Here is a 121896-nt window from a genome sequence, read left to right as displayed (position 1 = left end):
CATGTGTGGAATGGCTAATAATGCATAGTCAAATAGACATCATGAATAAAATAGGACAATCTGACACGGAAAAGTTCAATAAGGCTTGTGATGCTGAAGGCTTAAACAAAAATATATAAATACTGTATATATACCTAGAAAATACCCAAGATTTGAATATATAGTACAACATTTTATCTGAGAATTAATTCGTTTTAATCCATAACCCTATCATCTGACGTTACGCACGTGCGGCTCGTTTCTTTGTTAGAATTTTGTAGGCATTTAAAAAGGCGGCATTTCGTAAACATCAAAGCAGTGGGCCTTCTGTACTTGTACTATTATATATTCTGTGATAATACCTACACAGGTGTTATTGATTGATTAGATTGAAAATAACTAATGATTAGATAATTAAATGCAAAGATAAGTATAAATAATGACTTCCCTTTATTGCGGCATTCGTTAAATATCTGATACTTGACTTAATTCTAATAATTATCTAATACAGGATTAGGTATTCATTGGTAATAAAAAGTCCCTAACCAATCTATCTGTGGGTACCTATAGCACCTATTGGTATTATAACTTAATATCCATTTTTCTTGTTAGCCGGCAAACGAGCAGACTGATCGCCAGATGGTAAGCTATTACCGCCGCCCATCGACTGAAAGAGAGGAACTACATCACCATCACCAAAGGAAGTGCGTAGCCGGTTTTTAAAATGGGAGAAGGTGCGCTCTTTTCTTGACTTAATTCAGAATCATTATATTTTATGAGATTAAATAATTTAATCTTGATTGTCGCAATTTCTGGTCAATTTATCATACAAAATATAAATAAACAAAAATCTTGACCCCATCCATTGCATCTTAAGCCGATAATTATCACAAATGACCAAGGATTTTATAAAATATGTCAGCTTTAGGTATATTTTGAAATTACTCCATTGAACAAACTCACATAAGCACAAACGTTTACAGAAAATGGTCCAAACCACGTCCATCCTTTAAACAAATTAATTTAAATAAATCTCTTTTCATATTGACACACAGAGAACCTCCTATAGAGTAGCAATCTTGTATATTTTGTTCGCGATACGAGTCACCAGTGTTTGGGGTGCGAGGAGCGGGCGGGGAATGTGTTAAGCGCGCTGTGATTGGCCGTTTCAAGGACGGCGGGCAGTCGCGCCAGATGAAAAGGGACAGAAGTATGACTGTCCCTCTACTGACGCGTAAGTGGCCAATGTAAGTTGACCTATGCCGGCTCTGAATAAATTATAAATATGACTTATTTGTGGAATGTAATGCCGTCTGTTTTTAAATTTGAGCTTCTTGTTACCTTTCCACACCATTTCACACTATAGGTGGACATCTTTAAGGCATCAAAATACCCTTTTCCAATTTTTTAGTGCGAAAAACACGCGCTGCTTTCGGGTCTGTTACTTGGTCGATACTGATGGCGATTTGTCTGTCATGCCTGATGATTGCACTCTATTCCCAGGTTAGTGATCGATCTAGCACGCCTAATAAGATTTAGAAGATCTCGAATAAGTGATCCAAAATCGCCAATTGGTCTTTAGACTGTTTATAACCGACGGATCTGCTTTTACCGATAATACCTAGGTTTTGCCGTACTATATACGGGCTTTTACAGTAGCAGTAAGAACGTGGTTTTCGCGGCGCAGCGAGCCGCTTGGGGTGCTGGATTAACGATTAACGGACTCGATGAAATTTAACGGAAGTTAACGAATCCGTTAACATTTTTTAAAGTTAACTTAAAAGTTAATCCGTTAATCGAAATGTTAACTTCGTTAATTAACGATTAACGGATTAACGAGTTAATGCCCAGCTATGGTCATAGTCACTGTTTTACTTTTAGTTGGTGCTCATAATAATGATCTTGTATTTTATTTAGTTAAAGGATTTAATTATATGAGTAGATTTGCTCATTTGGTGGTTATATTAGAATTAAGAAATAAAGGTCATCTAAAATGTATTGGTATGGAACCCTAAAAAGGACGCTTATCACTAAAAATTTAGTACATTGACTTTTATAGACTGTTCCTATCTCTATTGCACGGATACAATTTAAGAAAATTACTGTGGTCAACGATACTGAGCGCATGAGACAACAATTTTATGTTAAATTAAGTATATTCTATTATATATGTATAATTAATTATACGAGTGCGACAGGGATAGGAACAGGCAAGGTACAGAAGGAAGAGGTCAATGTACGGAATTCTTCGTGCTAAGTATCTTTTCTTTAGGTACCATCAGTTTCGATATTGTAATTATACTCGTATTTAGATAATGTAATTATACCACCTAGTCGAGACTGATATAAGCCATATATTGACCACTGTTAGTTCAAGAGCAACATGGATTTATCGATAAAAAATCTACAGAAACTAATCTTTGCGAATATGTCGATAGAATCTTGTCGGGCATGAATGATGGTTACCAGATCGATGTTGTGTACACCGATTACTCTAAAGCCTTTGACAAAATATCTCATTCTATACTTTTACAAAAGCTAGAGTCAGTCGGAATTCATGGCAATCTCTTGCGATGGGTTACTTCGTATCTGCGGGACCGTTGTCAAGCTGTAGCTATCAAAGGTTTCTGTTCTAGTTTTGTCCCTGTCAGTTCAGGCGTCCCTCAGGGATCGCATTTGGGGCCTCTATTTTTCAATGTCTTTATAAATGATGTGACATCCCATCTGGTATCTTCAACTTGCCTTTTATACGCCGACGACAAAAAGATACTAAAACTTGTTAAGAGTATAACTGATTGTCATGCGTTACAGGAAGACTTAACTCGACTGCATACATACTGCCAATTAAATCACTTGCACTTAAATATTAACAAATGTAATATAATTACATTCACCAGAAAAAAACAAGTTATTTACTACGACTACCATATAAATAACACGCCATTATGTAGAGTCTCTACTATTAAAGACTTGGGTATTCATCTGGACAGCAAACTATTGTTCAGCAGGCATATTACGAGCATAGTAAATAGAGCCTTTGGTTTACTTGGGTTCATCTTGAGAACTTGTAAAGCTTTCAAAGAACCAGTCACATTGCTGACACTCTTCAACTCGCTAGTCCGACCAATTCTGGAATATGGTTCATCTGTATGGAATCCTAATTACAAGTGTTATATTAACAGTATTGAAAAAATTCAAAAGAAACTTATAAAACATTTAACATACAAAAACATTGGGTCAACTCAATCGATAAACCTGAAGGATCTGGTATCGCTCGAAAGCCGGCGCACATTAAAAGATCAAATATTTTTGTATAAAATTTTAAGAAGTTTAATCGACTCCCCTTATTTGTTAAGTAGACTTAGCTTTAAAACTCCCCGCCTGAACACACGACGTAAAGATAAATTATTTCATATTCCCTTCAGCAAAAATAAATATAGATCGAACTCCTTTTTAATAAGAACATGTAAATTTAATAATGATATTTTCTCAAACATAGATGTATTTAACGACTCCTTGACTAAATTTAAACATCATGTGCTTTTGGTTTTAAATGAACAAATAAAATAAGATTTTAATTTTAAGATTGCACCTTTATAATTTGAGCTGTAACCCCTTTATAACTTTTATTGTGTAATTAAGTAGTGTGTAGAAATAGTTACTTATCTTTTTTTTTTTTTCTCATTAATGAAGCCATTGACCTAATTTGACTGTTGTTGTTAATTTTAAATTTAGTTATACCGTATTAGTTAGTCTTTAATGATATATTAAGTGGTGGCAACTGTATTGGTTCATAAATTATGTATTTACTTTAGCTATAAGAAACATGTACCGTTTGTGCCCAAATAAACATTAAAACATTAAAACATTAGTATTGATTGTAAACAGATTTACACATTATTATTTAACAATCGTAGAACATTTAATACCTAGGTCTCACTCAGGTACTCAGTCCGGATTATTCAAAATTATGCCCATTTTCGTTGTAAAAAAACCAACCTTTTCAACCAACGATTGAACACTTAGTGGTTTTATTACGTGTAATATTAGTACCTAATGCTTTAAGAGTTTCATGCATGACGGCATAGCTAACAAAATGTTTACGTCGAGTAAAGATTAATTTTAACTAGACTAATTATTTTTTATTATTTTTAACCCCCGACGCAAAAACGACGGGGTGTTATAAGTTTGACGTGTCTGTCTGTCTGTCGGTCTGTCTGTCTATCTGTCTGTCTGTCTGTCTGTCTGTCTGTCTGTTTGTGGCATCGTAGCTCCCGAACGGATGCACCGATTTCGATTTAGTTTTTTTTGTTAGTTGGGAATGTTCTTAGCCATGTTTCATGAAAATCGGTCCGCTATGTCGCGGTCGTTTTTTTCAAAATTTTAATTTTGTGGTTAGGTTTTTATATGAAACCATACAACAATTTCATATGATATTAATGAACTGTGGGTTTTTTGTATGCAGATAACGTTTAAGGGAGTCTATCCAATATAACAATCACAGTCGTTAAGCAACTGTAATTGTAACTTAAACATTGTATGGAAATATTCACCTGATATTTATATATCAATATACATATATGAATATGATTCTACGGTGCATATAGGTTTTGATTTGTGTTGAGCGTTTTTCGTAGAACTATTGTATTGGCTAGACCCCAAGGTCCTACATATTCGCATAATCGTGCAATTTATTAAAACAAGATGAATCTATAGTATACATCTAAAGTCGGAAGTTGCCCACAGTTTAACTCTGTGAAAGTACCGCGGAAAAATCTTGATATCTTTTTGCTGCCTAAGAATGCAAAGCAGATAAGATCAGCGGTTAACATGAAATATTTAGAGCCAATGTAAACGGTAGCGCTTTAAAAACGCGCGTGTGCGACAGCCCTAAATTTTGCGAAGAATTGCAAGACGTGTTCATACTCGTAGTTCAAAATCAAATTTGGCCGATTTTTCTGAAATTTTTTTCAGACCTATGGAGCCAATATGCGTAAAATAAGTCGTTGTAAATAGTCCAAAGTGCGTTTGTACTTTTGTAAGCATGTAAGAGTTTGACTAATTAAGTAGAGAAAATGTAATCTCGTCATAATAGAAAAACTAAGACCTTGGTCACACGTGTGCATAAGTGTGGTGTAGCCATTATAGTGGCCCCACACTGTCTGACTGTCACATACAACATCGTGTGTGAGAAAAGACATGATGGTTTTAAATAATAGTTATCTTATTATTTTCCTGACACACTGATGTATAAACTCGCCCTACCGTCATGCTTATACTAAAGTCAATATAGTAGGTACTTATACCTACACCTAAGATTTTACAAGTTCTGTGGATTTTTAATTGATCCGAAATATTTTTTTGTTACGACCTTCATAGGTTAAAATTGGCTATGATATTTTTTCGGTTTAAATAAAGATGAGTTGCCCTATTTTTAAACACTCGTGTATTGCAAGTATCTGCCGTAACTTGTCTCGTATTTGTATAGATCTGTTAGTAAAATAAAATACAATTTGTATTATATATCATATTTTATTAGTTCTAAATGTTAGAGGTCACATGGTTTGCTGTATTGCTAAACAGGTGTCCGATTTTTACATTTATACGTTTATATTTTACTTAAAGAAGTTAAGATATCAACTAAAATAAGACAGATTCAATTATCTTTAGTCTGTCCATTAATTCTCTAAAACGTAACAGACACTCGTACCGGACAAACTATGTCCTCGTAGTTGCGTGCTTAACACGCGTATACGATACAGTACAGGATACGCTGGACCTTCAACTCGGTCTAACAAGCGTTCTGAAGCCACCTGTGTGGGTCTGGTTCGGTACGCCCGTCTGTTACGGATCTAAACCTGTCTTGCTATTAGGCAAACCATGTTGCAAACCCTTAGATATTTACACGAATCGGAATTATAGAAGTGTCGTCCAATCATAATTTATCTAACGAGGCGCCATATTGTCTCAAACAGCTACTAAAGTTGGCTATTGAATAGGGTTGCAAAAAAACGGTTTTTTTTCTGGCTTGAAAAAAAATATGAAAAAAAACCGTGAAAAAAAACAGTTTTTTTTCTGGAGTATGTTTTTTTTCTAAAGTACGAAATCTCAAAATTTGCAAAGTAGTTAATACTTCTATACGGGTTTTTAGACTTAATGTTAACTATTAAACGAATTTAATCAAATAACTTTAATTTCTGGTCTTATAAAAGTAACATTTACGAAATCTGTAGTTGGTAGTTATCACTATTTACTGTTGGCAACACCACCGCTACACGCAGCATCGGGGATTCCCCAATAAACGTTTGTATACTGAATGTTAATTGAATTAAAATGTACGTTATTGTTATTGAAACACGTTACAACTCACGAAAAACCGTTATTGTCGTATTATTTGTTCATCTGAAAAAAAACCATATTTAGAAAAAAAACCATGGTGCTCGGTTTTTTTTCATGTTTTTTTTCACAATTCTGAAAAAAAACATTTGGTTTTTTTTCTATTTACAACCCTACTATTGAATACATTCCTTGTGGTAAATTTTTAGGTTAGAAATGTTAGAATACAGATTCAATATGGACGCCCCGTTATTGAGGGTACTTCCATATTATATTATACATGGTTTCGTGGAATAGACATGCTATGTATGATTTCTAAGCATGGAAATATACCAGTAAACCAGTATCAAAACCATCTATGAAGCAGATACATATATCGGATCTCTCTTGCACCCTAATACCGGTTAGTAAGACGCGCATAAGGCTACCTTTACTACTTATGCCACGGTATAATAAAGAATACTATCGTATGGCCACTCCTGCTCCCCGCTGAAAGTGCCGCCCACCCCCTCTCGGTTACCTCACAGTTACCGCCTATCAAAAACGCGAACAGCTGTCATATTTCACTCATACAAGCATTGTACGCGTTCACCTATACAAACTTAGACTGCCTCGACGCGCCTCTTTCATTAAATATTTTAAGACATTGCATGATTAGTTTTAGCACAGTATAAAGCAGTAATAACTCTTCTAATAAACTTCACTCCGCGCGGTGTGTCGAAAACTACTCTCCATATGCACCGAATACATGCGAAACTGGTAAGTATTGGGCTGGACAGTCGGGGCCGCGTTCGCACGCTGTGTTGACGTGTTGAGTTCGGGAAAAAATGACGTCAGCACCGAAGACATATTTTCGTTACTGTAGTGTTTATGGGTGTATGGAGAACAGTTCTCAAAATGCGGAAATGTCAGAATGTTCTTTAGAATTCCTAGACACCCAGAAAAGTAAGTGGTTGTTATATTTTTGCAGTGTTAGGTACATTATTGCTTACGTAAATGGCGTAAAAGTGAGATTTAAAGCTAGAATGACACATTAAAATCAATAAGGATTTATCTGTAACGACATTTAGGTAGATGCTGCGATCTATCTAGCTCGAAAGTTTGGTACCTACTTAAATATTGTGCAAACATCTATTCAAACATTTTATGTAAATACGATTTCGTCAGTATTTAAGAAACAAACACGTACTTGAATCTTTATTAGATAAAAAGGTAGAAAGAGCGTTGGTACTAGCATAGCGCCATACACAGTTACTACGAGTAGGACAGTAGCACAGGTACAACCCTGCGTGACCTTGCGCAGTAGTAACGACCGCGTCGCCGCTGCCGGAGATTAACTACTGATTTATCCTTATACTGTGGTTTTAGCAATGACCTGTAATTGACTTGCTAGATGTAACGTGTTTTGTTACTTGGCCAAATAAAGAAACTTGAAACTTGAAACTATATTTGATCGCCAGTGTCCAAGGTGTGCTTAAATGCGGAGCAGTCATGTGGGGAATCAATATAATAATATAATAATAATATAATAATAATATGTGTTTATTATTTATTATTTAAAAAAAAAAAAAAAAAAAAAACCGCTGACACTGACGGACGTGTCTTTGGATAAATTTTCACAATTTTATTTATTTTTATAGTATTTTTATCGCCGTTTTGGTTTTTCTGGTTCAGTTTTTGTGTATTTCTTACGCTACATTAAATCATGTATAATAACGAACATGCAACGAACTATCTACAATCTAAATACACGGTTATCAACATGAACTGTCAAACGGTGATAAGTGCATTGTGAAAATGTTAACAAGGTCACGCACCAGAGCGGCACAAAGAAACGCACGCCCACCATCCCCGCCCGCCTCGTCCAGCTCCCCGTCCGCATCCTCGTCGGGCGACGAGTTCGCCACGGCGCCCGACACCGACGGGTCCAGCGACGAGAGCGGGCCGCCGCCGCCGCCGCCGCCACCACCTGCGCGACGTGGGCGGCCACCGCTGCCGGCACGCTTGGGGCCTGCGGGACATCCTGCCCCGCCCACGGCTCCCGCTGCCGGTGGTGTAGTGCGTCGCATGACATGGACTCGACAAATAAACGAGAATGTCATGCGCGCCTATTACGGGGCCACAGAGGGGGGAACCCGGCTATCCGCGTACCGTTCAAGAATGCTACCTCTGTTCCAGGCACTCGAGCCATCCATCACCGTGTCGGAGCAGCGGCTATCGGATCAGGTGCGCGTCATTCAGCGGTCAAAGCGGTTGGATGACGCCACACTTGATCGGCTCCGCCAGGAGGCTCTCGCTACTCGCGCGGACCCCGCCTCGGGGCGGGATTTGCCCGCCATGTCGCCGGACCCGGTGCCCGAACCCGACCTGGCACCGGAGGCGCCGCGGGTTGATTCCGGTAACGACGGCGGGGACTTCGCGAGTCAGAGCGAGAGTGAGCCTGCCAATGAGCAACTGAGGAGGTCTTTGGAAGAGGCGATTACGCAGTATCGCTCCACAAACAATCCTAGGCCACGATTACCACGTCTGCCTATGAATAGACGCAATCTAGCGTTAATGGGAGCCTTAAACGCTTTACTAGAGCCATTTATACGGACTAGTAAAGATCTAGATGATACACACTCGATCATGTACTGCGGAGCCATCGCGGCGTGCCGTGTTGCTCGAGTCAAGTTTCCGGACGCTGACCGTGCAACTAGGACCGTCGGAGGTGTCCCTGCATGGCAAGTACGGATCGAGCGTCGTATCAACTCGTTTAGGACTCTCATTGCAAAGCTGATCTGCTTCAGAGGGGGTAATAATCGCCCCCGAGTAATGCGCTTTGTGAACCAGGCGTTCGCGGGGACGGACATCAGGCCCCGCGACTATTTGGCCAATGTCACAGAGCGCATCGACTTCCTGAAGCAGAAAGTCTATGCATGGGCAAGCCGTATTCGCCGCTACAGAAAGCGTGTGGACCGATTCCAGCAGAATCGTCTTTTTCAAAGCGACCAAAGGAAAGTATACCGGAGGTGGGAGGAAACCGACAATCGTGTGTCTGACGTGCGGCTGCCGGATGCTACTGCCATGTCTGATTTCTGGCGTAGCATCTGGTCGGTGCCCGTCGAACACACGGAGGGTGAGTGGATGGCCGTTGTCGAACGCGAGTGCGAGAACATCGAACCTATGGGGGCTATTACCATCAGCCCCGACGACGTAAGTTGTGCTACCCGTACGGCCCAGAACTGGAAAAGTCCTGGACCTGACGGATTGCACAACTTCTGGCTAAAATGGTTTCGATGCTCGCACTCGCGTTTGGCAACGCAATTTCAACAAGCCCTCGATCTTGGTTCTCTCCCACCTTCCTTAACAACTGGTGTTACTTTCCTGCTCTACAAGTCCGGTAGTACCACGGAAGCAAAAAACTACAGACCCATCACGTGCTTGCCTACACTCTACAAGCTCCTTACATCCATTTTGAGAGCAAAAATTAACGCGCATATTGTCGCTAACAACATTCTGGCCCCCGCTCAAAATGGATGTAGGGTTGGGTCCCGTGGTACTAAAGAGCTCCTCCTCATAGACATGACCATTTGCCAACAAGTTCGGCGGAACAAGGGGGCCATCTCGGCCGCTTGGATTGACTATAAGAAGGCCTATGATTCGGTGCCTCATTCATGGCTGAGAAGGGTATTGGAGCTGTATAAACTTGATGCAGCTTTAATATCCTTCCTGGCTGCATGTATGAGGCAGTGGACCACAGTCCTTCGTCAACCAGGAGGCAGGGATGACCCCACTGGCCCGCAGGACTTCATAAGGATTGAGCGAGGAATATTCCAGGGTGACAGTCTGAGTCCATTATGGTTCTGCCTAGCTCTGAATCCCCTCAGCACCCTGCTGAAGGATTCTGGGCTAGGTTGCCGGCTTCGGAGAGAGGGTGAAGTCATCTCTCACCTTCTGTACATGGACGATCTCAAACTATTTGCACCGAACACCCAAGACCTGATGGTGCTATTGAAAACCACAGAAGTTTTCAGTACCGCCATCAGAATGGAGTTTGGTGTCGATAAGTGTGCGGTTATGCATGTACAGCGGGGGAGGTTGTAAATTCAGAAAATTTACAACTTTCTGAGACGATGTCGTTCAGATCTATCTCTGAATCAGAAACCTATAAGTACCTTGGTATGTCACAGTCGTTGGGTATTGAGGATGTTGGCATTAGACGGTCGGTGAAGGAGCGCTTTTTCAGTCGGCTCACAAAAGTCCTTAACAGTCTTTTGTCAGGAGGCAATAAAGTGCGCGCCTTTAACGCCTGGGTAATGCCTCTACTCACATACTCCTTTGGCATACTAAGGTGGACCCAGACCGAGCTGGACGCCCTGGATCGGAGGGTCCGGTCACTGCTTACCACACACCGTATGTTACACCCGCGCTCGTCTGTTATGAGATTGTACATCCCACGGAAGTGCGGAGGTCGAGGCTTCCTAAACGCCAAAAATCTCCACAACCGTGAGGTGTACAATCTCAGGAATTACTTCCTTAACAACGAGTGTGGGATGCATCGTGATGTGGTGGCAGTGGACGGAAACCTCACGCCGCTCTCCTTGGCGAAAGAGAACTGGCGCAAACCTGTGGTACTAAGTACTGCGGACCGCAAGGCGGTATGGGAGAGCAAGCAGCTACACGGGCGGTTCTACAAGGCCCTCACGGGACCCGATGTAGACCTGCTCGCATCGGTGAACTGGTTACGATTCGGGGACCTCTTCGGAGAAACTGAGGGTTTTGCCTGTGCAATTGCGGACGAAGTTATGATGACGAACAACTACCGGAAATATATCCTGAAGGACGGCACGGTCGACATTTGTCGGGCATGCCGCCGTCCCGGAGAATCACTCAGGCATATCATTTCCGGTTGTTGTATGCAGTAAGGTTCATTATGGAGTGGGAAATTAAAACACGTCCTTTTGCTATGATTTTTGTAATGCGACTAAATAAGAAATGCATTTAAGATAATACTGCTACTACGTATGATGAGGTATTCAAATAGGTTCGCGCTAACATACCGCCGCCCAAAGGACTACTGAGTCCTTTAAGAACAACTATACATTTTTAATAAATTGAGAGCATGCAAAATAGACTGGTACATTAATCATTAATCTCTATTGGTAATAAACACAATTTTGTAATAGGTCTTTTCACTACACTATCACCACTTTTAACACTATACACTCGCGAGATATTGTCGGGACCTGGGTGTTTAGCGACTATGCGGCCGAGGGCCCACTTTCCAGGTGGAAGATTGTCGGTTTTAATGAGAACAATCTGTCCTTCTTTGAGCTCCTCTACTCGTTTCAGCCATTTTGGGCGCTGTTGCAAGCGTGACAGGTACTCTTGCTGCCATCTACACCACAAATCTCTAACCAATTTCTGTGTGTGCTGCCATCGTGATAGTGAGCTCATTCTAACATCTTTCAAGTCAGGCGATGGGATGTTTATGGGTGCTTCGCCGATCAGGAAATGCCCGGGTGTAAGGGGTTCGATGCTGTCTGTATCGTCGTTATCAATCGGGCATAACGGCCTTGAGTTTAAGCATGCCTCAATTTCACAAAGGACCGTGTTCATTTCCTCAAAGGTCAGATGGCTGGTGACAACTCTCTTTAAATGATGTTTCAGGGATTTCACACCAGCCTCCCACAGGCCACCGAAATTCGGACTATAGGCGGGGATAAAATGCCACTGTGTACCATCTTTAGCCAAGGAATCGGATATTTCGCCAGTGAAATCTAGTTGTGCCTCTTTCCATGCGTTGACCAGTTCTTTATTGGCACCAACGAAGTTTCTTCCTTGGTCGCTCCACAAATGGTTACATCTTCCTCTCCTGGCCACAAACCTTTTAAAGGCAGCTATAAAGGCCTCAGAAGTCAGATCACTGACGAGCTCTAGATGTATGCATTTGACTGATAAGCATATGAATATAGCGACATATGTCTTCATAGTCTTTGCTCCTCTGCCCTTAGACATTAGGGTAGTGAAAGGTCCTGCGAAGTCGACGCCGCTATGTAAAAACGGTCTAGAAGGGGTAACTCGTTCTCTTGGCAGGTCTCCCATTAGCTGTGGTTTAGGAGCAGCGTTTTGTCTAACGCATACAAGGCATTTATTGACATAAGCCCTTACCATATTCTTGGACTTTATCATCCAAAATTTGGAACGTAAATAACTCATCATGAGTGTTATTCCACCGTGCAGGGTCTTCAAGTGTGCGTCCGCAATTATGAGAGGGGTTAAGTTGTTTTTATTACCTAATATTAAGGGATGTTTTTCGTCGTCATTCATGTTTGCAAATCTTAGTCTTCCTCCCACTCTCAGCAGACCTTCTTCTAGGTACGGATTTAAAGATTTTATAGTGCTTCGTTTGTGTACTTGTTTCTTTGTCTCTAATCTGTCTATTTCTTCACCAAATTCTTCCCTTTGTACAAGTCTTACACAAATCTTCAGTGTGAGTTCCAAGTCATGAGTAGTTATATTTATCTGATCTATTGGCAGTTTTTTAATGTTTAGAAATTTGCGGCAATAAGTTACTGTTTTTATTAATTCTTGTAAATTATCAAAGTTCTTAAATTGTTCTGTCAAATTTATTTCTCTTTCGCCTTCGTGTATATTTAAATTGGTCTGTATGACATTCTTCGTCTCTAACTCGGTGGAGATGATGTTAGGTCTTTTGTATTCTATTTCCTTGCTAGATAGCCATTCAGGCCCTTCCCACCATAGTTTAGAAGTCTTCAACTCTGACAAGTACATTCCTCTGGAAGCAATGTCGGCTGGGTTGTCCTCAGAAGTGACATGATGCCATTGATTTTGACCGACATTGTTTGTTATTTCCACAACTCTGTTTGCCACAAATGTTTTCCATCTTTGTGGTTCACCATAGATCCAGGAAATCACAATGGACGAGTCTGTCCATGCGAACATATGCGAAGCTGGTATTCTCATAGCACAGCCGACTTGCCTTAGCAGTTTTGCTAGCACAACAGCTCCACACAATTCTAGGCGAGGTAATGAAACTGGTTTCACAGGTGAGACCCTTGTCCTTGAAGCAATCAACCTGGTCTTGATTGTACCATCTGCCTTTTCTACTCTAATGTAAACGGCTGCACCGTAGGCTGAGATGGAAGCGTCACTAAACCCGTGTAACTGAATGTTTGTTCCATCCGTGCTCAAAGTGTCAAGCCATCTATCAATACGGATCTCATTGACATGTTTCAAGTCTGCTCTTAATTGAAGCCATTCATCTTTTAAGGATTGGCTAAGTTCTTCATCCCAAGTCACCTTTGCTAGCCATAACCGTTGTATCAGTATCTTAGCCATCAGGACACATGGTGAGATCCAGCCCAGAGGATCAAACAGTTTCTGGATATCAGACAATATGGATCGTTTGCTGATGTGATGGTTTACTTCCGGTAGATTAAGGTTGTACTCGAACTGGTCTGTTCCCATGTTCCATTGAACACCAAGTGCCTTGATTGTACCGTCCATGTTTAAATCAAGATGCGCATTGGCTGATCTATCTTCGGGTTTCAAACTTCTCATGAACTCAATACAATTGGATGACCATTTCTTGAGCTGAAATCCACCTCTTCGCATAACTTCTTGCAATTGTTTGCTGGCTTCTATGGCTTGTTCGATGGTGTCACATCCCGACATCAGGTCGTCAACGTAGAAGTCTTCTTTGATCATCTTTGATGCAACAGGAAACTCGTCTCCTTCGTCAACAGCCAGCTGTTGCAATGTTCTAATTGCCAGATATAAGGAGCTGAAGCTGTTCCAAAAGTTACTGTCAGGAGACGGTAATCTTCTATATTCTTGTCACTGCTACTTCTCCATAAAATTCTCTGATAGTCGGAATCTTCTTTAGTTGTCAGCACCATCCGATACATTTTGTGAATGTCTGAGATGAAACATATGGCGTGCATTCGCCATCTCATTATCAAGCTTCTTAAATCTTCTTGTAAAACTGGCCCAACAAGAAGGTCATCGTTTAACGAGAAACCATTGGTACCCTTGCACGACGCGTCGTAAACCACGCGCGTCTTCGTAGTTTCCTTCTCTTCTCGAATAATTGCATGGTGGCTCAGGTATACGCTCTTCTTTGTATGTATTTCTTCTATCGGTACCTTTTCCATGTGCTTGTGCTCGATATAATCATCAATCACCTTTACATATTCTTCTTTAAGCTTAGGCATTTTTAGAAATCTTCTCTCTAGTTGTATTAATCTGTTCTGTGCAATTTCTCTTGTATTTCCTTCACATGCTCTTGGTACTTCTGTCTTCATAGGTAATTTGACGATATATCTTCCTTCTTCATTTCTTTTGTAAGTGTTTTCATAAATTCTTTCGCATGTCTGTTCTTCTTCTGTTAATCTTCTTTTTGTATCTGGTTCAACCTCCCATATAGTCTTCAATAAATCATCAACATCGACTTGATGATGCATCGTGATGAATGATTTTTCTTGTTTACTCGCATCATTGGTGTCTGGTTCTCCATTATCTCCAAACAAGATCCAGCCGAGGTATGTTTTTTGAGCACATGGTGTACCCGGTGGACCCTTGATGATTGGTGTATTTTCTTGAATTATCTGTGCATATACTTTAACTCCAAGGAGAAGATCTACTGGACCTGGTGTGTTATAACTCGGATCGGCCAGGTGTAGATTGTGTACATGAGACCAGTTGGTTGTATTCATTGTTTTCACGGGCATTTTAGTGGTCAATTGCTTGGAAATCACATAGGCTCGAAGCTGTAATGAATATGATGTTTGATATTGCGACGAAACCCGTAATTGAACCACTTGATTTGCTTTCGCCTTTATAGGCCCCAATCCCGTTATGGTTGCTTTTCTTGACTCTCTTTTAAGTTTCAATAATTGAGCCGCTCTCTCACTAATGAAAGATGCCTGTGAGCACGGGTCGATAAGAGCCCTGAATGCAATGCTGTGACCTTGCTCACTCTTCACATTAACGATTGCAGTTGCTAATAAACCGTCACTGTCATCGCTGTACCCGGCCGTGTGGTGAGATGCAAGTGCCATGGTGGCTTGAATTTCAGTTTCAGTCTCGTTGACCTTGGAGAGCGTCGGTTGGGTATGGCTGTCTTGTTCGGCTGTTTCCGGGCTCTTGGTCACGTGGACGAGTGAATGATGGCGCTTGCGGCATATTCGGCATGACATGGGCAGTCGACACTTGAAAACTGCGTGCCCTGGGGCTAGGCAATTGTAACATAGCCTATTGTTTTTTGTGTATTCACATCTTTCAGTAGGTAGCATTTTTGTAAATTCTTTACAATGAGCGAGTGTGTGATTACCTTTACACATGACACAACTCTTCTCTGCGTGTGACTCTGTGACGTGGAAAGTTCGTTCTTTGACTACGTTTCTCTCGCGGGGCGTTGATGATGATGATGAAGCGGTGATGAGCTCTAGTGTTCGGAATTTAGCTTCCAGAAATTTAACGAAGTCTGTCCACTTGGGTAATTCCTCAGAATCATCCTTGTGTGCATACTCCTCCCAATCCTTATGTGACTCCGGGTCCAATTTCTGCACGACCAGAAAAATGATTAAAGGATCCCAGGAATCGGTAGCCATGTTCAAATTTTGTAAGCTATTTAAGCATTCAGTTGTAGTATCCAATAATGATTTTAATTGACTGGTTGACTGAGTGTTTAATTTCTTTTGCATAAATAATCGCTTCAAAATAGAATTCACTATTAACTTTTTGTTTCCATATCGCTTTTGTAGAATGTCCCACGCTTGTGTATAATTACTTTCAGTGATTTGAACGTGTTTTAAAATCGCCTCTGCCTCGCCGGATACACTAGTCTTCAAATAATGCAATTTTTGTACATTACTAAGCGACGCGTTGTTATGCACAATTGACAAAAACAAATCTTTAAAGGTGGGCCATTGTTCATAACCACCACTAAAACTGGGAAGTTGAATTCGAGGTAATTTTCCCACCTGGTTGTCCGAGTTACTTGTTTGAGCTTGAGTTGTTGGGTTGATTTGTTTTGTGTTCATCAATAAGTCCTTAAGATCGCCTTCAATATTCAAATATAAATCTTCATAAATAAAGTACTCTTCGTTTATAAAATATTGCGTGATAGCTCGTTGTTCGCGTGGCATAACCTTTATAAGTTCTTGATGTGTTTGTTTGAACGTCGCCCAGTATTCTTGTATGCACCTCAACCTCGCTTCAACATAACCTCTAGTTAATCGAGCCTTAGGGCATTTCTTTAAATTAACTTGTGTTTTCTGAAGTAAACTTGCCGTATCTTCCAAAACAGTCATCAATTGATCCGCCGTAGACATTTTTCTGAACTTAAATCTTCACTTATTCACGTAAACCACAAGTAAACACAATGTTTTGAAACAAATTATTTATGTTGAAACTCAATTGCATTAAAATCACATCTTCTATGTTGTAACTATCGGCTTGTTATTCATTCCTGTTGTTATCGCGGCCAGGTGTCCGGCGGGCGCTCTCGATACACTTTTTCCTTATCCGGATCGCTTGGACCATATGTTGTATGCAGTAAGGTTCATTATGGAGTGGGAAATTAAAACACGTCCTTTTGCTATGATTTTTGTAATGCGACTAAATAAGAAATGCATTTAAGATAATACTGCTACTACGTATGATGAGGTATTCAAATAGGTTCGCGCTAACACCGGTTGTTCTCATCTTGCTAACGGTGAGTACTTGCACAGGCATAATCTCGTAGCCCGGATCATTCACCAGCAGCTTGCTCTTCAATACGGCCTTGTGGACCGCGAAGTACCGTACTACAAGTACTTACCTGCGCCAGTTCTTGAAAATGGCCGTGCCACGCTCTATTGGGATCGATCTATTATCACTGACAGGACTATTGTAGCCAATAAGCCTGACATTGTGATAATAGATCGACCGCAACGCCGGGCCGTGCTCGTTGACATCACCATCCCCCATGATGAGAATCTCGTGAAAGCCGAGAAGGACAAGTCCAGTAAGTACCTAGACTTGGCTCACGAGATAACCACCATGTGGGATGTTGATTCAACGATCATTGTCCCGATAGTCGTTTCAGCGAACGGTCTCATAGCGAAGAGTCTCGACCAACATCTTAAGAGACTCTCGCTCGGTGGTTGGATCAAGGGCCAGATGCAGAAGGCGGTGATTTTGGACACAGCGCGGATAGTCCGACGGTTCCTCTCTCTGCGGCCCTAACCACCGGCAGCTTGGGCCCTGCCCCGCTGCTGGCGGCACCCTAGGTTAGGTTTTTTATAATGTGTTTATATGTTTTATATTGTTTTGTAAGTGTTTTATTTTATTTTACTTTTATACTCATATTGTAAAAAACCTAATCTAAGAAAAGAAATAAATAAAGGAAATAATATGTGTTTATATGTTTTTTTATATTGTTTTGTATGTGTTTTTGTATTTTACTTTTATATCCATATTATAAACAGCCTAGCCTAAGATAGAAAATAAATACTGGGAATATAATAATAATATTATAATCAATCAATCAATCATCTGCTTTGGGTGGGAAGGCAGCATCATTCTATTTTATTATCACTTCACCAAATACATAATTTTGACTCAGGTATATCTGGAAGTACCCTCAAATATTATTATAGTAGAATTATATTTAGTCATGTTAAAAATGTATCGTTTAAGCCCTAGGGCCTAAATTATGGATAATTTAATTGTAAGTCGAATCTCTGTGATTTTGTTTCTCAGTGCATCTATTTTAAGTCTTTTTAGTGGTAATAGTTCTTTTAGTCAATTGTATTAATTGATAGTAAGTAAAAATATTATTTTTTCTATGACCAACATCAAAATATCATTTACTAAATGCATCCAATCCCACTTATTAAACATTATTTTTAAGATTAATGCAAATTTATTTTCTGTATCTACACGTTTCCATATGAAATAAAAATTGTTATACACAAGGCAAGTTTTTACTTCAATCCTACAACAAAAACTATCTATGACGGTGAGATATCGCTATCTCACTTTAGCAACTAGTTGCCTCCTTCTCATGTAGGCTGGGAGCACAATAATGAGTATTATGTAAGTTCAATGTGGAAAAGACCGTCGTACCAGTGTGGGCAGCCGAATGCACAAACGCTTACGAAACGCTCACGATAATATCTCTTTCGTAGCTATCTATCTCTATTGCTCTTGCGTATTGGCGCGACAGAGCCAGACTACATTTCTGAGGCGTTTCGGTGGGGTTTCAAGATCATCATTTACAATCTCATCAATCAACATCACTTACATTCTCGGCAGAGCAGAAGAAGTGAATCTCTTCCTTTGTAGAATTTCTGAGCGGAGTGAGTATACCTACAAATCTGAATAATCTGATATTAGTATCGCATTGTTGGCATCGTGAATATATACGCTACAACAGCGCTAGAGTTAAATAAAATTGACGCTATGATTCTTCGTATCACTAACGATAATATCCAACTGTTTACTAACTGTGATCCCAGAAATCCATCCGAACTTCCCCGCATCCGTACCCAATCCACCAAAAGCCCTCACCAGCTGACCATTCTGCTTAAACACCTGCACTCTACAGTTCCCAGAGTCCCCTACAAGAATGAAACCCATAGGATCCACAGCTAAGACTTCAGGATGTCGGAATTGCCCTTTTCTTTGCCCGACTGAACCGAATTCTTTGATCTTACTCTTATCAGCTTTATTATAAACTTTGACTCGTTTATTCCCGCTGTCTAGTACGACAACTCGGTCGCTGGTGACAGCGACGCTAGTTGGTGCGTTCAACTCTGTGACTGTAAATTCTTTCGTCTCCAAGTTTTTGGTCGTGTAGACAGTTTGGAGCTTGGTCGTGACGCCGATTTGATCGACGAATTTTCCGTCGGGTTGCAGGATCTGGTAAAGAAACAAGTTAATGATGCAATTTCATGAAATTTATACGTACCTACGATCAAAGCAGTGATCTTTTGAAGTTTTTGAAATAGATTTCAGAAAGAGCCGCTACAAAGATGACGACGACAATGAGATGACGTGCCTCATCAGAGGTCGAGTCGCGAGTGTGTTCCTAGTTTCCAACACATACAGCATCTGACTGGCGTTGTCAGCAGCCACATCATCGAGAGACTAGGAAACCATAACCTGATAGTAACACCTATCTGGTAAAAGTGACCAATAACTACCTGAACTCGATCGTTTCCAGTGTCCACCACATATAGCAGCTGACTGGCGTTGTCGGCTGCAATGCCTTCAGGAGACCGGAACATGCCAACCCGACTGCCCTTCTGACCGATGGAGCGGGCGTATTCTCTCTCTTTCGTGAACACATGGACACAGTGCTTCCATTTGTCTGAAAAACATGAAGTCTTGTGAGTATTCCTCATATTCTTGTTGCTAATCCAATAGCATGCTCGTACATATCTGGGTTAAACATATTTAGGTAAGTAAAGAAATATTTTGGGGTGAGTCATTGCAACATTTGCAACAATTGTAATATCGGATAATATTACTTACAACAAGTCTAATACATATAAATAACCTAAAAACTGACCGAGATACCTATTCCTCAAAATTACATGTTACATAACTCTCCTGTCAGCCCGTGACACAGCATCATATCTTCGCAAGTCAATCTAGTTGCTGTCGTTGTTGACTCCGCTTGACGATCAATTTGCAACTGATAAGTGCCCAATTGTCCAACATACGATTAATTGTTCCAAGAACTTACACTATGAATTCAAAGATTCGAAGGAGGAGGAGATTCAAAGATTACCTGTGACATAAATTTCTCCCAAGCTCTTCATAAAGGCAATATGCACCGGGCACAACATTTCTTCACACGTCAGCCTGGTGACTATCTTGGCCTGGGTTCGTTCCACAACTAACACGCTATGGGTATCCATGCCACACACGTAAAGATAGTTGTTCCATGGACTGATGCCCACGCCGCAGGGACGCGCGGTTTTACGCCAGACGTAGTGGGGGGTGAAGTTACGGGATCTGCAAAAGGCAATCATCATGTTAGGTCTTTATCGCCCACTGCTGAGCATATATCTCTCTTCCAGTACCTACGTCGCTTTTCCTAGTCCTGAGCTAGTCGCACCAAGAAGTGACCCGTTATATTCCGAATGTCGTCCATCCAAAAAGCCAACGGATACTAGGCACTTCTTACGGCCACCATTCCATCAACAGTTATGTAGTTAGTTTAATATTTATTTAAGATGTAAGCGGACTTTCCTAGGACTTTGCGAGGACAAGGAAAGCTACGGATGACAGAAATCATACCTCTAAATACCTAGTGGAAGCCTTTCAAAAACACAATAGCAAATAGGTACTAAAACTAAGGAATGGCAAACAAACGAAGGCGCTTAGGGCCACTTGCACCAACGAAAATGGACGGTTAACCCACCATTTTATATATTATGGAATTTGACAGATGACAACCCAGCCCTGAGTTAAGTGGTTGGTGCAAGTGGACCTTAGAAAATTAAATTGGCATCTATTCATTCTAATACTATAATTACCTATGTTTTCCAAAATGCTCGTAAAGCATCATTTCATACTCATACTCATAATTAATTGATAATATATAATTACATGTCATCTTACGTATCTACTATACAAATAATTGTTACCTATGTACTCATGATCGTTGCATATTCAGATACATACATATTATACAAGGTGGCATCCGTAGTTGTTGGGAGACGACGGTGAATCATTTTACCTCTAGGGATCGTACGAGACACATTTTTCCAAGTAGGTATAATTAAATAATTTCATAATTTCTTTATTGCATCCATGGTTACATCTAGGTGTTACATATTTATATTGGTTTCACATGGACCCTGACAGGGTACAGCAAGTCTTAAATCTAAATTATGCTAGGTATTGAATCGATTATAATATTATAATATTGAATTTAACAAGGTAATTATGTAAAAGTATATAATAGGAAACAATGAAATAGGACATAAAGGTAGGTATGTCAAAAAAAAATTAAAATTATTAATGTCACTTGAAGTTGCTACGTATACCAAAATAGATAATATGTCACAGAATATTCAATTAAGAGGGTAAGAAAATAAAAATAAGATTAAAATTATATTAATTAAATTGGCGTGTGTAAATTTGAACTAAAACTAATAGCATTCATTATCATCATTCTTTTCATCCAAAAAATCATTAAGTTTATAGTAGCACTTACCTACTTAGTAATAAATTCTTCAATTCGTTATTAAATTGTTTGTGTGATGTCTGAGTTTTAATATCGTCACTAAGTTTATTATATATTTTGATAGCCATCATTTTTGGGCTTGTTTTGTGTATGTGTAGTTCTGAACGTTCCGGTGGCGCCAGGTTATGTTTGTGCCTACAATATAAAGTTAGTCGCGTTCTAAAAATGCACGTCGCGTTTATCGGGAACGAAGGACTTTAAGAAATTTGCAAGAACATGGCAGCAAAATTGCACAATGCAGCAGCAATTGATAGGCAGTGGAAACAGTACACTGTGAGTACACTATTCCCCGAATAATAGTGTACCTACATTTTCTTGAGACCCTTGAATATTTAAATTTGATATTTACAGTGTTGGATTGTAAAACCGGGTCAGAGTGTAGCAAAGGGTGGCCCATATATAGGACTTAGAAAAATTTTAATTTTTTTTTTGCTCGTTTTTACTACTTTTTTGATCAGAACATTAAAGAATATGTAAAAATAAGCATCTTTTACTGGAACTTTTTTTCTCTAAATTGAGAAATGGCCGAAATATAGCGACACAAAGTTTTATAAATTTCAACACTTAGAAAATTTTCACGCTGAACGGTGTCATTATAACACCTATTTTGGATGAATGAAATATATATGTCACCGCAAGATTGTAAAAACCGTTAGATTATAATTTTACTAGTCAGATTGTAATCTATCGGAAAATTGTCAATAGAACCCGATAGTAAATTCCGTGACAGGGTCGACGAAGCCCCCGCTGCGCGGGGGCTTCTATTCTGGGTGGTTATGCGCTTCGCGCATTTTGGAAGAAACCTAACCAACCTAACCTAACCTTACTCTGGGGCCCCGTTACAAAATTTGAAACTATTTTGGTTAAATTTCGTTTTACAATTTAACGGATTCTCGCCATTATATTATAATTTAACGAAAATAAATCCGTAAAATTATGAACGCAGAGGTTCAGTTGACAATAATTTTTTATATACATTCGCGGGGTTACTACTAATGGCAGAGATAATAATAAAATTAAGTCATTGTATCAAAAGAGGGGGGGAGGAGGCGACTCTAGTTTTCTGTGGGCTTCGGCGCTTCGGCTAGCAGCCCTTTCGCCCTTGCGTGCCAGAGCACGGTCACTTCACTCGGCTCCCCTACGCGCCTTCGCTTTATTTTATATACACTCTAGGGTTAGGACAGACAAGACCACGTGGAAAGTGGGGTGCTCTGATTCGGTTTTTGTAGAAAATGATGCACGGTAAATCATATGGCATGGCAAATAAAATTTATGATAATTACAATTCCGTTCATCAGAATTTGTTTTTTGTGGTTTTTGTTTATTTTTTTTAGTTTCTAGTTTTTTTTGTTCGTTTTTTTTTAGTTTTTTGTTTTTTTTGTTGTTTTTGTTTGTTTTTTGTGATTTATTTTTGTTCGTTTTTGTTTAATTTGTTTTTTTGGCACTTTTGTTTCAGTAATTTACTGCTGCCCGCGATTTACTATCTAAACGGGCAACCGGGCCTACAACGGCAATTCCGAAGCTTCAGCCCATGTTTACCGATTCCGGGGTAAACGCGGTGGATGTCAGCGAGAAACCGACGGAATCTCGCTGCATCTGATGCACACCGCCGGAGGATGTTCTGACGGTACATGTACTTCCCCATGTACCACTTCAGTCTCTTATCACTCCGGCATGAACGGCAATGGCGCTTCAGCTCTAGCCATTGCCGTTCGATGGTGTTGGTGTGCACCTTCACCCGCACATTGGTTGACCCCGGAATTGGTAAACCGAGACTGGGATGCGCGGCAATATCAACAGTCCCCGCCACATATTCTAAACTGTGATTGACCACAGAATGGCCGCGCATCCCTAGCCTGAGATGGACCCCAGTATAGGAGCGGTGCATATCAGACATAATATATGAGTCTTCCTGCACCGCTGCCTGTATAATGGGGTCCAGCGTCAGCCGAGACTTGTCCCGTATCAGTTCTACATGGACCCGTTTGGTGAGACGGCTGACACACCCAAAGGTCCAAGTTTGGCGCTTTAGCAGCCGTCCCCTGTGATACTTATTTGTGTAGAGGTGACTTTCGTCCACCTCTACAACGTCCTCCGGGCCACCAATTGGTTTGCGGCCGTGGGCCTCTGCCACCTCGCAAACCTCTCTAAGAAAATGATACATCTGTATCGCCGTCTTTCTGGTAACGCCAGCGTCTTTCGCGGCTTGCGTCACCTTGTCATTACGAAAGAAGTGCATCGCAAGCCGCAGAGTCTTTAAGACGCTGACCTTACTCCTTTCAAAGAAAGTATTTTTTGTCGGCGATACAGTTGTCCTACATGATTTTCTGAAACAGTGCCACCTGTAGCCCAACTTGTATGACACTTTTATTATGTCTTTTTTCATAAGAGTCCTACATTTGGGACACCGCGGAGGATTTTTTGGCAATAACAGCCATTCCTGAGCAGCCTCCACCGCGGCGTCCTCATTTGGGATAGTGGCTGCATAATTCCATAAAGAAAAATTCCTCGCCAAAATAACCTCGAGAGGTAACATAATAAATAATAATAGATATTAAATTAACCAACAATACCTAACTAAAACAATAACAATAAATAACTAAAATAACAATAACCAACAACAATAACAACCAACAATAACAACCAACAATAACAATAACCAACAACAATACCTCAACATCCAACGAAAAGCGCCTAAAAATCTTACGAAATTATAGACAAAACTCGCCGTATTTCGCGGACCTACATCAACTCGGTTCCGGCCCTTCAAAAAGTTTACGACATAAAGTAATCGGTCGCGCCGGCACACCGCGCGAGGCCGGCACGGAGAGCGGACGTGTGCTCCGAATACATTTTTGAAATATTTATAGTTCGAAATATATTGTTCACAGAGAGTTTTGTACCATACAAAATATGTTTATTATATTTTATTCTACAGTATACAAATAAAAAAACATGTTATAATGACACAACTTTGATTGAAAAAAGTGCTATCTTAAAATTTTCCATACATTTTTCCTTAATATCTTATCGAAATTTTCAAAAAAAAAAAACAAGTTTACAGAAAAGTTGCCCATACAAAACATGCATATTTTAACGTCTTCTAGACGATAGCATCATAAAATATAAGTGTCATAATGACACCACATACATCAAAAGTCCTGCGCCCTTCATACTGTGATAACTTCGTAATGGTGGCTCGTAGAAAAAAGTTTATTTGAAATAATATGGTTTTTTCGACATATAAAATATGATTACAATGGAAAATAAATAAAAAAAATTTTGGTCAAAATTTTTCTAAGTCCCAGGTACGGCCACCCTTTCCTACACCCCAACCTAAAACCGAGCGTTAACCATTTAAAGGGTTGTAAAATTTTCATTTGTCTACGTTTCTATGCGTCAGCTAACCTTTAGGCTTTAGGTTAACTAGCCATCAGGCTTTTAATGCGAATTTCTGATTGGATGCTATGCATTAAACACGTCGCTTTTTCTTTTATTATGCTCTGAGTTTTTTTTAGTCTGCTTAGAGACCATCAGTTCTTATAATGCCAAGCTCTCTTCATATTCCAACGAAACTTCCTGCCGCAGACAGGAGTTGCTGAGTCCAGTTTGAAGGGAAGTTCTCTTTCTCATTTACCTGTAGTGTAACGCCAAGCTCTCTTTACTCTACAACGGGTCGTTCTGCCGACCAGCTGTGGGCATCGGGTCATCTGATTCAGCTTCCGGTGGAGTAGCTGAATCCATCTCGATACGTTCTCCTTGTCATTTACCTGTACTCTCCTCACTTTCCAAAGATTCGTTCTACTCTTTCACGAGTCACTTGATGCGACCCAACAGGAGTTACTGCAGAATCTATGGGAGTCTACCTCTATGCGTTTCTTGTTACCATTTACCTGTAATGTAACACCAAGCTCTCTTCACTTTCCAACGGATCGTTCTGCCGACCAGCCGTGGGCACCGGGTCATCAGACTCAGCTTCCAGCGGAGTAGCCGAATCCATTTCTATGCGGAAGTTCTCCTTGTCGAAAACGAATCGCTCTGAGTCCCATTTGGAAACGTCAGACAGAAGCTGGACGGCATTATGGTGCAGGTTCATGTAGGTGGTTACCTGAGAAACAAACAAGAGTTAAAAGGGTTTTAAAGTGTGTTGGTAACTTTATCAATTAGCTACGTAAGAAAAGTCGTTATATCAGTATTTTTCTCAGTTGTTCTTTAGCAACATAGGGTACCTAGCTACATTCAAAACACATACCGAACGCAACGCCTCAAATAAACCAGTATTTTTGGAACCTCTTGAGTACGCATTGTTATTAAGGATCTTATAGCTATACTACAAGTCTGCCCATGATTCGCTCGGTAAGCGGTATTAAACGACTTGATACCGCGAAACAGGTTGAGCGTAATAAGATAATAACGTAGAAGGGTCAACAAACCTTCGTTTTTTCCTCGACATGCTCCTTTAGTGACATAGTTCTCTTCGCTACTTCCCGGGCCTCCCTCAAAGAGCTCTTAAGAGCTAAAGCTGACATTTCCCCACATTTTTGAAGTTCTGAAGCTTCCTTGAGTAACTTGTCTTTACTTTCGATGATCGCATCTATTTTTTCGTCCGCAGTGATGACTATTTGTTCAGTTACGCGTTCACAGCGGTCCTTGACAAAATGAATAATTAAACAGGAGGCATAATGAGAGTAATAGTTTCTAATTTGTGTTAGTAGATATTAAATATTTCCACGACGTGCTTGGAATAAATATGTAAGTACAGTGCGCGGCAGACTTTTAGACCATTAGACGCGGCGGTTCGCGCATCGTACACATACGAGCAAAAAGCTACCTACTTAATAAGAAAAATCACTTCTGCGCAGGTAAGGTCACATGGTCTAAAAGTTTACCGCGCACTATACAGTGAGGTACAACAACATACCCAATTATTAATTGGAGTTCATCCTCGAACTTCGGAGGATGTGAAATTACTGAACCTAAATTAGTATGAATGGTGAATGGGACATATATTTAACTTATAATTTACCTTGTAATATTCCACTTTATGTTCCATCCTTTCAGAAGCCGCTTCCAGCTGCTTGAGAATAGATTCAACTTGGGTCCGCATGTCATCCAAATGCTGAGACCAACAGACACGGCAGAAATTCTGGAGACAACAAAAATGGTAAGTAACATAATTCCCATACTCTTTATCTAGGTACCTATGCTGTAAGAGGTTTCATATATACGGAATGAAACCTTTTACAACATTTGAATTTAGAATAATATATAAACGCATAATTATTTTTAAAATCGGGACTTAATCGCGTATAACTACATATTAAACTGACCTCCAACGTTTCAAGGACGGCGTTGTCCCCGTGGTCTCGGAGAAGACTGGCTTGAAATGACATCAACACCTTCTGACAGCCGCGCGAGTTTTTCGAACTACCCGCACTTGATTTTGATTATCAACTTGAACTGTTTGCGCACTAGGGATGTTACTCTGTCGACATACAACACTGACGATATTCGATTTAACAACTGTCGATATTATTTTCGGCTTACACTTATTAATGACAGGATTCCATGTGGATGACATCCTAAAACCTTCGTCCCGATTGAAATTGCGATGTTTTTTGATTTCAATGGCTTCACGCACTTTTCTACTGTAGAAATGGCGTTCCGTGGAAAGGACTTTAGGGTCATGTAGTTCGATCCAGTGGTTTGGCCCTGACTCTAACAAATGTTCAGCCACGGCAGACTTGTTAATATGTAGTTATACGCGATTAAGTCCCGATTTTAAAAATAATTATGTGTAATAATCGTGAAAGTTTAAATCAGTGTAATATATAAATAGACGGAGAGCTGGCAGGATTTTGGAGTAGGTCCTTGAGGCAACCTGGAAAGGTGCTCAGATGCTTCTCTGATCATAGCCAACATCAGGTCTGCAAGTCTGGCAGCGGGGCTTTATCGAGCTATGAATTTTTAAAGATTCAATTTTTTGAGGCCCAAAAAAGGTGTTTGAGGCAACCTGGAATTATTAAAAAGTGAAAATAGAGTTCCTCAGAAGTCGCATAGTATTTATGCCAGATCATTTGGCCGGGTCCTTCACCGTGCCAGAACGGTACAAAGTGGTAAAAAAAAAAATTCCAAAAAAGGTTCTTGAGGCAGTCTGTCATTTTTACCAGTGAAAGATGAGGGTCTAAATAGCCATGGAAAAATAATGCCATGACATGAGGTGGGGTCCGTACCCTGCCATTCGATCTTGAAAGTCATTTTTTTAGTTTTTCGTAAATAACTCGCAAACGGTGGCCCACAGCAAATAAATATGTTAAACAGAAAATATCTACATAAAATTTCCTACAAGAAAGGTTATGTACGTTTTTTCGATAGGATCAATATATACATGGATAATTTAGTAAGAAAGTTTTTTTTAATCGATTACATGCTCCGTTTTTCGTCAATACCTCGTAAACGGTGGCCCACAGCAAAAAAATATGTTAAACAGAAAATATCTACATACAATTTCCTATAAGAAAGGTTATATAACTTTTTTCGCTAGGATCAATTTTTTAGTTGGAAAGTACTTTTAAATAGATATTTGAGCCGTTTTTTGTTGATAACTCAAAAACGGTGGCTCACAGCCAAAAATAATGTTAGACAGAATTAATCTACATAATATTTTCTACAAGAAAGGTTCTATAAGATTTTTCGCTAGGATCAATATTTTAGTTGGAAAGTATTTTTAAATAGATTTCATGGGCAGTTTTCTGTTAATAACTCGAAATCGGTGGCTCACAGCCAAAAATAATGTTATACAGAATTAATCTAAATAATATTTCCTACAAGAAAGGTTCTATAACATTTTTCGCTAGAATCAATATTTTAGTTGGAAAGTATTTTTGAATAGATTTCATGGGCCGTTTTTTGTTAATAACTCGAAATCGGTGGCTCACAGCCAAAACTAATGTTTCACAGAATTAATCTTCATAATATTTCCTACAAGAAAGGTTCTTTAATATTTTTCGCTAGGATCAATATTTTAGTTGGAAAGTATTTTTCCAACTTCCCGGACCGCCGGCGAGTCCATCAGGGACGCTCCGGGCCTTAGGCCCTATGCGGAGCTCGGCCTTCGGCCTTCGCTCGGCTCCGAAGCTCCACCGTTGGGCCTTCGGCCCGCCGGTTACGCTTGTTTAAGACACTTTTGTAAAGAAATTGTATGGGAGCACTTTATGCCCGCAGTGAAATTACTTTGATTTGGCCCGTGAAGGTGAAGTCTAAAGGTGAGCTCCGTTCCTGCGGCCCTCCGCGGGGTCGGCCTTCGGCCTCCCACCCTGAAGCTCGCCCTTCGGGCTCGCGAAAATACTTGAAAAAATTATTTTGCCATAACGGCGGCCATCTTGGATTTTCGAAAAATTTTTTTTGACATTTGTATTCTAGGGGCCCATACCTCTCCGCATGCAAAATTTCAGCGCGCTCGGACCAACTTGAAAAAAAAAGTCGGCCATTTTGAATTTTTTTGATGCAACTTTTTTCTACTCGGGCTCCTGTATGACATTTGATCGAGCACCCCCCGGCTATCTCTTACGGTTTAAAAGTTGCCATACAAAAAAAGTGGAATTTTTTTCCCATTTGTAGCATTTTTCAAATTTTTTTTATATCATTCTAATCTAGACCCTAGAGAGATTCTATGACCAAAATTTGAGCACTCTAGGATAAACTTGAAAAATCGACAAAAAACAAGTCGGCCATTTTGAAAAAAAAATGGCGGCCTCTAAAACTGCCCAGGGTCCTCTATGACATTTGGTCGAGCACCCCCCCAATATCTCCCCCCGTTTAGCCAGGCCGTCCAACATTTTTTGACCCAAGAGTCGCAGACCTGATTCCATATTTTTCCCACACGTCTCCCCGCTCCCTCTATACAAAGACACTTCGACCGTCGAAATCGGTTTAGCCGTTCTCCAGATATAGGGAGAGGTTAGAAATCAGTGGGGTTGCAGCTATATATAAGACCGTATGCCTGTTTGCCACCCACGGGATCAAGATTTGTTAAGTAGCAGTATACAGCAGGACGATCGAACGCAAGTCCGTTGTCTACGACCTACGAGCGCTCGGCGCAGACTGAGCGGGCCCGTATCAACACAGTGTATTTTATTCGAATTTTAGGTGCTTTAAAAAAATGTCTGTCGACAGAAAGGTATGTCCTATATGTATAATTTTTTTTTATATGTCAACAAGAAGTTCTAGTTTAGGATAATATTATTTAAGAGTTACAATAAATGCAGGAATCCCAGGAAAAATACATAATGTAAACCTCTTTTTATCGAAAAAATGGGGAAGATACGGAAGGTTATTTATTAAATCCACCATTTCAAATAAATCTTAAAATGTCAAACTATGATTACCTCGTACAGCACGGGGAGCATGGTCGCGCGATAGACGATAAAATAGCAGGCCGTCCCTATCGCACTATTTGTAAGTGCGATATCCGGACGGCCTGATATTTTATCGTTTATCGCGCGACCATGCTTCCCGTGCTGGATATAACAAATAGGATTGTGATTATTTATTACCCCAAATAACATATTTAACAGCACAATCACGATTCTAAACGAGTGATCCCACTACGAAATTTGAAAACGTCTACCGAAAAAACTGATTTGTTTTAAGTATAAAAAGACATATTTTAAAATATTATATTATGATTAACTAGCTTAAGATATGTTCTTTTAGGAACATTATCAGTTTTTTAATAATCACTTAAGTATAGTTTCTTTATAGTTTTGAATGAAAAATGTTACATTTTGCAAAAAACGCTCTTCTTTAGGAATAAGGCCTCTTAACCTTGGTTGATTCCGTTTCGCGCTACTTAGATAGAGGGATGCAGGTGGACGTGCTGTACTTTGATTTAAAAAAAGCCTTTGATCGCGTAGATAACGACGTACTCTTAAGCAAATTATGCAGCATTGGTTTCTCGCCTAAACTGTTTTGCCTTTTTGCTAGTTATCTACGTGATAGACGGCAATATGTGCAGCACGGATGCTTTGTGTCGAGTGCCTACCCCACCCGTTCCGGGGTCAGTCAGGGCTCTATTCTGGGTCCTATGCTCTTTGGTGTTATGGTCAATGATCTGGCCTTGGTGCCTAAGCATGCGCAATGCCTACTCTATGCTGACGACCTGAAACTAATTTACAGGGTCCAGGAAGATTCTGACTTACAATGTCAAAGTGATATTGATCGGGTTTATGAATTGAGTCTTGTAAACAAACTTCTGAAACTTCAGTTCAATGTTGACAACTGTGCGGTTATTACTTTTTGTAAAGCGCGTAGTCCCCTGTGTAGGCAGTATCTCCTGGGGTGGAAACCCATCGCCCGTGTCACATTGATACGGGACTTGGGGGTTGTTTTAGATTCCCACCTTAACTTTCATGAGCACATGACAATGCTTGCTGCAGACTGTTACCGCAGGCTTGGGTTTGTTGTCCGCAACGCCAAAGAATTTGACAAGCCCTCATGAGAAGTAAGCTTGAGACAGCCTCAGCCGTTTGGAATCCCCATGAAGCGCCCTACATCCTGCTGCTCGAAAAGGTCCAAAAAAACATTTTTGCGTTTCTTTTATAAAAAAATGTACGGGTATTACCGATTCTTGTACCCAACAAAATTCCTTTTGGGGACGTTGGGTTTCTTCTCGTTAGAAGTTAGGCGTAATGTCGCGCTGATGTCTGTTGCATGTGGTATTTTGAAGGGGGAGTCAGATTGCCCGGTTTTAGTATCCCAGCTGGTCCGTCTATTTGTTCCCTCTGTGACGAAATATGCTTTTCGTGATGCCTACATTCACGAAAAGCATATAACCCCTACTGGCGGTGCCGGCCGCTCGAACCGTGTTTTGCCGCAAGTAACCGCTAGTTCGTGCACTGCAAATAGTGAATGAGTTTTAAGGGCGTTTATACGTGACGAATGCATGAGGTTTTGTGTGGGATTGGATGCTAGGCCTTCATCTGTTATTTTTTAGTTATGTTATGGTATGTAATGTTTTGATTTTGCTGTTTATTTAATATTTAATTTTGTGTTACTTGTTGTAATGTTTATTTAAAATTCACGGTGCTTTAGTTTTGTATACTGTCATACTGTGTAATTTTCTTTGTGTAAATAAATAAATAAATCTATTTAAATATAATAATATTTTTTAACGTTATCATTATCAATTTTAGGATCAATAGATCCTAGCGAAAAAACGTACAAAACTTTTATTGTAGCAAATTTTATGTTTGTTATTCCCGTTGAAGATTGATTTAGCTGTGGACCACCGTTTTCGAGTTATTTGCAAAAAACGGCTCGTGTAATCTATTTAAAATACTGTCCTACTAAAATATTGATCCTAACGAAAAATCATACATAACGTTTCTTGTAGCAAATATTATATAGATTATTTCTGTTTAATATTATTTCTGGTAATGGGGCACCGTTTTTGATGTTATTAACAAAAAGCGGCCCATGTAATCTATTTCAAAATACTTTCCAACTAAAATATTGATCCTAGCGAAAAAACGTATAGAACCTTTCTTATAGGAAATTTTATGTAGATTTTATTCTCGTGAACATTTTATTTAGCTGTGGGCCACCGTTTACGAGGTATTTACAAAAAACGGCCCATGAAATCTATTTAAAAATATTTTCCAACTAAAATATTGATCCTAGCGAAAAATCTTATAGAACCTTTCTTGTAGGAAATATTATGACGACTAATTCTGTATACCATTATTTTTGCTGTGAGCCACCGTTTTTGAGTTATCAACAAAAAGCGGCCCATTTAAAAATACTTTCCAACTAAAATATTGATTCTAGCGAAAAAACGTATAGAACCTTTCTTGTAGGAAATCTTATGTAGATTTTTTTCTCGAGAACATTTTATTTAGCTGTTGGCCACCGTTTACGAGGTATTTACAAAAAACGGCCCATGAAATCTATTTAAAAATACTTCCCAACTAAAATATTGATCCTAGCGAAAAATATTATAGAACCTTTCTTGTAGGAAATATTATGAAGATTAATTCTGTGTAACATTAGTTTTGGCTGTGAGCCACCGATTTCGAGTTATTAACAAAAAACGGCCCATGAAATCTATTTAAAAATAATTTCCACCTAAAATATTGATTCTAGCGAAAAATGTTATAGAACCCTTCTTGTAGGAAATATTATGTAGATTAATTTTGTGTAACATTAGTTTTGGCTGTGAGCCACCGATTTCGAGTTATTAACAAAAAACGGCCCATGTAATCTATTTAAAAATACTTTCCAACTAAAATATTGATTCTAGCGAAAAATGTTATAGAACCTTTCTTGTGGGAAATATTATGTAGATTAATTCTGTTTAACATTATTTTTGGCTGTGAGCCACCGAATTCGAGTTATTAACAAAAAACTGCCCATGAAATGTATTTAAAAATACTTTCCAACTAAAATATTGATTCTAGCGAAAAAACGTATAGAACCTTTCTTGTAGGAAATATTATGTAGATTAATTCTGTCTAACATTATTTTTGGCTGTGAGCCACCGTTTTTGAGTTATCAACAAAAAACGGCCCAAATATCTATTTAAAAATACTTTCCAACTAAAAAATTGATCCTAGCGAAAAAAGTTATATAACCTTTCTTATAGGAAATTGTATGTAGATATTTTCTGTTTAACATATTTTTTTGCTGTGGGCCACCGTTTACGAGGTATTGACGAAAAACGGAGCATGTAATCGATTAAAAAAAACTTTCTTACTAAATTATCCATTTATATATTGATCCTATCGAAAAAACGTACATAACCTTTCTTGTAGGAAATTTTATGTAGATATTTTCTGTTTAACATATTTTTTTGCTGTGAGCCACCGTTTACGAGTTATTTACGAAAAACTAAAAAATTGACTTTCAAGATCGAATGGCAGGGTACGGACCCCACCTCATGTCATGGCATTATTTTTCCATGGCTATTTAGACCCTCATCTTTCACTGGTAAAAATGACAGACTGCCTCAAGAACCTTTTTTGGAATTTTTTTTTACCACTTTGTACCGTTCTGGCACGGTGAAGGACCCGGCCAAATGATCTGGCATAAATACTATGCGACTTCTGAGGAACTCTATTTTCACTTTTTAATAATTCCAGGTTGCCTCAAACACCTTTTTTGGGCCTCAAAAAATTAAATCTTTAAAAATTCATAGCTCGATAAAGCCCCGCTCCCCAGCTGCCAGACTTGCAGACCTGATGTTGGCTATGATCAGAGAAGCATCTGAGCACCTTTCCAGGTTGCCTCAAGGACCTACTCCAAAATCCTGCCAGCTCTTGGACCAAAACGTCAAGGAGAACGAGCGCTTGACGGGGCATTCCAATAGAAGCAGCGATTGGGAGTAGTTGTTGTAATTTAGATCCCATGGAATAAAAAAAATAGTTTCCCATTTGAATTGGTTTAATGGATGCCCTTCACCGATAGGCCGTCTCTCTTACAGTACGTAGCTGGATTGACATATTATTGAACCCTAATTTAATCCTCTTAGTAAGCATTGAATTCATAAATCTTTAAATTCATCTACTATTCTCCATACGTAAATAAGTAGGACTTATATATTTTTTTAAATGGTTTATTCGCTTATTAACTAAGGCAAACATTTCTTATGTTTTGATTTATTCGTATCATATCATCATCACCAATCATATTTATAAATCACGCACACGATGTATATTTTAGACTACAATTAAGTTGTGCACATTTTCTTTCACCAATGTTTGTAATTTGTGTGTAGGTCAGCTAAATCTGTAGGTATATTACGTACCTACCTAGTAAATAAATTATCGGTAGATATTTACTTGTAGGTTTGAGGATTCAAATGACATGCTATAAAAGCAGGTTGATATGGAAATACTTACGAACCAGGACCCAGATAGCATGAAACCTGTACTTAACTGGCAAGGAAAACACCTTATCGCAGTTTTAAAGTGGGCTATGCTACACTACTTACCTACATGTAGGAAAACAGTAACTTAATACTTTGTAATTTAAAAAATTTGGCGCTTAAAATGAACTTTAACGTTTTTCTGTCTAAAAACCTCATTTTTGAAAGCTTTTAATTTTCGATTTTTGACATCAAAGCCGTTAAAAAGGTCAAAAGGCATTTTGAGTAACAATAAGATTTTTTTTTCAATTGGTAATAACTCTGAAACTAGGCGATACTTATCCAGAAAAGTTTAGAGCTACACGATTAGGAATACACTGTTAAAATCTTTCTGGTTGTTCAGGTCCACGGTGTAGATATAATAAATTAAACATAGGCACCTAATTCAATTTTAATCAGGTACCTACTGGACCTAACTGCGTCTTTTAAACAGACCATACATTTTACCTATTAATGTATTATCTGTAATAGGTTTGTTATCAAATAGATTTTGTAGGAGACATCACTGCAGACTATCTAGTGATAGCTTTTTAATTACAGGACGCCTACCTACCGAATGATAAGATTTTTCAACAAATATAAAACTGTTTATATCAAAAAAAGTTTGCCGTGCGAGACTCAGTCGCAGATCCGGAAGTTAATTCTACTCTCTCTTCTTTACATCATCGAATCATATTTCTCCATTTACTCCGGTCTTGGGGAGTTTGGGTACTTTGGGCACTTCATCGTCTTCATCCCTGGCACCAAAGCCACCAAACGCCTTTGTGGAAGAGTATCAGCATTCACACTTCCATTTTCAGCTAGATTCACGAAGCAGTGATAATTAATATTATAATTAATAAGTCTAATAATTACACTTACCAGCTTGCAGTGCTCACACGCGGTGGTATCAACGCTATCACACATAGTCTGACACTGAAAACACCTCACTCCAGCGGCGTACAGTTCCACACTCTGCATTCCTGGTACCATAGGCGTTTGTGGCGGAGTGACAGCCTTTTCACTTCCATTGCTTATTCCGACTAGTTGAAGCAACGAGTCTATGTACAGGTTGGAAGGAAGGTCATTGATGAAGTTAGGGCTGGTGACGTGAATTTTTGTCCGGCAGATTGGGCACTCTAAGATAGGTGAATCTGAAAAATAGATATAAGTTACCTATCGAATAAGGGATACAAGGTTCATTTTCCTTTCAGGGTGAATTTAGTGCAGACGGATCTTCCTGCCTTCAGCTTAATCCACGAGAAAAAGCTGGGAGGTGAGACTTCTGTCTTAATATTCTACAGGTATGCTAATGTCACGTTAGTCAAGGACAACTCATCAGCACCATTTAGAAACGTCTGCTAATGGTTTAGTGAATCGAATGCATCTAAAGCTACGTCTTCAAGTCCATCAAAACAATGCATTGGCAATCATAAGAAAGGCCAAGAGTCAGAGAGTTTAAAGTAGGTGGTGTGTATACGTACTTCCAGCATACACTGCCAAGCAAGCCATGCAGAAAGTGTGCTGGCACGGCAGCATCTTCGGATTGTGGAGCACCTCCAGGCATAGCGAGCATTGGACCAACTCCTTGATCCCTGCTGCTGATGCCCTGTGTGTGATATCTGATATCAGTCAATTAAGCTCAAGAATGATCAACTGGGTTTCCAGGGGGTACACGTAGACACGAGTATAAATGGGAAATGAATTGCAACAGGGCAAAAATTGCTAGTAGGTTGTTTAGGTGTTTACGTAATTCTGAAATTATTCAAGATCGGAATGTGTTATTTTTCGGTGATGGAAAATATCATGAAACATTTTTTTAGGCATCTCAGTATGTAGGTATGTACAGTCGAGTTCATAAATATGTGTACATTTTTTCACGTTATTGGAACGAGTTAAGGTGAAGAAATGTACACATATTTATGAACTCGGCTGTAATTTACGCTATAGCACAGAATATATAATAGTACAAGTACAGAAGGCCCACTGCTTTGATGTTCACGAAATGCCGCCTTTTTAAATGCCTACAAAACTCTAACAAAGAAACGAGCCGCACGTGCGCAGCGTCGGATGATAGGGTTGCCTATGGATTAAAACGAATTAATTCTCAGATAAAATGTTATACTATTTATTCAAGTCTTGACTACTTTCTAGGTATATATACAGTATTTATATATTTTTGTTTAAGCCTTCAGCATCACAAGCCTTATTGAACATTTACGTGGGACTTAATCAATAAGATATGATGTGTAAGATTGTCCTATTTTATTCATTATGTCTATTTAACTAAGCATTATTAGCCATTCCACACGTGGACATCGCATATGAACCTTAAAAAAAACTCGCGACGTAAAGTAACAATAGAAAGTGCGAACGTGCGTTCCGTGAGAACGCGCGCCACCCCTGATTAGGCCGCGAACTCGCGGCCGCTAGCATGTAATTGTAGCGCGGCGATAGAATCGCGGAGTGAGCCGCCCCTGGCTATAGGCGAGTAAAGTAGGATATAGTGCTTGATGTTTTTTTTATTTGTATAGTTCTAATTAGCGCTACATTTATTTAGTGTATATACGTAAGTATATATTATGGACAATCACTAAGCTAGTCTAACTTACGCTGCGTAAGAATGAATGATGAGCTCAAGTCTAATAAGCAACTTCTCAGAAAAAGAGAAAAACTTACGCTCGAGGCCGGGGCTCCAGATTTTGCGCATATTTGTTTGAATTCGATGAAAAAAACTTCACATCCTGTCCATTAGGTGTAGACGGAGTCTTAGGGCTCACATTACCATCTTTCACACTCCTAAAGCTCTTCAGAGAGAACAGAGCTGGTTTCTTCTTTATTTTCTCCGCCATTTTACAAACTGCTTAAATAGTTGACAATCGTAAACTGGCTCCTTTGAATTAGCGATTAGGTACCTACTGATTACGTATCGCTAATTGTTGTATAAATTGATATCTTTTGATAATGTGAATACACGTGTGGTTTTCACCGAGAAAGTACGAGGAAAAATCTTATCTTGCCAACGTGGGATGGAGATAAACCTAAAAATAATAAATAAAGTCAGAAACACTGTTATTAGATCACAAACAAAAGTAACAGACGCACTGCAGTATAGCTTAAGGCAAAAATGGAGATGGGCCGGACATTTGGCAAGGTACAAAGATAATAGGTGGACTGTTCTGGCAACCAAATGGAAAGGTCCTCTTGGAAAAAGAAACAGAGGGAAACAAAGAAAAAGATGGAATGATGACATCATAGAAACCGCAGGAAATAATTGGGAGCATATTGCGGAAAACAAAAACAAATGGAAGAAGATGGAGGAGGCTTTTACCCTCAAGGGATCACACATCAATATATAATAAACAAAATAATATAACAAAATAAATATGGGATGTGTGAGAACAAAGCTAAATAATAATAATAAAAATAATGTGAATAAAGGAGCATTGCTTTGTTGGTGATAAATCTTGATAAGATATTTGGAGTGAGATGGATTGTTGTTGTCCATATTTGCATCCTTTTCTGGCGTTATGCTGTAAAACTTCATAATACCAGGGGCGGCTCACTCCGCGATTGTATCGCCGCGCTACAAGTACATGCTGGCGGCCGCGAGTTCGCGTCCTAATCAGGGGTGGCGCGCGTTCTCACGAAACGCACGTTCGCACTTTCTATTGTTACTTTACGTCGCGAGTTTTTTTAAGGTTCATATGCGATGTCCACGTGTGGAATGGCTAATAATGCATAGTCAAATAGACATCATGAATAAAATAGGACAATCTGACACGGAAAAGTTCAATAAGGCTTGTGATGCTGAAGGCTTAAACAAAAATATATAAATACTGTATATATACCTAGAAAATACCCAAGATTTGAATATATAGTACAACATTTTATCTGAGAATTAATTCGTTTTAATCCATAGGCAACCCTATCATCCGACGTTACGCACGTGCGGCTCGTTTCTTTGTTAGAATTTTGTAGGCATTTAAAAAGGCGGCATTTCGTAAACATCAAAGCAGTGGGCCTTCTGTACTTGTACTATTATATATTCTGTGATAATACCTACACAGGTGTTATCGATTGATTAGATTGAAAATAACTAATGATTAGATAATTAAATGCAAAGATAAGTATAAATAATGACTTCCCTTTATTGCGGCATTCGTTAAATATCTGATACTTGACTTAATTCTAATAATTATCTAATACAGGATTAGGTATTCATTGGTAATAAAAAGTCCCTAATCAATCTATCTGTGGGTACCTATAGCACCTATTGGTATTATAACTTAATATCCATTTTTCTTGTTAGCCGGCAAACGAGCAGACTGATCGCCAGATGGTAAGCTATTACCGCCGCCCATCGACTGAAAGAGAGGAACTACATCACCATCACCAAAGGAAGTGCGTAGCCGGTTTTTAAAATGGGAGAAGGTGCGCTCTTTTCTTGAATTAATTCAGAATCATTATATTTTATGAGATTAAATAATTTAATCTTGATTGTCGCAATTTCTGGTCAATACAAAATACAAAATATAAATAAACAAAAATCTTGACCCCATCCATTGCATCTTAAGCCGATAATGATCACAAATGACCAAGGATTTTATAAAATATGTCAGCTTTAGGTATATTTTGAAATTTGTTCAATGGAGTACCATTGAACAAACTCACATAAGCACAAACGTTTACAGAAAATGGTCCAAACCACGTCCATCCTTTAAACAAATTAATTTAAATAAATCTCTTTTCATATTGACAGAAAGCTCAAATTTTATTGTCAAATTTTTGTGCATTGCGATCCTTTGTCGTACCCTATTACGCTCGTTTTATCATAACATAAGTCATTTCACATACCAATTTCGGATGAACTCTGTTCGCGAAAGTAATCGAGGCATGCAGACATCGAGGCTGCCATATTTTAGGGACGGTAACGGTAAAAACAGGTGAACTTAAATGCATTGCGATGTCATGGCTTCCCGTGGTGCCTATGGTTTATTATCTTGGGTATTTTTGACCGCGAATTTCCTCATACAATCTCTTGTAGGGCTAATTTATGTTTATGTATAATTCATCAGATCTTGCAGCCTACATTATTGTGTTAAATGATTTCCGTCTTGGATGGTGTATGACTATTAGATAAAAGTGGGGCTTACAGTACTTACTTACTTACATTTACCTACATATCAGCCGCGAAGATCACGAATGTCAAACATTTATTAGATGGTCATACTGGCCAAGGTCTGATGGAGGTGACAATATCATCGTGAAAAAAAAACTACTACCTATTGGTGGATGCGCTACGCAGCCAAATGCACAAACGCTTACGATGATATCTTTGACGTAGCTATTTATCTCTACCGCTCTCCATATTGGCGTGACAGAGCCAGACTGCGATTCGATAGGCGTTTAGCGTCTACGATATTAATATCGTAGACGCAAATCACCGATCGAATCCTGCCTGGCCTAAGCCAGCAGAACATATTTTTACAGACAGCATCACAGTAACCACACAGTAGATATGTACATTTTCTTAACCTAATAACACCACAGAATATATAATAGTACAAGTACAGAAGGCCCACTGCTTTGATGTTTACGAAATGCCGCCTTTTTAAATGCCTACAAAATTCTAACAAAGAAACGAGCCGCACGTGCGTAACGTCGGATGATAGGGTTGCCTATGGATTAAAACGAATTAATTCTCAGATAAAATGTTGTACTATATATTCAAATCTTGGGTATTTTCTAGGTATATATACAGTATTTATATATTTTTGTTTAAGCCTTCAGCATCACAAGCCTTATTGAACTTTTCCGTGTCAGATTGTCCTATTTTATTCATGATGTCTATTTGACTATGCATTATTAGCCATTCCACACGTGGACATCGCATATGAACCTTAAAAAAACTCGCGACGTAAAGTAACAATAGAAAGTGCGAACGTGCGTTTCGTGAGAACGCGCGCCACCCCTGATTAGGCCGCGAACTCGCGGCCGCCAGCATGTACTTGTAGCGCGGTGATACAATCGCGGAGTGAGCCGCCCCTGATAACACATAGTTGCAGTCAAATCCCTCGGGCCCACATTCCCTTTCATCAATAACGGGTCCTTAGCCTGCGACCTCTGAACTTAGAACCAAGTCTAGCTCGCGGGGTTTTACCTTTTTAGGACGACGCTATTTATAAACCTTAAGCGTCACGTCCGGTATTTTCAAGATAAGGAAAAAGGCACTAGCGCACTACTAATCGTAGTAGCCGATATCTTTACTTATGCGCAGTTGGTTAGTAATATAATAATAAACAGCTTTTAAAGCCGGAATTACTAAATAAATCCTTTACTGAATGCAACTCTATGAACGTCTGTGAACTAGAAGTAGGCAGATATAAGTAGGTAGTACTGGTCTTTTTAATATCTAATGGAACAAAAGCACTATAGGCGAACATTTATTTAAATTTTTAACCCCCGACGCAAAAACGACAGGGTGTTATAAGTTTGATGTGTCTGTCTGTCTGTGGCATCGTAGCTCCCGAACGGATGAACTGATTTCCATTTAGGTAGTTTTTTTTTGGTTTGAAAGCTGAGTCGAGAGTGTTCTTAGCCATGTTTCATGAAAATCGGTCCACTAATGTCGCGGTCGGGGGTTTTTCAAAATTTTATTTTTGTCGTTAGATTATTATTCATAAACCAGGCAGGCAAGCATGGTCGCGCGATAGACGATAAAACAGACGTTTTATCGTTTATCGCGCGATCATGATTGCCTGCGATGTACTTACCTTGTTCTCCTATTTATTAAATTCCAAAATTGCGACATTTAGGTAGGTATTACAGTCAGCCAAGAAAGTGGTTGGCCGATTTTCGACTCTATATTTTTAAACAGATAAGGTCGAAAAGTGTACAACACATGTTTTGTTTTTCGGGAACTGTTCAGAAATGTGCTTATTACTTAGTCTTATTAACTACAATAATGTCTCGTAGACTCAAAACAAAATCATCTTAATCACAACACACATCGATCAAGCGTATATTTAAGAAATACTCTCATAATAAGATATTACGCAGTCTAGTCACATTTATGATCGCGAACGCACAGATTTTGTCTCATGCGAAAAATTCGCAAAATTAGACAATGTGCACTTTTAACCTTACGCACATGACTTGAATGCGTATCTGCCTCATCAACATTTTATAATATACAGTGTGGAAAAATCGAATGCCACATCAATGGCAACTAAGTACCTTAACGGCTCAGCCACGACATTGGTCTAAGCGCGGCAGCGGTGAGCGGCGGCCATATATTGGAGCGAGACACAGCGATGGGACTTTTCATTCGCACGTATGGCTGCCGCTCACCGCTGTCGCGCTTAGACCAATGTCGTGGCTGGGCCGTAAATATTGTAAATAGCACATTTTGTATAAGGGAGACTTTCCTTTGTTTTTAAAAACAATAAATTCTGCATTTAAGGATTTATGAAAAATCGCTTGCCTCAGTCGGGACTCGAACCGGTCAAATGTGACAAAAAATAACGTGCCGTATTTTATGATGCAGATTGAAAGGGTTACTGATAAGGTTCATTTTTCTCTAAATAACAAATACAATCATAATAACGGAAGGCCATGAAAATTTGACACATTATTTGGCACGTTATTTTTTGTCACATTTGACCGGTTCGAGTCCCGACTGAGGCAAGCGATTTTTCATAAATCCTTAAATGCAGAATTTATTGTTTTTAAAAACAAAGGAAAGTCTCCCTTACACAAAATGTGCTATTTACAATATTTAAGGTAGTTGCCATCCATGTGGCATTCGATTTTTCCACCCTGTATAGTGGAAATCAAGTCCGATTCCCATTGGTTCACACAGTTAACATTATTTTAAATAATCATCATCCTCCTTGCGTTATCCGGGCATTCGCCACGGCTCGGCTCCTGAGGTCCGCTTTGACAACTAATCCCAAGATTTGGCAGTAGAACTAATTTTACGAAAGCGACTTCCATCTGACCTTCCAACCAGAAGGGCAACTAGCCCTTATTGGAATTAGTCCGCATATGCGCCTCGAGTTTCTCGCGATGTTTTCATAAATAATAAATTAATTAAATAATATTTTCTGAACGTCTACCAAGACTTTTGACGTTTTCTAATACGTTAATCTATACCTTGGAGCATTTTTGATTAAATGATTAGCTATTAAACATTTGGGGGCGCTGTTCACTTATACAAGGAAGGTAATTTTACGTGACTTTTACGTCATTGAGTAACGTGTTTTAAAACGTTTATCAAATAACCTAACCACAAAATTAAAATTTTGAAAAAAACCCCGACCGCGACATAGTGGACCGATTTTCATGAAACATGGCTAAGAAAACTCTCGACTAACTCAGCTTTCAAAAAAAAAACTAAATCTAAATCGGTTCGGGAGTTACGATGCCTCAGACAGATACACACACAGACAGGCAGACAGACACGTCAAACTTATAACACCCCATCATTTTTGCGTCGGGGTTTTAAATAAATGGTCGGGGTCTTAATACACGCACTACACACCACACTACACAAAGACAATACATGGTGCAATGTAATTGAATTCGTCATGGAAACTGCGTATGCTTCGCTCACGTGGTCCAGTTGGCATTTATAAGTTGTTAGGATGAAAACACGGAATAGATAAAAGCGATAATCATAAGTCCGCGTGGGCGTCCCAGGGTGGCTAGCCGAATGGCACAAACGCTCACGAAACGCTCACGAAACGAAGCGCTAGTAGATATCTATCTCTATCGCGCTTGCGTATTGGCGCGACAGAGCCAGCGGCGTATCGCTTTCGTTTGGCGTCGGAGAAATGCCATTCGGCTACGGGGCCAGATATCGCTGGTGCGAGGAAGCCCAGGGTGGCTAGCCGAATGGCACAATCGCTCACGAAACGCTCACGAAACGAAGCGCTAGTAGATATCTATCTCTATCGCGCTTGCGTATTGGCGCGACAGAGCCAGCGGCGTATCGCTTTCGTTTGGCGTCGGAGAAATGCCATTCGGCTACGGGGCCAGGCCCCGTGTGAGCGTTTCGTGAGCGATTGTGCCATTCGGCTAGCCACCCTGGCCCCGTAGCCGAATGGCATTTCTCCGACGCCAAACGAAAGCGATACGCCGCTGGCTCTGTCGCGCCAATACGCAAGCGCGATAGAGATAGATATCTACTAGCGCTTCGTTTCGTGAGCGTTTCGTGAGCGATTGTGCCATTCGGCTAGCCACCCTGAAAGACCTATCTGCACTCGGTGTAACCAACTGGCGTAAAGTGGCGCAGGATAGGGCAGAGTGGCAATTTCTTGTGTCGGAGGCCAAGATCCTTTTTGGGTCGCTGAGCCAGTGAAGTAAATAAGTAGGTATATAAAGAATGGCAATTTCTTGTGTCGGAGGCCAAGATCCTTTTTGGGTCGCTGAGCCAGTGAAGTAAGTAAGTATATAAGAAACCATAAGTTAGAAACTTAGAACTAGTAGGAGTCGTAGAACATAAATATTAAGAGCGATTTTTACAGTTTACCAAGTATGCAGGCAGGTATGTAGGTACCTAAGGTACTAACATATACTAGACCAGTACCTATAACACAACGCGGTACAAAAACATAGAAATTAGATCCTCGTAATGTCTAAACAGTTTCCTTAATCTGCTCATTTTGTATCGCAATGCGAGACATGACTTTCTTTCACAATAAAACATTTTGAGGTCACACGAATTTAACGATAACTAGACATATTCATATCCGTAGGGTAATGTACCGACGTTCTAAAAAAATGGGTCAATGTTATAAATCATACCTATTTATAACTAGTTAAACAAAACCTTAAATTTTTCAAGTATCACTCTATTGACACGTTTGTAATGACAATCACGTCGTTTGATACATTTGTTTGTATCTTGAAAATCGGATTAAAATGTAAAATAATTTTAAGTGTATCGCAATACATAGAACAGAAAACATTCACGGCTCAGAAACAAGTAAGTATATCTGCTCATCACAGAAATAAATGCCCTTTGGGACAATTTAATTTTATGTGTGTACCGGGATTCGATACCAAGGTTTAAAAGGCTTGCACTACAAACCGGTCGTTTTATAAAATAACACAGTGTTAGCAAAATACTCAAGTAAAATTACAATAGTTAAGTCCCCTGCATTGTACCTAGTTTCATTTTAAACAGGTCACACCGTGACCCACACTGCACAAAGCCTACTTACCATCCACTTAGTTATGAACCATTTGTATTGACAAACGTCCACATTTCAGCGTACCTAGCCAACATCACCGCAAGCGAATCGTAGCCAGGCATTTTCGTGAAAACAATCACCAAAAATATTTTTCTACTTGTCGACTGTAGTCTGTCAATTAGGACACCACATACTAAACTATAAGTGCTAACTTTTTCAGTGTTGGATACTCTATGGCAGTTCCGACTCAATTATAATAAGCTCATTATAGTTGACTTTAGTTAACTGTAATAATTTCAAAAATAGAACTTCATACAATTTCTATACTAATTTGCGATACCTGGCAAATTTTCCTGCATCTGAAACACATTTTTTATTTATTTATCGCGTTATCGGCCAATCAGAGACGGTTATTACAAACAAAACAATTGGTTGCTAGGTAATTCGATGTTGATACAACGGTAAACGTTACTCTATTAACATTAATTTTAACTTGCATGAATGATGATATTTCCGTCCATTGATGATGAAGATGATGACTCGTAGAAAAAGTATTGTATACAATAGTGATATAATTAAGCTTTTCACTCTCGTACCGTACTATTAGGCCACTCAGCAAGCTTCGTGGCCTAAACATGGTACTCGACTGAAAAGCTTTGTATTATATCACGATTGTATAAAATACTATTTCATACTTTCCACTTTGTAACCGCTGTATATAGTTTTCAAAAAATGGTAACGAAGTGAAAAATTTAATTAGGGACGTTTTTTGGCTCGTGATTCTGAGTAGAAAAACATTAAACTTACCTATTTAAAAAAAAAAAATCTTTTGAATCTCCATATCGCGTGATATCTATTATCTCTTCCGGTGCCGTAGCCGAATGGCATTTCTGCGACGCGAAACGGAAACGCCGAGCAAGGTAGTCTGGCTCTGCCGCGCCAATACGCACGAGCGATAGATAGATATCTACGAGTGTTTCGTTTCGTGAGCGTTTGTGCCATTCGGCTACATACAGGGGCGCGACAAAGGCAGACTGCTCTTTGATCGCCACATATCGTCAACGATTGTCACGTCGACTAGGCCGGCAGTTTACTACATCTCAACAAACACGCATAATTTTGTTTCAGTCGAAATATTCGAAAGTCACGGTCATGTATTATGTATTTAAATGTGTGTTTAATCACTTGGTGTTTTCACAACAATGGTCAGTTTGAGTTTGCAGAGGCGTTTGAACGTGAATACTGGCCTTCACGAATTTTCTTCTCATAGACAAATAATATACAGGTTGTTTCTTGTAGGAGGTTAAAGGAAAATTATAATACCTAAAATCGCCGTCAATAGAATTGTCAACAATGTAAACAAACCATTATATAAAATATCAATATTCTAGCACAATTATTATTATCGTAAAGGTTGAGGATCATAATATGATATGAATTTATTAAAAACACTTGGATTTAGCCAGTATCTGATGAGTTAATTAGAATGTAAATTAAAGACATTTTGACTACAGGGTTTATTTACATTGTTTACAAATTGGGAAGAAAGCCGTACTTTATTATTTTAATCATAATTTTATTTATTTACTCATGTTTACAAACTGAAAAAGTTTGTAATATGTAACCGCAGTTTGACATATAAGTTTTTGCTTTCCATTTTATCCGCGCAGTGTCGCTTTAGTCGGCCAGTGCTGCCTTCTATAGTTCTTGCACGTTCCCTTTTGACGGCGACTTTACCCTCAACTCGCAGGTTAAACTGGGCACAGACATGGCAAAAAAAAGATGGTGTGACGACCTCAACGTGTCTTGCGACTACTGGAATCATGCAGTAAACCGTGATAATTGGCGGAAAACAGGGTACCTAAGCAAGACCGAGTAATGTGATTTGTTTATTATATCATTATAAATGGGCTTACTCTTGGCCACAGACTAGCCAAAGGCAAAGACGTGGCCTACGATGGAGTGAGCTCGCCCAGAAGATGCCTGATTTGAAGGAGGCCAAAATATCATTTTGAGTTATCATGCCAGGAAGTAGAAAAAAAAACGAATAAGGCTTAACACAATATGATGAGCCTGTAAAGCTATCTACAGCTGCGATGTACACTGCTGAATGTACCGGAACAATTGGAAGTAAACAAATACACCCTGTATATTTAATAGAGAACAGTCCCAGTTTCCGCTATCCTTTGTGCAAGTGCATACAAATCACCTGCAGTTTCCCTGCACCGGAACTGGGCCAAATTAATTACCACGACAAAGGTATGTAAAATGCATTATTTATGGTAGAGGCACCCTTCTGCATAGAGTTACGATACGACGGAAGATGGAGATTAGACGAATAGAGTTGAATATCGTAAAATGAAAGACTTGTGTAGTTTTCAGGCTAAGAAAATGGGTTTTTTTTTAATTCAGGATTCTTTTTATAATTTCATGAAAAAGAGATAATCGCTAACACTCCGTCAATAAGTATCAGTGTACAGTCGAGTTCATAAATATGTGTACATTTTTTCACCTTATTGAAAAGAGTTAAGGTGAAAATATGTTCACATATTTATGACCTCGACTGTACATTATTAGAAATCGTTCAGGTTTGATTTGTTTACACCGACATTGATTTACCTTATATTAACGTCCTGTTGATTTTTGGAGGCGAAGAAAGCAGAAAGCAATATTCTACGTTTAACGCTTTCCTAAGCAGCATTTATCCAAAAAGTTTTTCTTCAAAGCCAAATGTACCTATACAGCGCGTAAACGCAATAAGGGCGATAAATGAAACCATGCGTATAATTCAATATTGTTATCATTAATTAAGAGGTGTTTTTGATTTACTCTTAATTTTCACCCCATAATGAATTTTGGAAAAAAAATCTCAGCAGCAATGTACTGTAAACGTGGTTGCGATGACAATCAATGACAACTGTCAACGAGCGTTTAACGGGAGAGTGTTTGCATTACGTTGCGGGCCGAATTAATTTGTATGGATAAAAAAATATTTCAATTTTAAGTAAAAGTTATCTAATTACATTTTATACGTCCTATACTCACCACCGTTAAGAGGTTCGCCCGTATTAGGTTTACACCCTGTATATTCCAGCAATTAATCTATTTTATTGATTAATTTGAAGAGAGAAGCCTCACTTTAAGAAAGTAATGAAATATGAACCTGAAATTTCGACGACCGGTCTGGCGCAGTCGGTAGTGACCCTGCCTGCTACGCCGCGGTCCGGGGTTCGAATCCCGGTAGGGGCATTTATTTGTGTGATGAGCACAGATATTTGTTCCTGAGTCATGGATGTTTTCTATGTATATAAATATTTATATATTATATATATCGTTGTCTGAGTGCCCACAACACAAGCCTTCTTGAGCTTACCGTGGGCCTCAGTCAATCTGGGTAAGAATGTCCTATAATATTTATTATTAATATATATTTCTTAAAAATCTATGTATAGTTGAAATTCTATTTACTCGTATGTGGTCGACAAATCGTCGGTACTAAGGACTAAGGTACCAGTGTTCAACACGCTAATGCCCAATAGATGACACCTCCTGTCACATTTATTGAAAATGACTTAAGATTGAAAGTGTGCATCTATCTACCTCGTTCTGGTACCTACTTTTACCTTAAGTGCCAAAACCAGTTCAATATTGAATCCTGTATATAAGCTGCTGCTGGTTTTATTTCGGCACGTTATTGTCAACTTAATGAGATTAAATTAAACCTGATGATCGTTTACACGCCTAATTACAGATAACGATCCGTTGGACATTTTATTTAAGGAAATACCTGATGGCTGATGCCCGGCCGGTCGTCAAATATTTTCAAAACAAACAAAAGCATGGGAATATGTATTCGGACTCGGACATAGTTACTTCCGCAAATTGCAACCACCTCTGTTATTATATTGTTATTCAAACCATCAACAGAATAACAACGTATCTGTACATACAACACGTCCAAAGCCGTCTTTACGGTTATTATGGTACCAATTATTGGGCACATTTGCGAAACCCCACTCACGACTGTTCCGACCCAGTTCGGACGTACAATCCTCTTATTGATGTGACGTATCTACTTTATTTAGTGTTTTCGCTTTCGTTTTATTACGTCGTATCTGTAATTAGTATGATCTAGACATAAAGCTTAAGTTTTATTATCGTTGTCAAAGTATTGGGCATCTTGTACTTTTTTTTGTGTTACGTGCGGAGTTTATTTTTGGCAAGGAATTGCCGGGCGTATAATATAATGACTGCACATTTATATGAAGAGGGTATTGTGAAGAATAAGGATATTAAAATAAGCATCTCCTTAATTTATAATTTATTTTAACTTTCCTTTATTACATAGCTATGAGAAATAATCTTGAAACTTTAAATTGAAAAGTGGAAAATGTCTGGCATATTCTAAGCCTAGTTGGCATCGATTGCAGACGTTTCTGCTAATCAGATGTTAAAAATCTTTTAACTTTATTTATAAATAATATGGTTACTTAATTATATGCAAAAAATATTAGGAAGGAATTAACCTATGTGCGGATTGTGCGGTTCATTTTTTCGTGATTTTCAAGTTCTCCAAACATCGTCAAAATACTTACCTATCAATGAAGTAAAGTGCCAGTAAAGAAACCTGTATACATATATCTTCGTGTTAATGCATGATTAGGTATTATACTTAATTAAATGGTCGAAAAAATCTACAAAACAACTTTTACGGGACCCCAACTTTTTTAGCTCATACCCCTTAAGAGTCCGGAAAACAATGCGCTCGTAAGATGCCCACCGAAGTATGTTACCCATTAAGACAGGAAAAGGAACGCCGCTAACCCAGTGGCCAACTGAGAGGTGACATCGACCGATTACGCCCGCCGAGCCTCCATTCCGTACCGGTATCTGACGCACACCGCAGGCGAACCATGCGCGTGAGCATACTACCCGGACTATTAGGAGTTATAGGACCATAGGACCATGCACCCAGGGGTGAGCACTATTGTCTTTCAAAACGAAACGCGGACGCGAGCTGCATTACAATCAGTGTGAGAGTTTCGGCGACATGTGAATACAAAGTCGTTGTCGATAACGCATCGGACGAACGAATTACTGGAGGAAGGACTATCGGCTGATTAAGACGTCTGTGTTTGTGAACTTGTGAAGGATTGTAGGCTGTGATATCCGAACATTTTGTGCCTAAGTGTACTAAGGATCTACTACTCAAATGAATCTGTAAACCTGTTGATGTAACGGGGTAAGTTTTTTAGTTGCAATTAATTCTGCTGTCTGCTTCGATTACTGGGATTTATCAGGATTTTATCTATCGACCGTTATTAAAGACAGTTATTTGTCAATATTTAATTAGGATAGGATGCCGAAGTTTGGTAAAAATGACTGAACATCCATCCTCCAGATACCTAAAGTCGTTTTCAGAATTCAAAACTTTGATATGTATAATTCTGTAACTGCATAAAATTTTTAAAATCGTATACTCAATATTTTAGTCGAAATTCATTCAAAACCAAAAGTACTAAGGCACTAAGTTTTGTCAATGATTTCAGGTATAATCACTATTTTTAACACACGAAAGCCGTAATCATTGTAGTTTATGGCTATTTTAGTGATTAATGTACTTAAAATAAATAAAAAAATACAAAAATTTAAAAAAATATTAAAAAGGTGATAATTTTTTTTAACATTATCCTATTTTGTTCTTTCTACACAATATATATCTAAAAGCAATAAATATCAAAAAAAGCCACATTTATACAGTTTATAAAAATATATAGTTTGTTATATAAATATATTACGAAACGCGAGATAAAAAATAATTAAAATGAAAATTTTAATGTACGGGTCAGCTTGCATTATTCAATGAGGTGAGGTAAAGGTACTACCCGCTATGCAGTGGAGTTCATCTAGTAATACAGAAATATACTTATTCTAATAACGTTTACACATGTAGGTATATCACGACCCAGTACAGAAAATTGTAAAAGTCCTATAATATAGTTTATTTTGATTGTAAAATAAAATTGCATGTGACTTATATTGCAAAAAAAATGTCTTAATCACGTTCTCCTCTCCTAAAGCAGTTCTTAGTTAGCAGCTTAGCAGAATTTAGTTACTTCCTTTGGGCCCCCTTAAATCGGTTTTACCCATCCATAAAAGATAAAATAAAAATATCGTCATCTTCTTCCTTTCAGTATCAATGATATAGTTAGTTATTGCGCAATAGTGCCATAAAAAATAAACTAGATTCGTATTAGCATTAAACATTAATGATTTTTGAACTAAGACATTGCTTTTGTACAAAGGAGAACCTCAAAAAATGGTCTGACTAGACGAAAACATGTGCATCGGGGCTAGTACTCAAGGCTCTCAAAAAGTGTAGCTATTTTGAGTTATTCAAATAAAACAACATGAATAGTCTGAATTTAATTATGTATATATCACAACATCCACTGCATAAGCACATCAGTTCCGAACATTTAATTTAAAAAGTCTTTTTTTACGGTTGCACCTTACGCGGCACTGTTTTTTATTACACCTGCATCCGACAATTTCGAGGCATGTTTCTGCAGCAACAGGCAACGTTGCGGGCAAGTAGGCTCCCAAATCCCAATTGTTACAGACTTTCGTCCAGCCACAAGTAGCAAATAATGGCAAATTTTGAATTGGGTTTAGTTGACCCCATAAATGGACACCTTGATATACCTATAACCCTTACAAAAATGGTGCAAGGCAGCTTTTGTCGGTGAAATGCTGTTAATTTGGCGGTCTTTTTTGGTTAATAACTATTTTCGGCACTCGTTAACCAAAGTACAGGACGCAGATCTGGAATAATAAATATGTCAAGTAAGAATTATCCATAAATTATGCAAATCATATAGATAACTACTATTTCACAAGATGTATTAGGATCAGATGTATATATCTGACCTATCATATCAATCGATCATTTCATGTAATATAAATAGTTAAATTCAGACTATATAGGAGTATGTTGTTTAATTTGAATTACTCTAAATAACTACACTTTTTGAGAGCTTTGAGTACCTTTACCTCACCTCATCGAATCATACAAGCTGACCCGTACCGTACATCAAGATCGCTCTGCCACGTCACTTTCATTATTTTTTATCTCGCATTTCGTAATATATTTATATAACAAACTATATATTTTTATAAACTACATAAATGTGGCTTTTCATTCATATTTATTGCTTTTAGATATATATTGTATAGAAAGAACAAAATAGGATAATGTTATAAAAAAAGTTATCACATTTTTTTTTAATTTTTGTATTTTTTTTATTTTAAGTACATTCATCACTAAAATAGCCATAAAATACAATGATTACGGCTTTCGTGTGTTAAAAATAGTGATTATACCTGAAATCATTGACAAAACTTATTGAAATGAGCATTCAAATCACCCTATCGGGCGATGTAAATTATTTTTTATCACTCGTCGTATAATATATTTCTATAACAAATTATACATTTTCTAAAACTAGATAAATGTAGCTATTAAATAATTGGTTTCAAAGGAAGCAGATCTACTCCTTTCTTTATCTACAGTAGTCTCAGTGCTTAATCATAAAATGAATTCTGTGAATTCCTTGCTCACTAAAACAACTTATAGGTAGGTAGGTACCTGTGCAATTTGATCATTTAGTCTTAATAAAAGCAGTCTTAAAAATTTCAAAGTAGTTATTATGAACGGAGTTCTAAATATAACTATCAATCAGATGCTCCATCGGATTGAATGATTGAGATCCGGCTCGAAGGACCATAAAATATGTTAAGCGCAAATAATTAGTGTAATTATGTTCCTTATGATATAATAGCACTTAATTTACACTTACTGATATTGAACTTGAATAGTCTTCATTAAGCGCTACTTAGGTACGTGCGAAGTTTGTTATTAATAACAAATTAGGTATAATTAACTTTAATTATGGTATAATTAAGCGATACAGGAATGAGATTGACATCTCTCATGTGAACTTAGCTACAATATCATAATACTTACTAGATTCTGACCAAAAAAAGTTGGCAGCTATTTTACTTATCGGCATGTAGGTAGAAGTGTTGCCCTAAAATCATAATTTCATAGGAGTTTGTTATAGGTACTTAAATAACTAGCTTCGACTACCTAATAAAATGCTGACCATTTACAAACAGAAGCAGGATTCCTTAACTACAGTTAGTTACAGAGGCATTTGAAAATGAACAACGAATACTCTTAGAAGAATGCAAAATAATAAGTGACACGTTCCTATATGGCTCTACAAATGTGAGTGTGCACGGGAAAACGTCCCATTTTGTCGATTGCTATAAAGCCGCTTTGTCAGTTTATTCCTATAAAGACATAAGTAAATCTCGCCTTAATGGCAGCCGACAAAGTGGGACGTTTTACTAAACACACTCACAAATAAGTTCATGTTTTAGATAGTTTTGCCGCCACTATATAAGATTATTGTAAGTGTCACTTGATGAGATGTAAAAAGTTAACCAAATAAATAGCAAATAAATTATCTTACCTTAATAATTATATTTTACATTCTAGTTAAGTAAAGCTAAGCGCCTTATAATGAATGAAATGCTGAATGTCGAGCCTATATCGTAGGCGGCTAATGTGCGTGCAAATAAACATGAATGTGCCTTATCGCAGACTACCTTCAATAGACTTAGCAAATGTGGTAGTTGTTAGCTTTTCTCATGCTCAAATAACTTCCAACACAATTAACTTTCAAAGTTCCAAATACTGATTTTGTTTATATCAAAACAGTTGTTTACCTACATATGTTAATAAGAGCAAGGATGATCAAATGGTTCTTGATAGGAGTATATAATTTGTTTCAGGATACGGTAATGAGGATTTTATCCAATTTATAAGTACTTAGGTTCATAAACCCAATTATGTAAAGGTTACCGTATATTTGGTCACACTCTGACCTGTTATTCAACACTAACTATTACTCGTACTTATTATGAAGTCTGTTACTTTTAATTTTAGTGGTAAAGTAACTACTTTACTGAATAATAATTAAGCATTAAAATGTTTTTACATAATAATTAGTGCGTAATGGAGACCTCCTAGTCTTTGTGGCTGTATCGCGCAAGTTACTAAATATTAGTAAGTATTACATATATTGTTAAATTTCAGTATAACTAATTCTCGATAGCTTAAATTTGAATACCCATTAATTATTAATTAATTAGTTTTGTCCACAAATATTCCATGCTCCTTCTAGTCACCGTACTAAAACGATCTTAATCTGCAAGTGAACCGCACGCATATAAAAATACGCAAGTTAATTCAAATTTGCTTAATTTTACTATAATTCATGACAGTTTAAATTCGAATATTTAGATACTCAAAAATCTCTACAGTCCACAAATATTCCAAGCATATTCATTTATTTTTGTTTTATTAATAAGATGAGCAACCTGGTATAATTTCCACAATGTTGTTATTTCAAGGACGCGCGCTGGTGGCCTAGCGGTAAGAGCGTGCGACTTACGATCCGGAGGTCGCGGGTTCGAACCCCGGCTCGTACCAATGAGTTTTTCGAAACTTATGTGCGAAATGTCATTTGATATTTGCCAGTCGCTTTTCGGTGAAGGAAAACATCGTGAGGACTAATTCCAATAAGGCCTAGTTACCCGTCGGGTTGGAAGGTCAGATGGCAGTCGCTTTCGTAAAAACTAGTACCTACGCCAAATCTTGGGATTAGTTGTCAAAGCGGACCCCAGGCTCCCATGAGCCGTGGCAAATGCCAGGATAACGCAAGGAGGATGATGATGATGTTGTTATTTCAAGGACAAATTATCTCGATTTATCGGGTTTCACCAGTAAACCCTCTGTATGCTCTTTCTAGTTACCGTACTAAAGCGATCTGCGTCTGCAAGTGAATCGCGCGCATATAAAATGGTCATACAAGGATTACAACCCGTCCAGCCTGTTCCAAGTGTCACGATAAACTTATTCGTCCTCCTTTTGAACCTATTTATTTTTCACTTGCACATACACCTCAATATTTATGCTTATGCTTTCTATGTATGTTTTTGGGTTAACGTTTTTGCAAAAATATTTGTACGTAGGAGTTTTTTATGTTTTATTTTAAGTGTCAATTTTCAATGACGGTGGTCCGGTGGAATGGATCCTTTAGTTTGCAAACATTTTATTACTTAGAATTTTCTTGTGTAGCAAACACATGGTCAAATATTGTTAGTTAATAGGTACCTACTTCTTATTCACGTTTAATAATTCAACTATTACAAACCTACTAACTATTAGCCACGCAGAGGCAGGACCCACACCAGTCAGTCTCAGTACAAGATGTACAAGATGTACTGACATTGACTGAACTAGCATGACAAATACGACAGTTTCCGGAAAAATACGAATGAAACCCTTGTCGCACTACGCTACATCTGTAAGGACTTTTTGGGTGAATGGATACAATATCTAAGGTAGTATTGATTAAACATAAGTCTAAACTTCATTCACGATAACTAGACTTGCAATTGATGCTGCTATCGCGGAAAGAGTCGCTTAAAATGCAGCCCAAATTACTTATTCCTTCCTTCCTTCTAACACCTACAAGTATTTAAAAACTAACACGACACGTATAGATACTCAACTTTTAAGCATTCCACGTACAACATTAACATAGAGCTAGAGCCACTTGCCACGCGTCGTCGTAACGTAGAATAGTGGCCATTTGTGGTACGTGCTTAGTGACCACCCGTGTTAGATAACAGAATAAGGAATTATTGCCGTAAAAGTTATATTACCTTAAACTAAGTATTAAGTAATTTAACCTAGGTTAGTTATATTTTACCTATGTATCTTCTGCATCAAGTTTCAATGCACGATGATTGTCAATATCATTGGTCCTGGAGGCATATTTCTGAGGCGTACCAGGGCAACAACGACAGTACACAACAACAACAAAAAAACAATTGAATGTCACACATATCCTCTTTAAAATATTTTAAAATCTCAAACATTCCTCAAAAGTTAACTCTAAGATAGGTAGTAAGTACACGAATGAATGAATGAATGAATGACTTTATTGCGATAAACATGGTATACATCAGGTGGTACATTATTATTATTACGTTATTACGAACGGCCGTAACGACTAAAATAGTCTCGCTCGGAATTCGGTAATTCTGAATACGAGTACATTACTACAATTTGGTTGGACATATTTTTTATAATTTACGATTCTTAACAAGAAAATTCAAACACTTCTTGCATCAGCTGGTACACAAGCCGTAGAGAATAGGTGCCCTCCTGCAAACTTATATGCTTTTTTTTCCATTTATTGCTTACTGTACAATCATATCATGGTATACATCAGGCTATCAATCCTTGTAGGTCGATATTACTAGTAGATAATTTGATGAATAACCAAACCAACATATCTACGAGAAATGATATATCCTAGACCATGTAAAATTCACAATTTTCTTAAATCCCATTACTAGACCTCCAGAACCAATTTTCTCACAAACATCTGCGTACAAAACTGGCACAAGCCATCAGTTCTAGGTAATAAACGCCAGCGTGGGCCATAAAGACACCACAGGTTAAAACAATAACGCATTTGGCTGAGATGAAAGACGCGATTAGGAACCGCAAACCTGACTGAAGAGCTAAATACGTAATGATTCGAAACAATTTTCGCGAAATAAATGTCTAGTGGTTGACTAGTCGGTATGAGATATGATAGGTACTTATTTCTCCAGCTCATAACGAATTTTCAGTATGACCTATTAATATTATGTCTAAGAATATGGTTTCGGTAAAATAACTACCTATGTGTTACTGACTTACTGAGCTCAGTACACTTTTCATGTCTGACAGGTATGCATAGGTACAGCATACATAACAGACAACGCATTTATTAAAATCATAAGAAAATACTGGAAAACTTATGTAGAAAATAATAATGCTTAGACAATAATTTATTACTGCACACACTAAACAAGCGAGCTTCCGTATAGTGGCAAAAGCTGCAACAAGAAAATAAAACTTACTCGTAATATAATCGTAACGAACGACCGACATAAATAAAAGTTACATATATCCGGAATGTCCTGTTGGTTACATTTTCTAAGAAGTCTTTAAGAGTTTAGGTAAGTGGTAGTTAGATAGACACATACAAAAGACATCAACGAACATCTTTTCATTAAACAGTAGCGCGTTGATGTCATTTGTTCTGCCTTTTACACTGTCTGTCATTCGCGCTCATTTACATTACAAAAATATCTGTTCACGATGTGCTCATGAATTCATATTGATGCTCCTGTATTAAGTGTAGATTTAACTGAAAGCGACTGTAAAGTGTGCACTAAATAAATAAATTGTAAAAGACCATTTTACTATCAGTTTAATCGTCAGTACATCCACGGTCTAGAATCTACTGCCTTTAGGTCATCGCAAGCCGTCGGACAGGTCCCGCGAGGTTAACTGGCGGCTAAACTCATCGCCGCGCCGTTTGATACAGGGCTTAATGGAACCGGTGGCTAATGACAGATTGGTGATGAGAAAAAGTTGGCATACAGTAAATTAACCGTTTAGAATATCATAGCCACTTTGACGTTGGGATGCAATATGTTACCTTATACTCTATAACGTAAACGTGTCGAGAGGTGTTAACCGCTTCTGTCCAGTGGCTGTCAAGCCACTGTACCAACTCGCGCCTTATGCAAATTTTCACTTCCACCTCTGGAGTAGCCCTAACGAGTCTACTCTGGATGGCCAGCCAAGGCAAGCCAGAGGTAGAGAGTCCTGTCCCACTTACGGGTAACAAAACTCCCCAGGAGTAGGTACTCGGGTACGTGGGGCCAGTGTTCCTACCATCCTTATTATTAAGTATAGTCACCGGCAATAATGTCACACAAAAACAAGGTCACCGGCAATAATATGACACAATATATATTATTTCTAGAGCCATTAAGAGTGTGTCAGATATTTTATGCAGGCTTCTTTTTGTACGATATTATTGGCGGTGACTGTACCTACGCATATATTATTTATTAGTATATTGTTCAACTAGTAGGTGCCTTAAGCCCATAGTAAAATATATACACTTAACGTAAAACGTTTTGTTCATTTTCACTGTGAATATTTTAGTGTGTTACAACAAGCTGAACGAAGTAAAGGTTTTGAAACGTTTGAAATGTTTGAATCGGCTTCGCAGAACAAGTGTCAAGTATTATTAGAATATTCATGTATACGGCTTTCTTTCCTTGTTCTTTATTTAAATCTATGACTTTTTGAGTTAACCTTTACTCGGTTTGTTTTTAGGCTTGCAACATGTACCTACAAATATAATGTTACATTTGTACTTATTACGTAAAAGGTAAAAGTACAGAGTTCATAGATGTATCGGTATCTATTTTCATTGAAACGTTCACGTTAGTTTATTTTTTATTTAGGACCTATTAACTTATTGGCCGGTAAAAAAAAATACTCTTTATTAATAACACTTTTTAACAAAATGATTATCCTATGCGATTCGTATGATCAGATAGGTATACTGTAAGTGGATAAATTATTCGCCCGTGTGGAATCCACACGCTGTATGTTTTGCTCGCTTTAGGTAAAAACTGAAATCAATCGTATTTTAAATCATTCTATTGTATTACTAAACTCAGACAGAATAATATAATTTAAACTTGGTTACGTAAACAACGCACTCTATGTATAATTGTATATTTTGCGGTCAAAGACTGAAAACACGTCTATACCAACATTAATTTCCAAAAACAGACTTTCTAAGTTAAGTACATATTCGTACATAACCTACAAACAAGTCAGAATTAAGTTGGATAAGTTCCAATAAGTTTCAAAACTCGATTACACCCGAATTCAAATCTCGTGCCAACTTTTCCAATCCAAATTCGTCATTGCGTTTATCCTCAAATTCAAATTCCTTGCGAAAGCGATTGTCCGGAATGAATGTCAATCATTGGATAATCATCGGATTTGAGTAACGAGTCCTAAGACTTACACGTCCGGAATTCATAATCTGAACCGCACCACTCGCCATCGGCTGGGTGTCCATCCTCGCACCATAGACAGGAATTATACTTTTCCCCTTATTTCTTAAACGTATTACACTAAAAAAATCAAACCGATAAAGTCCATTTGGCCCTTTCCGACGTAATGATATGATAGAAAGGGACAAACGAAATTTCTTGGCTTCATAACTTTAGTGAACATTTATGAATAAGGGGGTTAGACTTTTTTTATTTCAAGGTCAGGAATTTTCTGCCGCGAAAGATCAAAGATTTCCAAAGGGTCGGTAACGCGCAAGTAACACCTCTAGTAACGCCGCAAGCGTTCATAGGCTACAGTGCCTGCAATGTGCTTATCATCAGGCAGGCTGTGTGTTTGTTTGAGTAATCATTGTCGGAACATCTTGAACAATCGGATTTATTGTTGTCTCATGAAAATCTTGTGGGAATGAAGGATCATTGATTTTTAGAACTTATTTCTTTTGTGTATTCTGTGTGTATTGTGACAAGCAAATAAACGGATATCTATCTATCTAAGGTCAGTGTCGGGAAGACCGTCTATCCAGAAAGACCGTCTACTGAGTATAATAACTTTTGTATTTATATACCTATCACTTCTTACACCTCCGAAGGTATACCAGTTTTTCATCCTTAATCCATTGTTCTTCAATACATATCCCTAGGACGAACACTAGTTAACAAAAAACTTGATTCGTGTTTCGAACTCGACCATCGAGTTCAACAAGGTTATACGCAAAACATTTAAATAAAATAGAAGCAGTTGGAATATTTTGTGCATTATGTATGTAACGTGTTAATTTAATAATCGTTCTTCCTGTCTAGTACAATTAATGCTCTTAAATCGCGTTCAATTTATTGTTTTATGTCCTGAAATATGTAACTTCGAAATTGTGCCTAGTCGGAAAGACCGGCATATAAGAGTAAGGCACCTTTTTTAGGCTTTATGGAAAATAAGTCGAGTTTAAACGGGTGTTGTAGGTTAATTTTAATTATAAGTTTCGGCTTTGCTTTTGTCTGGACCTGAAAAAAGAAGTTAATCAACCTCATTTACGGGACATATGACGGTCTTGCCTTATAAATAGAAAAATGCTGATAATATCACCATATTATTTTCAACATATTATGTTGAAAATATCAACGTTATTTGTTTTAATATCTATCACATTACTCCCTGTTATTACAGAATATAACAATGAACATGATTTTGATACTTATTTCCATATGATTTTACGCGACAACGAGCAGTAGACGGTCTTTCCGTAGCGCGTAGGGACGGTCAACCCGCCGAGCCTTAAAAACGTGATTTTTAACACATAAGTTTACTTTAATTCGCCAAAGTATTATAAAAGCTGTGTAGAATATAAAATTTGCTAGCCATAGGACCATGCGGATCACTCCAGACTACTTTAATAGTCTAGTTTTATCTACTCAAATTTTATTTCAAATAAAGTATGCCGGTCTTGCCCGCACTGACCTTAAGTATCTATTTTAATTTATAATATCAAGTCTGAATTCAGATTTAACATTCGTCAGTAGGTATACCTAAAAAAACCGTATCGGAGTCGAATATAATCATCACCCTGTACGGGATTCGCGGCTTTCTGAATTCTGAAAGAGAGAGATAATTCGGACGTAGGTATATGAGAAGTAGTAGTAGCACAAGTAGAAGAGTCAGACATAGACGATTCACTAGTCAAGGCGACAAATAGAAAAATAATGGCCCGTAAAACTTAATTTAACTAATTAATGCCAGCGCTGCAGTCTGATGGTATGACGTACAGTGACTTAAATTAGATATTTCCTCTCTGTTTGTCTTAGACTTCATATATAATATAATTTGTGTACTTAAGTTTTTTCATATGTCATCTAATCTTATTTAGCTTTAGCTCTTAACCCGTCAGAAGGTTATTGGCCTAAATAATCACATTTTCCAGAGTTGATATTCGTGACGGCTTACCGATTGTTGTCGAGACAATACCAACTCATTGTAACGGTTATGAGGAAAGCCTGCAGTGGAGGCTGCAAAACTAAAAATAATGACGTATGTGTTATTAAAATGTTGAGTAAATACAGTCTTTTCTTAAAAGCGAAGATAGGATTAGCTGTGACGAACTACGCCCAACATTTTGTTGACTACTGCGCCAAGTAAAGTAATATGTAAATTTATGTATATGTTTCACATGTAAGTTCTGAGAAAATCCGGGTGAATCGAGCAATCATATTTATTTTGCAGAATTGAACGACTGTATTACGGTTACAATGTGTAGACTGAATTAAAGATTGATTGGCGATTGTGGCTGCAAACTAGTTCAGGTTCATGTGCCGCTCCTATTGTCAAGGCGATAGAGTGTATGTTCAAATTTTGTGACCACTTTCGCCGCATAGATATATCTGATACCGATTGAACAGCATCAAATAAAGTGACGTACAAAGTAGCAAAATATACCTATGTTTATGTACATTAATGGGACAAAAGCGCCTTAGTATACAATATTTTGTCACCGTCATCTAACTGACTTGGTTAAGGTTATCAAACTGTCTATTTAACTACGGCTGCCATTACAGAGTCCATATATATGTTTTAAAATAAAATATATTTAAAACCTATGCTGAATGCAGTAAATAAAACCTTACCTAAACATGTTTTAATGAAAATTGAATGCAGTGAAACTAAATGTTAATAAAATACAATATTTTAATGATTTGGAAGGAAGGACGTTTGTTCGGAAAGAGAAGAGTGGGTATCTCTAAACATTATACTCGTATTAAGTACTTACTGTGACTGTTTTCTTTCCGTACACACCATACAATACCTACAAAACAAATACCACTCGATATCAGTAAATTAAAGCAAATTACACTTTAATCAATGTTAATCACGTACCTGTTTTTTGTACAATTTCAAAAATTCCGATGAACAAGGTGCCAAAATCTCATAATATATTGGAGGCACATTATGATACACCGACTTATCTCCAACCACAAGAATTTTAATTGTCAGATGCACAAAATCTTCTCTTATTCTTTTATTTAGATCTTTAGAACAGAATCCTACTAAAAAATTGACGCGTGTGTCAATTGGTATCAAAGTTTCCATGGGTGTTATGCGAATGAGCTGCTTCATTTTTGATGTGAGTTTAATTATAATAGTCACAGGGAATCTCTTGCTACTGTTTGTAATTGTAAAATGATCTTCACAACGTCCCTGAACGATAGGTGACACAGTCATGTCAAGTAAACCAGGTTCTATTTGTACAGGATTCGGTAAAACATTTCCAAAAATCTTTACTGTTTTGTGAAAAACAGTCTCTTCCGTCTCAGGATTCGTAATCTTAAAGTCATACAGACTTTGATGGAAACCTATGTGTTCTGCTTTTGTTTGGTAGACCTTAATAGTTTGTTTTGACAGAGGCTCCAAAGGCAAATATGTTTTCTCGAAAACAAAAACATCTAATGCCCGTTCAATTGCATCATTTATCAATAATGCAGCGAAGTTTGAAATTAGAGCTGCTTCGGTTTCCTCCTGGGATTCATTTGAGGACACAATTGTTTTACTTTGAGCTATAACTTCTTGGTCTAGATCTCTTTGATCTATTGTTGTTGAGCTAGGAGACATTGGCTCAATTGAGAAAATGTCATGTTCTGATTCTTGAACTAAATTTAAATTCCGTTTGGTTATATGTAAGTCGTACCAACGTTTATAGGGTACTTTGATAGTAATATCACTAAATGGAAAACCACATTTTGCATTGATGTGCCAGAAGTACGCAGGTGGTATATTGATTTCTTTGGTTACATGTATGGTCTCAAGACTTCTATAGAAAGCACCAATTACTGGCAAGCAAAATCCTTCGACAGGAGCTTCAGCCAAAACTTTTTGGCCCACTTTAAAAAACAAATTAAGCGCAAAATCTTCTGATTTCGGCCGAAGTTTAAAAACAAACTTAAAATGTACTGCTAACCCTGGATATAATTTTACCGGAGTAGCTGGAATTATTTTTGCCCGTTTAAATGGTGTATTATCAGTTAACCCTTTGAATCGTAAATTTAAATACGGGTACTCACTGCTAAAGGTGACCAGTGAAAACGATATGGTTTGTTCGTTGGTGGACTGTTCTTCAATAATGATTTTATTTGGAACACTAATTAAATTTGTACTTTGAGGTAAAATTGACCATTCATCTGGCTTCTTCACAAATTGTGTAGGCATTACTGTTGTACCTGAAGCTCCAAAACCTAAAGAACTTTGATCAGATTGTAGTACAGATACACGCCTGTGCTGATTTACGCAGACGTAAGTAGGTAAATGTGAGCCTGGCACTGTTACATTGTCATCTACAGTTGGCTCCGGGGATGCATCCGTATTTTGGTGTCCTAAACTTTGTTCACCCATCACTTCACCATAAGCAGTCTCATCATGTACACTGCTACGAACTGATTCTGTCAAATTTAAAATCGATTCTTTCTTCATCTTCAAATTGGCTTCTAGTGCTTTCCATGTCTTAGCAGTTCTAGCCAATTCGTCCGTAAGCTCAAAGGGTGATGGCCTACATGCTTCTATGCATAGTTTATCGATGATAGTGGCTTTGCGACGTTTTGAATCTTGTATTTTTCGCTTGCAATCTGTAATTGCAAGGTGCATTCGTTGTACAAGCTTTTCCCATTGTGGCAAAGTTCGAAAATCTATCTGGTAAAGGTCTTCTAAATGTTTTATTGTTCGCTCCACGTTCATCCCATAATTGTTTCCATCTCTTATCCGTATATGACTGCATTCTGCTATCTTCATTTTAAAATTGTAGGTATATCTAATGAATAAATAATTATAAACGTTTTTCACTGATTGTATTTACAAAAGTGACGACTGACAATCCTGACGTTGACAGTTGACGTATTACGTAGCTAAAATCAAAGGGCCTATATCTATGGCATATATATACACAAATAGCATTGAATCCAATGAATCACTACTTTAATCACTCCCAACTAAAATAAAATCCGTTCACGTTAAAGAAAAATCACATTAAATATGGATAGTAAAATAAGCCCCTGTAAAAACATGTTTTAATTGATTCATATCTGACTTTTCGGATAATATCATCCATTCGAAGATCTTCGTAACCATGAACACGAAACCTAAAAATGTCACCTTTTTACAGCTTCACAATGGACTCAACGGTACCCCGCGTCATACTGAGCATAGTTCTGGCGGCCCTGCTCCCAATGGCGTCTCCGCACAGTCAAGCTAAGGAGAACATCCCCCACTCCCGGCAGAAGAGGATACTCTGGATCACGAACGATGGCCGACTGGCGTTGCCTCCTGGGACGACCATGACGATAACGCCTTCGCTGTCGATGCCGTTTGTGAGGCATCCGCCGAAGGGGTTTTTGTCTAATGTATCTGTTAATTTTCCTTTTACAAGTAAGTTGAATTTATTTATTTTATGGTAAGACATTGAAGCAAAATTTAAAAAAACATATAGCCGTGTGTATTTTAGGAGTATGTAATTTGAAAAAGATAAATAACCTTGACGCCGGTGAGTCTACAAGCAAATTGTATACACATTAAAATTACTTGAGCATTACTACTGTAAATCACTCAAAACGATTCACACCATATGACCGTATACCTACGAGAACTTGCATACAATATTTGAACGAATTCAATGTTTCGAGCCTCAAGTTCTGCTAAATACCGCTGTGTGATGAAATCGCATCTAAGTTCTTGATCGTCTAAATGGAGCGCAATGTTGAGACAAATGAGACATAGTAATTTACCAGAACGCATAATATTAGGCTGTGCCGTATACGTTCATTAATTTCATTATACCAAAGATTATACTTAAACTGAAAACTAACCCGCCTTCGATTAGGCTGTGCCGTATGTTCATTATACTTAAACTGAAAACTAACCCGCCTTCGATTAGGCTGTGCCGTATGTTCATTATACTTAAACTGAAAACTAACCCGCCTTCGATTAGGCTGTGCCGTATGTTCATTATACTTAAACTGAAAACTAACCCGCCTTCGATTAGGCTGTGCCGTATGTTCATTATACTTAAACTGAAAACTAACCCGCCTTCGATTAGGCTGTGCCGTATGTTCATTATACTTAAACTGAAAACTAACCCGCCTTCGATTAGGCTGTGCCGTATGTTCATTATACTTAAACTGAAAACTAACCCGCCTTCGATTAGGCTGTGCCGTATGTTCATTATACTTAAACTGAAAACTAACCCGCCTTTGATCACTACAACTGTCCCATCCCAGTGTTCATTTTGTCCTTCTTTTTAGGGTTCCGTAGTCAACTAGGAACCCTTATAGTTTCGCCATGTCTGTCTGTCCGTCCGTCCGTCCGTCCGTCCGTCCGTCCGTCCGTCCATCCGCGGATAATCTCAGTAACCGTTAGCACTAGAAAGCTGAAATTTGGTACCAATATGTATATCAATCACGCCAACAAAGTGCAAAAATAAAAAATGGAAAAAAATGTTTTATTAGGGTACCCCCCCTACATGTAAAGTGGGGGCTGATATTTTTTTTCATTCCAACCTCAACGTGTGATATATTGTTGGATAGGTATTTAAAAATGAATAAAGGTTTACTAAGATCGTTTTTTGGTAATATTAATATTTTCGGAAATAATCGCTCCTCAAGGAAAAAAAAGTGCGTCCCCCCCCCTCTAACTTTTGAACCATAAGTTTAAAAAATATGAAAAAAATCACAAAAGTAGAACTTTATAAAGACTTTCTAGGAAAATTGTTTTGAACTTGATAGGTTCAGTAGTTTTTGAGAAAAATACGGAAAACTACGGAACCCTACACTGAGCGTGGCCCGACACGCTCTTGGCCGGTTTTTTAAGAGGGTAAAGACATTACGCATACTTGCGCATACGTTATGTGGGACTCCCTAGACTGACGAGACCTGTGGTTTACCCACTAAAACGCCTATTGCGACATGCTGTAGGGCGAGATACTCTTCCACAACCTCGCTATTCGCCAGGATGTTTTTCGTACCTCTTCTAACCTTTTTTTTTTATTCATCTTGTTGATTACTGTGGTAGTATGTTGTACCTACATCAAAATGGATGTCAGGCCCCGTAGCCGAATTGCATTTTTGCGAAACGAAACGCTATCGAAACGCCGCAGAAATGTAGTCTGGCTCCGCCAATGCGCGAGAGCGATAGAGATAGATAGCTACGAAATAGTATTTTATGCAACGCCTGTTGCATAAAATACTAAAGGAGATCAAAAAAGACGAGTGGCGTGGGTAACAATTTGAGGCGAAGCCGAAAATTGTTATTAAGACGCCACGAGTATTTTTTGACTCAGTTAAACACCGTTGCATACAATACTTTTTCTACGACCATGCACTTAGTTTTCTTGAATAACTTTCGTGAAATTCACACTGTTTCCTGTATTTTGACGCAAAGGTTTGCACTGTCAGCTCAGCTGCCCAAAGCCTTCCCGCGCACGCGCGCCGTATCGTTATAAGGCGTTGCCACGGTTACAGAGGCAAACAATGCGTTTTCAGTTTTTTCGATACTGCGCGCATGCGCGCAAAGCCGGCGGACGCTGGCTTTGGGGAATAGACTTTTATGTAGGGTTTTAAAGATCTATGCACGACCCTGTAAATGACGAATAACAGTTCGGGAGTAGAAAATAGATATTATCGTGAGCGTTTGTGCATTCGGCTACGCACACAGTTATGGACTTATGGTATGCGACAGTAACACCATAAATAAAAGCAACCATTATTGACGTCTATGAAAAGACGCTATCATTCTTGTTACGATTCGCAGGTACCCTAAAGTACGAGGTGGAGTTTAAGAGTCAGTATAAGTTTTATAAGTAGAGATGTAGACAATAGTAGAAGTAGAGCGTAAGTTAGTAGTTTGGTAAGTAACTGTAACGCTTTTGTAGTTACGATGTTTAGATACCTAGACTAGTTCTTTATCATTAGAGTTAGTATCTTGTAGATAGACAAGTTTACATGTAGATTTAGAACATTTTAGAACTTAATTTAAACTAGTAGGAATTATAAGTTGAAGTTAATTAATTGTTAACTAATTACTAGTTTGTAGAAGTATCATTGTAATGTAGGTAATGTAGGCAGTTGTGTTCAATATTTTTAGATACATTTAGGTAGATAAATTAAGATCACTTTAGCGGGAGCAGTTCAAATATTTAGTCCGATTCACGACATTTTTTCTCGTTTTGATACGACTTTGAAAATAGTCGTACAGATTCGTTGTAACGAAATATTCATGTTTTGTACTGTACAATTTAGTTCTTTATCTGCACTTGTATTTAACAGTAAGTAACTAGGTATGTAACACTAATAAGGCCAATTTTCTTATAAACAATTCCTCTAACACAAATCTTTTCCACAGTTGACTTCGACAAACTGGGTCTCACGGACAACGAGAATCCCTATGGCACTTTACCACCGATCCTAGCACGATCCATGGGAAGTGCAGCTGCGTCAATGATGGCCCAATATGTGGGCCAGTATCTAGAGAGGAGACGGGGCAAAAGAGCGGCTGATGTGGCTCCGGAGGTGGAGACGGCAATATTGGACAGACTACATGGAGGAGAGAGGTAAGAAGACTGTGTACTACCAGTATCAATATTGTACTCTTCGTCTATGGGGAGCGCTACAGCATTCATGATGGCGCGATATAAAGGGATACTGACCATAACATCTGCCACGCTCCCTCGTCTAATCTCTAGACACTTCCAGAGGTAAAACGAGGAAGCATAGCAGATGTTCGACTTCAGCCAATAGAGACAGTGATAATGGAGAGGTTACATAGATAAGTCGACAGAAGTAGGTATCCCTAATCAGAAAAAAATACGGGCACAGACCGATAGCAAAATCTCATCAGAAAAAAGTAATACAACTTACTTAACGAAACGGTCCAAAATTTTTCTTAAACGGAATTAAATTTTAAAGGACATGTGACCGCATCGCACATATTACCTAAGGATCAATGTAAATTGAACACATGTCTCTATCTCTGATCATAAAATATCCTCACATTCTTCCCACCATATAAGGCATATGCAATTGCAACATAAATATTAATAACCAATCTCACAAGAATGGGAACGCCATTACAATAAATTTTCCCGATACACTTTACCAAAGAAGCCTCTATAGTCCTGTTGTCACGTCACGTATATATACGTCTGATTATTGGCCATTACTTTCACCTTTAGTTAAGGAAGACATCAGGCATTCTGAGCACGTGAGTCCAGCGGTCAAATGTTTCAAACATTTTGCGATTCGAAAACGGTTACGTAAACTTAGCGGAAGGTATTGTGAGTTATTTACAATTTGTACCGTTGAGGATTAAATCAATTTATGTGCCATAATAATTTATTACATTTACACAACAACATTTTTATGAAAGTTAATTTTTAAAGTTAATGTTTTTCATTTGTAAGCCGAAATCACGTTAGGGATTTTTAAATCCATATCCAAGTCAGCGGAAGTAATTCGAGTAGTTTTCTGACCATTTGCAGAAATTAGGTATTAGCATAAAATATGAACTACAAAATTATACTAAAACTTAATTCTAGTCCTTTACAAAACCTGTCAGACCATCACAGGCATCACACGCTGTTTGCCAAATTGACAATGGTCCAATGGGCAACCTTTGCACCAAGTACGAAACCCCCACGCCCTAATTCTAAGGTTCTCATACAAAGGAAAGCCTCCAGCTATCTATATGTTTTATCCTTATTTCAGAGCCATAATGTACAGCATCGCAGAGGACATGTTCACCAACTTCGGTATGGAAGGACGGGAGTGCCTCCTGCGCGCCATCTGTGAGATTCACGCGCATCCTCTCACCAACTTTGGCTTCCTTGGAGAAGTCATGAAGCTGTTTTTCACGTAAGTATTACTAAATTATTCATTTAATTTTTAGTCAAGATGAGACTCAGCATTTATGAATACTGCATTCATCCAAAGGGCGCTGGTGGCGAGAAACGTATAGGAAATTTATTCGTAAATTTTGTTTTTAGCCAGATTCTGAAAACGCGTCTCATTCTATAATATAAAAAATAGGTACGTAATCTGGGACAGAAAAAAATATGTTAATTTCCGTAAGGATTTTGTATGAGATACAAATTGCGCATAATAATAAGAAACTCTGCCTGTTCAACTAAAGGTAGCCCATGTCGTCTTTTATATTTCAACCGCATAACCACTATGCAATGAACAAAAAAACTAATCTGTAAATAAAAATATGTTGTGTTTCAGGCCAAGCAAATCGCCGTACGCGACTCTGCTGTCAGAATATGTGGAAGCCCAAAAGCGGGCGAAAAGGGCGGTGAATGCTGGCCATATTACCGACTCTGCCCGCGCAGCATCTTCCAACCCTCGCCCAATAAATACTCGTGAGTGATACTCTGATAATAATACCTTTAACACTGACACAAGTAAAACCACTTTAGCTATTATGCTGTGAATTGAGTCACAGACATACATAATAAGTACTTGACTTTCACACATCCCCATCGAATATAAAATGTTAACACTGTTAATGCTCATTTATTCATCATTCGCTTGCCCTTATTCCTATGACTTGGGGTCGGTGCAGCATGTCTTTTTCTTCCATAAGTACCTCTCTATCAGACGTCATCTCATCATTCAATTGCATTTATTTCATATCAGTCATCACGCAGTCCATCCACCTTTTCTTTGGCTATCCTCTTCCGCTAAGCTCCCCAAATCATCTAAAAACTCACTGGATTTATCAGGTGACTTGGTTTTTATTATGTTATGAGTCTTTCCTTAAGATTTTGTCTGGAAGACCTTGAGGATATCTAAAGATAGTAGTTCAAATATTTACACCAGTTGAACCGAGTTTATATCATTTCTTTAATACTCTCCAAAGAGCTTGTACAAGCAAAAATGTATTCCAAATACGTGCAATGCCATTTGGTCTAAGGAATGATCCATAATTCTCAAAAATAAATTTCCTGTTTTTTATTCAATTCCCGCTTTTTATTATTCCAGAAAAGAAGCAGAAGATCTACACAGGCGGCAAGAACATGACAACATAGACAACAATATTGATATAGACGGAATACGAGCGATGTAGTGAACAGGCTGTACCAGGGTCGGATCTAGGACAAAATCTAACCAATGAGAAGCTTTTTGGTGCATTTGTCACCATCAGGGTGCGTAGCCGAATGGCGCAAACGCTCACGAAATGCTCACGAAACGAAACGCTAGTAGATATCTATCTCTATCGCTCTTACGTATTGGCGCGACAGAGCCAGACTACCTTTCGCGGCGTTTCGTTTTCGTTTGGCGTCGTAGAAATGCCATTCGGCTACGGGGCCAGGTATATCGAAGTGACCAAGGTTCTACCAAATATCCAAGCGCCTTCTTTCTCATGGAGCAAGTGCAAGAGATTTTCAACACCTCAGCTGTTTCGATATATCTGAACTTATGGCCAACTAGAAAGTCGTTTTTTGTGATGTCTATATAGCAGGTTCTCTTCTCATCGGTTAGGTTCTAGATCCGGTCTTGATGAAGTGCCAGTAGATTGTCCCAAAATTAGTGTAGTCTCCGACCAAAGTTGATCGTAATTAGTCTAAATTATTTATTCATTAGTGCCATTCCGTGATGCATTTATCTAGATAATCTAAAGTTTTGTCGACAGTGTTTGATATATTTCATAAGTGTTCATGTAGGTATAATAACTATAAGTTCTCTAATGCTCTTGATTTCTTTTTAATATTTAAAAAATAAAACCTTAATTAATGAGATTTTAACTGTGTTAAGTACGTTTTTTTATTCAAATGTTTTACAGTTGACTTTTAAGTAAGAATGTCAAAGTCCTACTTAGCTAGTGATTTTTGTAAATTGAATATGTGTAAGTCATTAAATAAGAATATTATAATAAATGTTATTAGTACAATTTCATTTTGCTGATTTTATTTATAATTTACTTACATGTATATCTGTATTTGTGCCGTATTTGCATTAACCTAAAATAATATGTGTGGAGTTACAATAAACATATACCTAATTAGAAGTACCTACTAGAATAAATAAAAATATTTTTATTTAAAAACGTAAACTTCAAAAATAAGTAAAACAGAAGGTAATTTGAAATATTAGTAAGGCAAAAGGTTTTTTTTTCTAAACCTGCTCAATATTAAACAAGTATATATTTTTTAATAGCTACTCCACTCCACATAATTTAATAGCGACAAACAACTATCCATCAAAGTGTTAACCAGTTAAACGCACAACACACTCGCGTACTCAACAGACCGCGTGACCCATTCAATTGGAGCGATCCATTCAACCGCTGCAGACCCGACAGGCGACAGGGCGGCGCATCATCCGCGCCGTCCTCCAAAGCTTACGCGACAAAAAATAATACATAACCCACAAACCCTGCTATGATTAAGGTATCAACCACGAAATTAGGTAACCTACATGTGTGTGTGTGTTGAAATCAGTTTACAGTGTGTGAATTTTAATTCTAGGCGCAATATGTAACGATTGCGATTCTTCTGTTCGGTGCGATGGAGACGGCTTCTATTAGCAAAAGGAGCTACTCCGACCAATCGGTCAAGGGATATGTGACGGAGGTACGTGCTTTTAACTTGGAAATATGCTAACCGAAATCCATCAGGACGTGATTGATCGTTAACAACCTGTTGCTTCTTAAGGGAAATTCATTTAGAATTTTAGTCGATACGTCTTGCAAATTGATGGAAAAGGTTTCCTAAATATACTTTGTTGTGATATATCCATAAAGCGCTCTCGAAAAATATTTCGTCAGGATTCAATGAAAATAAAAATTCTTCGGAGACATCATGACATAGAAAAACAAAACAAATAACTAAAGCTAACGAACTATAAATCAATATCTCAACTATAAACAATGTTTCAGCGCACTTGCTGGTGGAATGAAGTGTGCAAAGAAGAGTTCCAAACACTCTTTAGATGCAAGTGCCCCTCCTGGTCTTACTGCCGGAGCCCCGGGCGGTACTACAACGCCGTCTGCTCCATGACCGAGACTGGCTACATCTGGGACCAGCCCAACTCGGACTTCAGACCGCAATAACAACTCCTAGATAGACCCAGCTTCTAGATTTTCATTTGCATTAAACCCTTACAACGATTCTAATTTGAGACTGACCCTGAACGGAAATTATGCCTTCTATTTTCGTAATTTAGCCTAAGAAAATAGCTCGCTTAATTTCGGAGAAAATACAATGTGATGCGTGTTCGACCAAATTGTTGGAGATTCCTGTTATGTGAGAAATAAACGAATATTTCCTTATACATATACGATTTTGATTACGTCCTTGAGGAAGTATGATGGATGGTTGTTCTTGACCCTAAGAGCCAAATCCGCTACCGAACCACGCATGCGCACTGGACTTAACGTCAAGCAATCAATATTCAGGGTAGTGCTACGTCGCCAGCAGACATCAACAAACCGCTTAAAATGTTGCCGATTTTATTATTCTTCCTCTTTTTACGTGGATTAAATTGTGAACCTGAAACGGTTCGGGAAAACTTCGACTACTTCAGTTATGGACCTGAAGATGATCTTTTGAAGAGTTTAAATTTACATTTGGTGAGTGTTGCAAATAAAATCGCGGACTAAACTGCTGAGTGCTGGCCGTTTTATTTTTAAATAATAATTTCGTGTTTTCAGCCTAAGGAAGAAATAGTGCTGAGACCGCAAGAAGTAAAGGATTGGCCCCAACAGTCTCTGAACGTGGGTCAGATTACAGCGGTTTCTATCAACTCTCTGGGACAGCCGGTCATATTCCATAGAGCTGAAAGAATATGGGACGAAAGGTAGATTAGTAGATTCTTTAATAAATTGACGGTGCTTTTCATGAAAATAACATCATCTCCAATCCTGACCTGACACTGAAATATTGAGAGTCAGCAGAAAGCTATCTTACGGATCTCAAAGACCCAATATTTATAAAGTACCTACGACGCTAATTTAAGTCGGATACATTGATTTACAATACAAATGGACATACAAAGAGCGTAATAATATTTAAGACATTATTAAAAAAAAATGTTGTTTCATTTTAGCACATTCAACGAGTCCAACGTATACCAGAACCTGGACAAAGGACCGATAGTAGAGGACACTATCCTGGTTTTGGACCCGCATACCGGCTCCGTCCTCCATAGTTGGGGAGCCAATGCGTTTTACATGCCTCATGGCCTAACAGTCGACCATCACGACAACGTCTGGGTCACGGATGTGGCTAAACATCAAGTTTTTAAGGTATTATTTAATATTTATGCAGTCCTATTAAAAGACCAATTTTATTATCAAGCGACCAATAGGTAAACAACCTATAATAAGCTGCTTTCAGTTTTACCGTTAGACGATTACCACATTTACGTCACATCAGAAACCGTATAAGTGCAATTGCCTTACCAGTCCTACCTACTATTCGTAGTCTCTAACATATCTATGTTTCGCAGTCTCTAATATAGAAATTTGACTAATAATTTAAGATTGATTAGGATGCTCCCAAGTCAAGCTGTCGTTACCGCTTGCTAATAAACAACTAACAAGGATACAAACAAAAGGAGCATTCATTGTTTATTAAATGCGCTTCCTGTCTCTCATTTTGTCGTACACACTCTAAAAGCCTTACCAACACTTAACGACTTTCTAAAAATCTGCATCTCTTTCAGTACACCCCGCTGAACCACAAATACCCGACGCTGACGATCGGCGAAGCCTTCACAGCGGGCTACCCCTACCGTCGCAGGGTCCTCCTCTGCATGCCCACGTCAGTCGCCGTCGCCACGACCGGAGAAATCTTCGTCGCTGACGGCTATTGCAACAACCAGATCCTCAAGTTCAACGCAGCTGGAAAACTCCTACTTGAAATCCCGATGTATTCCGATACGCTGACCTTGAATCTTCCGCACAGTGTTACTCTGTTGGAACATCTTGATATGGTCTGTGTTGCTGATAGGGAGAACATGAGAATCGTCTGCCCGAAAGCTGGTCTCAAGAGTTACATCAAAATGTTGGATCCAGCTACGATTATTGAGGATCCGACTTTAGGCAGAGTTTTCGCTGTCGCGTCTCATGGAGATACGATTTACGCTGTGAATGGACCGACAGCGCAGAATATTGCAGTGAGAGGATTTACCGTAAATGCTATGACTGGGAACATTCTGGATACTTGGGAACCTACTGCGGTGAGTTCTTTTTTAACCCCCGACGGAAAAACAACTGTCTCTGTGTGTGTCTGTCTGTGGCATCATAGCTCCCGAACGGATGAACAGATTTCGATTTTTTTTTTGTTTGAAAGCTGAGTTAGTCGGAAGTGTTCATAAAAATCGGTCCACTATGTCGCGGTCGGGGTTTTTTCAAAATTTTAATTTTGTGGTTATGTTAGTATTAAATCCAGTTCCACGTTTTCTGGCAGGCTGCCAATATTGAGGTAGCTTTACATTAAAGTTTAAAGACGTGAGGTGCAATGCAATTAGTGTGCAAAAGTAGGTCAAGCTGGCAATTTAGCCTCGTTATATTATCCGTCTCTTTTCAAAGCACAGATTTACTGAAAACCTAGTTTTAATGGTGAAATTTCTTGGTACCTACCGGGTAAATGTATACCGGGTATATACCCCGCCGGGTATATATAGCTCTGCTATACATATGTATACAGTACAGTGTGTTACCACCACCCGGACTTTTATTAATACCAATAATAATACAGTCAATTAGCAATCGTTTGCGCATAAGTATCAGGGCATTTTCAGAATTTGGGTAAGTTGCCCAATTAGCGTTAGTTGTAACAAAAATTAACTCGCTGTCAGTTTTGTGACGACAATTAAGCATAAAATCTGCCTAAAAATTTACTTTTTTCACATTCTGAATGTAGATTATCGCTTAAAGTTTATGTTATTAACACAAAAACAATATTTTTATAGAAATTTCATGCTTAATTATCGTCACAAAACTGACAGTGAGTTAATTTTTGTTAACAACTTTCGCTAATTGGGGTGTCTCAAATTCTGAAAATGCCCATCAGCAAATCCTAGTTATTTAAATTAACTGAAAAATTAATTATCCGAAATTCCAACATTCAATGTTCATAATTCGTGCACTTCTTAATTGTCATTACTCATATCGCTCATACTTATGAGCTGTCATTGGGCCCTCACTTGACAAGTGTGTGTGCTGTACATTGCTGGCAATACAATTTTTGTAAGAAAGTTTATAAAGTCAACATTTTTTATTATTAATTAAATTAAGGGCATGGTTAAGGTTAAGTTCAATAATTATGTAAGATTACGTTCCTTTAAAAAAGCCCACTTGTTGGTAAGACACTGCAGACACTAGTAGGTATTTCTGATCTAATTATTATTATTATTTATACTGTATATTTCTGTCTGTTACGAGTATCTAAGAAGTAAATTACAACAGATTTTTTTTTTTTTCAGGGATTCACCAACCCCCACTCTCTCGCCGTGACCAGAAACGGATCCCATCTTTACGTCACGGAAATCGGACCCAACAAAATATGGAAATTCGAGCTGACCGACGTATTCGACAAGTAGGAAAATTTCGTTCCAATCACGCAACACACTTCGCCATATTTGCTGAAACCATAATGCTACATCTATAATAACATTTTGTAGGTATGATCGAAGGAGATGCTCTTATGGAAATTTTAGTAGGAGTAGCAGAGAAAACGCTATTATTTTTGCCCTAACCATAGTATCACTATTCCTTTCTAGCTATACTTTAAAAAAGTTAAGTGACTTTTTTTTGTTGCCCACCAATGTTTTGGCGGGTAACATTGAACCCGGCCAAATTAAGTAGGTCGATTTTGGTATGTTGTCAGGAATGTTCAACGTGTTTTTAATTTCAATTTATTACGTATGTTTATCTCATGACCGCACTAAATCTGTGGCTGAAAGAGAGTGTAGTCATATTTGTGCAAATAGAGCGAAGTTTGTTGAGAACATTACATTATTTAACGAAATAAATATACCCAGAATGTTATGATGAAAAGTGCGAATAAGATTCGCTTATTAACCTAAGTGAGATGGCAACAATGTTACTTTATTGAGTGTGCTAAGACAGAAATCTAGGTAAATATTTTAATTTGTTAAGCTATTCCTTTATGGAACTAAATGCTACGAAACTCCAAAAACCTAAGGCTATTTAGTTCCTAAAACCCCCGTTTATCAGTATTATAATATAACTGTTACTAAATAGAATATAATGCTTGGATCTTTGACTTCTTGTAGTGTTATTGTGTTGGAAATATCCTGCCATATGCCTAGATACTCTAGATAGCCACCATTAAGGCGTCCGCTGGTTAACGGGTAAACGGAGCGAGTGAGCGGGTTAGTGAAAATGAAAAATAGCATGAGATTATTATCTAAGGGTCTACCACGAACCACGTTCGACGCCTTTCTGTCACACTGAAATGCGACGGAGTGGCATGTTAAACGTGGTTCGTAGTAGGCCCCCTGACGCGGACGCGTACGGTGGACATTCCTGAATAACCTAACCACAAAATTAAAATTTTGAAAAAAATCCCCGTGATAGTGGACCGATTTTCATGAAACATGGATAAGAACACTACCATTTAATTCAGCTTTAAAAAAAAACTAAATCGTTACATACGTTCGGGATGTACGTCTTTTTTTTACGTCGGGGTTTAAAAAAACACTCCGCATCCCGCTCCGGACATGCGCACTATCCAGCTGACGCTCATTTACTTACCTATTTGTAGAAGATATATCGCGTTTGAACTAGGTTCTACGCTATACGCACAGAGTTCGATATATTTAGAGTATTTTATAAAGTCTTCGCATAGATTAAGAGTTCCTTGGGAACATTTTTTTCCACAACTATACACTCTTTAGCTTCTGTAGTTTCTGTAACTTTTCTATAGCCTATTTCTTCTAGAATTCTTGTTAGGAATAAGCTTACAGCAAACTATATAAGCAGCCATTTTGAAAAGAAATACTCAACAAGGTATAGAGCTATAAACAGGTGCTATAAATTTGTTATAAAATTATTCTCCAGTTTGCATTAGTCAGACCCTTTAGCACAAGTTGCCTTCTCGCGCGCGAGTCCATATATCAAGCGCGACTTCAAGTATAGAGTAGACTCGCGCGCGACAAGCAAGTTGATTTAGAGGGTCAGGTCAAATTGTAATTCAAGCATTCTAGGCCTATGTTTTAGGCTCAGCTAGTTATGATATAAATTTTAGTCCCCCATGAGTAGAGCGGCACTCAAACTCATATAAAAATTGTTTTACGAAGCAGATTGATACCTATGCGACATTGAGCTGAGTCATACGACTTCACTTAGATAACTTGAAGTTGAGTCACACAACACTTCAGTAACTACCCTTTATTATACTGTGCTCAATATTTGATTTTAAAAGTCAATTAATCTTGTATTATCGAACTAAAATAGATTGTCATTCGCCTTTTATTCCTCGTATTTATTTAGGTAACTAGCCTTGACTGCGACTAAATGTGATGTCGATATACACCGTGTTTTTTTATTTTCCGTTAAATTCGACACGTCGTTAGGTTCATTATCAGGAACCATCCTGTATATCACTTATAGTTAAATTCGCAAAAAACATTTTTGCATCGTTTTCATACATAATAAATGAATTTATTAGTGTGAGAGACCCTTAAGAATAACATTCAAGTTAGTGATTGACGGCACATGTCAAAACAAATAACATTAGGAATTGGTAAAGGCTGTTACACACGTGTTCAGTAATTATCTTTATTTTTTTAATAACTCGATAACCGTAAGAGTTAAGACGCTAGTTTCTTAGAAAAATTAATTGTATTTGATCTAAAGAACCTTCCATTAAAGTTAACGGAATTCAATAAAAACACGGTGTATAGGTTGGTATATTAAACAGTCCATTCAAGGTTAATATCGTTTCCCCTATCGGAGTATTTGCGAGTGCGTAGTAAGCGTGCGAACTAGAGATCCAAAATGACCAAAGTCCATTTTTATTCACAGGAGAATGTAATAACTGGTAGAACCTTAAGAGCGCTATGACAAAAAAAGGCGATATATTGTAAAATGCACAATATTTATCGACAAAATTGTACACTTTACTCATACTAAAAGACAGTGAAAGTACTTGTTTCAGTTAGAACATCTTATTAACTGTCGGTTAAATAAAAAACATATGAAAAAAAAAAAGCTTTTTCAATTAGTAATGATTGTTTTTCTGATGCTCGTTTAGGAAAAACCGCGTGAAGCACAGAATTCGGAGCTCTTATTATGTACAATTTGATAAGATCACTCTCATAAATGAGGTAAATTTAAGTTCCAAATATCTTGTACTTAAGGCCCATTAAACAATATTTATCATTTAATCCTTTGAAATTGAGAAATTGAAAGTAAAACGAACTCAATTTTGTCTTGAAAATACATCGAAACAAGTGATCATTTCTCCGAAAATCTACATGTTATCGAAGTTATTTTAGTATATAAATAATCTGCACAATGTGCTTAAACTGTTGTTATCTATTTGTCGTTATAATATTTTATCATGATTTTTTGCCAATTTTTTGAAAACTAGCCTTCCTGTCGCTATTTTACCGGCGACGGACGCCTGCGATTTCAGTGCCGCGCCGGAGCTCGAGGAGGTAAGACGTATGTCGCTTTGGTCTCCGAGTTTTCATCGCAAACGTCGAGAATATTTATTGTTGTGTGGGTCGGACGCCTTGTTTCTACACGGGCTATCCTCGCATTGTGTGTGTGTAAACAGCGACCAACGAATTTGATCCTAGATCCGTAAATATTTGCTTTTGTAATACTTTGTTATGTTTAAATGTTAAAGTATTACAACGTTGTGATGATAAAAATGTGAAAATTACAATACGGTCAAGATGATAAGACACATCAAGATGGTACTCGGGATCTGATGATGGAGCCAGAAGGTGGTCACCAGTACCAGTGAACCATGTAAGTAAACGACTTCGTGTTTAGGCTCGTTGGGTTCGTCTCAACAAGACCTTTGACAAGAGGTGGTACTCAGGGTCTGATGATGGAGCCAGATGGTGGTCACCAGTACCAATGAACCATATAACTAAACCCAGAGATGGGGAAATCGTAATCGATTCCGGATTACACGATTACTTGATTTTACTTTGTAATCTGACACTACTGGGTGTCAGATTACTTGTAATGTAATCAAGTGAAACGGTAAATTACCATTACATGTAAAGGAATCACTAATCATCTATACAATCATTACTATTACCAATAATTCGGAATCATAGTCGATTCAAAATAACTGAAATTATTGACTTGATTACTTTCAGATTACGAATATGTAGTACTTCAGATTGCTGACTGTCACTTTGACACAAAAGTCGTCATGGGTGTCGTAAAATAGGTTTTAGGAGGTGCTGATTCCAAAATTAATGACTAATGTTCAATCTGCCATTGCTGACTGTCACTCTGACACAAAAGTCGTCATGGGTGTCGTAAAATAGGTTTTAGGGGGTGCTGATTCCAAAATGAATGACCAATTTGGAATCTGACATTGCTGACTGTCACTTTGACACAAAAGTCGTCATGGGTGTCGTAAAATAGGTTTTAGGAGGTGCTGATTCCAAAATTAATGACTAATGTTCAATCTGACATTGCTGACTGTCACTCTGATACAAAAGTCGTCATGGGTGTCGTAAAATAGGTTTTAGGGGTGCTGATTCCAAAATTAATGACCAATTTGGAATCTGACATTGCTGACTGTCACTTTGACACAAAAGTCGTCATGGGTGTCGTAAAATAGGTTTTAGGGGGTGCTGATTCCAAAATTAATGACCAATGTGGAATCTGACATTGCTGACTGTCACTTTGACACAAAAGTCGTCATGGGTGTCGTAAAATAGGTTTTAGGGAGTGCTGATTCCAAAATTAATGACCAATGTTCAATCTGACATTGCTGACTGTCACTCTGACACAAAAGTCGTCATGGGTGTCGTAAAATAGGTTTTAGGGGGTGCTGATTCCAAAATTAATGATCAATGTTCAATCTGACATTGCTGACTGTCACTCTGACACAAAAGTCGTCATGGGTGTCGTAAAATAGGTTTTAGGGGGTGCTGATTCCAAAATTAATGACCAATGTTCAATCTGACATTGCTGACTGTCACTTTGACACAAAAGTCGTCATGGGTGTCGTAAAATAGGTTTTAGGGGGTGCTGATTCCAAAATTAGTGACCAATTTGGAATCTGACATTGCTGACTGTCACTTTGACACAAAAGTCGTCATGGGTGTCGTCAAATAGGTATCCGGAGATGTTTGAAAACTAATGACCAATTTGGAATCTGACACTGTTGACTGTCACTTTGACACAAAAGTGATCATGGGTGTCTTCAAATAGGTTTTCATGGGTACTGATCTCAATATTAATGATCAATTTGGAATCTGACATTGCTGACTGTCACTTTGACATAAAAGTCGTTATGGGTGTCGTCAAATAGGTTTCCTTTCCAGGGGTACTGTGCAATGTCAGGTTCCAAATCGGTCATTACTTTTTAAATCATTTCATTAATTTTGGAATCAGTGCCCCCTAAAAACTATTTGACTACACCCATGATTCCTTTTGTGTCAAAATTACAATTAGCACTGTGAGATTCCAAAATAGTCGTTAATTTTGGAATCAGCACCCCCGGAAACCTTTTTGAAGACACCCATGACGACTTTTGTGTCAAAGTGACAGTCAGCAATGTCAAGATTCCAAATCGGTCATTAATTTTCAAATCAGCACCTCCGGAAACCTATTTGACGACACCCATGACGACTTTTGTGTCAAAGTGACAGTCAGCAATGTTAGATTCCACATTAGTCATTATTTTTGGAATCAGCACCCCCTAAAACCTATTTTACGACACCCATGATGACTTTTGTGTCAAAGTGGCAGTCAGCAATGTTAGATTCCACATTGGTCATTAATTTTGGAATCAGCACCCCCTAAAACCAATTTTACGACACCCATGACGACTTTTGTGTCAAAGTGACAGTCAGCAATGTCAGATTCCACATTGTTCATTAATTTTGGAATCAGCACCCCCGCAAACCTATTTGACGACACCCATGACGACTTTTGTGTCAAAGTGACAGTCAGCAATGTCAGATTCCACATTGGTCATTAATTTTGGAATCAGCACCCCCTAAAACCTATACTCGTGGTATATGCACTTGAAATGTGAAAGTGAAAATGCTAGAATGACATGTAAACCACGAAGTTGTATAGTCATATTGTTCATTGGTATTGGTGACCACCATCTGGCTCCATCATCAGACCCTGAGCACCACCTTGAAGTAATTAGAATTGTATTTGTCTTATTTTATCATCATATTAATATAATTATACTTTACTCTAATACTTATCATATAACAAAAGCAAATATTTGGGATGGGATCTACTTTTATAATTATTACTTTAATTTTTTAAATAAATTTTAACATAATTGATATTATTTCGCGCTATATTCTCGTATTTTCGTACAAAATAATGTTTATTAGAAACCAAAAGTTTATATCGAGATAGTAGATTGTGGTTGTTATCAAAATTCCATAGAAAGGATCAAGATTGTTTTGTCCATTATTGTAGTGCGAGCGAGTGATAAGACGTGCTAGAAAGGGTCGGCATATTGGGCTCGCGCGGCGGGTAAAATACCTAATTTCGCCCGACGCCGAAATGTTATAACGCTCTTAAGACCTAAAATGGCGTATATCGATTTAAACTAACACGATTTTCACTCATATTATTAAATTAAAACGGGACTTAGTCGAGTAAGACTTACGTTTATATTTGGCCTGACGTTTCAGACGTGACTACGTCCGTGGTCACAGGCAACCTGCCGTAAGTCCTATGAGATTAAGTCCCGTTTTAATTTAATAATATGGCGTATATACTAACAAAGCCATAGCGATTAAGTAACTAAACGGTTGATGTATCGATAATATGAAGAGAATATAAATATTGTAAGCTACAAGACCTAGGTAATATTCTTGACTAAATGAAAGGCTTTTATTTAGAACAGAATGAATTTAATCTTTTTCCTTCATATTCTTCAGTTAAATGTAAAGAACAATGGACCAAATCTGGATTTGGTATTGTATTGGTGTAACCAGATTTTCGATATATACTTATAAATTATAAAAAGTATCAAAGTTCCGTAGGTTTTGAAACAATGTAATAAATTGGGAAAATTATACCGTTTTTTTATTTTTTACTTCAAATCCCGTGAAAATGTCAAATAAAATTATTTATTTTCAATATATTTACAAGTCATGTCTTAATTTATAATAAATAGTCAAATATAATTTTAACGATTTGATAATATAAGATACACATATAAAGTTGAATTGATTTACTTACATCCACTTATTTACAGTTCTATTTTTCGTTTCTTCATGACTTTCATGAATAACACCATATCTGCAAAAAAAAAACAATGTAAACTATATAATTTAACTATTCAGTCAATGATTATTTAAGTTACTCGTAATAATGTTTATATTTAAGTTTAACTATAAATGTATATATGCCTGAAAAGGTAAAGTCTCAGTGTAACTGAATGTGTAATTGTATATTTCGACCTGCAATGTAACCTGATTCTTATATACAATAAAAACTTTGAAACTTATAACCTGTAGGTATTTTAGTAGCTTGTCTATTTAAAAACAACAACAAACAGTACAGACAGACGGACAGAGTTACACCATAAAGGTTCGTTCTGTACCTTTTTGGTATGGAGTCCTGAAACAAGTTCTTGCGTTTCAAACGCACAAAGAGCCACAACAGATGTTCTTATTGCTAGAACGAGGAGACAATATTCTACTCACTTGCAAATATGCAGGCAGGTATGGCGCAACTTTAAGGGCCGGTTGCATCAAACCGTCTGTCACTGTTAAAGCGTTCGTTAAATTTTATTGTATGGGAATTTCCATAGACGTCTGCTGCTTGACGATGTGTCTGTCAAATGTGGTTGATGCAACTGGCCCTAAGATACACACTGATAAATAATACGCAGATAGAGATCCAACCTTCCCTGCCTTGCTCTCGCAGCCTTTCTGACTCCACTCTCAACACTAAAAGCGTTCAGGGGCCCATTTCTCAAAGCTGAAAGTTACAAGTTACAAGCACCCACCACTTGTAAATTGTAACTTGTAACATCGAGAAATGGGCCACAGGACTTACTTTCTAAAACTCCAGGGAAACACTGACATAAGAATGTGACTCATCATAATTGCGAGCCTGGGATCCGATGTAGACACTGGTTTTTTTGACAGCTACTGCCTCACTACCCAACCCAGACATTAAAATATACCTAGATTAGTCCAGTTTCATGATGATTTTCTTCGTCAAATCAATGTGGTTGTATAATGTCAACAATGTGTTTTTGTCCTAAGAAAATTTATTTTTATTTTTTATATAGTACCTAATTCCACACACCTTGCATTTGTTCAGTTTTTGCTATCCTGTCCGAAATGGAGTTAATGTTTTTACTGTTAGTTAGCCAGCTATAAATCTGGTGGTGGCAGAATAACAGCGTCCGTTGCTGGCAGTCCTTGTGGCCGCTGTGCTTCGAGGCCCTCTGGCACAAACATTAGCTGAGCCACTTACCTTTTCAATTAGTTTGTAAGAATTGTAAGCATGCGTGTGTACTTTTATAATGTACCTGTGTTCAAACTTTTGAATTAACGTCTTTATTATTATAATACTCACTAATGAATATGCAGGTGACGATAGCGAGCATGATCCAGAGCCAACACTTCCAGGCGTTCCTGCTGTGTTCCTGAAGTCTTTCTGACTCCACCTTCAGAGAGTCCACGTTGCGGTCCGTCATTTCTGATGATTTCTTCAATGCCTGAAATCAAATTTAAAAAAGTTAATTTAGTGGGCTATGGAAAATTGTCGACTAACGCAGTGACCGTGGCAACATCGCTATCTATAAAAGATTTGTATGAAATCATCGTTTGAATTACAGTAGACTACAATTTCAGGTCAACCCATTGACAATTACTCTAAGGTTGACAACTTGATAATAGAGTTTTACCCTATCTACTTCAGCTTTGAATTTTTTACACCCCATTTTAGTGATATCCATACTAATCTATAGGTACTAATATCATAAAAGGGAAAGTGTGTGTGTCTGTTTGTTTGTCCGTCTTTCACGGCAAAACGGAGCGACGAATTGACGTGATTTTTTAGGTGGAGATAGCTGAAGGGATGGAGAGTGACATAGGCTATTTTTTGTCTCTTTCTAACGCGAGCGAAGCCGCGGGCAAAAGCTAGTCTAATATAAAGAGGAAGAGCATTAATGGATATTAGAATTTTAAACGAGCTTCTCGTCTGCGATGGCTCGGCCATGTGGAGAGGATGGGAGAGGATCGTGCGGCCAAAAGAGCTCACTTGTGGCGATCTACTAAAAAAGGGCCGGTCGGAAGGCCTAGGTACCGATGGATCGATGAGGTCCAGAAAGACCTGTGTGACCTTCAAGTGACTGAGTGGCATCAGATCGCACAGGATAGGAGCGAATGGCGGAATCTAGTGTCAAAGGCCAAGATCCACTTCGGGTCGCTGAGCCATCGCAGTATGTAAGTAAGTAAGAATTTTAAACACCTTTTTGGTACGGAACCCTAAAAGACATCAAAACTAAACTGTAATAACAAGTGACGATTTCAACTAAAAGGTGCCGCATTGTTGGTAAGGTAAATTCAAATTGAAGCTTTATGGAAATAGTGCCTTATTGACAACCAAAAATAAGTACTCTTTTAATTGAAAACAGTATGGGAAGATGTTACAATTTCTAAAACACTTCCTTTTGATTAGGCACGTCTACAGTAAATATTTGCCGCGCGAGCACATTGCCTCACGGGGTGTCTCGCTCTGTTGCTGTTGTTGTTATAGGTGCATAGGGCCTCCACAAGATCCTTCCACGCCTTTCTATCTTGAGCCACCAAGCCAGCTGGAAAGTGGAAATTAGACACCCAACAACGGTCTGTTTCACGGACGGCTCGAGGAGAAGCTCGACAAAACTAGCAGGAGCGGGGATAGTCGTACCCAAAACAGGAGATAAGGTTTCGATACCGCTGGGAAGATATGCAAGTGTGTTCCAAGCAGAGGTATATGCAATAACACACTGTGCGAGGCTAATCAAAGAAAAACGACAAGAAGGTGATGTAGTGATATACACAGACAGCCAGGCCGCACTTAAAGCTTTAAACAGAACATCGGTTACGTCCTCGCTTGTAAAAGAATGCAGGGAGGAGCTAAATGCGGTAGGGGAACAGAGAGTTGCATGGGTGCCGGGACATCAGGGAGTTGTGGGCAACGAGAAGGCTGATGAACTGGCAAGGGCGGGGGTGGGAATGGAATTCGTAGGGCCTGAACCGGCACTGCCCATGTCAGCGGAAGTCACGAAAGGAGTAATAGACAAGGTCAACGAAGCAAAGGCACAAAGGGAATGGGAGAACGAGACTGGATGTAGACAGTCGAAGATGATGATCAAAGGCATGGACCAAAGAAGAACCAGGTATCTGCTGAATCTAGGTAAGAGCAGTCTGAGAATGTTGACAGGTATAATTACTGGGCACAACACTCTCAATAGACACCTCAAGGTAATAGGAATAAGAGATGACGAATCCTGTCCACACTATGGTATGGAGGAAACTAGCCTACATTTGTTAGCGGAATGTATTATGTATGCGGCACCGCGATACAACACATTCGGTAGAGATAGACTAGAAGCAGAAGAACTCAAGGATGTCGAACTAAAAGATGTCCTTTTGTTCTGCAGGAAAACAAGAAGATTTGAAGAAGGAAGTGTGGGAATGCTGCCGGAACAGTAACCTGCGGCTCCAACTCCAGGGAATTGGGCTGAATGAACACAACAAGTGATCGACAGTCCGCCTGCCTCCGGCCGGGCGTCCCTACGCTACATCTACATCTACATCTTGAGCCACCGCCTTGGCCTCGTTCCAACTCAGTCCGAACTCCCGCAGCTCGTTCTCTATGCTCCGCCTCCAGGTGTGTCTATTAATCTACGAAAATCAAGAACCATATGGATCTACAAGACAAAGATGTTTACCTCAGTATCATTCTTAATAATAGTGCTAGCAATCTGCGACTGCTCCTTCAGACTCTTGGTCAGCAGCACCATGTTCTCCGCAACCTTCTCCTGCATGTTCTGGTGGTATTTGAGCAGAGAGTCCATATCCTCTTGGCTGCTGCTCGTGCTTGTGAAGTTGGGTGCTTTGATGATGTTGCGTTTGCGGAGGGTGTCGTCAGTGTCTTCTGGAAATGGTATGGAAATTCAAGTAAGGATAAATTAAAATTATTTCATGAAAATTTTCATTTTTATTTTAAGTAGTTGCAATAGCACTACTATAAACCGTTTTCATACAGTAAACAAAGAGTGACAACTACTAGACTGGCATAAGTTGAGTGGCCAGGTAGTTTAAGAGATAGGAATGTTAGCCAATGTAAGCTAGAGACCTGGGTTTAATTCCCAGCTTGACTGCTAATGGATTTGGATCATAAATCTTGAATATTTGGCTTGAAGTGAGTATCAATTTATTAAAGTTAATATAATAAATAATAAAAATAAATAAAATAGCCTTTATTTCAGATGTTTTGTTACATTTCATTTTGTTGTTGACATACATGTATATATTTTCTAATTTTGGTCTGTATGCCTTTTGCAGGCAAAGGCCTCCCCTAACTCTTTCCATTTGTCCCTGTCCTTTGTTAGTGTAGTCCAGGAACTGCCTGCTGCACTCTTTATCTCATCTTCCCATCTTCTTCTTGGCCCGCCGCGTTTCCTCTTTTTGTATCTAGTGAACCAGTACATTATCGCTTTAGACCACTTTTCTTTCCCTCTTATTGTGTGACCTGCCCATTGCCATTTTAACTTTTTAATTGTTGTAGTAATATCTTTTGTTTTAGTACATTAAAGTTACTAAGTAAAATTCATAACTGTACTAACCTAGTCCAAAAAGTTCAGACCTCAACTCATTGCCATATTTAGCGACTGTCTTCTGGTGTATTTCCTGCGCCGACTCATCAGTGCATAGTGTGGCAGCCCCATGAGATAGCAATTGAACTGCTTCCAACTAAAATGAGAAGGTGATATAATTATTCATTAAAAAAATGTTGGACAAAAAAGGAGTATTGTTATTATTTGTACATATATTATATAGTTTAAAAAGCGCTGGTGGCCTAGTGGTAAGAGCGTGCGACTTTCAATCCGGAGGTCATAGGTTCGAACCCTGGCTCATACCAATAACTTTTTCGGAACTTATGTGCGAAATGTCAATATTTGCCAGTCGCTTTTCGGTGAAGGAAAACATTGTGAGGAAACCGGGCTAATCCCAATAAGGCCTAGTTACCCTTTGGGTTGGAATGTCAGATGGCAGTCACTTTCGTAAAACTAGTGCCTTCGCCGAATCTTCGGGTTAGTTGTCAAAGCGGACCCCAGGCTCCCATGAGCCGTGGCAAATGCCGGATAACGCAAGGAGGATGATGATAATATTGTTCTACAGAGTAAGTCTATAGAATAAGGACTAATCTTTTTTTGAGTTGTGGACTGAATTTAGTAAACCACATTTAAAACTATGAGATTTTAACATGTTTGCTGTAGAAATTAGTTATAACTTGTATTTAACCATACTTCATAACATTTCTGACTGGTACCACAGTAAATGAGTTAAATGAGACCCTCTTACCTTTTCAGTTGGACTATTCAATGTAGCTGTTTGGATTAAACCTTTCAAGAAACCAGCTCTTTTGGTGTACTCTATGAGAACATCTTTTGAAGGCTTGCTAAAAAGGAAAAACAATATCACTTGCAAAAAACACTTGAAGTAATATGTGGCCAACCACTGCTGCATTTTGCCATTGCTCGAAGTTTTTGCCATGGGTCGAATGTCTTTAATATAGCCTAGGAACAGTTTAATATATGTAAAATGTACTTGAACGCATGATTGATTTTGGTACTTACTCTGGCCCAGTTCTAAGTTCTGTCAACATCTCATCCAATGAGTCAACGTATTTCTTAAGCCTCCAGTTGCCTTCGACAGCCTCCTGCTTTGCGATCAGCTCACATCTGTTTAGAAGTAGCCGCACATTCATTTCTAATCTCGACTTTTTTGGAGCAGTTGGTTGTGAAACAATTCTTAGTTTTTCGACTGCCATTATTAGCTGTAGCTTCAACGTCAATAGGTGTTTGAAATGTTAGCTATAATGCTGAGATAGCACTAGTAATACATGGAAAATACACGACTCAATTAAAAGTAATTGATTTCGAATTCGAAAATTTCGAAATCTAAAGTTGAGCTGAAGACACAACAACAAAACGTCAGTTACACGTCAAATAAAACTGTCAATGTCATCTAAATACTCCGTTTTACGCAAAGTTTTTCAGTCCAGTTATTTAATAATGTATTAAGTTACGGACTTTACTTATAACGAAACGTTATAATCTATTTAAGACATATATTAAAACGCTACAAACTGTTTCTAAATTATACTCTGACACAGTGATGTTGTCAGTACATATTTAGAAAATAGCGGATAAAAAACGGAGAAAAGGTTCATTATACAATTTTATTTCTTGTCTTTTTCTTCCTTAACAGTCCTAGCCTTATCCCGTTGTGTGGGGTCGGTAGACTTTGTCTTTCGTCATCTCGGCACTCTTTATTGTCTTTCTCATATTATCCTCTTTCACACAATCCATGCATAGAGTTGTTTGTCTCCGTCTTCATCCATCAACATTCATCTGCCTATAAGATTCTGTCTTTTTGAGTTTATGAGATTTATTCATCGAAATTCGTCCTCTTGTGTACTTTAACGAACGTCCATGCGGCCCATGTTGTATATTCATTTGAAATATCTTCGTGAGTGATAAAGTAAATTCACAGTGTAACTGAGTACTATCGTAAAATAAAAGTCTAAAAAAAAAAAAAGCAAAATTTTATGTAATCAGTAAAGCCAGTGCTACTGAAGGATAGTACTGACTCCGTGTGTAACAAATAAACAAACACACAAAGTTACCACAAATCATTTAATGGACCAGTAAAAGAGCTCTTATAACAAAATATATAATTAAGATTTAGCAGGCTGCTTCTTGGCAGCCTCGGCCTCAGCCTCACTCTTCTCAAAGGCAGCAATCAGCGCCTCCACTTCAGTGTTTGTAAGCACTCGGATCACCGTCTTGTTGTCTTGGCGGGTTAGGGTTGCCATCTCAACTGAAATAATATTAACAAAATTGAATTATTTCATCACATTCTTTTTGACAAATTGACAGCCGGAAACTGTCTTGGCAGGTTTTCTTTTCATAGTCAATTAGTCAGTTTCTTTTACAATTTGTAGCCAATCATTAATATCATACATATGTAAAATTTACAAGTGAAAGGAACCAGTGGTGATGCTTTAGAACTAGGATGAAGCAGTTACATATTTGATGATGTAATACATGTTTACATGTATCAATCGCTTCCCATTTCAAAAATTAATTACATAAAACATCCTTCAATTTAGAAAACAATTGAGAATACATAAAGGCCAAGAAATTGGGTTTATTTTGAATTGAAAATTGGTTTAGTATAGTAAATTGTTTACCTTTCTCTGGAGTCAGCTTGGTCATGTCAAGGGTTTTGCTGAGGACTTTAATTGCGAGGGCTTGCGCCTCAGCCACGGTCGTCTCATTCTCCTTGTACTCCTGCTTTAAGCTGGATACTGCAGCCTGAATTAGAGAAGATTGGGTTGAACAACTTTAGTACCAATATTATAACTTAGAACCACTTTCTGGTAGCCTCTAGGCATAAGACTCCTTTAAATTAAGTGTGCACATGCGGCAAACATCAGTCAAAACATGCTTTGTAGAGTCAAATTGCTCGGCTGAGTAAAACGCGCACACTGCTTCGACCAAGGCAGGTCTACATGGCCTGTTTGTCTGGTGGGCAATGTGCATTGCTCTGTGTGGACCTGGCTAATCACTTTTTCTTCTATTGCTTATGTTACATTAACAATACTTTCATATTGTGTGACAGAGATTCAGATAAGCTAATTTCTATTTTACAATTTTCATACAGTAAATCTATGGAAAATAAACTCACAGCACTGTTGCTACCAATGCAGGTAGCTTTCCAACCTCCGTAGTTGCCGCTGGGGTCTGACTGGTAAAGCTGGTAGCCGTAGTGCTTGTCCCAACCCATATACAGGATGGAAACACCAAAAGGCCTTTTACCTGGTAATAAAATCAAACTTGACATATAATAACTATTCAGGGACGCTGGCAATAACAAAATCAATACTAAGATAGCATAGACATTGTCATGATCATGACAATATAGAAAAAATAAAATAATAGCTTATAATCTTACAATCGCTAGTTTATAAAAGTAACTTCACCAAAAAGCTACTATATTTTCAAAACACAAACAAATAAAGGGCAAGCAGTGTTTTGCCAGTTTCAATGTATTTTTTATATCAAATCAACATTGCAAGTTTTGATTTGTGGGTGGCTAGGATAAATAATAACGTTCCGACACACTTAAGAGTCAATCTTACCTCCATATTGAGTGTAAGCTTGCTTAACATCACACAACCAGGACACCAGCTGTTCACAAGGGATAGATTCACCATACTGCAGTAGGTACCTCTGGGCAATCAATCTCAGCTCATTCGTAAGCACATTGGCGTCAGAAGTAATCCCCGCGACTGAACAAACCATATCATCATTCAGCTTATAGATTTTCTCAGAGAAAAACACTTCATCAAGAAGTTTGTTCGTGTTTCTACGCTCCGCGGCCAGAAGAATGCCGTCTGTGGCTAAAATGCCTAATGATGTGCCAGCATGACTGATGGCTTCCATAGCATACTCGACCTGGTACAGCCGACCTGTGGAAATAAAGCAGTGTTCAAAAGTTCTGGATTTATGGTTGCCGAGATAAAACACTATTGATTAGTGATACTTACCCTCCGGCGAGAATATTGTGGTACGTGTATCATAACGGCGAGCCTGTAAATAAAGCAGAAATAAGTGTTTATAACAGGAATGACCAAGCAAGTTGTTTGTGGTAACCTAACACAAATCGTGAAAGACGGGTTTTGAAGCTTACCATGTTTACGAATTAGACTTAATTATCACTGAATTTGATTTAGTTAACTACTGCAAGTATAATAAACTAATATATAGTAAAATCTTCCTTTTCAACAAACACTATTCTTTTACCGGACGATGACAGCTAACATTTCATGTTTTTTTTTAAACGCTTCATGACACATTTTAAATACCGACTACATTCAGCCACTTAAACAATTATGTCTATTTTAATTTTATACAATGATACAGTGTTCAATTTATTTTAAAGTAGTAATGAAAAATAAAGAAAATAAAATGTGAAATTATTTAATTTAAAACAAAACATTGTAAAGCTCAATAAAAGCTTTCAGGACTCGCGTCATCTATTGTCGAGTAGACTAATTGTGATTTGGTAATTAGTGTATTTGTAAATTTCATAACAGATGGCGCTAAAATCAACAAACTTTTTAAAAGAACCATCTCTTGTCGAGTAGACAAAACTGCTAACATGTAAGTTTTACAAAGCGAACAATAGATAGCGCTAATAAATATCAAAAACTGAAACAAGTAAACTCAAAAGGTTAACTGTAAAGGTTAGGTCTGTAAAGGTTAACTGGATGAAATCCGTAAAAGGGATAAATTCACATCAGTAATAAAAATTATTTCCGTCAATGTAACCTTACAATACCTACTGTCATGTCGGGATTTGTAACTTGATTCATAGCTTGATTTTATATTCAATTTATCATTTGATAGTAAAATGATTTCATGTCAGTACGATAATTTAATACACGAATCATGGTACCTAAGTAGGTACTTTAATTATCTTAGATTGATTTCTGCTTTTTCTTAGATACTTACTGCATATTGTGAAGTAGGTACTAAGCCGAGTATGTACCTATCACCAAAGACATTATATTACTCCGTATAGACAGATAAAGTCTAAGAAAAAAACGTTCCTCAGTACCATACAGAAAAAGGTACGATGGCCTAGATGCAAGCGCGGATCCAGCTTCGTGCCCAGGGCGAGGGGGGGGGGGTCACGTGGTATTTGTATGGCCAACTTAGGCTCCAGGGGGGTCATGACTCATAACCCCCATGCCCCCCCCCTGGGATCCCGCATGCCTGGATCCGCGCATGCCTAGACCTTTGGGGTACGCTCAGCTAGATGGCGCTAATATTAATATTTCACATTTTAACACATATCGAGCTAAGAATATTCTTAGCCCATATGGGCCAAATTGTCAAAACTGAGGTTAAAAAGTTTTAAGCCTGTGTCAAGAGATGGCGTCTATGCACTGTGATTAGACATTTTACTTCGACTGTAACTCTCTGTAATACTCGATCCTCTTTGCTATCACTGAGTACGTATCCATTATTCAACAAAAACCACTTCAAGGTTTAACAGACATCACAGACAGATCGGTTGTAGCCCGCATCGCGAAAATTAAAGTGCTCAGTCCGTCAATCGCAGTGGACGGGTTGCGCCGATTAAAATCAATTCGTTTACGCGCCAAAATTGGTATCAAATATGTATGTCCAATTTTTATAACTGTCTATTATGTCGTTGAATTCTTGTAATAATGAGGAGTTGGAGCCCCTTTTACGGTCCACCCAAGGCCCTGAAGAATCTCGTCGTTCTTTGTGGCTGGCTGTGGAATTGCCACTTTTTCTTTTGCTGTTCAGTTCATCTCTCACAGGTTAGTCAAAGTGTTTTATATTTTGCAAATAAATATTGAATAAGTAAGTAGTGGCGACTGGCGATTGTAATACATGAAGTGAAGTTTCTTTATACACAACAAGCTAAACAAAAAGTTGTTGGCATTGACGTTACGGGAAAAAATCAAGAAAAAATGCACACAGCTGTAGTTTATCTACCGTGGATCGTATTCAAAAGCTTTAATAGTTTGTTTAAAAAAAATAAATGTTTTGAGCACTTTAGACCGTCCTGAATGAATATTTCGGTGAAGTGTTTTGTTGTTTATTTATTTAGCATACAGGAAGTAATTACAACTGACATTTCACTTTGAAAACTAACGACACCAAAGACGGAAATAACAGCGAGGATGTTTGATTTTCTAGTAAAATTATATATTTTTAACCCCCGACGCAAAAACGACTGTTTGTCTGTTTGTCTGTCTGTCTGTGTGTGTGTCTGTCTGTGGCATCGTAGCTCCCGAAAGGATGAATCGATTTCGATTTAGTTTTTTTTGTTTGAAAGCTGAGTTAGTCGGGAGTGTTCTTAGCCATGTTTTATGAAAATCGGTCCACTATATCGCAGTCGGGGGTTTTTCCATAATTTTAATTTTGTGGTTAATTTATTATATTAATAAAATCGTCGAACGATACACGTGCGGAAAAGAAAGGCGTAACTCGTGTCGTTATCGCCACTCGTTTCGAGCTTCCTTCTTTCGCACTTGTATTGTATCGTAATGTACTATTAAATACGTGATTTTTTTATATGTATAAGTACTTATTCGACCCAGGTCAGCGACGGCAACCCACTGATGCGCTGCAAAAAAGTTTCTTTTTTATACCACGTCGGTGGCAAACAGGTATACGGTCCGCCTGATGGAAAGCGGTCACCGTAACCTATGGACGCCTGCAACTCACGGGGTGTCACATGCGCGTGTCACGTGTCCATAACCATAACCGAAATGTTGTGTACACATACACTGAACATACATACAAAAATACCTATTTCTAATGAAAAGCACCTATTTTCTCAACTAAAAGATTAATTACAATGTTTACATTACATCTGCCCTATTTTATGTCATAATTACCTTACTGTATAACTAATAACTATAGTTTCGCAGTCATCGACCTAACATCCGACACCCAACAAACGTAACCACGGAGGCCACTCGATCAAACAAAGCATGTCCTTGCCAGATTTATTACGCTGACATAATTACTAATCAGTGCAGCTGTAGTCAACATGCAGTTGTGAACCTTATTACATAAACCGTAGAATCTACCACTTATAGTAAATACAGGCTGTATATATGTTAATTGCATTGTCTGTTATAGGAGTTTATAATTCTATTATAGGAGTTGAGGAATCGCCTATCTTATCTAGTCAGGTCTAGACCTTGGCACTTAGCAAGGATTAACCCGATTCGAATTTTAATATACGTTAAATATTAGGTATTATTTATTTAATCGTATGGCATTTAAATAGGCAAATAACAAGTTTTATACAATAAAACCAGTCAAAAAGAATTCAAATAAAAAAGCTATAGGTCAACATTTATTAGGTATAAAAACGATATAGATAGGATATTTCCGTGTCTAACACGTTTATTTACGTCGTAAAAGTTTTGTTCGAATACGTCGGTAGCAAATATAGGTATGTAATTACTAGATGCATAGACTCTGTGTATTTTCCACCGACCGGAAACAGACTATCCATTTAGAAGAACAATCAGTAAAACCTGACTAGTAGAGATATAGGAAAACGATATAGACTTAAATAAATGTCTTGCCAGAGCAAAAATTATGAAGCTCAGAACAATATACCTAGGTCTCAGACCGAAGTTCTTATTGGAAGATTGTTTGCACAGCAATACCTACCGACTGACTCAGTAGCAATTTCCATATATTTCAGACACCGTGACCTACAACCTGCTTTTATACCGCACCTGCATAGTCGACCTTGACCACAACTCAACAAAATGCTCTCTCCTGAACATCCTCAACAAGACGCCGGGGAAGCCAAAGACCTGGAGACCGAAGTGCAGTCCGAGGCCTCTATTCTGGTGACCAGTATATCCGTCTTTAGCAGCATAATGCCAGCTGTTCTGGCTGTTTTCTTAGGATCCTGGTCCGATAAGTATGGGAGGAAGCCGTTGGTGGTCTGGCCGCTTTTCGGTAAGTTTCTGTGGCAATATTATAAGTTTCCAATCCAAATTATAACTACTAAGGTACGTTATTATAAGTACCTGTCTAACCAACCACAAAATTAATTTTCGCTTAAAGAACTCAAAGATTGCAATATTTTTTTCGATTCGAACTGCAAGTAAGGTGAACCTGTTTTGGTTGGCTAGAAACTGCATGTTGCACCAACCACATTGCAGTTGGCCGGTAGTCGGTCTACTGTACAGATACAAGTTGCAGTTCATCTGTATGGGTTCTAAAAGAGTCCTGACCTGAATTTAACCTTTTGATTAGATAAGTAACAGTGTTTTTCCACTCGTGAAGGTTCGTTTCCTATGGATCATGTACGTTGGGAACCTTGAAAACCTTCCCGTTCTAGACGCTTCATTTTCTAAACAGTATTTTTGTTTTTCAGGACTATTCCTAAGTTCTGTATTAACAATTGTATTCAGCGCAGTGCAATATTTAAGTGCATATTGGTTCATTCTCTGCATAATGCCATTGGCCATTCTTGGCGGATTTAACACCCTCATGTTGGGGGCTAATCTGATCATTACAGATATCACTGATGATCAGGATAGATCTTTCAGGTAAGTAACTTCTTATATCAACCTCTTCCTGGAGATGTATCATCGAGAACATCGAGTTACCTCCTTGGGGTTCATACAACTACATTGACTAACTCCAAGAGTAAATTCTCCTGGAAATGGTTTCATATTAATGCCACTTTGACATAAAAGGCATATCTACAGTTTTTAAAGCTGCTTGCGATATAACCAAGGAGATACAAATCTAGCATAAGTAATTAAAATTAGTCACAATGTTCACTCCTTATTTTTTAGATTGGCACTAATACAGGGATGTGGCTTTACCGGGGTTCTCACAGGAACCGTTGCTTCAAGCTACATATACGATTTCTTGGGATATACTCTCATGTTTACATTGTCTGCTGCCATTTATTTCTTCACATTACTATATACTATTGTGTTGGTGGAAGAGACTGTTGGCATAGTTGACAGAGTGAGTATCTATTAGTGTTTAGGTTTAGACTACAAATATGATTCATAGTCTGACTTACAAAAATAACAAAAAATTTAGGAAATTCCGATCTGTTATCAAAACGTACTTTAAGCGCATAAGTGATTTGAATTTTGACGAATTTTTCTAAGGTCTGTTTTATAATATCATCATCATTCTCTTGCCCTTATCCCAGTCACTTGGGGTCGGCGCAGCATGTCTTTCTCTTCCATACATCTCTGTCACTCGTCATCTCATCACTAACTTCTGTCTCATAAGGTCTGTTTTATAATATAGGACTGCTAATAATTTACTTAAAATGAAAATGATGACTCGAGTTAGATCGCCCAAACAAGAGGGTTTGAAATAATTTTAATTGTACCTACTTTCTGTACTACAAAGATCCTAAAGATATCCATTAACCTCTAGGGCAGTTAGATTTGTCACCGATAGAGAATAATATGACATCAAACTTATGTTCTGTTTACAGGGAGGTCTTTGCAACATCTTCAATTGTAACTTAATCAAAGATATGGCTCGTACATGTTTCAAGAAAAGAGACCTAAACATCACTGCCATATTAATGTTACTCATCACAGCTTTTGGAATCACTATGTTCTGTATTTTCGGGATCAGTGCCGTGGACTATTTATTCACAAGACAGAAGTTCCAGTGGCTTCTGAAGGAGTATTCCACATTCTGTGCCGTTAACATCATTATAGGTACCTACTATGTTATTAAAGCTTTAGAGCCATTTCAATGGTTTATATTCGCATCTACAATAAGTTATAATCCGAACAATCTCAAGTACAACGATGATAATAATAATTGTGTGATAGGACCTAACAATAGATGTCCTTTAGAGAATTTATCTAGCATTTGCGTATATGTTCACAGATGTAAGCCTAGAGAGGCCACTGTACATAATCTCCCTTTCACTCCAAGTGGAAAATTTAGACATAGTTTTGCTAATAGCGAGAACCAACGTCACTTAACAAATAGGAATAAATCGCAAAAAAAAATTGAAAAACGAAACTGAATTAAAACATGAAGTAACAAAACTATTAAGTTTTCGACTAGTATCTAGACTTATGTCCTAATGATCTTGGTGAAGGGAAAATACGACACTTAATGCATTAGTATATATATTCCCTTTTACAATTACAGGTCTAATCGGATGTTTATCGGGATGTCGTTCTTCCAATCATTTTGCAAGATGTCGGATGGCATGCTACTCATTTTGTCCTACGTCTCATCCATTTGCGATGCTGCTGTTAGGAGCATGTCCCAGAAATCCTGGCACTTGTATCTTGGTAAGTCCCTAAAATATATTTGAGTTACAGTGTTTAGGTCAAGGCTGAGAATCTTGCGAGATAGAGACAGAAATGATAGAATGATACGTGATAGAATAGAACTCTTTATACGAGTAATAACCAGTTTCTTTTGCTGTGATGTACTTACCTCTATACTGTCACCTACATTTTACATACCCCTACAAAAATATCGAAATGATTTTTCAGTTATTTTGTCTCAGTCTGAGGGTAATGCCTATTACGATATGCTATGTCCGCATCGCATGAGGTTCGACTTCTTACTATGCTTGCTATTAAGGATCCACTAGGCGCAGTAATTTCAAATGATAGCCCAGAACATTTGACACACATTAATCATTTGCCGTTTATTTTCAGCGGGAATGATGTCTATACTCGGTACTTTGTCGCCTCCACTCATCCGTTCCCAGATCTCCAAGGTCCTGCCCAAAGACGAAGTAGCCAAGATGTATTCTCTAGTCAGTTGCGTGGAAGCTGTCATGCCGATATTCGGTCCTATTCTTTTCAATTGGGCGTATTATTGCACCTTAGCTGTGTTCCCTGGGTTCATTTATGTCATCTCTGGAGGATTGTTCACGGTGTGTCTTATTCTTGTAATGTAGTATTATTTAATTGATTATTTTATTTTATTCGCAAATCAACATTGACTAAATTACACCCAGACTGACAATGCTTTTAACCATGCGTAGATAACACGGGTTGACTTAGCGTCATCTAGCGGTGAGTAGCAAAATTATGAGTCTAACAGAATGGCCGGCAACAGACAGTCTGAAAAATTCATAATCTGAATTTGGATTTGTATGCAACCTGTCAGTTCAAACTGACACTGACAGATCTCTCAGTGTCAGTTTGCATACAAATCTTTTCTAAGGCCGGCAACAGACAGTCTGAAAAATTCATAATCTTAAAAAAAGATTTGTATGCAAACTGACAGTTCAAACTGACACTGACAGATCTGTCAGTGTCAGTTTGCATACAAATTTTTTCTAAGATTATGAATTTTTAAGACTGTCTGTGGCGTGCCAATTTGCTTCATTTATTTTAATTTTATGCGAGGTAGGTAGGTAATTGTTATACAGAAAGTTTATGTTCTCATGCATATGTAACTAAGCGTTTGTAATAAACAGCAAGACTAACTAAATTTATGTTTTTATTGCAGAATTGCCAACATTCTTTACTACAGGGTGGTGCAATATAGTAGTCCAATCAATTCCCTCCTCGAAGATGATGATTGTTTTGAAAATGATGTTATATAAGAAAGTTAGTTATACATAGATGTATCATAATCAAAATTTACCTAAAGTTTCATATGTTTTAGGAACATAAAACGAGAAATGTATCTTTAATTATAGTCGTTAATTATAGACTAGCTAATAATAGTGAATCAAATGTGATATTAAGTAGTACAAAAATGCGTTAATTAGTACTTGCACGATGACATACATATATAGATAATTATACTGTATATTGGTAACTTATTTGGTACCCTTTTATAATTGTTTAGAATAAGCAAACTGTGATATAAAATTGGTACATAACAAAAACCTTATGTTAAATGTAGGTATAATATGTTTTAAGTCGAAAATTATCATTTCCAATTTTACAGGATTATTATGTGAAACTATTACTGCCATTTAATAAACCACTTTAATAGGATAGTCTAATTTGTTTCTACTCGAAGCTACCAAAAAATTAGAATATTGACAAAAAAAAAGATGAATCTAATTTAAGGATGCCGAATAAGACAACAAATATTATAAACCATAAATGTTTTACTACAACCACACAGACAAACATAACACATTGACTTAATATTATTATACTTACAATAACAATACAAGTAACACCACGTCTAATAAAAATACATAAAAAACTTTATACAGAAATATTTTTTCGGCTAAAAAAGGTTACTACTGGAAATAATTTTGAATCTGGAGACTGATAAAATGTAAGTAAAAATATATTATTTAGCGTGCGTTCTAAATTGGTCTATTGGGTATAAAATCCATGAATATTATCAAACTATTATTTTCATACATAAACCTTAATTTACGCATGAAAATGTATCGGAAATCTCATTTGCTCCACATTTATTCGATCAAGAAATTTTAACATATATTTTTGTTTATTTAAGTTATATAATAAAGTAGTAAACAAAATTCAAAAAGCATAACAAGTAAAAACTTAAAAATAAATGCGTCTGGTGTATGTTAGGTACCTTACATCTACCGGTGAATTATTATTAATAATACATAGTGCTTATTTATTATTAAATAAATATTAAATTAAATCAAATGGCGTGGAAATAAGTAATTCACATATTTAATTTGAAAAATGATTAAGTATTGTTTTATCTTTAGTTATTTTTTTAAACATCTTTGGGTGCGACACGAATGTCACCCTGTACGTATGTTACTTGATTTTGCAAAATTCTGCTCAAGTCCATGATGAATCTATTATATCCATAAAATAAGAAAGATTTACAAAAGTAAATTTTTATGTATACAGTGCGTAAACGTAATAAGGGCGATAAATGAAACCAGGCATATAATTCAATATTGTTATCATTAATTAAGAGGTGTTTTTGAAAATTTTCAGCATAATTAATTTTTGAAGAATTTCCCAGCAATGTACTGTAAACGTGGTTGCGATGACAATCATATGTCAACGAGCGTCGATTATTTGCATCACGGGCCGAGACTTTTAATAAAAGTTATTTTCCATTTTTTATTCCTATACTCACCACCGTTAAGAGGTTCGCCCGTATAAAATTGTCGACAAGATACATAAAAGTACAAATACCTACAGAAGTTACTGGACTTTGGGTTAGGTATTAGTTCTTGTAGACTATATAATGTGAGAAAATGACACAAAAATGTTATCCACGCCTCTTTTTTCTACACTTACACCTACAGCCTGCTTACCATACTCTCACCATCCGAAGACACAGCCTTTCATTTAGTCACAGGGTTTTCCTAGTAGTGGAAACCAAGTCTATAATCGGCTGCACAACAATATAAAGCAATATGAACACCACAAAACACATCAAGGCCGTGGATAGACCTGGGTTAGCAGCGCTGAAATAATCCATATTGAATCCTATGGCTATCGTGATGAGGCCCATGGAGAGGGCAATCAATCCAAGGGAGATATGTAGGATCTTGACTGGTCCACTTCTGATCATGAGACGTACTTTCGAGGAGAAAAGTGCTATGATGCCTGAGAAGAAGCTAGCCAGAGAGAACGCCAGTGCGATAACGCCTGAAACAGATAAAGGTTGATGTAGATAACAGTATATTTATCTTTTCTATCTTGATTTCGTTTTGTATTGCTTGTAGGCACCTAGATATCCTCCTGTCCTGAGTTCCTTTAAAAATAATAAAAGGAATTCGATTTTTGACCTACAGTAGGAAGACATGACATAGAAGCGACTTAAGATCACTTGCACCAACGAAAATGGAGGGTTAATGTTTATATGGAATTTGACAATTGACAGCCCACTAACCTTGAGTTAAGTAGGTGGTGCAAGTGGCCCTTAGGCCTTTTATGAAACATACATAATTTTATTTCAGTTGCTCAATAAGTTCGAACTCCACTTTTCGAGTTTAACCAGTTTCAATTACACTTTTGGTTCTTCTAATTCTTTGCTAGCTGAACTTAAACAAACTTACCGTGGTTAGGTTTAAAAACGTAGTAGTAATGTGTTAGGTACAGCTTTAGATAACCAAGTCATTTTTGATCTGACAGTATTAGGGCTATACAAAAAGGAAGGATGTTCCTTCATCAAAGTCAAGAACGATTTAATACTGGACTGACAAAGCCCATACAAAAAAGCGTACCCCTGAAATGTATGGGCCTTTTAGGCTTAAAACTAGATGGCGCTGTTCGCAGCCTGGAAGTGGCCAAAATCATAATTATTTTCATTATATTTTTACGTCGTAAAAAATAATAATTTGCAGGCATCATCAGTGTCGTTATGATGGTATTTAATAGGTGGCGCTAAACAATCGAGGTACGATTCTTAGTATGAAGTATGTAAATCCTATATAAATATAATGCTTGATCAAAGAGTTATCAATATAAAATTACCGCAATATCCATGAGGTGTGTTGACTGCCATGTCAGTCTCAGCTAAAGCCAAGAACGAGCCCACAATGACGAACAGGGAGCCAATGAGCTGCAGACATCCGTGGACTATCCGCTTGCCATCCTGGGACAGTTGGAAGGACCAAGAGTTGTGCCTGTGAAGAGTCAGCACCGCTTCCACTAGGAACAGCTGGTACTGGAATTTGAAACGCCTATAGTTATTCAATAGCAATGAAACCAATAGCTAAGAAGGTTGGGTTGGGAAAATATGTAAAGGCTGGTTTTTCAATCGCCAGATAAATAATATCTGTCAGATAAATGTTAGCTGTCATTGTCATTTATACGTGTGATGAAAAGGATAGTGATAACTTTATCTGGTAGATATATTTATCTGGCGACTGAAAAACCGGTCCTTAATTGCAGCAACAGAAAAGTGTTGTCAGCTTCTTTATAAAAATAAACTCTCATGTCCAGGTCAGTCGCACTCTAGGAAAACCAGTACTGTCAATATGGTGTACCTTGATAGACAGTCAGATGTACCTACTCTTTGAGAAACGGTTGAACTGTAGGTACCAATCAAAATTTTTCATGCAGTGGTAAGGTATGAGTAGTAGTTGCAATACAGTAATATAAATTAAAAGTAGTCTATGCCATGTAAAACCGCATGAAAATCCCTTCCATATACGATTTCAAGAGGCATGAAGTGACTAGACAAAATTGTTTTGTCATCCTCACCAAATAATGGTAATAATAATATTGGCAACGTGGCAAACACAATGTTTTCACTTAGGTCAAAAAATTGAGCTTGAACGAGCTTCTAGAATTTACTTTTAAATAAATTCGATTTTTAGGTTTAGATCATCCATAACTACTAAAATATTATAAGTGGGAAAGTGTGTGTATGTTTGTTTGTCGGTCTTTTACGGCAAAACGGAGCGACAAATTGACTTGCTTTTTTAAGTAGAGATAGTTGAAGGGATGAAGAGTGATATAGGTTACATTTTGTTTCTTTCTGACCCCCTAATTCCCTTAAATAGGGGCGCTCCAAAAAAATGTCTTGTAGTTTCGATTATAAGATTCCGCAATTGTTTTTTGACAATTTAACGCGAGCGAAGCCGCGGCCAAAAGCCAGTAATGTATATATTGGATATAGGCAGTTAGATCAATGATTACTGGCTGCTGTATAATGATAGTTTGATTAGATTCTCAGATAACTCTGACTGGGACGGATTCAGAGTAATATGGTTCAAATACAGGTGTGGATATATTTTACCTACGATGGTAAATTAGTTTCATCTTATACGTATTGGGCCATCTTTACAGCACCGTTGCATTTGTAATTCGTTCAAATGTAATTAGCATCAATTGTCATTAGTATGTTCTTGTAGATAGTCCATGATGACTAATTTCGTCACTTGACATTCAGTCAGGTTCAGGTAACACTAATATACTAATTTCAGCATAATACCTACTTGTACAGCAATGATGTTAAATAAATCTACACACGATTTGCGGCCAGTAACATATTTGTTCTCCTTATCGTGTCTCAAGAGATTAAGTCACTACAGTTTTATACTCCCACAAAACACTGAATACGTACGCCGGTTCCCGCGAAAATGATATGGAGCTGAAGATTGCTGATAGCCCCACTAGGTTCCACAGTCAACGCGAAGTGCCATATGCAGAAGACGACGATGGCCACCTGCATGTGGTGAAGAAGGTTCACCAACTGACAAATCGCCAGCCAGGCCGAATCCCAGGAGTTGGCATACACATCACCGCTTTCCGCGTCATATGCTCCTGGTGCCCGAGTGACTTCAGCTTGATAAGGCACATGCTCCCTCACTTCAAACATCTCAACTTTGTCCACAGACTGCGTAGAACTAGTCGGGAGCTTATCTATTCTGGGCACAGAATATTTCTCCATTGACTGCTGGCTCGTGCTAGGTCTATCCATTTTGGCAGATACAGCGTAGACCCTCCGAACCGTTCTTGAGCGGTGACACACAGTCACATGGACACTTCGCGTACCTACTAAAACTTGGTCTTACAGATCTGCTTGAGATAGCGGTATTGAGATAACATGGGAGAATTCGATCGGAAGTTATCGTAGAAATTTGACAGTTTTAAGATTAGGGAGTTGTGCAACTCTCGATAATAGAGAGATTAGTTTAATCTCGTTTGCGTTTGTGCAATGTCGAAATTCCTTTGCTTCTTTAAGTAAGTATTTGCTGGTATGAATGGTGATGTTTTGACCTAAATGTCGAGTATCGAGACTTGTATTATCTCTGACGAGCCTGATGTCTTACATTAAAGAATTCTACGCATGTAGTTTGTAATTTTCTGTACATGTTGTAGGTACCTGTCATATTAAAGCTATTACGTAATTCAAGTGCTATAATATATTCCATAAAACTACTAGATTATTTTTTCCATTGATTCCTCATACGAGTAGGCAACGAAATGTTTATTTACTTACGACAATATTAGAATTAGAAGATTTAGAAGTTGTAATTATATTTTTAGTAAAGAGGTACCTAAGTTCTATTACAACAGCTTAAATAAAACACGCATACATAACAACATTATCGACTTCAGCATTTCCCAAACTATGGTTTGAGAGCTATTTGGTGGGTAGAGGTGCAATAAGCGACTGGGTCCGAAACTATCAGACAATCTGAGCGTTACCTAAAAATAGTGGGCCCTGTTTTTTTTTTAAAAGCTTTTGCAACAACTTAGTTCACTTCATCTATCACTAGAAACTCTTAAATACAAACATTTGATGGTAGGTATGTCGAGTCTTCTAATAGATAACTTGATAAGATAAAATATTCGTTTATTGCAATTCATGCCATTCATGGTTTCACTAAGTTTTAATGACGTTTATATAATTCAAAACAAAACTATATATTCAAATTATGATATTGAACACCATATTTAGTGCTGCCTCTACATACATGTTATAATTGGCCGCACTAGTATCCACGCTACCACAACGTTACGCTACTAAAATTGAAATGTTAGTTTCACTACTCAACGATAGATGGCATAACCTGTTCCATATCAAGTTGATATCAAGACAACATTACGTCAATTACGTACGTTATCGGAATTAGAAATTAAAATGATTATGAGCTTATTCTCGCCACGTTCAGAGAAATAATGAAGTTACAGTACAAAATGGAATATTTTTTGCGAGAATTGATAGTCGAAGATAAATCAAAGTCATATTTATTTTATAGAGAGAAGTACCTAAGTTCAAAGAGCTTTTGCAATATGTATAAGTATTGTTCACAGCTGTGAAACATGAGGGCATTATCTGATTTAGGAAATAAAATGCGCAGACAGAAAGCATTACAGGAATCTTGCTACATTGGCATATTGATATTTAAAATACCTGGTCACGAGAGGGGTCGCTGGCAATGAGGAATCACACTAGAAGGATGGACACGAAAACCTTCGAAAAATGTATGTGATTTGACAGTGATAGCAGGCGGATGAATCCACGTAAAAGTAACGTGAGTCACGACTTCATTGAGTGTTTATTTGAACTACAGCTGCAAATGAAAGGATCTATGCATATATCGGGAAAGTAATACTTATTTAGAGATAGATTATCACTTGAACTTGCGTCGTGAATAAATGGCACATGCCATAAAATTGTGACTTACAAGATGGCCCTTACAGGGCGACTCGCGGTCACCAAGCATACGACAAATCAGGTTTATAAAAGTTTGAACGCGTGCGACACCGATCAGTAGCGCCCAAGTATACGACCCGCTAACAGTGTCCGTGTCCGCTCGGGAAAAAATCTTAAATAATCAATTTTGGTTGCAAACAATGGTCTCTTACAGCATAAAGTGGTGTGGCAAGTCTTCTAACACTTCTACATGTAAAAAAGATGGAACAACATTCCACAGTTAAGTCAAATTAATTATTTTGTTGAATATTGTTTATTGTCCGCGGAGTTCATTTATACTGGTCAATATGGTTGTGCTGAGCGGCGCCGAGGCGCGTCCATCCCTCTTTACCGAGTTAACAATGTGATATGCTATCCCTTTCACGTAAACGACTAGGCATGGGGCCATGTTAGTTTATGTCTGTTGCGGGAACTTCGTACTGCCGTTCGTACCATGTGCTACCATTTTATGAAATATAAAAGAAAGCAGATTTGTAATAGTGAATAATTATCTAGAATCTGTAGAGTCTGTAGTGGTATTTAGTTCATTGATTAGTTTAGAATATTTAGTTGGTTATTTAACTTAGTATACGTAAGTAAAAATGCACAGTTTAGTTATTAGTTACTAGAATGATTTTTATTGAGATGCTATCACAATTATCATCCTCCTTGCGTTATCCCGGCATTGGCATTCGCCACGGCTCATGGGAGCCTGGGGTCCGCTTTGGAAACTACTACCAAGATTTGGCGTAGGCACTAGTTTTATGAAAGCGACTGCCATCTGACCTTCCAACCCGAAGGGTAACTAGGCCTTATTATAATTTAATTATAATATTATAATTTGTTGCAAAACAAATTCACCACAGTACTGGTACCGGTACCATTGTCTATAATAGACATGTCCCATTCCCATCCCTACTGCTAATCATAAAGGCGCGCCATTATTTGAAACGACCAATGGCAGCACCGTGCGCGCCCGCCTCACCCCGCAAGGATTGGTGATTTGCGTCTCGAACAATATCGCTTGCATTTGGCTTCTAGTGGGGTGTTCTGTGCCGCGAATTGACCAGTCAGTTATTCTAGCGCCACCTGTCGTGATAAAATGTCTCTTTGCCTCATTAACACTATTCATCAGTGGCACTAAAACAGCACGCATGTTACAAATCTAATTATTTCCTTATAGAACCCAATAAATCCTTTTTTTCACACCCCTCGTTATCAGACCACGTGACAAATGGGTCCGCCTTGGGTCATTAGATCTTATTAATAGAGGATAGGGCTGGCCCAAGCGGCGTGAGGCGGTGAATTCTTTGAACGTAATTAATTGTACCGTCTAAATAGTTGCACGCCTGTAATTTTAAAAAGCTATGATGCGAGTAGGTGGTCAGTTAGGCTAGGATGTTTGAAATGTTAAGCGAGCTGCAAAAATGCATGGAAAAGTAATGAGTGAATTCATTGATCAATTCACCGTGCATTTTTGCATCTCACTGTACCACATTAAAGGTAATCATTTGTAGGTATGATCTTATACCCCAGTATTCACTGCGTATGGACTGGTCCTGCCCTCATTTTGCGGGCTTTTCCTTGATGTCAAAATTAGTTTAGGCCTTTTAGGCTTAAAATTAGATGGCTCTGTTCGCAGCCTGGAAGTGCCCAAAATCATATTGTCCCCAAATTTTTTGCGTGTTTTTGATTTTTATAAAAACAAATGATATAAGTATTTTTTTATATTTTATTTTTACACGTTTAAAAAAATTTTTGGCATCGTCAGTGTAATTATGATAGTATTTACTAGGTAGCGCTATGTAAATCATATATACCTAAATACTTAATCCTTGGTATTGGTGACTTTACAGTGAGCTGCGAAATTGCATGGAGAAATTAGATAGATAGATAGATATCTTTATTTCTTGAAGAAAAAGACATAGTATTTCACACAATTATAAAACAAAGGCTTTCACTAAAAGATCGTCAATTCCAAATTTTTTACAAAAAATAACAAAGAATACAAGTAGTAAGTAATCAGCTTAAAATTAAGTATACAAAAAATAAATACAAATCAAATCAATAAATAAAACAATGTCATAGATGTCACATACAATAAAACCAAATGCTAGTGTATAATTAGCTAGGGCTAACCTAGGTCAAAATGTCAAACAATATATTATGCATTCATTGATAAATTCGCCATGCACTTTTGAAGCTCACTGTGCCTTCTTATGTCATTGCCATTTGGATCATTTGAAAATAGGCTACTTTCCTCCTCAGCTTCTTTTTAAGAGGTGTCAAAACGATTTTGAACGACTTGCTAATATGGAATCGAATTGAGTGACGTCACGGTTAACTGATTTACTTTAGGTATATATTTCTATTTGATTTATAAAATATAAATTGGAGTTAACTTCTGTCCCTGGTATAAAATATTTTATTTTAAGTACAGTCAAGTTGCCTATTTTAGGTAGATAACATTATCATTCATGTTAACTGTCTGCTTCAAAGTATAATTATTTTGTGCTTAGCTATCATTTGTATACAAAAAAAAAACGAAATAAAAATTAGATTAAAAAAGCTCTTCTATTAATAATTCCGCATGACTATTTCCACAGGAACTGAACTCTAGGATAATACGAACTAAATAACCGTAAGACTGACGTCGGTCATTACTCGGAGCGCATGTAACATTACACTCACCGCCGATTATAAATCGATGCGGCATTCCTGCACAGAATGGTCCTCATCTGCGGGTTATTTGTGGTGACATCTAGCGACAATCATGCGTCAATCACGCGTCAAATAGCGTAAATTATCAGTACCACTACTCGATACTAGGTGTCAACATTGTCTCGTCTGCCAAAAATTTAATATTAGAACAGTTTACAACTTATATTACAAGCAGAAAGAATTGAAAACAGAATAAGTACTGATTAATACTATTGTCGTACTAGCTAAAAATTGGTGAGCATTACATTCTTCGTTCGTCGCGACATCTATTGAAAAGTAGCAGTACTGATAATTTACGGTATTTGACGTGTGATTGACGCGTGATTGTCGCTAGAGGTCACTACAAATAACCAACAACTCCTCCCTTCCTTTACTTACTCCTCTTCTCCTACAACTCTTCCTTTACTTATTCCTCTATGCTGCCGGCCTATCCGGAATGACAATCGTTGATGCTAGACGCTGATTGAAGGCTAAAACGCGCCGTCTGGGTTAGCCGGCCTAGCCGAAATAAAAATCTTTGGCACTAAGACGCCGTTCGAAATGCAGTCTGGCTTTGTCGTACCAATACGGAAGAGCCATAGGGATACTAACGATATTATCGTAAGCGTATGCATTTGGCTACGTAATACGTATCCTAGAAGGTTAAAACAACCGAGGCCTTAGAAGTACTTTGACTTTGACGACTGGTCTGGCCTAGCGGGTAAAGCCGATGATCCTGGGTTCGAATACCGGTAAGTGCATATTTATATTATGAGCACAGGTTCTTCCTGCCAGGCAGGCATGCATGGTCGCGCGGTAAATGATAAAACATCAGGCCGTCCCTTATTTAGCACTATCTGTAAGTGCGATAGGGACGGTCTGATGTTTTATCATTTATCGCTCGACCATGCTATGGATTCTGATTATTATATTACAACAATGTATGCGTACCGACACCACAAGCCTCCTTGAGCTAAAAATAAAATAATGTTCTACAAAAATGTATTAAAAAAAAAGTTTTATTTAAAATAGACCAAAGTCCTACTACTAAAACTGCCAACAGACATTCTGATAAAAAATTCCTGCAAATTAAGCATAAGTTAACAACCCTTCTCTCATGGAAAGCCACCGATGGCGGCATGTATCGATTATGGACGATTCGATTCTGATTTATAGTGCCGCGGACGGCTTTTTTTTTAATTTTACTTTTTATGTCGTCCCGTTGTTAGGTTAGGTTATTGATGTTGTGGGAAAACTATTGTAAGTTGTGGAGTGAAGAAGTTTAGATGAAACCACGACCATCAAAGTAAAAAGTACCTACATTTATGTGAAGGTCCATTTTTTAAAACACCTAGAACCAATGTTAGATTAGATCTAATTATGCAGATATTGCCTCGGGTACCTACATAGGAAAACACGAAGTGACGTTGTTTTATACTATGTACTATCATTTATTTTGAAAATGCCCAACTACGCAAATACTTGGCTAATTAACCGTTTTTTAGCATACAAGAAAGCGTCACGAAACAGGTTAAAAAAAACAGGATATTGTTGCCCCGCAACTTTTCTCACATCGTAGCAAATATAAAATGTAAATTATGTGAGAGCGGAGCACACAGCACGCCTGGCGTCATCCCATGCTGGTTAATTATTATAAATCGATGCAGTATGCTACAGTAAAACAAAGACCAATATTTAAAACAGACTGCATAAGAGTTCAAAGTACATATTATCCGTACGGTACCGCCGGTACCGTCACGCTTACGCTCTATCGCTCTTCTGCGTGCGTAGCCAGAATGGCATTTCGTACGAGCCAAACGAAAACGCTCACGATACGAGTAATATCTGTTTCGCAGCTATCTACCAGTACCTCTATATAATATCTGCCGGCGTCTGGCGTTGACGCACTGAGAGAAATTTGCATTGTGAATTTAAAAGGCTCGACTTGTTGCGGGTTTATCCGTTTGAAACAAAAGTATTTTAGTAAACGGAATAAATCCCAATATTGATGATACAAGTTACGAACAACAAGGTCTAACTTGTTAAAAGATATTTGATTGAATCAGAAACATATGTACCATATATGACGCTCACGATAAAATCGACTTGTTGGTTCAAATATCTGTTTCAAATAAAATGAAACTTCTATCTCTACTCGCTAACTTGTTGTTTGAACCAAAGACAGAGCCCGAACTTGTTGAACTGAACATGAAAATTGCGTTTTTTCTGGCGTTGACGATTGCCATTCGGCTACTCCGGTTGACTATTTTTCGATCGCCATGTAGCATTGAACGCTGAACGGTTGCCACTTCGGCTTGGCTTACAGAAATATCTACAGACGCTGAAAGATGCACTCCTCCTCCTTGCGTTATCCCGGCATTTGCCACGTCTCATGGGAGCCTGGGGTCCGCTTTGACAACTAATCCCAAGCTTTAGCGTAGGCACTTGTTTTACGAAAGCGACTGTGTTCTGACCTTCCAACCCGAAGGGTGACTAGGCCTTATTGGGATTAGTCCGGTTTCCTCACGATGTTTCTCTTCTCTTCACCGAAAAGCGACTGGCAAATATCAAATGAGATTTCGCACGTAAGTCCCGAAAAACTCATTGGTACGAGCCGGGGATCGAACCTGCGACCTCTGGATTGAAAGTCGCACACTCTTACCGCTAGGCCACCAACGCTGAAAGATGCACTATTAGAACATAGACAATATTATTTTATCTCAAACAAGGCACTTAAATGACTGGTATCAGTATAACTCGATAATCGCTATCATGACGCTATCTTGTAAATAATACATTTTAACTAGGTAACTAGTATTTTGTATGTAATACATTCAAGCGTTTTACTAAAATTACTTCCGTGTATATTAGACACAATTTAATAGACACACCTATTTTTGAAGCTCATTTAAATAAAGCAAAACCTTGCCCTATGAGTGTGACATCCACAACAACCACAACAACAGTCTATATTGTTTATGGGTCTTTTGATTTAACCCACGGACATGCCGCCTATTTCACCATAAGATCTTCCATCTCTATCTATCTTTACGAATTAGACAAGGACGGACGTGTGCGAGTTAGTGTATCGACTTGATTCGATTATTATCAATAGATTTATCGTTGGTGCGCTTTGGGCATGATGGTTTACGTCAGCACGTTTTGCTTGAAATATGGCTCTTTTTTAGTAGGTAATATTTTATAGAAAGTACGATCTACGTAGGAAAAAATACGCGTAAAAGGTACCTAGATAGGATATTATGTGTTATTTTAGGGGAAACAAATGTAACATTTTTGAAGAAACTTTTTTTTTGTCTTTTTGGTTGCGACTAATTGACGCGATTTTTTAAGTGGAGATAGTTGAAGGGATAGAGAGTGACATAGGATACTTTTGTGTCTTCTACCCCCCCCCCCCCACTTGTAAGGAGCATTCTGCAATTTTCGAATTTAACGCAAGCGGTGCCGCGGGCAAAAGCTATCCTACTAGAGATACATCACAAACCTTCAAGATTAGAAAAAGAACACTCTCATTTCCGTACACATCAAAATCACATCTATTAATTTTTTTTTATCTCCCGTCAACTCAGCGATAATGTAGACAAAATGTCAAGCATCCTGCGATTCCTGTACTTAGAGATTCGCCTCGCATCCTGGATTTCCACGTGTAACTACAAGTTGAACTTCAGTGTGAAAAGGTTATAAGAACTTAGTGATGTCGGCTTAGATAAACCCTTGTCTCATGTGATAGTGAGCTGAGCTTTAGATTACTTTGAGCTTCGTTGCCCGGATGAGGTGTGACTACGTCATGTAAGAAAAGTAAGTATTATTACTAGTAATACCTTGAGTTAATTCTCCGCTGTTCATTAAATTAAAGAAGGTGGCAGCGTAAATTTTTTCAACTGAATATACTTATCGATTTTATTAACATAAAAACAATATTTTTATTGAAATTTCAGAATCATCGTCGCAAAACCTGATTAATTTTTGTTAACAACTTAGTATGTAAATTCTGAAAAAGATTTGAAGAATTGATACATTTGCTTAAATGCGTTTACAAGTTTTAGTCAAATACTCAATACAGAAATAAATATTGTTTAAGGTACAAAATATATTGTTGCACAACGGTGCTAACACACAAATATTACACTTAATACGTAATTAATATCATCACTTTGTATACCCCCATTGCATGATGTCCTACAAAGGTTTAACCCATAATATATTATCACTAACCATATACACTTTAGCCTTTTTTTCGCAATTTGTTCACGACTACCTCAGTAACCTGAAAACAAGTTAGTAATTACTCTTATTACAATTAAGTGCGTTTAAAAATGGACGAGTGAAATAATTATCAGCATGCATGTTGCACCAATGAACGAGGCAGTTGACATACATTATATTGGTCACCAATAATTAAAAAAATGAAGGGAGAAATAAACACCTATCGGTTTGCAAATCTGTCACGACTCATGTGTTTTTTTCGCACACACATGAGTGTCACTTTAGCATTTCATACATCATGCGAGATTATCTCGCAATACACTGTCAGTAATTTCGTAAATACGGTAAAGATATCCACTTTTTGGCAGGTATGATAATTTCATGTACTTACGACTTAGTTTTCGTGTGTATCCCCTATATTCCATATGCACTCATTTTTTCTAATAAATCTCATACGTGCAGTCATCGTCATAAAGAAGTGATGATTTCTGTACCTTGTCGTGACAAGGTACAGAAATCATCACTTATTTATGCCGCTGACTGTACTTTGTAGTGCACAAAGGTAAATTAGCTTATCGCGTTGCTTGAGCCCCGTAGTCAGATACGCTCGACGCTCGACCAGTCGTTAAAAATTAAGCATGCAATCTTTATAGATTGCTACAAAAATCTGTTCAAATCACACAGGAAGAGTCTTCGTTGACTGGACTAAAATGACCATGTGGGTCACGAAACAATTATAGCGCGCGGGAGGTTCTGGGCTAGATTTGAAAAATAATGCCTTAATACTGTATTGATGGACTGGGGTACTTTTAGGGAGGGGCTCCTGTTTATCGATAAAATTATGGACACGTTTATTTTGGTTTGCACATTTAGAAGAAGAACAATTAATTGTTTTTTTTTGTTGACACAAAGAAAAGGCTACCTATATTAAAATTTTTAAATTGAATATTTAATTTTCTGTGAGCTCTACTCGACTTTTAACTCTACACTCAATAAAATAATTGCTAGCTACCATCGTAAACCTTAAAACTGATTAATTGTGTACGTTACTGCAACGACATAAGGTTTACCAATATATGTCACTGTAAAGCACGTTAAACTGTGTCACAGTAAACTTCAAATTGGACAGGTGACGCAGTAAGCAAATTTAAACCTAACATCCAAAATGATTAGGTAAGAGTTCAATTTGTTATGACTTATGATAAACTTTAAAAAAAAACAACGTCAAACTCGTAGCGGAAAAAATATTCCAAGTTATTAATACCCCTAAATACTGAAAAAGGTTACAACCTCTAGCAATATGATATGCACAATGTTGTATTACGAATTTGTAGAATGGTCATAAACAATAGTTAATAATACAAATTATACCTCCATCAAGATATAGCTCAATCGATTCTACTCTCGATTCTGAACAAACGGTTTTCAGGTTTTTAGTGTTAAGTGAAACACGGTGTATATGTAGGTACATAGTCAAAATACATGCAGTAGGTACATTAAAACAATGTCAACTTAAATAAAAATAATCTTAACTAAAAAAGTCACTAAAACAGAAAATCATAAAAATAAAACAATCAAATGGCAAACACCCACTCACAAAAAATTAAACTTATCAGTTCCACGGCGGTCAAGAATTCCATTAAGTCGAGTGTCCGAGATTTCACCTTTTAATGCGTTAATAAAACGTGTCACACAATTCCATAATTTAAACAGCACTACTGTAATTCACATTCGTACACGCCGTAAATTCAAAGGGAAAACTACACTTGAATTCAACGAAAACTGGTCATTTTATACAGTAACTAGCGGTAGCGGCCCGCCTCGGTTACGCACGGGCATTAGCATAAAAATGGTTATAGTAAGTTATCCGTACAAGTTAGACATAACATATGCCATTGTGGACTTTTTTATAGACCTAATTAGAGAGACAAATAATTTCACCATACATTGTTCTGATATATAGCTCAAACGGTTTGGGAAGCGTTTTCGATTAAAGGTCTCAGGATTTTGTCCAATTCGATTAGAAAATATTACCTTAACCTTCCTCGAGAACTACACTATTCACAGGTGAAAAGCGTATGAAAATCCGTTCAGTAGTTTTTGAGTTTATCGCGAACACACAGACAGACGCGGCGGGGGACTTTGTTTTATACGGTGTAGAGATTTTCATAGAATGTGACTCGTTCTGGTTTTACGCGAGTGTAGTGCGGAGTCGACATCCGAGTAAATTTATCGATATCTGCCATCCCTAGTGGCTGCCGGTGCGCGGTGCACAGACCACACATAGTGTGGCCTACCGCCTAAGCCATCTAACTTTTAAGATAGAAGAGCCTATGTTCAGGGATTGTTTCTATCGCTTGAAGAATTTTTGGCCTAGGATATGATCAATCGAGAATCCTTAGTGTAATTTTTTTGGGTTCCGTACAAAAAAAGTATAAAAGCAACCTTTTATGGTGCGACTCACGGAGAGAGTCTGGGTCTGTTTTTTATTTGAAAACGAAATATAATGTTTAACTTTTCGAATTTGTTTAGATAAGCTGCGTTTCCAAAACTGCTCTAAATCTAGGTACAACAGGGTAATAACAAGCAGATTCAAAATCACTGCGGAGAGCGGGACTAAACAAAACAAAACAATGCCTGATATTTTATATGAACATAATAAATATTGTAATAATAATCGATGAATCGTTGTACAATGAAAATTTCAGTTTAGTTATACTAGGCACATCAATTCAGTTTTAAAAAATAATACAAGTTTGTCTTCGAGATCTAGCAAACTGGTTTTCTGAGACCCAAGCCCGTCAGCGTTCACCGGTAGCGCCAAGTTACTTACTCCAATATCTGGACCGGCCCACCCCGTACCTGTAATCTCTATTGGTTTCTTATTAAGATGTTTAACTGTCGGCTCGGTTGTATTGATGGCGGGTTGTATTATTGGGTCGCAATAATATTGTAGTTTAAATAGTACCGTCATCGTCATTAGGATAAGCTTTGGTATTATTGGGCAGTTATGTTTGTTTTCCACAGGGAGGATATAGGTTCGATCCTGTCCATGCACCTTAGTTAATTATGCATTTTTTAATGCACAGAATAATTAAAACTTACGCCTATGGTGGCAAAATGCGCCTAGCGAGCAAGTATCTCGTAAACAAACGATTGGATACTAGATGGATCCGTCGTATTTATCTTTCATTACATATTGCGGATTATAACCGAGGAACTGCTTTCACAAGTTTCGTTATACATAAAGCTACTCTACTTATATGCTTATATAGTTAGTACATACTGCGCTCCATTTTGTCCGTCAAAACCATAACCGTCAACTCGCCGACAGTGTCCAGCAATTAGTACTTTTACTCATTTTTACTTTCCACACTGCACCGAGCCCTTTTCAAACGGTCGAAAGCCGCTGCGCGCGCCAGTTGCCCTGCGCATAGGAACTTGTTACTAGCGTTCCGTTGCCTTTTAAAGGCAATTTCAAAGACTGAAAAGTGTTAGAATTCTTTTTTTAAACTGTAGTGTTTGACTTTTGTTTGGAGAACAGTTAGAATGTTTGTATGATTTTAAAACTGAGTTTGACAGTGTTTTTTTTAGGTTTTGTTGACGAAAGAGGAAACATATTGCACGTGAAAAGTATCATGTAAGTATCAATATTACTTTTTTTATCTAAAGCGATATTGAAAAGCATTCGATGGATCAGGAAGTTGCATGCGATTTTCGTTACATTGCGGTATTTGGTTGATTGAATATATCGAAAATTGCATGCAATTTTCGCTCCGTGTAATTGGGCCTTAAGTCGGTATTATATTATATTCCAGATAACATACGATTCTAAATATTTTCTGAGAACAAGTGGTGGCAAATCACTACAAGACCCTAGCATCTAATTGCGAATTAAATATAGTAAATATATACAAGGTAAATATATATATATATATATATATACATATTGTATATTGTGATACTAGATACTGCGTAACGTATGTACGAGAACAAGTTTAGTAATCCGTCAGAGACAAAACATTTTAACACTCTAGTCAATTGGTTTAAGTCAATAAGTTATGAGCAAAAACAAAAGGGCATTTTACTACAAACTCTTTACGACTATGGTTGCTTCATACGTCCTCCTTGAAATAAAAAAAAAAACACATTTACCCACTACTAGACTAGAGTCTGTTCGGAAAGAAAAGAGTCGTGGAATCTATTGAATCTACTCATTAGCAGATTTTTTTTTTTTTATTAAAGCCGTTTATTCATAACCAATTTTGTTTTATTATTACATGTTTTCTAGTTATTACTTTGCCATAAGCAGAATTAAAAGACATAAAATATTAAAATAAAAAAACCAGCCAAGAGCGTGTCGGGCCACGCTCAGTGTAGGGTTCCGTAGTTTTCCATATCTCAAAAACTACTGAACCTATCAAGTTCAAAACAATTTTCCTAGAAAGTCTTTATAAAGTTCTACATTTGTAATTTTTTTCATATTTTTTAAACATATGGTTCAAAAGTTAGAGGGGGGACGCACTTTTTTTTTCCTTTAGGAGCGATTATTTCCGAAAATATTAATATTATCAAAAAATGGTCTTAGCAAACCCATATTCATTTTTAAATACCTATCCAACAATATATCACACGTTGGGGTTGGAACGAAAAAAAAAGATTCATCAGCCCCTGTACTTTACATGTAGGGGGTCGAAAACCCTAATAAAACATTTTTTTTGCGTTGGCCATTTTTTATTTTTGCACTTTGTCGGCGTAATTGATATACATATTGGTACCAAATTTCAGCTTTCTAGTGCTAACGGTTACTGAGATTATCCGCGGACGGACGGACGGACGGACAGACAGACATGGCGAAACTATAAGGGTTCCTAGTTGACTACGGAACCCTAAAAAGGTGGCAGGAGCCAGAATAGCCCAAGGGTAGAAGGGGTTAGCCCGGATTGCTAAAGATGCCAGTACGAAACCGGCCTTCACCACTGGAGGTGTCCGTCATATTTCTTTAATAGGTACATTTAATATGTTTCGTCTTGGTTAATCTCTTTATTTACATGAACATATCTACATAATTATATAAGAAACTAAGACTAAACTTAAAAGCTAGCTAATGTCTAAAATAGGCCCTAGAGGCATTGTTTTGTCTTATTTGTGGTTATAATATAAATATACTATTGCAGTGGTGTGACACAAAAAAAAAGTAAAATGTCAAAGCCCCAGTCCCAGGCTCCAATGAGCAGTGGCGAATGCCGGGATAAAGCAAGGATGATGGTGATAGTAAAATAATTTGATTTGTTCCTTCAATGACTGGGGTACCACAGTCTCGTCAAATCGTATTAACTATTAAGTATTTGCAGGATCACTTCATGGATTTAAAATAAGTTGTCTACTCTTGTCCGTTCATGTATTTAAATTTGAAAGATACAACCTGACTCCTTTATCTAATTAAATTATAACTTTATTGCAAATGTTAACTATTCCGTGCCGTGGTTTTGATTGGTAACGGTGTGGTAGAGTATTATAAGTAACTAACGTCATTATAAAAACAACTTGGCATTATCCCTGACCAAACCGTTGGATCCAATAATTAGACACATTATTTAATATCATTAACAAATTAAATAATAACATTTCACACTTTATATTGATGCTCGCATGCCGAGGGATCCGAATAGGAAGCCGTTGTGGTCTAGGTAAGATATCTAGATATATCTTAAAAGGCATGTTGCTAGGGAGAGTGATGCTAGGTGGACTAAAATGTTAACAGAATGGCCGCTTACAAATGTAATGTAAGAACCGCATACTTTGGCTCGTTGGATAGACGACATGCGGAAAATTGCGGGTCACAAGTCACAACTGGATGAGACTAGCTTATTAAGACCGGGACAAGTGGCGTACTAGAAGAGAGGCCTATGTTCAGCAGTGGGCCATAAAGAGCTGATATGATGATGATCTTAAAAGGCCCACACACTTACCACTGTTACCAGTTCGCCACAGCCTGACAGTTATTGACATCAGTTAAATACCATTTGTAACCAGCTGGCTGCTTGGTAACCGGCTGGCTTGGCTGGATCGACTGATAACCTGCGGGACTTTCGTTCCGGGTTTCGCGTCATCCTTGTTTATACATACATGTCACTAGTATTTTTTAGAGAATTTCCCGATTAACTGACAGGCCAATTTCCGATACCGTCCGTCTGGAAATCTTTCCCTTTAGTCTCACATTTCCACGAACGGGTAATCTGTGGATCCCTTAAGCTCTGCATTGGCACCTTATGACACTGGTTCCACCGCGAGCTGGTAAGCTATGAGCTATCGGCTATAAAAAAATCGGCTATAAGAACAAAAAATAATCACTCCCGTGCAAATAAAAGAGACTCGGCGATATTGATAGCTCACCGCTGATGGGCGAGTAACTATAAACATCGCCGCGTCTCTTTTATTTACACGGGAGTGCTTATCTTTTGTTCGTTTTTATAGCCGATAGCTCATAGCTTACTAGCTCGCGGTGGGACCAGTGTCTATATCTATGATATAACATGCTCTCATTCGGGAGTAATCTGCCCATCTGCGGCATTCGCCTGGCGATGCACCACGTGCACGATAACAGGTTATTCAGCCTTAGGCCGGTGTCATTGTGCTAGGATCAGCGGTGTACGGTTACTATAACTTATTTCTATACAGACTATATAAAAGCTTTTTCTATCTTGCCAAGTTCTTGGTGACATTGAATCTTCTGTGTAAGCTCCAAGGTCTTCAAATTAACAAACTTGGCTAGCCAGGAGTCACCTTAGGCATTTACACTACCTATTAGTCCAACGGGCGCCGCAAGCCTAGCTTGTATTAGTGTACATACTTGGAAAATTTGGGTGCCCGGGTGGTTTAGGCACCTGTCGTATACATACAGAGTAGATTCTGGTCGATTCTAGCCGTAGTGACTGGAGATCTTGGTAATTTTTTCCTTTGTACCTATATTATTTGTGTCTTGGATCTCTATACTCTATCAAGGCCCAGTCAGTCGTCCCCAAAACGTCGACGTAAGACCGCCCCACAAGGATGGGGCGCGACCCGATACAGCTCTAACAGCGTCCAGCGCGGAAGGGGCCACTCACACCCCAGGAGCGGTGTCGGACGACATCACAGCAGCAGATACTCTATAGTTACCTACCTAATAAATATCAGAATTTTTTAATAGAACTAGTGAACGAGGTTACAAATGTTTAACTATCTATTCATTATAAAACAAAAATGATCTTGTTAGTTTCCTCAAAGTACCACCGGCGACGAATCTACGTAAAATGCAAGCATGAACTGCTATTCCCTGATCGGTGATATCACATTGTATTTGAAGCCTAGAGGAGTAATATGAACTACCTACGGGTTTCATATACAAGTTCAAACCTTTTTGGATTGGAACATATTTCCATAGCAAGTACTTTAGTAGCATAATGAGAAGGTTGTACGAGTTCCGGAGTTTGTACACATTTAATTCATTTTGGAATTGGAACAGAATATTTGCATAGCCAGTAGCCAGCGCGATTCTTCTCGCTAATCGAGTTAGAGCGAACCGTTCTCATTCTAGTCAACCAGCCAATCAGCAGGGTTTATGCTCCGTTAGGTATCTCTCAAAGGGATTACTATGAAACGTACGTGAACGACGTGTTCTAGCAAGGACTTTACTCCTCATAAAAATAAAGGTAATCCTATAAACCTATGTACATATTTAAGATATTTCAACTTTGTTGGCGTAACTATTTTGTCTCTCTCATCCGTTCTATGAAAAGATGCGTCGCGTCGTGTGAGCACTTTCATACTGGCCCATAGACTGGACAAAAGTTGGCCGTGGGCGCATACCCTAATTTGTAGAAATATAAGACAAATCGGTCACTGTTTGATGGTTCAAGTATGTTCGGTTTGCCGATACTTTTTCCAATACTAGGTCTCTACTAGTCTCGTTATCCAAAAAACTGCTTTCTTGCGCTTCGCACACAGAATACCTCGCCATTGCAGTGCGCGATGACACTGATACCACTGTTCTATGCCAGTGCGGATGGGAAGCGGAAAGCGCTTCAAGCTATTTATTGCTAAGCTAGATTAAAGTAGATTTGATTGGAGTAAAAGTAAAGGTAGTAAATAGATCGTTGACTTTTTGTCTTAAAGCCTACCGCGTGGCATCTGCAAATTTGACATGATTAAAAAAACATCAATTAAAAAAAGTCGTTTTTGGTAGAATTATGGTTATAACTTGCACAGGAGCATGTGAGTTGTTCAAAAAGATATATGTGTTGCGATACCAGTCTGGAAAGTAAGCAATAACTGTCAATACTATAAAATACGAAAAACTCTTCGACTACTGAATGCATTAGTCCCCAGCAAGGCTAGGTTTTATGAACATTTCGTTATCACTTTTTAGACACCACTTCCTTATTCAACCGGTTGAACGATATACACCGTGTTTTTAATGAATGCCGTTAATGAGGGACGGTTCTTTAGGTAAAATACAATTAATTTCTCTAAGAAACTGGCGACTTAACGTATATTATGTACGTTATCGAATGATTAAATCATTATATTGATCACGTGTGTGACATGCTTTACCACTTCCAAATTTTATTTGTCTTGACATGTGTCGTCAGCGTCATTAATAACACAACTAACTTTAATGAAAACGAAAAAGTTTAAACAAATAGTGATATACTTACCAGGTGGTTTCCGATATCTTGGACCTTGGCCCTTGCGAAAGCAACTGCTGTCTTGGCCTCTTGTCTTCTTTTTCTCTATCATTACCCTCTTTCACATTTTTCCAGTCTTCAAAAGTAAGCATTCTTCTTTTCTCATCATATTTATCATCATTCTTTGCACATCCTATTTGCGCTAACTTAACTGCGTGTCGAATTTAACAGAGAAAATAAAACACGGTGTATATACTCGTAAAAGGTCGTTTTACAAAAAAAAAAAACTATGTTGCATAATGCAAAACTAGCACCAAGATTTTTTTATGATATAGGTACCCTCATAACTTATAAGTTATGTGAGTGTTATGAATACTATCAAATAGGCCCATCCGCTATAAAATGGAGGTAATCCCTTGCAAACCAGTATTTTTGCATAATTTAATTCAATGCCTAATAGTGCCATTCAACGGGATGTTTATATAGGAATAAATAGTATGTGCTTAGATACATTAATAGGATTACAATGTGCTGGGTACGCTGCAGGTTATATTTTTTTAATCTTGGCATTTAGCAATAGAACCTTGATTTAGAAAATTGTCACTTGAAAAGAAGACGACGATCATAAATTATATTTTTTTTGCTTTTGAAAAAATAGACTTAAATAGTTCAGTCACGGTATAATAATGAGTCCTATCGTATAATCGTATCGTATGAGTACCTACTATGTTATGTTACTCAGTTAACAGTTATGAAGTAACAAGATTCAATAAACTATGAATGAAGGATAAACAGTTGAGCATATATAAAATGAGATAACGTTTTCGAATACAAAAAACGTCACGGAAAATTGTACTTAGGTATGTGTAGCAAGCAAAAAACTGCTAAATTCAAAATCATCTAAGTTTAGCGAAACGTTCATCATTATCATAACGACAGGTTAATGACATTTTTGATTGAATAACAGTTTTGATACAAACGTATCAAATCCATATAAGACAAAGAAAATAAAAATACGCCTGTAAGCTCCTAAACCACAAACTTCTAAATAAATTAACGGTAAGACATTTATTCACATACCTTAAGATTATCCGCATACTAAGTTAAATTGAATCCAAGTCGCAATTAACTTAGAAAATCGCAACAGCATAAACTGTCACGCTCGTAAGGACAGCTCGGAATGAGCCTAGATGAATAATCGCGGGTAACCCAATCCGCGGGTTAATACGCGGCGCGCCATTACGTACGGGTCGGGTTCGCTTCCTGCCGGCGCCGGCGCATGCCTGTGCTGCAGATCAGGATAGGAGCGTGAAATAGAATTAGATATTCTAAGGATATGAAAATGGATATTAAAAATTGTTTGCAAGATTGTGGTATTTGCACATTTGGCCTTTACTTTGCTACAAAAGTAACGTTTTTAGGTATGTTACTTGGTTTTTAGAGGACACGGTTAGGGTTT

General features: G+C 37.9%; 9 protein-coding genes across 12 annotated transcripts; 5 read left to right on the top strand and 4 right to left on the bottom strand.

The window, feature by feature from the left end:
- Positions 1 to 17851: 17851 nt before the first annotated feature.
- LOC125234686 (RING finger protein nhl-1-like) lies at positions 17852 to 38003 on the bottom strand. The gene is made up of 9 exons (XM_048141030.1): positions 37146 to 38003; positions 35951 to 36075; positions 35349 to 35620; positions 26592 to 26711; positions 25999 to 26214; positions 25459 to 25673; positions 20102 to 20328; positions 19512 to 19678; positions 17852 to 19227 (listed from the first exon to the last, which is right to left on the bottom strand). Exons 1-9 carry the CDS (start codon positions 37316 to 37318, stop codon positions 18751 to 18753), a joined length of 1992 nt encoding a protein of 663 aa, XP_047996987.1. The 5' UTR covers positions 37319 to 38003; the 3' UTR covers positions 17852 to 18750.
- Positions 26646 to 70597, top strand: LOC125234687. Of its 4 annotated transcripts, XM_048141031.1 has the most exons (7): positions 26666 to 26729; positions 35681 to 35742; positions 63877 to 64139; positions 67107 to 67314; positions 68468 to 68614; positions 68984 to 69120; positions 69743 to 70597. In XM_048141031.1, the coding sequence occupies exons 1-7, from the start codon at positions 26682 to 26684 to the stop codon at positions 69787 to 69789; spliced, it is 912 nt and encodes a 303-aa protein (XP_047996988.1). In that variant the 5' UTR covers positions 26666 to 26681; the 3' UTR covers positions 69790 to 70597. The 4 variants fall into 4 exon arrangements, with proteins under 4 accessions (XP_047996990.1, XP_047996988.1, XP_047996991.1 ...); XM_048141033.1 differs by lacking the exon at positions 35681 to 35742 and having other exon boundaries at positions 26646 to 26729; XM_048141034.1 differs by lacking the exons at positions 26666 to 26729; positions 35681 to 35742 and adding an exon at positions 38882 to 38900.
- A 444-nt stretch (positions 70598 to 71041) lies between these two features.
- LOC125234983 lies at positions 71042 to 72036 on the top strand. Its single transcript, XM_048141418.1, has 3 exons — positions 71042 to 71151; positions 71230 to 71334; positions 71640 to 72036. Exons 1-3 carry the CDS (start codon positions 71143 to 71145, stop codon positions 71811 to 71813), a joined length of 288 nt encoding a protein of 95 aa, XP_047997375.1. The 5' UTR covers positions 71042 to 71142; the 3' UTR covers positions 71814 to 72036.
- A 53-nt stretch (positions 72037 to 72089) lies between these two features.
- On the top strand, positions 72090 to 77376 carry LOC125234982 (peptidyl-alpha-hydroxyglycine alpha-amidating lyase 2-like). The gene is made up of 5 exons (XM_048141416.1): positions 72090 to 72332; positions 72414 to 72559; positions 72809 to 73007; positions 73427 to 73942; positions 75191 to 77376. Exons 1-5 carry the CDS (start codon positions 72201 to 72203, stop codon positions 75305 to 75307), a joined length of 1110 nt encoding a protein of 369 aa, XP_047997373.1. The 5' UTR covers positions 72090 to 72200; the 3' UTR covers positions 75308 to 77376.
- A 4101-nt stretch (positions 77377 to 81477) lies between these two features.
- Positions 81478 to 88108, bottom strand: LOC125234652 (vesicle transport protein USE1). Its single transcript, XM_048140987.1, has 6 exons — positions 87769 to 88108; positions 87494 to 87590; positions 86755 to 86881; positions 85858 to 86063; positions 83493 to 83634; positions 81478 to 82202 (listed from the first exon to the last, which is right to left on the bottom strand). Exons 1-6 carry the CDS (start codon positions 87960 to 87962, stop codon positions 82153 to 82155), a joined length of 816 nt encoding a protein of 271 aa, XP_047996944.1. The 5' UTR covers positions 87963 to 88108; the 3' UTR covers positions 81478 to 82152.
- Positions 88109 to 88815: 707 nt separating this feature from the next.
- On the bottom strand, positions 88816 to 91040 carry LOC125234664 (proteasome subunit alpha type-4). The gene is made up of 6 exons (XM_048141003.1): positions 90890 to 91040; positions 90747 to 90789; positions 90339 to 90668; positions 89885 to 90015; positions 89388 to 89511; positions 88816 to 89014 (listed from the first exon to the last, which is right to left on the bottom strand). The coding sequence occupies exons 1-6, from the start codon at positions 90890 to 90892 to the stop codon at positions 88872 to 88874; spliced, it is 774 nt and encodes a 257-aa protein (XP_047996960.1). The 5' UTR covers positions 90893 to 91040; the 3' UTR covers positions 88816 to 88871.
- A 1241-nt stretch (positions 91041 to 92281) lies between these two features.
- Positions 92282 to 96921, top strand: LOC125234908 (proton-coupled folate transporter-like). Its single transcript, XM_048141326.1, has 5 exons — positions 92282 to 92552; positions 94463 to 94725; positions 95147 to 95321; positions 95574 to 95751; positions 96916 to 96921. The coding sequence occupies exons 2-5, from the start codon at positions 94530 to 94532 to the stop codon at positions 96919 to 96921; spliced, it is 555 nt and encodes a 184-aa protein (XP_047997283.1). The 5' UTR covers positions 92282 to 92552; positions 94463 to 94529.
- Positions 96237 to 98750, top strand: LOC125234743 (proton-coupled folate transporter-like). The gene is made up of 4 exons (XM_048141129.1): positions 96237 to 96470; positions 96916 to 97061; positions 97437 to 97677; positions 98239 to 98750. The coding sequence occupies exons 2-4, from the start codon at positions 96926 to 96928 to the stop codon at positions 98333 to 98335; spliced, it is 474 nt and encodes a 157-aa protein (XP_047997086.1). The 5' UTR covers positions 96237 to 96470; positions 96916 to 96925; the 3' UTR covers positions 98336 to 98750.
- Positions 98751 to 99866: 1116 nt separating this feature from the next.
- Positions 99867 to 103203, bottom strand: LOC125234772. Its single transcript, XM_048141166.1, has 3 exons — positions 102766 to 103203; positions 101169 to 101361; positions 99867 to 100340 (listed from the first exon to the last, which is right to left on the bottom strand). Exons 1-3 carry the CDS (start codon positions 103120 to 103122, stop codon positions 100042 to 100044), a joined length of 849 nt encoding a protein of 282 aa, XP_047997123.1. The 5' UTR covers positions 103123 to 103203; the 3' UTR covers positions 99867 to 100041.
- Positions 103204 to 121896: the final 18693 nt, after the last annotated feature.

This window comes from Leguminivora glycinivorella, chromosome 16 (assembly GCF_023078275.1).
Source record: "Leguminivora glycinivorella isolate SPB_JAAS2020 chromosome 16, LegGlyc_1.1, whole genome shotgun sequence".
Lineage (NCBI taxonomy): Eukaryota > Metazoa > Arthropoda > Insecta > Lepidoptera > Tortricidae > Leguminivora > Leguminivora glycinivorella.
Note: the sequence above shows the minus strand (reverse complement) of the source record. Positions and strands in the feature narration are given on the sequence as shown.

What these genes read in the sequence shown, in the direction of transcription:
- LOC125234687 (XM_048141031.1), top strand. Translation starts at nt 26,682, where the DNA reads ATGCTGAGACCAACAGACACGGCAGAAATTCTGGAGACAACAAAAATG. An exon ending in TGTTAATTTTCCTTTTACAA is followed by an intron (nt 64,140 to 67,106) that starts GTAAGTTGAATT and finishes TCTTTTCCACAG; the next exon opens with TTGACTTCGACAAACTGGGT. An exon ending in GTCATGAAGCTGTTTTTCAC is followed by an intron (nt 68,615 to 68,983) that starts GTAAGTATTACT and finishes GTTGTGTTTCAG; the next exon opens with GCCAAGCAAATCGCCGTACG.
- LOC125234686 (XM_048141030.1), bottom strand. Translation starts at nt 37,318, where the DNA reads ATGGCGGAGAAAATAAAGAAGAAACCAGCTCTGTTCTCTCTGAAGAGC. An exon ending in AGCTTGGTGTTACATTACAG is followed by an intron (nt 20,329 to 25,458) that starts GTAAATGGTAAC and finishes TGCCTTTTGCAG; the next exon opens with ATCCCGTAACTTCACCCCCC. An exon ending in CTGGAAACGATCGAGTTCAG is followed by an intron (nt 19,228 to 19,511) that starts GTAGTTATTGGT and finishes TTTCTTTACCAG; the next exon opens with ATCCTGCAACCCGACGGAAA.
- LOC125234983 (XM_048141418.1), top strand. An exon ending in TCAAGGGATATGTGACGGAG is followed by an intron (nt 71,335 to 71,639) that starts GTACGTGCTTTT and finishes ACAATGTTTCAG; the next exon opens with CGCACTTGCTGGTGGAATGA.
- LOC125234982 (XM_048141416.1), top strand. Translation starts at nt 72,201, where the DNA reads ATGTTGCCGATTTTATTATTCTTCCTCTTTTTACGTGGATTAAATTGT. An exon ending in GAAAGAATATGGGACGAAAG is followed by an intron (nt 72,560 to 72,808) that starts GTAGATTAGTAG and finishes GTTTCATTTTAG; the next exon opens with CACATTCAACGAGTCCAACG. An exon ending in CTAAACATCAAGTTTTTAAG is followed by an intron (nt 73,008 to 73,426) that starts GTATTATTTAAT and finishes CATCTCTTTCAG; the next exon opens with TACACCCCGCTGAACCACAA.
- LOC125234652 (XM_048140987.1), bottom strand. Translation starts at nt 87,962, where the DNA reads ATGGCAGTCGAAAAACTAAGAATTGTTTCACAACCAACTGCTCCAAAA. An exon ending in GAACTTAGAACTGGGCCAGA is followed by an intron (nt 87,591 to 87,768) that starts GTAAGTACCAAA and finishes TTTCCTTTTTAG; the next exon opens with CAAGCCTTCAAAAGATGTTC. An exon ending in TTATTAAGAATGATACTGAG is followed by an intron (nt 83,635 to 85,857) that starts GTAAACATCTTT and finishes ATTTGATTTCAG; the next exon opens with GCATTGAAGAAATCATCAGA.
- LOC125234664 (XM_048141003.1), bottom strand. An exon ending in CACAATATTCTCGCCGGAGG is followed by an intron (nt 90,669 to 90,746) that starts GTAAGTATCACT and finishes TTATTTCCACAG; the next exon opens with GTCGGCTGTACCAGGTCGAG. An exon ending in CAAGCTGACTCCAGAGAAAG is followed by an intron (nt 89,015 to 89,387) that starts GTAAACAATTTA and finishes ATATTATTTCAG; the next exon opens with TTGAGATGGCAACCCTAACC.
- LOC125234908 (XM_048141326.1), top strand. Translation starts at nt 94,530, where the DNA reads ATGCTCTCTCCTGAACATCCTCAACAAGACGCCGGGGAAGCCAAAGAC. An exon ending in GGTGGTCTGGCCGCTTTTCG is followed by an intron (nt 94,726 to 95,146) that starts GTAAGTTTCTGT and finishes TTTGTTTTTCAG; the next exon opens with GACTATTCCTAAGTTCTGTA. An exon ending in GATCAGGATAGATCTTTCAG is followed by an intron (nt 95,322 to 95,573) that starts GTAAGTAACTTC and finishes CTTATTTTTTAG; the next exon opens with ATTGGCACTAATACAGGGAT.
- LOC125234743 (XM_048141129.1), top strand. Translation starts at nt 96,926, where the DNA reads ATGTTTATCGGGATGTCGTTCTTCCAATCATTTTGCAAGATGTCGGAT. An exon ending in ATCCTGGCACTTGTATCTTG is followed by an intron (nt 97,062 to 97,436) that starts GTAAGTCCCTAA and finishes GTTTATTTTCAG; the next exon opens with CGGGAATGATGTCTATACTC. An exon ending in GTGTGTCTTATTCTTGTAAT is followed by an intron (nt 97,678 to 98,238) that starts GTAGTATTATTT and finishes TTTTTATTGCAG; the next exon opens with AATTGCCAACATTCTTTACT.
- LOC125234772 (XM_048141166.1), bottom strand. Translation starts at nt 103,122, where the DNA reads ATGGATAGACCTAGCACGAGCCAGCAGTCAATGGAGAAATATTCTGTG. An exon ending in TCATTTTCGCGGGAACCGGC is followed by an intron (nt 101,362 to 102,765) that starts GTACGTATTCAG and finishes TTCAAATTCCAG; the next exon opens with TACCAGCTGTTCCTAGTGGA. An exon ending in CACACCTCATGGATATTGCG is followed by an intron (nt 100,341 to 101,168) that starts GTAATTTTATAT and finishes TATCTGTTTCAG; the next exon opens with GCGTTATCGCACTGGCGTTC.